Raw genomic sequence first — 126,817 nt, 5'->3', positions numbered from 1 at the left:
CCAGTCATGGAGACAATTGTCAGTTAACTGGTCACCAAAAAAAGTACTTTTGCCAAATCCTTACCAACTATTATGGCACTCTTGAACAGGATTAGAAGACGAGCCCAGTTTTCTTATCCGTAGCATATAACTCATCATGGTGTGCATCTAACAATCACCTTTTGGGATATTGTGTGGGAGTGTATTATATGTATAAGGTGCGACTATGTTATGTTTATTACTAATGGGAGCTCCTAGCAAAGGAAAAATTCTCCTGTGGCCAGAAGTAAACAATAAAGATGTATACAAATCACAGGAAGAGTTAAACATTTTTCTAATTTTAAAATAAAAGCCCAGGATGAAATACATTATTTTTCACTTTGATGACGATATGAAGAAACAGTTGGCAAAAATGATGCTGTTATTGAGGTGAAAAACAAATCGATGTCAATGGTTGTTCATCCCAAACGTTTTGGACTAATATCGCAGAAACGGTTACACTCTTAATATGCAATATAGCTAACTATAAATTAAATGTGACATGCTGTTTGTAGTATGATAACGGTACTGAACAGCCCGATGCCAATGGGATTTACACTGACATTAAAATTTAACCGACAGTTGCGGGACTAGCCACCGACAACAGTTGCATTACATATAAACCGATTCACTAAATTATTAATTAAAGAGTACACAAAATACCAGTTCCCCATATACATTTCCGAAAAAGGTCATACCTATGATATTGGAAAAGGACAAAACTGTAGCATCACATCTGCAAAAACGGAGTTGAAGTTGGAGACTGAAGGACCCTGCCGATGTTTTAAGGGGACGGTACTCTTAGTTACATATTTCGAGGACGATAACTAAGGCTAGACCACAGACTTCTATTCACAGACTTGCATAAACTATAAAGTTTTGTGTTTCTACTTTAAGTCTGTGACCACAGTGTCACGTAGCAAATCACGTGATATGCAAATGAAGGCCATCCCCCTTCTGGAGATCGGTCTCTACGGCCAATGTTGTACACAGCTTACAGCGCTCGAGGTTCTGATCGGTTTGTTTTAATTGTAAAAGTTAATAAAATTTTAATCTCATTGTTTATCAATAAATAAATAATGTGAACTTTAACTAGTGTGTACTCGTCTGGGTTTTTTTACGATTTATGGAAAAAAATCATTTTCTCAATCGGCAAACTGGAACTGATTCTAATCCTCAGAAGTTAATAAATACTTTTTAATTACAATGATAACTAAAGTTGTCATATATTCTTCTTGCAACCGCCAAAACTCAAGTTTACAAAATTATATATATTATATCTCACTTCAGAAAAGAAATGTACATATAACTTGGCTTTAGTTATGAGTATGCAAAGGAAACTATAATAGAAGATATGTATTGGTGCAAAGAGATGGCACGAACTTTTATTACTGGACTGCTGGCAGACGACTTTTTCCCCCTCAGTTAACTACTAAAACGAGGCAGGTGTGTTCAAAGCTTCCGGTTTATTCACATTTCAGATTAACTGCTAAAACGAGGCATGAAACTACAAAGCTTCCGGTTTAGTCACATTCTTTTGTTTAGGTTCACCGAGACTAACAGCGGAGAACTTCGCAAGAGGCTAAGCGTTAGTCATGGCAGACAGACAGCAATCCACCTATACACGTCCATGGTAGGAAAGTGTTTTAACTTTGAAGCGATTTCGCAACATGGGGAGCGAAAGGGAACCGAAGAAAACCCCCGACGCCCAGACCTGTGGACAGGTGTACCGAAAGGAGTCTGTGGACTAGACCTTTCCAGCAGACTTACCGTGTTGCTAGAGCAACTGTGACTCATATTTTAACTCGTGGAGCATTTAAAAAAAATGTCCATTGCTCTGTTTTGGAACCTATGTCTTTGAATTACGTTTGCGCGAGATAAATCATCAAATTTCTGCCTTACATGTCTGACAAAATCTTCATGTTAAAATGACTTTTAAACACTCAAAACGTACTCAATCTGCATAAACCATATAACAATGCGTCGTTGACTGCTTAATTGACAGGCAACCATGCAGAGAAGACAATTCAAGAATTATCTCAATAATAAATTCCTATTTCTTCTAAATTTTCTCTACTCTATGCCAGTAGAAAAGTGGTCATGCGCACATTTTAGCAACTAATAGAGCTGAAATGTTGCTTGTTTTTTTATTTGTGACTAGTAAATTTTAAAGCAGACAGAGTATATTAAATTAAAGTATGTTAATGCAATGTCATCATGTAAACTTGCTAAATTCATTACGTTTTTTCGGGGTTCTTCTAAAACCACAAAAGCTTTCGTCAGATTTTTTTTCCTTGTGATTTTGTCTGTGGTGCTTTTTGGCCCAACATTCCAATGAAGTATATGACATGTACAGTACATACAGCCATAATGTTTGTAAAAGATTTTGAAGACAAATTAATGCCTGTTCTTGTGAATGGCAAAAATAAGTAAAATGAGTTTTATATGACTCCGTAGAGGACTAAAAGTGAAAGTCTGGGGAATATACAGTCTGCTAAAAAATGTTAAAGATGTTTCCAAAAAAAAAAAAAAATGAACTGGTGACTAATGTAGCTTCGAAGCTTCATCGTGTTCTTCAAATCCTCGCTGTTTTCTTCTCAGAAGCAGGCGGGTATGAGACAAATACTGCCAAACGGAGCTGAAGCTCACATCCTCTGGAAAGACCTTTCAGAAAAAAAAACTTCGCAAGCAGGCATCTACTGCTGAGTAGCTCAGCGGCTAGAGTGACTCAAATCTTGACAAAGTAAGGATTCGCTGTATTGCATCACCCACTCTGCACTTTGTGCCAAAAGATAATCCACAAAAAAACCATGACTCTGTTCTCAGTTCTTTGCGATGCTCCAATTCTCCATATTTCAACGAATTCTCCATATTTTTCTCCATTCCATTCATGAATCTCAGACCGTCAAAGATCGCGACAGTCTCATTTGTGGACAACAAGTGGTCAAGAATATGAGTCTCTTATTACAAAATGGATAAGCCTATATAGCTACAGTACTCGGTCTAAGCTCTCCGACAGGCTATAACATTGACAACGTAAAAAAAAAAAAAAAAATAAATAAATAAATAAAAAAGTTTTGACATGACCTCACCTAATTCTTTCGATTTAGGCCGATGTTTGAAGCTACGTGTTTTCAAAACAACGACTTCACTGTGACCCTGTCCTGACCCTGAGTGTGCACAACATGTGTGTGTAATTTACTTTGTGTATGAGTGAGTGTATGTTGTAGAAGTGAGCATGTCTGTTATATGCAAATATGGGTGCATGGTTGTTGGGGATTTAGTCTGTGTATGATTTCTGTAAAGCGCTATGAGCAAATCTTTGGAAAGGCGCTATATAAATCATTATTATCACCATCATCATCATCATCATTACTCTCCCATATCGAATGAAATTATTCGCCCCGAATCTGGCACTAGTATATTTTATGAGCTAAAGTTCCGTGTATTTGATATAACCTCGCATAAAAAAAATCAAAATCACAGTGGTGGGTTCCTGTAATAAAACTGATATCACCTAAATTAAACTAGCTTCTTCCATATGAAAAACGGAAACAAGCAGTCATAAGAGCAAAATACGCATAGCTAGAGATTGTGCGCAGAGATGGAAGAGAGAAATAAAAAAATTTCGACTCGTCATTGCCTTAATTACTAGTTTTAAAAATATAAATATATTTAGAAAGCCTAACGCACAGCCTCGTGTATTTTGTAAACACGGATGTACGTGCTGAACAATAGTTTGTGAATGTAAAATAGCATATCACGGAATTAAGCTCTATCAACCACAACCATCATGGAAGTTGAGGGATGCAACTCATTGCTAGATGGTCCTCCTCCTCCTCTTCCTCATGTGCTCTGTTATAATCCTCCTGATATAACTGACAGATCACCTTAAATGCTCTCACTATAAAATGTTCATTATATACTCTACTATGATGCTGATGATAAAATGCTCTGCTTTTAAAACTGATCACAAATTTTAACACTTGCTAAGAAGACTGTAAGTGCCACGTAAATGATTAAAAATAAAAAAAACAAGAATTGGAGGAAGACATTTTTATGTTTTTATAGTTTGTTCTGATGTTTTAAGTGTGGACTTCTAATGTTACCGTCGGCAGACACAACAATTTCCTATAAATGATTAAAATGTTTTGTATGTGTTGCAAGACACTGATTGCATGCTGCCCTATAATATTCGTTATAAGCTCTGCATATTGCTATCATATGACATGTTTGTTCTGTTATTAAGATTGAGTATATTCTCTATTATAGATGTTTTGCCATGTTTTGAAATAAAACGACCATTCCTCCGAATCCCTCCAAACCCTCACCCACCCCCAATAATTTTTTTTTTGGCCATGAAATATCCTCCAGTTGGCGCAGCCCAACGCTCTTTGCCTTAAAACCATTACTTGAATGCAAGCAATACAAACACTGTGCAAATCTGCAGATTTCTAGACTTCCGGCAACAAATGCACTCGCGCATAATAATGGCATTTTGCTGCACGCGATGATTTTTTTGAGGGAGGGAGGTTAAATTAACTCTTAACTCCGCTTCTTCTTGGAGTTTCACGTGGAGGTCAGTTCGTGTAAATCATTTATTTAGTGTGAGTTGTTTCGGGAAGATGGTATAAAAGTTCATGCAATGCTTGCTCGGTTTTCATGGGTACGTGCATGTCCCCTCCTTGCCTCCCCCCTTCTTCGTCTGACACATGTCTTGAAGATTCTTCAGGTACATTTGCCGCGCACGCACAGAGATTCTCTCTCTCTCTCACACACACACACGTGGATCTTGAGTGTCCCTCCCACCCTGGCCCTCTCCTGCTAGAGAGTACGAAGCACGCACCTCTATGACTCCGTCTCTCAGCATTCTCTACTCTTGTATTTTGAAACTAGAAACGGCCAGTTTCATCTAAAAAATCCAAAACATCTTGTTCTGGCGATGCACTTACTGTGTAGTGCCAATATCTCTTTGACACTCCACTAATATAAAAATCATCCATGACAAATGACCACGACAATGACGATTATTAGTAAGAGTATTTGCGCACCGTGTTTTTCCGTCCATCTTGTGAAAAAACGATACAAATTTTTCATTTTTTTTAAAGTTCAGTCACCAAAGGACTCGTTGGTGTGGCTGCAAACACTTTGGAAGAAGGTCAGTTGAAGACCCGCCCTTTGAGCGTCTTGAAGGCGCGAGCGGTGCCAAGTATTTGCGGCACTCGCTAAAGGCAAGGTATGCCAGAGAGCAAGGCGCACAGAAGAGAACGGTGCTTTGGAGCGAGAGCGGCGCCCGTGCATGTCCCTAAAAGGAAACGCTCCCGCTAGCGGCGTGCACGTGCTTGATAGGCGCCTCAGCAAAACACATACCATTTTTCTTTCGCTCACTCATTTTTATTGTGGGGAAAATACGCGGGAGTGTGTATGTACATGCATTTACGTTTGTATGTGTACACGAGCGCCTCTCTGCCTGCGTACACGCGCATGTGTATGAATGTGTGTGTGTGTGTGCGGGTGAGACCGCACGTTTATCAACCTTTATGTGTTCGTGCGTGCGTCCTGTGTGTGTGTGTGAATTCATAGTTGAATGTTTGAGTCAGAGGATGAATCAAAGGAAATCCTCTTTCTAAACTGAACATAGAGCAGATGGCAGACTGTCATGGCCAGTGCAAGAAAGACTGAACAAGCCGCTTTTAAAGAAGGTAAATACAGTGATATTTAATATCACAACTCGTAAGTCGATGTCATCGTCCGCGAGACATTAGGAGGTTGTCATGTAACACCAAGCATAAAGAGAACGTTACACCACGTTCGTAACAGTAGCCGGTATGCACTCTTATGCTTCAAAGTTTGTTTTTGTTTCTCCATTTGTTTTCGTCCTTCGGTTTGGCGGATACAAGGACTTTCCAACATTCCTCTATGTAGTTTTTTCTCTTATCTTTGGATCCACACAACATCTTCTTTATTAACTTTTCTGCAAACTTTGGTATCAGTCGTGCCGAACTACCGAGATTTTTCAAACAGGAATTCTCTCTCCTGGTGCTTGGTCGTCAATCTTTTCTAATACTCTCTGTCGTCGTGACCATCTAGTCTGTCGTCGTGACCATCTCAAGAGAAGTCATTTACGAATGGACAGGATAGATGACTCATCATGAAATTACGACCTACCAGCGCTGTCTGCCTGCTGCCTGTCTGTCCACAAATATATATCCAAATTCTTACACCATTCCATCCCTATTCGTTCTTTTTCCTTCCTTTATTCTTTTTCTCCCTCCGTTTTTCCATATTTTCCCTTCTTTTCTTCGTTCTTTCGCTTTTTCTTTCTCCTTATAAACATGCGCGCGTGCAAGCTTTTGCATATACGAGCCTGACGGTGATGAGAGAAATAGAATAGGGCGGGCCAGAACTTTGATTGTGTGAGCGAGCAATGAAGGTGTAAAATGTTACTGAGAGAGAGAAAGAGCTTGGGCACCAAAAATAAAATCTCTTGCCCGCGCGTGCTTGTGTGCGTGCGTGCGTGCAGGTACAGCGCACGAGAAAGAAGCGCCTCACACGCGCATCAACTTCCATATATGTGAAGACGATGTGAGAAGTGTACCCCAACAGCAATCGTGTCGTCTTGATGAGCAGACGGCGCGCAACACAACAATGTCTAACGGCAGAAAACTTGGGAGCAGCGGGGCGGAGTGCCGCTGACGCCCTCCATCTCCCTCTCTGGCACCCACACCATGATCGTACGCGGAACAGTAGCTGTCGGCATCAGCAGCAGACTGTGGGCTGTACCATCCTCCTCCTTCCCTCCTCCCTTCCTTGCCAAACTCCAACCATTCGGCCTCTTCCCCCTCTGCCTCCCACCTCACCCCTAACCGGGACGCCGCACTTTTCCTCCAGCACACCAATTCTCGTGGCGGTAAGCCGATCCAGTTCCAGACCCTAAACATGCCATATATGGTGTCGTGCGGTACCTGCAGGGCTGTGCTGCACTTCTTCCGTGTTGGGGCGAATTTCGAGACAGCCTGTGCGAAATGGCACGCTGAGAGTAGAGCTGTTATTCCGAGGCTAGCTCAGGAGGAGACCAGTCTCTTGACCTCCATCTTCTGTGCTTTTACACTTCAGTCTTCTGACGTCAGGGCTATTATTAGGGACTGGAACATACAACATTTTAAGGTTTATCATAACTCACGAGCAACATGTCAAGAGAAGCATTACCTGATTTTTTTTCCCAAATGGACCTTGTTTACAAGTGCGAGACCATGGGAGGAGAGACTATCCCATGACGGGAGTCTGTGTCTTGTTTTAAAAACTAGCGAGGACGACAATGATCCTTGGTAACTGGGATTTCACCGTGTATCAAATTGAGTTCTTTGGCTCACCAGCATCCCACAGCCCCACACTACGCGTGACAGTATAAGCACAGGGGCAACTGAGAAGAAGTGAGGAGAAAGAGAAGAGTCTTTATAAATATCGGCCTCGTGCCAAACTGGGAGTTTTCCCTGCACAGTGCCAGACCCATCGCAGGAAGCTGGGAGCTCAGTTGCTGAATATGGACTGAGCGCCTGGCCCCTTACGGTGGCCGCGGTATGCAAAGGTCTTGCGATTCGGCCGCCTGACAATAAGGTAACCAGCCAGCGAGACAGGTCACTCGGGCCACTAAACATGTCACACCGGAGGAAAAGTGCTCGACCCACCAACAAACTTCGCAGGACGGCGGACGCGTCCTCTGTCAGTTCCGACAGCGACGCAGATCAAGGAAAGGTAAGCCACAACGGTTTGTTTGTTTTTGTTTTATCTTGCTTTCTGTTATATGACGTCATCCAGTTTTCTAACCCTCGGTTACAAAAATCTCGACTGCCCAGCCCCAGGTGGAACTCGACCCCCAACCCCTTTCCCTCAAGAGTGAGTTGATGTAACACGTGCGTGTGACCCTGTGACCTTGTGACGCTGGACTGACCCGTTGTGCACGTGCCAAGAAATGTTTTGAGAAGGACACACAAAGTAAACTCGGTATTTTCCTTCCCTTCTCCCTCCAAGCCAAAAAAAAAAAAATTAAAAAAATATAAAAAAAATATATAAATATCACTGATTTTACAAAATACTTTTGAATTTCAGTATGAAGTGGTTAGACTGCACGGTGGCCTCTCACACTCATTTCAGTGTAACAGTACATATTTGATTGATATCTAAAAAACGAGTTTTTTAAACTGCGAAAAGAATTTGGCAATGTTGTCTGTAAACGACTTATATGCGCCTCTCTCTCGTCTCAATATTTTAAACACAAACACGTAAAACGAAGGTTTCAGTCAAATTAAAACGACCTTTACAGCGAGACAAGAAGTCGGACCGGGGTTGTAAAACGAGATTTTATTTATTAAATGTCGTCTTTTCTTTCTCGCTGCAGACTCTATCCTGTCCTAAAGTTTGTTTTCAGTAAATGGGTCTCATGATGTCTGTAAACTCGATTCTTTGGCAGTTTCCCAGGTCAAGCTGCTTGGTGCCAATTTAGCTCGGCACAGGTAAAACGGAGAAGAGCCAGAGTGTGGTTCTGTCATCAGATAGGCGTGCTTAGAGCTATGCACATCATTGGCTATCTGCTTTCATCTCTCAGTCTCATATTGCGTATTGTTGGGACTGCAGTTGAAAGGAGCTTGCCTCCATTATCCCCTCCCTCAACCCTCTCCGCTCACACCTGTCTTGCGCTTTTGCTTTTCTCACCTGAGTGACGCGCTTGTGTGAGTGAGAGAGAGTCAAAGGTGGTACAGATGATAATCCATATACGTATATACCCGCACGCGTTTATGTAGTAGATGCTTGCTGTAAAATTGTTTTGTGAATTACCTGAAAAGTTGTTGTTCTCTCCTTGCTCCGCATTGTCAACAAAAGTTTTTTTTTTACTGAAAATCCTCTCGTTAAGTTCTTTGTTTCTCTGTGATGTTGGTGCGGCGGGAATGTGATTCCAGTTCCAGTCTGTCGTGGATGGTGGGAAGAAGGGACATGCAGGTGCGACTCCTGTTAAAAGCATAATTGCTGGTGTGTCGCTCAGCGGATTTTTTATTTTATTTTTTAAAAATTAAATGGTTGAGTTTTCTGGATAAGAATGCTTTTGGTAAAAATACTTTTTTCTTAGTGTGCAGTGTGTTAGTGTGTCAGTAAAAAAGAAGACAATGGATATTTAAATATCCCCATTATTTGTAAAATTAAACTTGAAAAAGCAACCTTTAAAATAAAGTAATGAACGCGAGCGAGCGCGCGCGCACACACACAAAGCCTGATTTAGTTTCTTGTAGTCTTTTTCTTGTCTTACTTGCCTCACCCACCCTCCCAAAGTCACTCACTTACTGACCGAAATACAGACAGAAACACACATCGACGAGAACTTAGGTTTGCACCTGAACTATGCACTTTTCTTAATGTCTCAATAACCGCTTTCATTGGCTGATAATGGTTGTGCGTCTCGACTCGCCGTCACATGCCTCCGTGACCTCATCCCTAGCATCCGTGAGCACGTGCAGAGTTGGAGCGGAGAGGGGGTCGCAGCTTCGCCATTTCTCGCAGAGCGTCACGGACTTCATTTCAAGCCTCCGACCAAACCGAGGCTGCAGGAATGCAGTGCTTCAACATCGTGGCCTCCTTTGGCACCAACCTGAGTTTCTGGGCACTGCAGACATTACACGCGCACTGCTGTCTACTCGACCCATTAATGCGCATACGTTGCCCGATATGTCACTCTTTGCTCATGTGTTCATCTTTTTATTTTATTTTATTTTTTTTCGTTGTGTAGCTTTTTGTTACCTGATGCAGGTATACGAAAAGACGCTGCTTGATGGCAGCTGCACAGATCTTTTGTTTGATGCTTGTTTAAGGGTAATTATTTACAGCTCGGTCTTCTGATTCCATATCTGTCTGTGTATGTGTGTGTGTTTGCCCACGCGCGAGAGGTCACCGTACATTTCGTCCCAAGACCATGTCGCCCCACACCTGTCAAGTCGTCCCAGCCATGACCATATCGTCCTAAGTAAAATCAAATCATCCCATCACCGAAAGCTGACCACTTACAGAAACGACATGATCCAAGTTGATTATGCAAATCTCTCTCTCTCACACACACACAAATGCTAAAAATACTAGACAATGCTGAGAATACACAATTATTGTTTCCCCTGGTTGCTGCTGGCCCCTACTCATCCATGCTGATAAGAGTGCAACGAACTATAGTCCCTCTGAACAGTCGGCCTGGCTGACCGCCCATCGCGTTGAGAAACATCCCACACACGTGTTCAGGGGGTCACGAGCCCTTCTACACACGTGTAACGACTAGTTTACACCAGGTGCTAAATGTTCTCTTTTGTTGGCTGCGGTACGACTGGCGCTAATCTGTTGGCATCCTTTCACTTTGTTCACAAAGACCTATTGTATAATTATGGGTTTGGTGATGGACTAATAGGAGGAGACAGTTGCCTGGTAGGTACATCTACGTATTAATTTTGTAGTATATGTGTGTGTGTGTTATGATTAGAATTATGGATTGGGTGTTTGATAATTTTCCATAACCCTACTATGCAAAGGTAATCGAGGAATCCAGGTCAACAGTATCCTACAACTGACAGCAGGTAGATGTATGAAACATGATGCTGTGTATGGGGGCAAGTGTAACAAGAGTAGGGTGAAAATGGGTTTCAAAAGTTGCCTTACTCGCTTTACAGTGTTGCCATAGTGACTGTCTGTCTGTGAACTCACGAGTACAGCAACATCATGGGTGCGGTGTATCACAGGAGGAAGCCAGATGGATGATTGGTAGGGGTAGGAGAATGATGGTAGGGCATCTATTTTTATTACCCTTTATCTATCCGCTCCCTGTCCGTGTAAGAAAGGCACGTGATTCCCGGTATATCAACGAGTATGTTAAGTGTTAAGGGTCTCAAGGTGAAACAAATACAAAGCACGCTGACGGAGCTTGCTTTGATCGAGTGTTGTGGATGAGGATGTATGTCGTGAAACTGTCAAGGGTTCTCTCCAGGGCGCCATGTTAAGAAGCACCTATCCAGACATCCGTGGGTTCTTTTATTTCAACACAAAAACAAGTTACACCTATCTCTTGCAGGCTCTGTCTAACAGAGAGAGAGATTCAGGAAGTGAAAAAAATTAAACACACTCATTTCCATATCTCATATAGACCTCACTCTTAAACATGCAAAGTACCACTGGCTCCAGCAAAGTTCAACTTTCTAAGTATAATTGTTAGTTAACTCAAATGCACGCAATTAAAAGCTGCCAAAAAAGTTACATATCGCAATTACAAATCGCAAAAAAATATATAAATTCTTTCTTGGAATAAACAGTGGAAGCTGGAGGACAGAAAACGGCGAATGTGTACTCACGAGGTGACTGTAGTTGAATGTTTCACTCACGACACCGAGGACAGCTGCTGACGACGTCTGAAGATTTGACGCCGCCGCTAGGGAGTCGACGTCCAGACGCAAGTCTTTACGAGGTCAAAGCCTCGCTCTGGAGTCGACGTCCTTTGAACTCACAAATATTCCAAAGAACAGAAACGCCACCTCTAGGGGTGGAAGTAGCTGTCGCTGGTCTGTACGAATAAATGCCATCCCTGGGGATAAGCGATCTTGGCACGTGAACAATTGTCAACGCCGTCTCTCTGGACCACCGGTCCTTCTACACAGCCGACGAGACTTGAGACTCTGCTGCAGCTCTCGTCTCAGACTCTACAAATTAACAGCCGAACCTATTTAACAATTTTACAATAAATTAACAGGTGTCCTTTAAAAAAAAATCACAGTTTTTAAAAACTAATAAAATCGAGCAAGATATCAAAAAGTCACCAATAATAAATAATGACAAGATATTATTACCGAACCTTGCTGAGAAGGAAGAGCTCCACAAGTAGCACGACTACCGTATGTCGACAGAAAGTGAAGAGCTGACTGACGTTTTTTCTTAAAAAGATTTCACATGCAGACTTTAAGAATCACTCATTCAGCACGTGACGCTTGACCTGTCCGCAACATGCGGGGTGACGCAGCTTTTGTGATGTCACGTGTCCGTGACAAAAGGAAGTGCGATCTGTTGGGTAGTAGGGTCGCAGTTTCAGGTCACAAGCCTGTGCCAGACGATTTCGGGTTATGCTGTGATAAACATTTTGTCCATCTCGAGACTAACTGTGAAGTCTCACTAAATTGTTGATGTGTTGTCAGACAAAAAGCTCCGACATTATTATTCAAACTCACAAACACGCTGTCTTTATCACTCATCCGCTAAAACCCATGCATATAAAAGGCATTTATTATTAAAAAAAAAAAGAATAGCAAAAGGACAAACACTAATCCATGATTTTGTTTTGTGGTAGATGTTTGCAGACGATTGTCGACCGACGCTGCTGGTAGACGGAGGCGAGATAGGAGCTAGCACCTCCCCTCCTCAAGTGGAAATCCCTCCGGACCTGTGGCAAGACTTTGAAGCGCTGTTGGCAGCCACCAACCTTGATGCAGCCTCTCTAATGCGAAGACTAATTCAGCAGTATGGCAGGTGAGATTGGCTGGGAATAAAACTACTTTCCTATGGGATTTGTTTGTCTCGGATTAAAAAAAACAAACAAACGAAAAGTTTAAATATACTACATAGGATAATTTCAAAGCAAATCACGTTTGAAGAATGCGAAACGCTATGTTGCAGAAGTTCGATACCAGTGGAATGTGAAATGCAGGAAGATGAGTGCGGGGTCGATACCTGCCCCGACGACGGCATGGAAGACGTTACCTATCCCCCATCATGTTCTTCTCCAGTAGATGAGGTGCTGGACCTCAGCAGCAGCGGTAGCAGAGTATCCAGGATCTCCCCTCCACACCAAAGCTTGAAGTCTTTTTTTGACAGCTCTGCTGCCGACTTCGATGTTGACAAACCACTGGATTTGACGCTCGGTAAAAGAAAAGGGACTTCGTTATGCGTAAGCCTCGGGGAGAAGAAGGACCACGTGACGCGAGTGCTGGACGCTCACAACTTCCCGTCTGACGTCGTCACGCTGCTGACGTCGCCGCCGTCCAAACTGTCACGTCCAGGTTTGCTGTTTCCTTCTCCGAGGACGTCGGTCCTTCCGGCGAGACATTCTTCTCCTACCCACACCTCGGGCCGCTTGTCGCCGGCCCACTCGAGCAACCGCTGCACCTCGTCTCATGCCACCAGCCATTTGTTTGCCCACACAATCGTCAGCAGTCAGAAGTACGGCTCTGAAGAATCAGCGAAAGGTTCCTCTGATGACACTCTGGTCTCTAGATATTCACCAGGAAACGACTTCAGCTCTGAAGCTACTCACAGAATCTCGCAGATACCGCATGCTGCTTCCGCCCTCGGCCAGGTCTCCAAACACAATGAACTTCAGGCCGCGGCTGTCCACAGCGGTGACGCACACGGCCACGCCGTCTTACCAATGGCTTTGCATCTGCTTTCAGCGCCCAGCAGCGCGGGACGTCACGAAGTGTGCCAGCGTGCGTGCACCAGTTCCTCGGGTGCGAGGGCAATGCAGCTGCCTACTGTCACATCCGTGGACTTTCAGGTCGACGCCAGCCGAGGTGACGGCACTCTGCCCAACGGGTGCAGCGGTCTAGGGTCGCTGATTGCAACCCAGTCACAGCCCCAGGTACAGCACGGCACAGCCACTCCCATCACTCTGTCGGCCTCGACGGTCTACCTGGATGCTGTCAGCAGTGGACTGGTTGCCACGGCGACAGCATCACCAAGTGTGTGTGTGAACATCCCATTTATGACAGCCACTTCTGCTGATGGTGTCGTTGCTATCCCGCTCTTGCAGGCCCGGCCAGAGGTGCACTCTACACCCGGCCAGCCTCAGATACCAAGCACAGCCACTACGCCAATTACCTCTTCTGGGCAAACTTTAACTTTTGCAAACTCCACCCCGATCTCGGCACCTTCCAGGTCCTCAAAACCTAAGCTGGGGAGGCCTCGTGGACCTTACGCGAAGCCCCAAAAAGTCGTGCCCAAGGACATGAAGCTGGTGACAGAGAACTCTCTCTTCCCTGGCGTGTACACCAGCATTCTTAAATTACCGTGGAGCAAACGATCTCGAGGGAAATCGACAAAGATAAAAGACACCGACACCACTGCTGCTGCAACTGTGTCTCCAGCAACCTCTGCCCCCGTATCCACGGCAACGCCAGACGCGCAGACTCCTGTGTCGCCCACGAACGCGCCACCAGTAATCATCGGGGGAAACCCCCCACAGGATTCCGCGTCCATGGCCACAGCGTATCTGTCCATGTCTGTTGTGGTACCCGAACAGCTCCAGCCAGCGTCATCTTCTCAATCCGTCATGATGGTGTACCCGAACGTGGCTATGTCTCCCTTAGGCAAGCTTGGCAGACGGCGAGGCAGGCCACCGAAGCTACCAGTCTTGTCTCACCTTCTTACGGAGAAAAATGTTAGAAGAAACGAACCACCCCACAAAACCCCTCCCCTAGAACAGGAAAACGTAGCATCGCCAATAGACAGTGTACACAGGCAGGTTTCAGCCGCAATTTCTTCTTCGGGTACAACGCCTGTGCCAGACGATGAAGGTATAGCCGATATGGACGAAATGAAGGGAGACAATGCAGCCCCAAAGACAGCTTCTTGCCTTGGAACTGAAAGCGAAAGTAGGCGGCTCCCCGAGGAGGCCAGTTTGGAGACACGTTTCAACATCCTGGCCAATCAGCTGGGCCTAGAGATCGGCAGCGCCTACCACGCCAACCTAGTGTACGCCACTCCGTCGGCGCATCAGGCCGTCAACTCTGCCCTGTACAAAGAGATGCTCATGTCATCGCAGTCGCTTGTGGAGGTCAAGCCCCGCCGGCGGCAGCTCAACGACCTCATCAAACCCACTGATGACGTCGTCTTCACGTCTTTTCGCATACGACCTCGGGGTTCAGGACGGGGAGCCAAGGCCAAGCGCATCCGGAGGCGTAAAAGAGGGGAATACAGTTATGATGGTGGGTCCGAGGCACTAGACCTGCCCACGAACCTTGTAGAAAGCGGGGATTACAAAATGGGCCGCAGTACCTGCAGTTCCGAGAAAGGTGGGGCATCTGACTCTCCACCCCCGCCGCCGGTGACGTCAGCCGTCATCGCAGAGCCTGTTCCGGGGGCAGGTAACATGTCGCAGAGGCTATACCAGGACCTCTACCGCTGCCAGCGCTGCGACGAGATGCTGCCGGTGGATGATTCTGTGCAGCACGCATGCTGCTCGCCGGCCTCGCCTGTGACACGGAAATGTGACAGATGCGGTGGACCACTTCTTCTGCAGGGCCGGCACAGAGGAGGCCCAGACGAAGATGTGGGAGAGGTGGTCCTGTGCGACAAGTGCCTGCCGGACGATAGAACCTCCCCGGAACACCTGCTTCCTTCACCTACTCCAGCTCTTGCACAAACCGTGACGAAGGCGCAACATCAGCAGCAGCCGAGCATGACTGACGCCTTCTCGTGCCAGCCGTGCGACATGCAGTTCGCCACCATCGCCGATTACATCGAGCACCGGCGCAGCGCGCACCTGGAGAAGCTGTGCCGCCAGACACGCAAGACGCATTCCCTCAAAACCCTGGCCTGCCCAGCCCATACGTGTCCTCGCCTCTTTCACACGCAGGCCGAGCTGGCCCGCCACGTGCACGACGAGCACGAGCATGAGCATGACCTCGTCCTCCAGGACGGTGTGCAGGTCTCGGAGGTCAAGGATGAACCTGGCAAAAGTCCGCTCGTCTCTGACCTCGCCCAGCAACGAGCGACCACAGCTGCGCCAGAGAACGACTACGGGTGCTTCCCTCCGGACACCAAGGAATTTTTGCAACGGCCAGACGGAGCTGCCGGCTTCGCGTGCACCCAGGAAGGATGTGACGCTAGCTACGACAGCCCACTGGAGGTGCTGGAGCACGTGCAGGCTGCCCACCAAGGCGTGCGCCGCTGGCAGTGCCCCTGGGCCGGGTGCGTGCGCCAGTTCGGAGCGGAGCGCCACCTGCGGGTGCATCTTTTAATCCACAAGGACGAGAAGCCTCTGAAGTGCGACTTCTGCGACTACCGCTGTCGCCAGCGCAACGCTCTTAACTGGCACATGCGCAAGCATCCGGAAGCGGCCGGCCACTACCGGAAGTTCTCCAATTTGACCCTTGACATTTAACCCACATCTCACATCTTGTGCGCGCTGACAAAGAGATACAGGTTGGACTGGTCGTACAGAATCTGCTGACTATCGCCCAAAACAGGGCAAGACTGGTGGTCATCGTCAGCTGCCATGTCCATCCACGTGTTCCCCCCAACAGGGAGAGTGACTGAGATAAAAACTGATCGGTGCGTGTGACAATGTGGTTACAATGACATTTGATATGCACTTGTGATAATACGCGCAAATATTGATAATTAATGTAAAATACTCTAAATTAACACAACTGAGAAATATGTTGTCACCATTGTTAGATAGAAGTGCTCTGGCAGATATCAGCCAAAGGTCACAGTTGACTTCCTGGATTCTGTTCAGGAGGTTTATCTAACAGCTGCTCTCATTATGTATCGAAGACAGAAGTCCGATACTTGCTAGTTACAGACACACACAATGGAGAAATCGTGACAGCTTATCAATGACAGGATGTCCAGCTGTTGGTACGTTCGTGTGTCTCACCCTGTCTAACTTGACGAGAAGAACAAATTGTTTTAAACTAAGCTTCACTGTAATTACAGTAATCTCTCCAGTAGAAATTGTGAAACTTCACAATTTAAGATAAAACATCAACAGTGTTTACAATTAAATGCAGCATTCTTATCACCTAGATTGATTTTTTTTTTTTTTTTACACCAGTCAAAAGATTTTATAACTTTGATTTTGCGAACACTGGTTCCCGAAAGAGTTTATTTTAAAAGAATTGAGATTATTAGTAGACGGTTCGTGAAAGGTGCTGAACTCAACGAACTGTGTGTACCTGTTATTCTGCGGAGGTGGGGCATGATGTGGGCTGTGGGGGTGGGTGGGTTGGCGGTGCATGCGCGTGTTCATATCTGCTTGTGTTTTGCTCGTGCGCGTGTGAGTGTGCTGGCAAGTACATACGCATCTGTGTTGTGATGGGCAGAAGGTGAGAATCGAGTAAAGAATTTGGTGCTGAGGTGGATGTATAATGAAAATTTGTTTGAAAAACGACAAAAGTAAAGTATATATATATCTATTTCCATCATTTAAAGAAATCAATCTGTGTGCACGACCTCTCAAAACTATTCTTGCTAAACAGAGGTGAGCTGCCGAAGAACATAAGAAACCTTCTGTCAGTTATTTGTAATAAAATATTTGTATTAAGCTAACTCTGTGAACGGTGTGGTTTGTTCGCAATGTATGTGCTGTGTCGAGTGCATTTAACTTATTAGGAATACTAATTCCTCATTTTGTATGAAGTATAGTTTGGATTATTTGCCGAAGCTTTCCTAAGTAAGCATTCCTCCCAGGGACCGTTGGTTCGTGAAAACATGGACGATGGTAGACCACTTCCAGCTTGATGTCCACTGTTCACATGTGTAGCTTTCCTAAACCATGTTGGCTCCTACAACAAACAAATGATCGTCAACATTGTAGTGTACCTCAGTGTGCAGTTCAAATACTCAACATTATCTTTCTATGGATTTCCAAGGAATGAGAAACGAATAAGCTTTGGCTTGTAACAATTCGTTTGGACAAGTTAGTTTATTATAAAGGTCCATGCATACCTTTGCGTGTTACATATGTGTAAAGTGGATTCCATTACGTCCATTACGAGGAGGTTTACGAGTACTAAATATTCATTATTATTATTTCACTGCAAACCACAAACAGACAATTGTTCTTTGGGAAAAAATGGTTTTGTTACTATATACTCTTTTATGAACTTTCTAATTATAAACAAATACTTTACAGATTAGCTAACTCCAATGAAAAGAAAACGTACACCACCACTAACTTCAAGTTTGTATGGAATTCCACTTTTTGTATACGATCTGTATCACCGAGATGCCAACCACTGTTGTAGGGATTTGGTGCAAATGTTAAAAAGAAAAAAAGAGAAAGAAACTCAATACACATGCATAAAGAAACAAGAGAAGGAGCAAAGTATATTTTCCGCTCACCTAACTACGAAAAGGCGGAGTGTGGTGACTCAGAGGATAGTCAGTGCCAGGAAGGGAGTGTACACGTTGCGAAACTGTTACCATACTGTGGCGAAATAACGGCTTGACCAGATATTACGGTTGAAAATGTAAAAAGATGGGTTTAGTCCGGTTTAGTCCCATTCATGGTTTAATCTCGCCAAAAGTAACAGCGGAGAACTTCGCAAGAATTTTGTTGGTCTCAGCAGACGGTCCTCAGTCCACCTATACACGTCCGTGCTCGTACTTTTGTCATCCAGTTCTTCTTACCTTCAACATCTAAACTGTACAGTAGCATGTTTGCTTGTTTGGGTATACGGTCTATGTCACGAGCGTAAAACGGGGCCAAAATTTAATAGTTTTTATGCAGATGTTAATCCAAAATGGGTAGCGGCCGAGTTCTCCATGCACCATATCTGACAATGTGCAGACTGGAAGATTAAAAAACTTTTTACAAGCGATAAGGTGCACTTTTTTTTAGACTGGTCTATCGTTCTGTATAAGCTCCCATATAAAAGCACAGGATTGGCTGCTGTGAAGTCAAATAATTTTTAAAAAAGTTTGTCTTGTCATATTATTTATCTTTTTCAATGCTTTTACTATATCTACTGCAGCTCTCTCTCTCTCTCTCTCTCTCTCTTATTTTAAGAATATACTCAAAGCGAAACCTGTTCTCATCTATTATCTGGCATCCGGCGTGTACTTAACCACCGAAGACTCCACCATTGACATGATAACATCACCCCCGTGACTTACAGTTACATACTTCTTCAGGGCACTGCTCCAGCTATTAGACATAAAGCGGTTGATCCCCTTTACCCGATATACCGAGGGTCACGTGCCTTTGTTACATAAGACGGAGCGCGAGAAGATAAGTAACACAAGGCAATGATTCATTACTCACAAACTGTTCTTACTACAACACTACTATATTACAAACAGTTAAACATGAACGTCCGCTCCCTAACCTTAACCTAAATACCTGTTCCTACAATCTAAATATCTTTAAGAAGCTTACATCCTCCCTCCAGTTCACCTCTCGGTTCCCCCTCAACGATTGTGACTTCCGCAGACTCATCAGTCCAAGCAGTGCACATGATATGGCTATATATGGCTATATATGTAGTCAGCCTTTTATGGCTAAACCCCACCCCGCCATCTTATCATTACCAGCAGATTTGAAATGGTCTGTCAATAAGAAAGATAATGAACGAATACTATTTTCCTTTAAATAAAAATTAGCCCTTAGTCCTTCGAGCCTAGGTCAGATAACAATCAAAACTAAATGTTCTAACATTTTTAAAAATATATAAAGCAATGTTCTTAAACACTGCCAGAATTGCCTTTTGGTAATCGCTGTCTGCAGGGATACAAGTCCAAGGGCCAGACAAATTTGGACCAGGTCTTTGAAAGTTTTTTAGTGTCAAACGTCATGGGGCCGTCTGTTGCAATCCTTCTTTGTGTACTGACATCAGTGAGTTAATTTGTTTGTATTTATATTATACATGATCTTATTGTAATCATGTCACCATGACTGTGAAAATAACCAAAGAACTCACCACGGTATTTACAGTAATCACTGAGTTTAACCTTTGCCTGCACTCGAAGACACTTTATACTAACATATGTGTATCTAAATGCAGAGCAGGCTTCTATCCAGACATGTCACACAGGACTTTCAGATTACATGACAGCTGAGAATATATAGCAAAAATAATGGTACAGAAAAATTTCTCTATTAAGACTCGCTAAATCCACAAAAACCAAGTCATGCCTGAGGGATCGTAGCAAGAAAGTCGACCAGTCTGCTCTCATTCCACGAACCATGACTTCAAGCAGCTGTAAATTCAAGTTCATTTTTTAAAATGTTGAAATAAAGCTCTTAAACAAGTATCATAATGCTTTTATTTATTTTCGCTTTTGTTCGGTCATGCATGCTTATTCCCCAATTGCTGAGATTGACTGAAGATTTATTGGGGAACTCTCCAGGTAAGAGCAATCGATCACTACACGAACTTTAAAACTATAGAATAATGACAACAAAAAGGTTTTGAAAAAGTGAATTGAGAGAAAAAAACTTGTTTATACGCCATTGTGAGATTTGTTTTCTGAATGTGTATTGCCAAGCGGCCATCATCAGTAAGATGGTGGCTCTGCTGGTAATATTTGACGGTAATCATGTCATCGGTGATCGATTTGTCTTTTTGGTCTGGATTGATTAGGCTTTCGCTGTTAGAGTGATGTATACTTATGTGGGACGATATACTTATGGTGGGGTCAAATCGACTCAGGTGGATTGTAGATATGACGAGCGATATGGTTTGGGTTCAAATGACCATTGACCAAACACAAAAAAAGTCTTTAAAATGTACTTATTTTACTTTATGTCAGCAGAAGCCGTAAAAGGCCAAAGGGTCAGCCAGAATTAGTCTACAAACTCATGCAAACGATTGAGATGAAAAATGTCTGTAACTGTTTCCTTAGGCTAACGGGCTTTTCCTATATTTTCACCGCTATCATACAACCACTCAGAACCCGGACGTCCATGAAAATCAGGACCCTGATATCTACTATCATGTGACTTCTGTGAGTATGCAGAAAGGTTAGAAGCCCAGATGAAATTCCGGATATATATATATATATTGAAAATGCTGGCTATGGGCCTGCAGATATCATAAAATTCATGTTTAGAGGAGTATGGAATCTCTTTCTTTGATTCTGAATAAAATTAAACGCTTAATGTTCTTGTCCAAGAAAGCTTGGACGCTGTGTTTTGATGTCTTTCATCTCTAAATGAACTTTCTTTCTTTTCTTAATTCCTTCTTCTTTTTTCTTTTCTTTGTGTGCATACCGATATTTAAGAAAAAGCCACAGCTGAGACTCACCAGACACGGTTTTGGTAGTTGAAGCCAAGTCTAGCTAGTTGGCACCCTATTCTGTCCTAACATCTTTGCCGTCATACTCTTACCCTGATTCCGAATTATTTTAGGCATTAGGAATTTGGCATATTTACAAAGAATAACGAAAGTGTATTCCATCGGAATGTTCATCACATATTTTGGAGGAGAGATAAATGATGTTTAATGAAGTCCTTTAAAAATATGTGAAGTCATTTTACAGGCTAAATTCTAAGCACTGCGAGGTGTGATACAACTTGCTGAAGCCAAGATGCGGCCATTTTACCACTCCTAATATCGTATAAACTTACTGTCAGGTTATTTAAACAGAAGCTTAGTTTTGAAATCAGCAAGCTCAAGCAGTTAAGAGAAGTTAAAGCAGAGCCAGTGAAGATCTGTGTATTAGCTTCATATAGAATCTGATGCTTGCTGCAGGTAGGTGATTTGGTGATTGCAGTCAACAGCCAGGCACATCCACCCGAATGTTATGTCATAGATGTGACCACATGGTCACACCTACTGGACAATCGTTCCACTTTCACCAGAATCAAGGCAAGTATCCGCGACTGACCAATTACAGTAAGACGGACAGTACAACACTTTAATTTAAAAAAAATTTAATAAAAACTCCTATACAGACTGAGTAGCTCTGCATTGTAAGGTATAATCATGATGTAAAACCTTTGTCGTGTTCCATTTTATAACCTTCCATTGTTTCAAAGTTGGTATCTTATGATTTCTTCAGTGCCTATGACCTTATCATTTTATGCGTGTGTGCGTTCAAGTGAGTGTGCGTGAGTCTGTCAGTCTGTCTGAAGTATACCGAAAGCCTCTGTCTCCAGCTGCCTCGTTTTACTTATAGCAGAGACCGCACATAAACTATATATACTGCCCTTGGTTAATACTCTGAAAGTTAATAAATCTCGGAGAAGGTGCCATAAATTGGAGTCATAGTTATTAAGCGATGGTAAGTAGCTGCCTTTGGAAAATAGAAAAATAGGGAAATGGTATTGTCTCCTGTGTCATGTAGCGGTGTCCCGGCATTTTGCAACCGCTTCACGACTGCGGACCCAGGGGTAAAAGCCCCACATGCGGGATCTGGACACCACTTCCTAACTCAAGAAACAAAACATAATTGCTTTGTGCAATTTTCCCCATACTGACCTGGAATCACCCTCGCTTCATAATTACGGCGCGAATGGGGTGGGGGGGGGTGTGTACCTGCAACTGGAAAACGTCTCCTTCCCATAAACTGATTGATGCCTCATTGATCATGGAAAGTAAACGAAGGATAAGGTTAAGCTTCCCCTTCTGTACCATAGACACAGTCAACCACTTACACTGCCCATGATCCAACCACGATGTAGAACCCTTTACCTTTCCGTGTATTTCGGTTACCCTTTTATTCAGAATTCATGGTTCCTAGTACGTTCTGCCTCTTTCTGAAAGAAAACTCTCTGCAGGCTCAACTCGAGACCCTGATCAGCAGCCACGAGTCCAAAAGGTATCCACTCACCCATGACGACCTGCAAACGTATTTCAAGGCCGAACAAGGCTTCTCTGAGTGCCGAGGTCATAATTTATATCTCCTCGACTACACCCCTTCGCTGTGATTGCAGCCCGCACCTTGACAATCGCTACAGATGACACCTATGAAGAACAGACCTTTTGCAGTTAAAGCCTCGCGTCATTTTTTTTTCTTTTTTTCTTTTTTTTTTTTTTGCGAGATGCAGAGAAGGTAATTAAAGAGATTATGACAGAAGAATTCTGTTCGTGTTTTGCGAATAAAAGTTGGAGACTGCTTTTGTATTTCGTGTAATCAGGGTTCGCTAAAACTTAGATTCATCGCTGGTTGTCCTTGTCCGAAGAAGACGAGGATTTGTGTGACTCACTTGAGTTTAAAGTGGCTTCTCGAAGTCTCAGTGTTGAAGCACAGAGTCTGGCACAGATGGGAAACTGAAACTCTGTTGTCGTGATATGACTGTTGGATGCACTCTGTGACGCCGTCCACGTTCATCAGCAATTATAGTCTCTGCCGCCTGTTGGGCTCAAAGTTTATGGGGGCTTCATGAATTAGACTAAGCCATTGGCTTCTATCTCTGGCTGCAACTTCCAGTTTTAGGTTTATTGTTGCACCAGTGGCAGTTCTTCAACGTGTCCTTGTAGCGCATGGGCAGACGCAGAAGATTTTCACCTTCCACAGATTCCACGTCTCACAGCCGTAAAGGAAGGAAGCTCCCAATCAGCATTAGAAAACAGGACCCACATGGACCCACGTTGACCCTATATAGCGGAATCTAGGGGGCATATGGTAAACTATATAGGTCCCAACGTAGAAAGCGCAAACGGGTTAACCATGGGTCCTATATGGATTTTCCATATAGGCAATATGGGCAAATCCCAGATAAATCCCAGATCACTTTTTCAGCTGCTATTGGTAATTTTAGGTATTTTGGTGTATTCTGATTTGCAAAAAATATCAAATACATCAACATAACCCTATAAATGCAAAATAAATGGATTAATAATGAGTGTCTTGCAATGATTGCATAAGAAACAGCAAAAACGTTCATAAAAAATCCATAATGTTACAAAAAACAAACATAACTTTTTGTTTACTGATGTTTATTTAATTGTTAATTAAAAAAATGATTATTTACACAAATTCTTAAAGCATTGACCTGTACAGGTTTATGTCAGAGTTTTCCAGACAAATATCGGTTGAAATTTTTACAGCTTTAATTCTCCTGTAATTCACCCTCAACCCCAGAATTATTTATAGGCTTTAAAAGTCTTTCTTTTCTCCCATTTTCGCGATCTCTCGCCCCAGTCAGCCAGCTCGAAATCTGAACTTGCAGTTCCACTTCCGTAGCATCAGGATAACTTTTTCTTGCAGCATCTAAAAATAAAACAAATATAAGAATATGAAGTCTGCATAAAAATAAGCATTTAATTGCATGTCGCTGAAATTAAAAATCCAGAATATACGGTGAAATAAAGAAAGGTACAAGCAAATTATAAAGATATGTAAAGTGGCATAAAAATTTTAAAGCGTTATAAACAGAAAGGAACTACAAGTGGAGCTGTATTTGAATTTCAGTTAGAATTTCTATAGGCAGGAGAACTCTATCCATAAACTGTCATCTTAATCCCTTTCTACACAGTATTAACCAGCTGATTAAAAGGACCAGACATTGCATAAACATGTGTACATATTTTAAAATTTGCAATGTAATTCGACCACACTGAAATATTTTTTCTCAATGACTCATGAAAACACAAAGTCAAATATTTAAATCCTTACCCTGAACTGTTCTTAAAATAAAGGGGTGGTTTTTCAGACCCTTCTTTCCCTTCAGGCCGTTATAGTTGTAACACCGGGCTAATTGTGTTGAAAAAAGCACAGACAGTATACTCTTGACCACGAGCTTTAAGCTAAAGCCTCCCCTCATTGCCAAATAGCATTCCTGGAAACAGACAAAAATAAACAAACATCCTTTTTATAATAAAACTTGCTGTGGTCAGTATCATGATACATGTTATGTAAACTAGAGTATTATAAGACCAAAATATGGATGAAAACCATTAAGGAAGTTTCATATTTTTCTTCATATTCTAAGACCGAAATATGGATGAAAACCATTAAGGAAGTTTCATATTTTTCTTCATATTCTAAGACCGAAATATGGATGAAAACCATTAAGGAAGTTTCATATTTTTCTTCGTAACCAAGCTTAAGTGGTTACAGAAAATTTATTATCAGCTGTAATTCATGCCACCATAACAATGCTTTTGTTACTTTTTAGTACTGCAGACATTATACAACATAATGCTATGAAAACCTTTAAAGGGAATAGCACACAGACACTTGACTCCTAACAAATCAGAATAGAGTACATACCAAGCGTGCACGTTTTCCTGGATCTGTCTTTAAATCCAACTTGAGATATTCTACATCCTCTGAAGATTTTAAGGGAAACTGTAACCCTTGTGTCAGATGTCAGCTCCTTTTCTTGGGTTTGGCACTCCATCTGCGCAAGCCTATTTTTCACGTCTTTCACGTCAGTTTTCATCTCTTCCAGAAGAGACAGTATATGCTGTACAGCTTTCTGTAGTTTATCTTGTTTACCTGGAACCAACAAATGCAGTAGCAGAAAACATGTAAAATAGTGATCCTTATTTATTTCAATTTTTTTCACTATGGCTAAAGAAGCCTGGGATTTTGCACTTCTAGTTATATTTTACAAAAACGCTGTTCAAAAGTCTTGGCCGAGGGTAAGAACAAACAAAATGTTAAAATGATTATGAACAAAATGACTTCAAATTACCTTCCAAGGGGTTGGGGGTCCCTGTGCTGGCAGGATGAACACCAGACAAGGGGCGCTGGAGGCGTGAAGGCAAAGGTGCTAATTAGATGTCACAAATCAAGACCAAAAGCACAGCATAAATTTCACTTTAATATAATCAAGTACTTTAGTCCCTTTCACTCTTATAGGGCAAAATCACAACCAAAGTTACACTGTTTGTGCCGTAATGACATGTTATAGAGTTCAAACAGTTCATAAATTTTCTTCTGCACAAGAATTAATTATGAATATTAGGAATCAAAAAATAAATTGCACTTACTTAATGACTTGTGCAGGAGAACTGGAAGCATAGAACATGAGGAATCTGGCTTTATAGCTCTAATTAATGAAGCTTGCATCTGGTTCAACAGATTGTGATGGCCAGTTGCACATCCTGTGACCACTTTCATCTTTAAATGCCAGCAGCCAGCTATCTAGAATAACAGTAAAATAAATTATTGACCATCATACAGTCATTACATTTGTTGTAGAGAAAATGCCATTAAAGTTAATTTGTCTGAATCGATACTTTTAACGCTACTATACCAGTAAACAGAAGGAACTGTCGAAATTCTGTTGCTTTCGAATCGTAAAGTTCGTGACCTACACTTTCGTAATCGCAATTTATTTGAGGAAATTCCGACAGCTCCGAATTCTCTGCATCGCTAACGGCTAAAGATTTATCAAATTGCAAGCTTTCAGAACTGCTGGGCCTGATTTCTACTTCTCTCTGGAAAACTTGTGCATTTATTGCGTTAATGTGTACTCTAATCTTTCTTCTCTTAGCATAATATTCTGCACTGAACTTGGAACTAAAATCTCAATAACTATGCTAATTTAGAGTATATAAATTATACATACTGTTATTGAAGAGTCCAACACATGTATCAGTATTGGAATTGACGGCTGAAGATTAGCTTAATTATAATTCCTTTTGCGAAAAGTGTAGAAACAGCTTTGCAAATGGCGCGCAGTTCCGATCACATAGTACACCATTGGCTAAAAGTCACGTGCCATTGTTAGGGGTTATGGCCCTTGGTTGGTAAGAGTACTCTCCCCCGTGAATATAGGTAACCTATATAGGGCCTAGATAACGTTGACAGTACGATGCGCATAGGGCTAAGACAACGGCTTTGTACACTTTCAGTTTCGTGGACAGTTTAATCGCTAAGCTAATTCGTATAAAACAAAGAACCTTCGACAGCCTGAACCAAGTTCAGACTGGAAAGGATCAATCACACCATTCGTCTCATAAAAAATCTCTTATTGTCTCATAGCTCCCTCTCAAAAACAAGTATATATCGAGATTTGAGTATACTGGCGAAAACAAAGTTATCGTTCAGTACTTGGTTGGCGTTGATAAGAAGACAAACGATGTTTTTGATGATTTGATGCTTTTGAGTAAATGAAAGATGCTAATCCTAGAGAGGCGTGAGGGGAAGGACTGATGGATTGTCTAGATGCGCCCACCGACCTATCTTGTAACGTGCAAGGGACTGTACTGTTGTCCAGCTTTTACATTTTGTTCCCTTGAAACTCGCGAGTTGCTACCCCTGCCCATTATGGCGCAAGTTGTTGTGCTTTCTTCCCTATGGAGATACTTTCATAAAATCGTGATAGCTGGAATTTTACTTTGTTTACTCTTGTGGATCCTTATTTACTATTCATCAAATTCAATTTCAAAATCATCATCTAGCCTGTCAAAGACTGAATTTGTACATGTTCATGATTTTCTGGAGAATAAAGACAGCGATGTGAAACCGAAGTCTGAAATCGCGACCACTCTGCCTCTCATAAACGAAAGCTTTATATCCGAGTCCGAAAAATTTTGGGAAATATCTCAGGATCAAGGAGAGGATGACATATTTGTTTTAATTCCGCTAACAAATGCCCGGGTGAATCGCAACCTTCAGACGAAATTTGAAGTATGTGTGTCTTCTATGTCACATTTGTCGTCTGCTGTCATACATCTATACGTTATAGGAGACCAGGACAGCCGTAACATTGCTCGCTCTTTCGTCGCAACTATAAGCAAACAGAATGTTAAGGTAAGTAACTTTGATAGTAACTTTCAAGATCATGATTGTCTGACTACATTTTTACGTGATTAGCTGTTCATTGAACGGGCAGACAGCACTGTTTTCATTTTAGAATCTAGCTGTTCCTGTGCACAAGGGGCAAGTGGGAGTGAAAAATAATTCATTAACGGAGAAAACAGCGTCTTCAAAGATTATTACTTTAGAGAAACATTTTGAGGTTGCTGCTATAAATGGGAGAATATGTTTACATTTGGTTAAGATATGTTAACAATAACAAAAAGGAATTGAACATTACAGTTATTTTTATCACTGTGCACTTTTAGTTATGAGAAATTTGAAGTGTAACACAGGACAAATCCAGGAAAATAAAACAACTGTATGAAATTGAAAAAATAATGTTATAACTTAACTGAAGTATGAAACAGCTTCTTTGTGGTAATTTTTTCATTTGCTCTTCAAATGTTGGGTGGTTGGTGGTGCAGTGGCTAAAGCACCTGTTTCCACAACTGTGAGAATAAGGTGTCCTGGGTTTCTATCTTAGCTACGGTATTTTTTTCTCTGAATGTTTACAGGGCTGACCGTTGCTGGGTTTTTTTCTGGTTACTCCTGTTTCCTCTACCCTGCACCTGTGTTTGTGTGTGAGAGACTGAGTGAGAAGTAGATTTGCATGATGGTGAATGAATTAGTAAGATGTATTTGATGCTTACTGATAAATTAGCATGTGCAGCATCATATGTATAAGCACCTGGAATCTACCTGTGTTGGTGGCATAGGAAATATTTGATGCATGTAGAAATACCTTTAAACCATCACAGTCTGTTATTTTTATTTGATTTGTGGAATGGTTTATATGGCATCTTTTCTATTACTATTTTTGAAACTTTTTATGATTCGCCTTTTCTTTTTAGCTGTTATTGTTTTTGTCTGAATATTGGAGATTTTGACTTTGTGCTTCCCTTTCAGCTGACCTTGTTAGACATCGATGTGCTTGCCAAACAAATGGACAAACTGATCCGAGTGATGCAACAACATTTCACCTACAACGCAGACAGCTACTACAGCCAGACTCTCTTCTTTCTTTCAACATTCATGCATGTATTAACCCCTCGATCATTGCATCGCCTCATCATGCTTGATGCTGACCTTCAGTTCCGAGCAGATGTCAAGCATTTGAATGAATTATTTAGACAGTTTGCTCCTGGAAATGTCATAGGCATAGCTTATGAGATGCAGCCAGTGTATAGACATGTACTAGCAAAGTACCGTCAAGCACATCCAGAAACACCAGCAGGAGCTCCAAAACCCTCTGGCAACCCTGGCTTCAACAGTGGCGTTCTGTTGCTTAACCTGGACGAAATGCGTTTGTCTCAACAGTACAATAGCTTACTCTCAGCAGATGTGGTGCAGAAATTGGCAGAAAAGTATGCTTTCAAGGGACACCTTGCTGACCAGGACTTCTATACCCTGATATCTCTTGAACACATGGAACTGTTCTATGTCCTGCCATGCACGTGGAACAGACAGCTGTGCCAGTGGTGGAGAGATAAAGGTTATGAAGATGTGTTTGACCACTACTTTTCATGTGAAGGAGATGTGAATATTTATCATGGCAACTGCAACACTCCATTTCCATCTCCCTAAATGTGTAATTGCTTTTACATCAGAGAACATCAGACTAAATCTGCTTGCATATTAAGATATTATTACCCATGCAGCTTTTTCAGTGACAATGGTAATGACTAACTTTATTAATCCTAGTGGGTAGTTATACTCAGGAAGTATGCCCAGATACAAAAATAAAACAATAAGCAAAACAAGTGCTAGTTACAAGATAAAGATGAGGACAAGATCGGGTGACAAGATGAGGTTGTGCATCATAGAAAACTTATTTTTAAAAAAATGGAATCTCACAGCTTGACCATTATTAAGACACACCTACATTATGACACATATACAACTGGCAGTTCATCTCTGGCTGAGCAGCTGGACTGCTCAATAAAATTAATTCTCCATGTACATATTCAGCACACAAGGAAATCAGCTACAAAATTTAGTAACTGATTGCCACAATCTTACTTATGCTCTTGCAGCAAGGTTAACAATGTGGTGTCATCTGAGAATTTAACAATGTAGCTTTTTTCTTCAGTGCTTCTGCAGCTGTACATGATATAAAACTGTGTTTGTGTATGATATTGGTAATGTTTTCCTTGGATTGACGATCCTTTGTAAATTATGCCGTTGTATGATGCAGGTTAATGTACTTTGATTTATTCCAAATTAACACTAGTGTCTCTGTGGTCATTCACCTCTTTTAACACAAAACCCAGGTTTTATTTGACCAATTTTTTTCATTCCTTAATTTTTATTTATGGTGCAGAGAACATGGATTTTACTTAGCATAATTTTTCCTTTAAGGCATTAACTACATACTATTTAGCAGATTCTCTTCCAGCTGAACATTCTTGAATCTAGATCAGGGGTGGGCAAACTACGGCATGTGTGCTGGATCCAACCGGTGGATGTCTTTGGACCAGCCCATCTGCCAAAATGTGGAGGGCACTTGTTTGACATATTTTTATTCAGCCTTTTGATTGAAATTTAATTTATCAAGCACAACACAGTTAGAAATTGGCTGTCTCTAAATGTAACATTCTAACAAAGTACAAAGATAACACTAGAGTGACGTCCTTTCACCTAGCAGGTTTGAGGGAGGCGGCTTTCAGCAATTTTTTTATTTTTATTAGTTTGTAAATTGTTTTTGGTGCCCATTGTGTAAGCTGGTGATTTTTTCTGTGTTTCATTGCTGCACAGGACTGTCTTCAAAGGAAAGGCTGGTTTTAAAGTTTTATTGTGAGCTAACAGCTTCACTTTACACAATAAATTCAGTTAAGGAATGTCAATATGTACTCATTTGTTATCCATTCCATTATCAGTAGGTTTGTTTTGTAGTCACCTGTAGTGGATATTTTGGTATTTTACTGCCCCACTGCATAGCTTAGAATATTGAGAGCCTGCAAAAAGAAATCCTAGCCTTACCGCTCTAGATGATATATTTACAAAAATATTTGTGCTGGTATTTTATATGTTGAATGTCGCTTTGATGCATGGGGTCCAGGTGAGCACATTTCAGATCTGCTTTCTCCATACATTTCATATTGCCAAGCACAACTTTCATACTTTGTATGTTATGTTCTACATGTGAATATAGGAGAATGCTTAGGTAATGTAATAAGTGGTATTCAAGGTGAAATAGGCTCCAGGAGACTGCTACGATGTACAGTAATATTACATTTTTATTCAGAACTACTTTGCACTTGTTTTAAGGGAAGCGGGGATAAGAAAATAGTGTGCATAGGTGTATGTCTGCACCACTTATGAAAGTGAAATGGGTTGTTTGAGTTAAGTAAAGTACTGATAAATGCAATCTCCTGGACATAGATTTTTTCCAACAATGGTCACATTGTATTTGTGGTATACACTCAAATACTAAACCATACCTTTCACATGCAACAAAGATACAAGCTGAGGATCAAATTGCATTTTATATAAGTAGACAATTTATTCATATTCTTTATCTTTCTCATAATTGACAGTATACAATTTGGGTAACAATTCAGAGACTGTCCCTTATTTTGGAATTTAAGCTAGTCAGAGTTGAACCTTTCAACTGTCCTACATTGTAGGATGATTCTATGATCACTACAAATGTAACACAAGATGTCTTTCATATGCCTTTCAATGATGTTCATATGTAATATTACTTCAGTACAGTACAAGATGTACATGATAATTAAAAGGTATAATGTGTCTTCAGCATGATTTGTTCCTTTCATTCCTGTGTCAAACATCTTCATATTTTAAATTTTATTTTAGGTAACTTACAATTTTTTTTTTTACAGGAAAAAAAAAGTGCCTAAGAGCAAACTGTGTAATATTGATATACACATCACCATCAAACAATTTGTTTTCAGATGGATTCCCCATCCCCTCAGGTTCTAGACTGAAGAAATAATTGTGAAACAATTACTAAAGTAGTCAGTTATGTAAAATCATGCTAATTCAAATTTCTTGGTTGACAGCTTCATGGTTTTCCATTTCTAAATCTCGTAAAATGAACTATATTCCATTATTTGTTCCAAAGCATATGCACAATTCAGCAGGTTTATGGTTAGGAAAACATAGAATAAAGAAGAAATTGATCATAACAATGTACCAGGAACACTTACATCGGTGTTTCTTGGTACCTATCCATGCTATAATATAGTTGTACATTCTGAGCCTGATGTTGGTTGTGCATTCTTGGTCTCTGGAAGTGACGAGGATTTTCTAGATGCACTCTTGGAAGATTACTTCTCATGCCAACACTGGAATATCCATCCTGCATCTCTCTCAATGGTAATCTAGAAAAGGAGAAACAAAAAAATGCATGCAAGAAACAGTTAAGTACAGGAAGTCAGATGAAAAAAGAGCAACACTGCAAATTGCTGGAGATTGAGTAGGCATGTCACATGCAATCAGATGGCATGCAAAGGCTAACATATTTTCTCTCAAATTCTCTTAAGAGTTAAAATAAATTCTAGATAAAAATAGCTGATAAAATGTTTAATGAAATATGGCCTGAAATATCTCAAGCTCATTTCATGTTAGACTGTTAGGATATGTCCGATATGAAATTGACAAGATAAAGGATGATGTTTGTATTCAAACAAACTAGTAAAAGAACAAAAATAATGTGAGATCAGGCTGAAAGGTGTAAATTTTTAATTATAAAATTAATGTACCTGTTTGCATCTTGTTTGGTGTTCTCCAATAAATGACTTCTGAAAACAAAAGGGAATGATTTTATAAACAATGAAAGCATTTCTGCAGGCACTTTCTCTATCTTTCTCTTCACTTGTCTCCCTCCCTCTCTCACAGATCATTTGAGTCTAACCTTCCAAAGCAAAAATGCATAGCAGTCAGATATATGGTTATTAAAATCTTTAGAAAATGAGAGTAGATGACAAGCATGTTAAAGCAGTATCAAACACTGCTGTATGCATACAGCTACCGCTAGAATGATTTATTTTTATGTGCAGTAGTTATTTAAGTGACTATTCATGTTATTTATTTTATTGTTGGCATTTAGCTTCTTTGGCCTTCAAAGAAAAGATGTGAACATCTCAAATGCATTCTAAAACTATTATTATAAAATATGCTGAGAGACTGCATTTACAAATCTTAAAAAAGAATTTTGTGCATGACATTTTTTTCTTACTCCGAAGAAAAAGGTCTGACATGCTTCCTCTTCTTCAGCTTCAAAAAGGCAAATGATCCAGCTACAATAGCTAAGGCACATCCAAGAAAGATGGCGACCATTTTTACAGGGTTAACAGTGCACTGATACTCTCCAACAAGATCAATGCAGTCTGAAACTGCACTGCAAGCAGCCGCATCACATTCATTTGTCTCTACATCACACCATTGACTCTCATAACCATGGTCACACTTGCAAAAGTAGGGTTCAAATGTGTGAAGTCGCTGCAGCTCCTGACAGTTGCCCTCAGGTGTCCTAGATATGCAGTGGCCATGGACACAAGGGTTGATGAGGACGTACACATTCACCATCAGTAGCCTGCCATAGGCACCAGCTTTATCCTTGACCCTTGCTTCATACGACATGTTACCAGAAAATTCCTTATCAAGGAGCAGAATTAGATCTTTTGCATTACAGTCTGAACATTCTGCACTGCAACTTTCTGTCAAATTGCTAGCTGTTTGGACATCTTGAGTCTCAAATGATGCACCTGTGCATGAATAAAATTTGGGAGATGTTTAAAACTTTAATTCCACATCTACGTGTATACTATCCTGATGGTTTCAATGCTAATATTATTGTTAATTCTTTTCTTTAATTCTTAAACATGAGAACACATTTTTCTCAAGTAAGTTCCACATGAAAAAAAAATCATCCCAAGATTACAACTCAGATATGGCCTTTTCTTTTGTGGTAAACCTAGAAAAGGCAGAGCAAAACACTTCAGGATGATAAAAATCAAACTGGCTTGAGTACCTATAAAAACACCCTATGCCCTATGTATGTAACACTTAGCTCAACGTGGAATTTCTCTTACCTAGCTGATTTGACATTTTTTTGACAAAGTCAACAGCATCATTAGCGTCCACATCTTTATACAAGATGCTACCAAGGTAGACGCTTGTTGTAATGTTGCTGCTCAGGAAAACAGTGATGCTCAAAGCATTACCAGCATCTGGGCCTTGCATTATTAACTGTGTCACCTCACTGTCGTTCTTTTCTGAAATGAATATAAGCAGTTGATCAAAATTAAAAAAACGAAACATGCTTCATTAATTTTGGAAATCTGTGTCTCTGTAAGAGAAATTTGCTTTCCTCAGCAGCATAACCACTCACATGCTACAAACATCTATTAAATATAGAAAAAGAAGTAGAAAATGCACATAAATGTGTGCTATGTTCATGTTTTTGGTGTTTTACTTTTGCTATGCATGGCAAAGGATAACATTCTATGTTGTCAACAATAAATGTATGTTTCTCAGTTATGGTTATGATACAAACCTGGACAGTAGTCAATATTAGGTGAATCATTTATGCTTTCCACAGTCACAGTAATGTTGAAGTCAAATTGGTGAGGCATAACTCCATGAGCCTGATCCTGACTGCTTATAGCTTCTTCACCTGAGAAAAACACCGTCCAAAATGCAACAGTTAATGATAAAATAAAGTATCTCAAATAATCAAAAGAAAATTATACCTGACTGTAGGCAGCTAGCAGTGAGTGGCAGCAGTAAAATAAAAATAATAAAGTAACTTCAGGATTTCAACTTTGCGGATGACATCAGCCTGTTGTCCCACAAGCAGCAATATACACAAAGCTCACTTGGCTCTCAGAAGCAGCAGTGATGACAATCAACATCATGAAGATGGAAGCAATGCGGATCAATAACAAGCAAGAAGCCCTACTCCAACTACGTTTCTTCTTGCACCATTAGTTGAACTGGATTTATAATTCTTATTTAACTTAGCTGGGCCACCATTGTCCATGTAGGAGGGAGATGAATTTTAGTTGGAAAGTAATATAGCGAATGTGCTTACTTGTTTCATTTTATATATATATAATTCAAGTAGACAGGGCCTGCAGGAGACATGTGTAGTTTGTACTTGTGAGTGAATCTGGCATACACAAGAGCATCCCTGACACCCATTTATCGGCACATTCAAATGCTACTTTTCCTAGTGTAGAAGTAATTGAAGGGAAGCCTTTCAGCAAGAATTTCTCCAGCTGTATGCATTAACTGTGGTTGTTTTGTTCAGTTGGCTGGTAGTAATGCCACCTAATGTGTTAATATGTTCACTCACCCTTCATTAGAATGGTATCAGTGCCACTGAAGTTAGGCAATGGCCTGTACCAAAGCTCCCCATCATCTGTTACACTTGCAGTCCCATGCTCAGGCTGCTTTTGTAAGCTGAACTTCACTCTATCATTCTCAGGATCCATGTAAGAGAGTGCAAAAGTGAAGTTACCATCTTCAGGTACAGAAAAAGAAGTACTCAAAACAACTGGAGGGTTGTTAAGAGACTCTGAAGTGATCACAGCCACTGCAAACATCCTAGGCATGAGCACTTGCTTAGGTGAGACTGCACTACGTCGACTTCGCTGATTTGAAGTCTTGGCTTGCATCATTAGTGTGTTGGTGCTCTCTTGAGTAGAGGTGAGAAATGCTTCCATGCAAACCTAAAAAATGACTTACAGTCTTAATATGATACCTACAAGAGAAATATTAATAAAAGAAAACCCTTAATTAAGCTTATTGCTAATTACTTATTAGAACTTTGACAGTGCTGCCATCATAACCTGTGAAGGTTATAGGACTCAACTAAATGAAGATCAGAGCAATTCACTGAAGGGGTATTATCTTAATTAGCAATTGATGCAAGCAATTTCAAGGAGCATTTGGTGTCAGTGCATAAGAGACAAAAAATAAAACAATGATAGATTCTTACATATTCTGGTAAGTTTTGATTTGTGATTGCACATGTACAGCAACATTTTATCTGATATGACTTCTAAATATACATTTTCTTTATTTCCTATATTTACAATATTGCATTCTTTAATTTACATTTTTACAACATGAAAAAGCTATGAAAGTTCATGTGAGTATGAATTTGAAATTCCATCAAAGTCTCTGATAAAGGTTCATAATGCTAATACCAAACTAGTTAAGAGCTATGAATTTAGTGATACCTTTGTTACGACGGTGTTTGTAGTATAGTCAAAGGATTGTTTCCTCCCTGGGCAGAACTCTTCAGATGACATCCACTTATTCTGTTCTGCAAGTTGAAAAACTGCTTCTCATTATCACACTTATTCTGTGGTATACTTTGTTCTGGCTTGATACAGTGAGTGCACCATAGAAAATGAAAGCACAGTATTGTAACCTGCAGCAGTTTATCATTACCCAAGACAGTATGATGCCCCTTATAATGATTGTAAGCCCACCAATCCTATGCTGCTCGGGTCTGGTCTACATCAGACTGACAACCTTTGTAATCACCCAACGGGGATTTATGGTTGCACTTCTGTGTATACAAGTAATATATAGAGAGAGAAAGAGTGGAGAGTTCCGGCACATCCTTACTTGCGATTCTGTGAGAGTGTGTGCACACATGATTCAGCTTTTGATAAATATTAGTAACATGATAGATGGATGATGCAACCGTCACCTGCATTCCACAACAAGAGCACAGCTGTTTTGTTGGAAGAATCTGACAAGTCAGCAGGAAGGGCATAAGCTATGTTCAAGTCATCATCCAAAGTAGCTGCTGCTAGTGGTGATAGAAAGACATATGGACCTGGCACTTTGACCAGCCTGCACACATTTTCATATATATATATCACAAATGTATATCCATTGGAAAAACTCACTCTTTAATCTTGATGAGAAAAGGTGAATTAGCTTTTTTTTCTTTTTCTATATTTATCTTAATTTTAGAATTCAAAAAACTGATTTGTATGATTGCAGCTTTGATGCATTTGCTATCATTTTTTCAGTTTTGAGAAACCTTTAATGTAATCATATTTAAACTGTTAAGAAGGACTTTGTCTATGCAGTTTAAAATTTCCTCAAAATCCTTAGTTTTGCTCCAATCATAGGTATAACTATTCATTCGTTGAACCCATAACACCTTACTATCCACATCAATGATGACAAATATAATTAAATTCCACATACCTTTTTGACAGCCATCGTGATGTTGGGTCATTTCTTGGATCAGGGTACACAATAAAGGGAGAGTACTGTGTAGACGCAGCACTTCCATAGATGAGGCTGAGATCATCATTGCTCAATGATCCAAACAATAATCCGCCACTGGACACTAAAGTAATAAAAATCAAACTTCAAGAAAAGTCATCAAGCTGACACCAATCTATAAAGACAAAACTAAAGAGCTACTCTCATATGCAAAACATGATTCTTGATAAGATACCTACATTTCATCTTCAGTTGCATGATGGGATTTGAAGCCAGAGTACCATTATTGTCACGAACAAACATATTTCCAGACAAAGTGAAAGTGGATGAAGAGTTTTCTGCAGTCACAAGAAGATCTTTATTCCCTGAAATCAGTGACAGGTACAAGTGAAATACATTTCATCACTGATTTCTTGTTGGTGAATATTGTATACAAAAGATAAAGCAAGAAGTTAGAGCTACACACTGGACCACATCTGGATCCAAATACAAATAAATCAGTAAAGGTCAGAGATCACTGATTATAACACACGTGTCATTTAAATACCTGAAATATATTCCTCTAAATTCACAATATACATTCTCCCTAAAGTTTTCCCCAATTTATCTTTAAATTGAAGAGAAATATGGAAAATAAATTTTTTATTTTTATAAAGCACATCCTCCTAGAAACAATGCAAAAAATCAGCTTAATAGAACAAAACCAAACACTGTAGTTATAGTTTTACATTCATCAACCTGTATAAGAGTTTATTTTTCTAAATCTGTTTTGTCCATCATTAACCTCAGCTTAGAAATTCAGTAAATTTACATAAATACATGTCCCTTTTAAATTTCCAAGTAAATAAATACATTCCAAATATATTTCAAATCTAAATATTTCAAAACTCTAACAAATTACTCACTTCTGATGCAAGTGGGCATGAAATCTAGTCTACTTAGCACATGAGCCTTGCTAACTCCATACAGGCTCTGTGAAAGACATCTGCCGGGCTCCATGTTAAACAAATTGGCTTTAGGATTAGATGGTGTGTCCGAGGACAGATTTTTCTTGGTGTAATCTCCAATGCTGATTGCTCCTGGTGCCATATCCAGCTGCATAAATCCATTCACAATTGCAACCTTCCTTGTGCCCTTGAACCCAACCAGAGTCCTTGGAAAGACATCCTCTTCACCAGCTTTGGTTCCAATAGCCCATTCTAAATGAGTTCAATAATAATCGACATTGTGGTAGGAAGCATGATGCCAGAATGCATTTCATAATTAAAATTACTAAAAGAATGATGGGGAAAAGTGTCTATGATATTTTATAAATATGTGCTAGTTCAGCATGCCTTCTATAACAACATATTTCATTTTTAAAAGTATGCTTGACCTAAGCAATTTATAATGATGGCGCAGAAATATGCTGCTCGATCTGTATGATTCAAAAGTTACATGGGTAGAACTTACCATAATATTCCGGTTGCAGGTTCTCAGATATATTTGCACTCATTTGTAGCTTGAGCTCCAGGTGCTGTGTACTGTTGATTAGTGCCACCTGTTCATTAGATATGTTGTACGCTGTAGCATATGACATGCTCACAGACATGGCTTTCATGTCAGGTACAGTAGTAGACACTGTGAAATTACTCCAGGCTTGGCTACTCAAATGTGCATCACTGACAACTTCTACTGTGACAAAATATTGGCGCCCTTCACGAAGCACATCTTGGAGCTCGTCAAAAATGTGCTGATTCATGGAAATGTTTTTCTGGACCTTTGTCCTAACATCATCCACCAATGGCTCTGTTCCTAGGCTAATCCAGACCTCAGTAATGCTAGAGACATCATCATTTGCGTCCCAGGCCACACCAACTGTGTGGTTGTTACCTAGATACACAACAGCCTCATCATGAGAGTAAACTGGATCAAAACAATGGATAGAACTGATGACTGGAGGGGAGGTGTCCACAATTATCCCCACAGATTTGGCCTCTGTATATAATCCACTGTGGTCAACCACCTTGACATCTAGAAAGTAGGTTGGTAAGTGAAAAACACCCAGTTCTGCTACAATTGTGGAATTATTCACTGATGAGTTGGTAGGTGAAGAATTATTTGCTAATAATGCTTCATTTGCTGCCTGCAAGTTAAGACCTCTCAAAGACTCTGAAAATACTTTGTAATCTCCTGTCATCCACTCAGCACCATTACATGATGAACAAATTTGTTTGCACCCTAAGACACAAGGAGGACAATATGACTTCACAAGTCTATAGGGAGCAATATTGGCAGTCTTGTTCACATCATCTGAGACACCGAACAAAATCTCCTTGATACCACTGACATGATCATGAAATGGAGATCCAAAAGTGCACAGTGGCCGTTTTCCAAATGGAACAGCAACTGACCTGATGGTGGCCACAGTTTTGAATGGATGAAAAGGGTCCACAAGTGGTGGCACATAATTATCAATGTTCCATATGTAGGCACTGATGACAAAATCATCTGAAAACCTCAGTCCATTGAATTCTCCTTTATTCTGAGCATTTATGTTGAGGCTGACATCCCAGGAATCAAACTTGTTTTCTTGTCGTTTGAAACTTAAAGTGTACTCTGCTTGAATGACAGTGGGATCAAAATCTAGCCTCAGCCATGTCTGTTGAAGTTCAGTCTTGTCCTGCACCCAGAAAAGCACTTTCACTGAGTTCTCCTGATTGAAAAAGGACACGCCAGCACCATACCCTACATTTTTCTGCAGCATCCTCTCCCCAGATGTGTTGTTAGTAATGAGACAGGAGCTTGCTAAAGGGTTACAGGGCAGCGAGGACTGATTTGCTAGAAAGATTCCATTTTGGAGAAGGAAAGGGGGATCAAGAAGAGGAGATGCTAGAGAAATTCCAGTCAGTATCTTTTTTCCATCTCCAGCTGTCATGATGAATGTGTAGTCTCCTTCTCGAAGGCCCAGTCCAGGATACTGAACTGCTCCTCGGATCACCCCAGTTAGAAACGAGTCATGCTGGGCAATTAGTTTCAGTCCAGAATTGTCAAATCCAGCACAGTTTGCTGTAAAGTCGCCTCTCATTTCTGTCCAATCTAGTTTTGATTCTAAAGAAAACAGGTCAACCTGCATGGTACAGTTGCTCACACTTGACATGACAGACTTCAGTGCCAGCATTCCGGGAATCCTGTCAGTTGTATTCAAAACAGTTTGCTCTCTGCTTTTCCAGTCTGTTCCCACCTTAATAACTCCTTGATCAGGAGGAGACAAATCAAGAATCATAGGCTTGCTGATTTTTCTAGATTCCAAGCCTGCACCATTGGTCAGTTTAAGACGAATAAAATAGAACAGGTTTTCTTTCAGTTTTAAGGAGCGCATGGCAATGTGTGTTGTATTCTGCACACTTACAGAGTATATTCTGCTGTTAGCATTAAAATCTTGTTCAGAATTACAGTCTGTGCTAGAAAAAAGCTCCAGATATGCCATTTTTAACCCACTCTCAGGATCCGAGTTGTCATGAAGGTCCACCTCTAAAGTTTGTTCTGAATGAAGATAAATGGCTGTCTCAGTGTTGAGTCCCTGTACGTTGATGACACCTAGAACTGGTGGAGTCGTGTCCACAAGAATTCTTTGACTCATAGATGCACAGCACTGTCCCATCTGATTTGCTGCCACAAGAATAACAAAGTAGCTCTTTCCATGCATAAGAGATAGACCTTTAAGAACAGCTAATGATGTAGTATTCATACTTTGCAGAGGGTACACATCAAATTTAAAGTCTTTGCCATCTAAGACTTCATAACAGTCATGAGTGGTGTCTGCCAAGGGGTAAGGAGTTGAGCTGACCCCTACATAGTACTGAGTGATCACCATGTCAGATACAAATGCAGTCCACCAAAACCGAATATTGTCAATATTGCTCTGGAAGTTGTTTGCTTGTACTCGTCCAGCTGTAATGTTACTGCTGTAGCCAACTTTGATTCCATCTGAGGAACTCTCAGCAAAGCTTCCAGCTGCACTGTGGGCCCTAACTGTGATGTAATATGTTACTGACTTGGACGTTAGATTCAGACCACAGAAGGTGATGCTGTTTGTCAAACCAGTGTCCTGAAAGGCAAGAAGGTTTGTTCGTGTAAGCACATGCATTGTGTCTGTGCCAACTGCTGCCTCATACCGCACAATCTGATCAGAAGGAAGAGAGGACCCAGGAGAGCCGAAGTCATCCCAATTGGCAGACAGACAGTCAGTGCCCTCCTGGAAATCTTTGTCATCTTCTGTTAGTCCATCCCTAACAGCAGCTGTTTCTGGGCGCTGGACGATGACTGTCACACCATCTGAGAACCCTGTAAAAGTTCTGTTTGCTGCATCCTTTATTCTGACAAAGTTCACATATGTCCTGAAATTCTCCAGAGTTAGCATATCATTGTACAATCTGCTGGAGTTTCCTACCACTGTTGTGTAATTTGTGATGATCTGCCCAGTCAAGTCCTGCACAGACCATTCAACGCTCATGACAGGACATGGATCTGAATAGCTCCAGTGCCCCTGTATCACATGAAGCTCTATCTGCCCATCTACATCTTTGTCTTCTGGACCATCCCAAACTCGAAGGTGTGGTGCAGGACTGATGACAACACTGTTAGACTTGCCAATGGTCTGCAGACCTGCCATGTTGGTCACCCGCACTGTGGCATACACAACTTTCCCTGGGGTCAAAGATAGATGATCCAGCATGTACAGTCCATTCAGGAGAGGGTATTTTTGAAAGGGACGGAGGTCAGCACTCCCACTGGATGTTCCCAGCGCTATCTCCACACTGACAAAACATAACAAAAATACAGTTCTAACTAGAACAGAGATTTTTTAAAGTTTTACTTCTGAAGCAAACCACTGCATGCACATTAAAGCTAAAACTAGTTTAATGACCAGCATCTGTTTACTTCTGCAAAATATTTAACTGTATACATTTGGATCGAGGCAGCAAAACTCAACTGAATCTTTAGCAAGAGAGAGCTGGCATTGTTTCTCTTTATCTTATTTATCCCTCAAATTAAGATGCTTGAGTTCACCACTTATGTGGTTGTCCAATGAACTTATAGGTGTAGTGGAGTGAGGTGTTAAGTCCCTCACTTTTTGTGAGTGTGGTGCCTATACCCTATCCTTTGTTGCCTTACCTTCTCTCATTAGATCCAGGTACCCACTCTACAGCTTGACTAATGGGTTAGATACATACAGATATCAAACCAGTTAATGTGTCCACATTCAGATTTGGATACCAGTGCTCTAATGCAAGAAGGTGACCTGCTTCCCAACATCTTTGCTCCAATGGTAAGTTTCTTTCACTCTCTTTGTTACTCAGACACAGCCACTTACTTGTATGCGTTCACAATAGACACACATAACATGCAGACAGGCAGGCAAACAGAGTACCTTTTTATTCCTGATTCCTTATCTTCCACACCACTAAGGAGGACCTCCATGTAGTCTTGTGAAGTTTGGCAGGTTAGTTCTGTTGCATGATAGCCAGGTAAAGCTGATGTCACTATGGAGACCGAGTTCACTGTTGGGTTCGTTAGGTCGACTATGACCTCAACTGAAAGACTGCTTTGAAGTCCTGCCCTGTTAGTTGCCTTGACCAGAATATAAAAGTGGCTAGCCTTTGAGGAAATGATATCTGCTGCAAAAAAAGACCATTGTTGACTATTAAGTGGGACTGATGTCATATTAAGGATATCTGGAAAAAACTCTCCACTTCCAATTCCAAGTTCTATTTTATCCAGTGGGCTGTGTTCTTCCTTCACTCTCACCCAGGTGCAGGTGACAAGAGCAGACATGATGGACACAAAATTGGTGCACTGCAGATCTTCTACAGTGGGTGGGTCAAAGTCAAAGGTTATGAAAGGTAATTGAGTCACTATTTCATTGCCAGCTTTGTCTGAAGCAACTACTGAAGCAACAATGGTGCTGCCTGAAGAAGGAACAGTATGGATGGCAACAGCATGTTCATCGACAGCAGACACAGTTAGCACACTTGAGTTGCTATCAAAGGAATTTAAAAGAAGACTGGAGCTGTTTATGCCAGAAGAATCATTCACATCCCACTCCACCACTAACTTGTCCTTTGTTGTCTGATACACAACACCATATGATGCCACCTGCTGTGTGCCCAAGTAGAATGCAACAGTTGGAGGTGTAGTATCAAGTGTAAAGCCATCAGAGGATGCAACTATATACTGTTCATGACAGTTGTATCCTGTCTTGGCCCGTACAGTGGAGAAGTACTTCTGGCCCTCAAACTGCATAATCTCTGTCTCTGCATAGCCAGAGTCATCAGAATTCATCACAAGCCCAAAGTCGGTGAAAGGCATGACATCTGTATAAAATGGTTCTGTTCCGATTGCCCATTCATACCCAACTATTCCGCATGCCTCACTGCTAAATCCTGAAAATGTTACTGCAATTGAAGATTTGTCATAAGAAAAGTCTTCATCCATGCCCTTCCAGCCATCCAACACCACACCTGGAACATTAGCCTTGACAACAAGGAAGGGCTTGGACGTGGAAACACTTGATTTGATCCCTGCTCTATTGATGGTGATCAAGTGAGCTTGGTAGAGAACAGGCTGGTCCCGTGAGCTGACTTGAAGATCAAGTTCTGAAAATGATGTGCTAGCAATAGAAGAACCTGGCACAATCTGCACACTGGTCGAGGAGGAAGCAAAGCAGTCTCCAAGTCCATTCTGACTGATGCAGATCTGTGTCTCACTGATGCCACTCTCCACATCACTTGCTGACCATGTGACCCACACAGGCTTTCCATCCACAAGCTCCACTTCATTGTTTTCATTGACCTCCTCTTCTGTACCAAAGGGTGCAAGTGCCACCTGCATGCCAATGCAACAGTATTACAAAGACAGTATATTGTCAGAGGAACTCTGCAGCGAAATTCACAAAAATCTGCTGTTAAAAGATGCAACAGAAAATGATGATTGACGATGATCGATTGATGATGATGAATAATGATGAATTTTATTTTCATCAGTTTTCTCTCTTCATAAAATTATTTGTGCATAAATTCATGATGTGTGGAAGTTTGTAATTTTATAGACACCTATACATTCACATACATTTATGAATGTGCGTGTATATATATATATGACAACAAATGGCTCCACACATGTGTGCATGTGTACACATACACACAAACAGCAAACTTTCTATTGCTCACCTTCAGCATTTTTCTATTGCTCACCTTCAGAATCATGGGTGGAGTGACATCTACTGTAATTCCATTTGACTTTTCCTTTACAGACAGCTCTGCTCTGTTGAAAGCTGTTACCTGTAATCTGTATTCGGCACCATTCATAAGATTCATCTGCTCCAGGTGCAAATCCTGTTTCGTGGAAGATGTTGCATTGAGAACAATGAGGTGATACTCTTGAAGTTTGGGCCAGAACTTTGATTCCCGTTCTTCATAACGCTGAAGAACAACACAGCGGTACTCAGCAATCCCAGACTCGTCATCATTAAACTGCCAAGTGAAGTAAAGAATCTCATCATTTTGTTGGAAGAGACTGTAGTTAGCAGTGTGCAATTCCTTTAACTCAGGGACAGAATGGTCTACCAACATTCCATCAGAACGGACTACCACTCTGCTTCCCGCCCTAAAAACAAGTTGGAAAAAAATTCATGAAAAACATTAAACTTTGTTTAAATTAAAGCCAAATTATATGTAAAAATGATACTGCCAATCACATTATCCTATAAACCTTACCTGTTTGATGCTTCAAGCTCCAAGTAAATGCTATCTTTATCTTGAAAATTAAAAGAACTGTCACTAAATGTGTCCCCATCAATGTTGGTAAATGTCCTCTGGAGAACATTGTTGACATAAACATGAAGACTGAAAGGAGCTAGCCCACTCTCAGGGTCAGAGAAGTTGGCCCATGAAGCAGAAATCATGGCAGATTCGGAAGTGAAATTCTTGTCATTTTCAACATCTGGCCCATCTGCCACTGTTCCTCTGACAGGTGGAGTGATATCAACCAACACTGAAAGAATTGAAAGTATTCACGCTGAACAAAGTAAGATAAATACACTTCTTATGGAAATTCTTGACAGTTCTTTTAACCATCTCACTTCCATTACTAACATATAAGACCCTTTCATTCTCACAGCTAGATAATTTTTTCCTTAGGATAGAATGCAAACATAAAGGTTTGTTAGGTTCCCAAAATTATAAATTCAAACAAACAATAATGTTCTGGTTGTGGCTCTTTACAAATACTAGAACTCAGAAGCGACTATCCTATCTAATTGGCATTCTGATATCAATGTGTCAGCTGTTTGTTGCCTCCATCAAACTCCTTTGCCACTCTTCTCTATTTGCTATCTCAAACTTTTCTGTCAAAGCATTTGTAATACTACATGGTAATTACCAGCATACAATTTTGCTTTTTATAGTGCTTTTTGTGAAATATTAGTATCACCTGATTTTTATTTGGTACAATATTAGCATCACCTGGAAACTACTATTTCTCCAAGATGATAGCACAGTCTAGCCTACACTTTGAAAAAGTTATTCTGGGTTTTTATTATCTTTCTTTGTTAAGTTGTGGTCCTTATAGTTTTTGCATTTGTTTTGTATAAGAAACATAACTGTACTAAGCTCTAACCCTAACATTTACTGTATAATTCTAGATATTCATTTTATTGTCTCAAACCTCTCTAAATCTCCTATTCAGATAAAAAAAAAAAAAAAACAAAAAAACTAACACATCAAGAGATGACAGGAATTGTGTTGGAATTTTATTTAATAATTTATGAGTAATAACATTCACCTACCTCCAGTGGATGTAACATTGACGGATTTTTCATTTAAAGCTTTGTTGTAAGCAATGACAGTCGAGTAATATGTCGTGTTGTGTGATAGCTTCACATCTGTGCATGATTCCTTGGTGTAGTTGTATTGCTGAAAATTTACCACATCATCCTTTCCTGAAGAACGGCCTACCCCCCATTTATAGCTGTTGAAAAAAATTGCCTTATTTTCATTTTTTGTATTTCAGTAGTGAGTTAACATTAAAATATGTTAAAACAGATCTTCAGTTTAGCTAAAATTAAATTTAAGCAGAAGAGAACATGATAATCAGAATGTGATGGCAGGTTTAGAAGATGCCAGTTGAGATAAAAAAAAATAAATGAAGTAGGTGTCACATTTACGGTGGATCCCAGAATACATTAAACAGTGTAAAATTTGGCTCCTACTGGTCAATGGTTGACTCTGGATCATAGAAATCTATCCACTGGGCACAAATCTGTGTATCACTAGACTGAAAATCAATGTCTTGTCCAAGTTTGTCTCCATCTAGCACATGACCAGCAACAGGAGGTGAGTTATCGATCAAGATAGGGTATTCTCCGTAGCCTGCAGTTGACAAACCCACTGCAAAATAAAACCAATAAATCAGTTGAAGTGTTGAGCTCATGAACAAAAAAATAGCCCTTAACATTATCGAAAGATAAAAAAAAATCAACCTTTTGGGTATTACAAACAAACAAAAAATCAGGAACAAAACTGAATTGTATTCATTCTTATATTTGCCTTTGTCTTATGTAAAATTTATGTAAAACTACAATCAAAGGCAAAATTTGGTCAGATTTCTAAATACATGTACAAGAGTACAGAGATGTATACACACAAACAATCTCACTCATTAAGAGACACAAAAAGTGCATGCATGTGTACATGTGTGTGTGCGTGCGCAGATGTTTCATCTGTGTAAGAATGTGGCCACTTTATGTCTGCAGTTTAAATAAATAAATTTAAAAGAAGCTCATCAAAGTACAGCAATGAAACAGTGTTGAAATAGTTCCCAAGTGTTTTGTTCAAACCTGTATTGGTCACTTTCAGGCGAATATATGCTGGTGTGCCTAAATTCATTTCAAAATCTTCATCAGTGATGTAGTTATTCCCAGCAACACCTCGAATTTCATACTGGATGTACCTTCGTACCATGACATCATACTTGGTGCTGCCCAGTCCAAATTCAACTCTAGATATGCCAGAAACAGTGTCAAAAGCATTGAAATAGATGACAAGAAAATGGAAATCATCATCAAAAAGGACATCACGAACTCTGTCCAGGCTTGGAGGTGTGGTGTCAACCACAAATGGAGTGGAGTGGCAAACTGTTGTCACCAAATCTCCACCAAAAATTATGTCATTCACAGCCTGTGAGGAAAATAGAACAATTAATATTACACAAATATATGCTCTTAATAGCAACCACATATAACACTATCTTTAAGAATGCATAACTGTTACATTTTTATGATGTGTGTGCATGCATGCTACATATTTTGTTTATATAATAATAAGATCAACATTTAATCATAACAATAAAGTGATGATCTAAACAAAAGTGAAAAACTCTACACTAAGTTTGCAATACTATTCACCATTCCTTATATTCATTTAACATTAGCCCTAAATTATTTGCTCATTTTCCTTTAGATCTTTGATAATTTGCTTTTTTATACCTATTTAATGTGTAACTATAGTTCTTTATAGTATATAGTACAGCATAAAAATAGGTTATCATACTTGGACAGTAACATAGTACTTCATGCCATCAAGAAGACTCAAGCCTATAGCTACTCCAATGTTTGTCCAGTCACTTGGATCACTGAGGGAGGCATGAGGATCTTGGAAACTCACAACATCGTCTGCACACACTGTTGTTCCCACTCCCCATGTGTAACCATGGATACCACATTCTTCATCTTTAAATTCTTTCCAATTAGCTGTTATCAGAGAACAATATCATTTGAAAGCACAAAATATTGTAGTGAAAATTTTCTTGTGTAACTTTTATCCTTTTTGTTTCAGGGGTGATGGTGTTGAATGTTACCAAGAAATTATCAAAAAGAATAGAGAAAGAACAAAAGTGAAGAAAAAAACAAAATTGGTAAATAAGTGAATGTAAGTATAATTTTTCATAGTATAATTAAAACAAATGCTACAGATGAGAGAAGTGTCTGGTGTTTTTGAAAAGATTATGTTTTACAATCTTATTACAACTAATTTACACTGAAGGTGTAAATGAAAGAGAAAAACCATTTTGATAGCAATATAAATTAATTTAGTATGCTTCCCTTCCCTCAAAATAATGAATCCTTGAATGGTCTCCAAACATGGTTTACAAATTAGATTCTTTCATTGTCTGAAACACCGTTAACTAAGTTAGTGAATGTGCTTACCTGCAGCCTGAAAATTTTCCATGGTAACCAGCATCTCTTCTCCTTTTCTGTTGCCATTGAAGACAGCAATGCTTCCAATGCCATCAATTATTTTCCTTCAAAGCAACATACAGAAAGAAACTTTATATTACAGTCACACCATGAAATCATTTGGAATTCAAAGTGGCTCTTGTTTATTTGCTATGAAAATGTAAACAATACCTTTCTGCTGGTTCTACCTTGGAATCTTGCTTGACAATTACTTTCAAAAACTATTTTTTTCCACTAATTATTACAAAATTCGGTAACATTTCTTCTCAACCAAAAACTGAGCAGACAAAGCAATAAAGTTAAATTTGTAAGCTTAGATATGAGTTACTACTATCTGGTAATGTTTGTCCACTTTCTCTGCATCACATTCCTTACCTGTGATTTAAGCTTTCAGGAACTGGATTTTCACAGCGCTGAAGAATAGACACTGAACAGCCATCTGCCAGCAAGCTTTTATTGGCATTCTCTCCAGTGTAAGCTGGTTCTGGACCTGTAAAATCAACCATGGTGCCAAGCGACTTCATTGTGGCTTTGTATCCCAGAACATTTTCCACATCAACATTGACAAAATATCTTGTTCCATGCCTCAATGGCAAGTTCTCATATTTCAGAACTGCTGCGTAGGATTTCCCAAGCCTTTCAAATGTCTGAAAGTAGTTGTCAGTTTTTCTCTCAGCATTGGGTCCCTCTACCACTTCTTGCAGCTCGCAGACATGCAGGTACTGTTCATAAGAAAATGAAACACATGTTGTCACCTTTATACATTCTAATGCACAATCTTCAACATTTGAAGTATGCAGAGTTTGCTTGGGAGTGCTGGTCAGCCTTCCTGGTCTGGCACTGTCAAAGTTAATCAGAGCCCCAGATGTACCTTGTTGTGCATGGGTCTTGGAAATATTTAAAGACAGCCAATTCACAACTTCATGCCCATAGCTGCTTGGACTATAACCAACACCATGAAATGCTCCATCTTCTTTGAGTTCTGAATCCTCATACATCACAATCCGTGCACTCAATTTTTTAGGATGACTGCTACATCTGTAAACATTAAACAGAGTATGTGTCACTGTAGAATTTAGTACAAAATACTTTTCCAATAACTAGATATTATTACAAGAAATAAGATCAAATAGCCCCTGAGTTACAAGCCTTAAAACACTGACATGCATAGAAATAGGTCAGATCTGTGGCATCCTTTTTAAACATGTATGTGTTTGTGATACAAAGGCTACAGCTGAATGGAGAACAGTATGTGTGCATTAATCAGCCACATCCATGACATCACAGATTATGTATTTCTTTCTGTGCACAAATGAGAACTTTGAAGGCATCTATCTCTGAAAAACTTCCTCAAAACAGGGGAGCTTAGTTACTTTCAATGAACTTGATTGTCAGCAAAAGGGAGTTGGAAGTTTATATGACTATCTAGCATAATATACATATAACATATGAGCTTTGTTTCACATTGCTAATGTGATGCAACATCAGACCCATAGTGACCAAAAACATCCCACCTCTCTGTTTCTGATCACTAATCTTTGCTGTTCAACATGCAAAAGTTAATTTGCAGCCCTATGAGAACAAGATACTGAAGTAGCTTCACCAGCTAAATGCTAATGCACCAGTGTAGACTACCAAAGGAAAAAAAAATCAAAAAAATTGTTTTAAAGACTGGCTCTGTGCTCTAACTCACTTGTAAGCCATGTCCACTCTACCATCAGGGAAAGTGCAGTCATAAGTAAGAAGTGAACACTGGCTGATGGCCTCAAGACCCTGTGTGTTCTTAGCCTTGACTGTGAAGTAAAGTGGAACACCACAGGGCAAGATGGCTGGTACGACCAAGCTGAAGCCGCGGAGTTCAGACCAGTCCTGAACATTAGTCCCCCCTGGGTAGTCGCCAATGGCGTACCATACTTTAAGATCACTGTCGTCATCTTCTGTTGTGAACTAAGAAGAACATTAAGAAATTTCACAATTTTGAAGAGGCCATTTCTGCTTGCATTTTTATCAGAATGTTTCCTTGTGTACAAAGGTCTATTACCTGATTGTTTGAGAGGCTCTCAGTTTTGACCACATTGCACATATCCTTCACTTAAATGCTTCATTAATAGTACGGTATTTGACTTTCCTTATGAACATATATTAACCTTTTAATGTTTAGGAGTTCTTGCTCATCCAGAAAGTAAATGTGGTCGACTATCCATGTTGACACAGCTGTAGATCAAGTTAATTAACCGGGGAGGTACAAAGGACTTACAAAATTTATGTGCTCACTAATTATTGCATTCATTTTGTGTCCAGATTCATTTATTGCAAATGACACCTCTAGAATAAAGACTAGACTATTACATTTTCATATGTGAAATTTTAGTGTAGCGATAAAGCATCTAGATTTAAGATTATACACATCATAAAAATTAAAAATAATAAACAGATATATTATCAAATATTCAAAATATGAAAACTTCTGCCATTTGACAAAAATTGTTTCAGAAAAAGAAACACATACATCAAGCCTAAAAGCTGGGTCTTTTGGATGCCGGCCACTTAGCTGTGTGACTAAACATGAAGGCACAGGCAATTCTGTAATAACTGCTGGAGTTTCTGATCGTGGTGATGTTCTTGTACTAAGAGAAAAAAAAAAGATATTATTACTGACAAAATAAAATAAAAAAGACAATAAAGTATCCCCTACAGGTTTTTTCCCACTGAAAAGTGATCAATTTGCATAGTTCTTAAAGCACTGAATGTTGAAAATATATGGGTCCAATGCTGACCAATAAAAGTACAGAGTGCCGAAAATATATGACCCCCATGGTGAAATATATACCCATAAGCCCCTTATGTTTTTGGATTTCAGTGCTCCTAGGGAGGAATTTAAATACATAAAAAGTTATCAATGGTTTCAAAGATAGCAGGAACAAAACCACAAATGCCAACATTTACCATATCTCTGCAACTTTGTCACAGTATGGAAATCTTGGTGGCCCAGTGTCATCCTTTCTTGTGATTTTCTCCCAGACTGTTGTTCTGATGGGGTCAGCTCTCCACTGCCACAGGACTTTATCAATGTGAATGAAAAACAAGATCCTCAGATGTGCTGTCAGCTTCAGTTCCAGGGGAATTAGCTCCACATCTAAACTCTTCCTATATGGTATTGTTTTTAAAAATAATAAAAATCAGACATACTCCAGATCAAAATGTTAATTGGAAATCTTTCTTAGGGTCTTACCCTAATGCTTTGAACTGTGTTAGCTTTACACTTGGTATGTTACTGTTAATTTTTATGACTTAGATATTAACTAAAAACATACACAAATTAAATCAATTCGTTTTTGATAATGCAGACTGGATACTATATATAATAATCTAATGATTGAAATCTATTTCCACCACATCATGACATATTGGCCAAACTTTAACTGTCTGGCAGGAAAGAATGGATTCAATCCAGTGAAGTGGGGTGAGGGTACTTGTCAGACCTGATGGAAGCAGATAACAAAGAACCACCACTATGGTAGCCGGCACTCCATTTGCTCCTCATCTCCCTCCTTGGCTTAAACTACTGCCACTATAAACTAACATTTTGGCCTTTAAACGTATCTTTATTTATGTGAGTTTCTGGATATTCTTAATTACCTGCTAGACAGAAATCTTTCTCTTGATCAGTGCGTTTACTTACTTACATATGTACTTACTTGGACACAACAGGTTGTTTGGTGTAGTTGGTGGTCAGGGATAGAGGAAAGCTTGTACGCAGCAAATACCCAGTGAGGTCTATGCCTGCCGAGGCCACCACAATGGACAAAGTAAATCTAGCCTCAATATGCCCAGCTATGTAAGGCTTAATTTCTGTCTGAAAAGTAAATAATCATAAAATTGAATTATACCATTTATTACAAAAAGTCTGACTGAATTTTGAATCAACAAGTAATTACCTCTGGAGTGGGGATAAGTTGTTATCACAGAGTCCAGATTTTGTGGATGTTGCCTTACCCTGGGGACCATAGTTATAAAGCAGTTGCAAAGATTTTTCTAGGGTAAAGCAATCAAAGCAATATCTGCTGGGTACAGATAAGAACCTTTTCCTTGAATTCTCCATTTTACCCTCACGACTTAACCTCACATAAATATGGCCCCAAAGTCATAGGTCCTTACTTTACAGCATGTATCCTGTACCTAAACTAAGCAGTCCTCTTAAAAAAATCGTACCTATGTTCTAGCCTCTAGTCCGCTTTATTATTTAGGTTTCGCTGACAGCCACATGCTGCTCAAACTAGGGGGTAAGGGGGAGAAAATACAGAAAATATTTATACCTTTATAAGGGAATTCACTGATTGTACTTGAACATCAAAGGACATTCCAAGAGCTCCACCAGCACTGAAATCTATCAGAAACAAAAAGCTTACAATGTATTCTCACCAAGGTAACTGACATGTTAAATGAGAAAGGAAAAAACTAGTAAAAAAAAAAGTTTCATCCCTGGATGGAAACTGTGCATATGCTCACAAATATCTCTTATATTTCCATGTGCATGCATGCATGTCCACGTACATGTACACACAATATTCACTACAAACAAAATGTTTAGCTATGAAATGTTGAAAAGAAGACTCATACGTACAAATATGAAAGACACAAGGTCCCACTGGGAAAGGATAATCAAAGACAAAGAAAGGTGCATTAAATTCTCCATTTTGTCCAGGTGGTGGAAATGCCCCTAAGTCTTTGTGTTCCTTTGGATTCTTGAATTCCTTTTCAGCTGTATGTTCTTTTGTCATATCAGGATGAAGCTGTGAACAAAAGTTATTTACACAAATAAGTCTTTCTTTGTAAAAAGGTGCTTGTCTATAAATAAAATTATAAATGTGTTATTCTTCTCATCTATTTGTGACAGCATTCAGTGGCCAGAAAATGTCATAAAGAAAATTAGGACAATCTCAATTGTTTTTGCCTGAAAATGTCATTAAAGTTACCTGATAGCCCTGAAATACCAAATAACTGCCTTCTAAAGGTATCAAATGCTCAAACCATAACAAAGTCTTTCCCATGTGAAAGGAAAAAAGCTTTCAATGGGTACAGAACAAGCAAAGATGTAGCTCCTCTATGAACACTTACTGCGTCAGATATGCTGTCTACAACTCCACTGAACTGTTTTGAAATATCTGACAAAGGAAGACTGAAGTCTGATATTGTTCTGGTAAGTCCACTCAGTGGTGCTGACACCAGTTTGCCAACAAGTGGCCCAAGGGATCCTGCACAAGTTGATGCCTTAATAACTTCTGTTTGCAGTTTTAGTGCACATTAAAAAATATCACAGTAATTCAATGGTTCACAAGAATGAAATGTAAGTTACTAAGAAAAAAGTATGACAAATCATAACAACTTTACCATCTTCTGCGTGACTCTGCTCGGTATGCAGACTGAACTGGAGATTGGTAGCAAGTTTAATTTCTGGTAGACATCTCTCTGCTGTGCAAGCCATTAGTATTAGGGAAACAATAAGCTGATCTGTTCCCCACTTTAAATTCATTTTGAGTTTCACAGGAAATGTATCCATTACTTTGGCACCTGATGAAATTGTTCTTTCTTCTGTAACAACAAACGGGCCAGAGTCTGACAAATATAATATGATGTATTTCTAAATAGTTCAAAGCAGTTCTAAGCACAAGTTTACAGTATACAGTTTGTTACAAAATTTTGTCCATATTGAAGCTCTTCTATATAAAATAACACAATTTGACATAATCCTCCAAGAACTAATAGTGGCAGATGATTAAAATGAGTAGAAATATTACAAATTGAATGTACCCCTGTGAATGCAAAATTATGATAAAAGAAAGAACAAGGAAGATGTTCGACTCATTTTTACTAAAGTGCTATAAATTTCTAATGACTCTCATGTTAATTTTTTTTGCAAGTTCATTTATTTAAACTGCCAGATCAGACCCATCTGACCATTCTTGTATAGTACTATGGAACATGGCACTCATACTCACGCACACAAACATGCACATGCACAGAGGGAAAGAGGGCAGGAGGACAGAACATGAGGGGACAGCGCAGAGGTGAGAGCTATGACTCATCAAGAGCATGATCGAGTGTGTGATGTGGATGTTTTGCATTAGCCAGAACTATCGACTGGCATTAAAGTAAAAGGACTTGGAAACCATGAGAGTGTTGTGTTTGTTCAGGAAAGCAATCCCCATCTATCCTGTTACACATGTCTGTTGCCCTTCATACTTTGTCAGACAAATGAGCAAGGGAAAGAACTCTACTTGGTGGGGCATATACAATGCATAAATGTCTGTAACTCCTATAATAAATACATTTCACATTACATTGTTTTATGCAGTTTATCATGGATACATTCTATATAACTGAAAAACCTTATGTTGGCAAAGCATCAGCTAGTAAATAAAACAAGTAAAATACTTTTTGTAACTATGTATAATTCATTCACATATTTGTTAAACATCTATCTTCATCCATGCTCTGGGATGTTTGTTACTGTGTAGCCTGTATGCTGCTGCTTAAGTGTTTAACTGTGTGCTTCACTGTATGTTAAACTATCATTTTATCTGTAGTTCACAAGTAGCCCCTCATGGTCATAGACTGGATTATGCACAAGACAACCCATGACAACACCAGTATCCAGTGGACCTTCACCAAACAGCTAGAGGATCTGGACTTTGCAGATGACATTAGTCTCATATCTCATCGACAACAACATACACAAACCAAACTGAGTAAGCTAGCCGAGGAAGCAGAGAAGACTGGCTTAAAGGTCAACAGAAAGACAAAAGTGATGAGGATCAACAACAAGCAGGAACCCCCAATCCAACTTCAAGGAGTGTACATCTTGGAAACAGATCGCTTCAAGTATCTGGAGAGCATTGTCAACAAGGATGGTGGAGCGGATGATGACATTAAAAGCCACATCAACAAGGCCAGGCATGCTTTCAACAGCCTACGCCCCATCTGGAACTTCTGAACATTATCCTTCCTCAGTAAGACCCGCGTCTTCAACACCATTTTGAAGGCAGTCCTACTGCATGGTTCTGAAACCTGGAGAGTGACAAACACCACTGACAACAAGCTCCAGACCTTTACCAACCGATGCCTACACCATATTCTGGGAATAAGATGGCCTGAAAAGATCTCCAACGGCAGCCTGTGGAAAAGAACCAACCAGAATGCCACTAGCCAAAACATCAAAAAGCGCAAATGGGGCTGGATAGGACACACCCTGTGCAAACCAGCTGACACGATTGACAAGCAGGCACTTGACTGGAATCCTCAGGGGAAGAGGAGAGTTGGGAGACCAAAGAAGACTTGGAAAGGAACAGAAAAAAGCGAGTCAAAGGACGTTGGAACCACATGGGCCCTACTGAAGGGGGCTGTCCAAAACCGGCTCCGCTGGCAATGTGTTGTTGCGGCCCTGTGCTCCTCAAGGGGTAACAAGGACCAAACTCACCACAAGAAGCCATTAATTGTCATTTGCTTGTCACATACAGACAAGAAACAAACCAAGGAAATAACAGTGTTTTTTAAAATTATCTCTAAGCAACTTACGATTTGATGTTATAGCAAAATGATGACCACCAACAGTGATGTTGACTTTCTGTTCCATGCGCAGAATTTTAATAATAATGCTAAGTTTGTCACTTTGAGATCGCCACTTAAACTCTGCATCACACTCAAAGCCTAAGCAATCTTTGTGCGGCATACATGTTGCTCCCGCAGACTGAGCCAGTGCGTTGCCAAAAGATGGACACTCTGTTGCATATATAAAAAAAAGAGACAAATAGTTTAAACTATGATGCACAAAAAAAAAAATTCATCGGAGATGTTATTATGATTAAGTTCAATGATATTATAGCATCTCTGATTTTGTAAGTAATTAATTGCTGGTCTTTCATAGCAATAGGTCTTGAACCTTAGCAAAACCTGACCACTGCAAATGGAAACTGCTGTAAAAGTGAGGAGCTGTGTATTATTTTAGTAAAAGTGAAGATAAAAAAGTTGCATAGTTCTGGCTGTAGGAGCTGTAAATATAAGGAGTTCACTGTGTCTAGGGCATGTCTTGTGGAAGATGGGAGATAGCCCTCTCCTTTTGCTACCTTTACCTCCCCTGATAATTCAAGTACCCATTTCTGTTGGATAGCTGATGGGTCACCAAGTAGAGTTTTCTTGACTAAGACCCAAGCAAGCTTCAGACCAATGATGTTCTGCACCATAGTCAAATGCAGTAGCAACATTGAAGAAACAGATATGTGTTAGCAAAAGAAAACATTGCATAACATAGATCTGCTTGTAGATAATAAATGCAGACCCAGAGAAATAATTATGACCAAGTCAAGGCATAAGTAAGAAGCATAGTCTTACGTTGACAGACACTGGCTTTCAGCGCAGTCATTAGGTTAAGCCTCCCACTGACACTGGATACCATTCTAGATGAGAGTTCAACCAGCTGGCTAGTGTTAACTCCTAATGTTGAACCAAGCTTTTCCATCCCAGACTGCATAACCGTTTTGAGCAAAGTGTCCACAACACAGCCTTGTCCTGAATGAGGGGGAGACTTGTCGGCTCCTCCAGTCATCACAGAGGAAAGCACATGCATTCCAATGCCAGCAAAAGCATTCATCACATCCTGTTTGCTGCGATTCTGTGGCTGCAACAAAGACTGTATTCCTGATGGCAGCCGAGCTTGGCGTGAAGACAAAACTCGCTGTAAGGCTCCCATGGCCATTGATGTCATATTTTTGACAGCAGGCTGTCTGACAATGTTTTGTGCTGTGTGGATGACACCCATCACTCTGTTCAGGGATTCTTTAAGCTGCCCGTTTGTAAGACTGCCAATGGCATTGTCTGTCAGGTTCACTATCTTCCCCAATGAGAAGTGTACACTTGAAATGTTTTGAAAGAAATTTTTTGCAGCACTGTGAAGAAAGTAAGCATGAAACTGTAATTAAAAGTCAGAAGACCAGTAAAAAGGAAATAAATGTGAATAAGCATTAATAATTTGGTTGGAGAAGAGGAGAGAGATTATCATGGTGTAGTACAGGCAAAGATGAAGTGACTGTTACAGTTATTTTCTTCTTCAACATTTACGAAGAATAATTTTGTTTCATGCAAAAGAATTTTTATAAATTCATGAATAATGTGGAAATTCTCAAAAGAAAGCATTACTCACTTGGTACCTGATGTAAACAGGTTTTTTAGGTTGCCAGCAACAGGGTCAATATCGCTGATTAGTTTCCCAGCAATACTCTTCAAGGGTCCAAATAAACTGCTGGTTGGCACATTTTTTAATTCTTTTACTAATAGTTGTTTACCTTCATCCACAGCAAAATCCTTCAGTATTTGTAAAAAGTTTTGAAAACCTTTAGTCAGATTGTGGAAGTCAATAACCTGTCCTATGTGCTTGAAAGTAAAGTCCTTACACTCCTGGTGCCATGTAGGGATTGGCTCCATGCGGTCAAGGTATGGTGAAGGATCCACGTAATAGCAAAGATGATTTTCAGTTTCATTAGAAATTCTTCTCATTGCTATGTGAAAATGTGACTCTTCACACCCATTATTTCCTAGAGGTACAGCAATGATCTGTGGAAGAGCCAGGCCACTCTTGTACAATGCAAGACTTTTTTTCAACATGACCTCGACATTTAAAATCACACTAGTATGCCTGCAATTCACTTTTCAAGAATAACAACAAAAATGAAGTAAAAATTAAATAATTTACATTTTAAAATAGCTAAATCTATTTAATTAAGGATTCATAGCAAATAAGAAAATGAAGCAAAGGCTAAAATAAAAATTACAAAGATTTTGACAAAAATTACAATTCGACATCTTCAAAATTTTATGATCATAAACAGAAACATTTTTATTATTCACACTTTCAAGTACTACTTACATCACCAGAATTTACAAATACACCATCTTCATGAAGATGATAAGACTCATTAATGATGATATTTGAGAGGATGATCTCATAATTGGTAAGACCTTGAGTCTTTGGCTGAATTTTTACTGCACCTCTGTCTGCAGGATACATCATCCCAGACACTGGACTAGGAATCTGAAGTTTGAAGGGAGAGAGAAAAAGTTCTTTTGCTGAATTTATTATCTTCAATTCTAAAGCAGAAATTCATCCCTATTTGTTTCATATTATTGCATTTGCTGCAATTTAAAAATTTTCCTTTTAGAGCAATTCAAATGCATGCCTGTGTGTGTGCACTTGCATGAAGCGCGCACACACAAACACTCTCTTCTATATTTACAATTTCTAACCCAATAAAGGAAGCATTTTTATAGTGATCATCAATAGTATATGTCACCTTCCAATCGCTATCCCACTTAAGGTCCAGCCCAGGATGACCATAACGAGAACAGTCTGTTGGAAAGTAACCACATCCACAGGTGGAATCACAGGGTCGCCGTTGATTGGGAAATCCAGGAAAAAATTTCGTACCAAAGAGTGCACTAATGCGAGATACAGCCATGTCAATTCTGCAGAAGATATAATGCTGTTACTTATCTTTAAAGAGAGATAAGACAGCTTATTCTATTTAGATGTATAATTTTTGTTCTCAACTTTTATGACATGCTGTCACTGAAATCATAAAAGACAAAGTTTGTTGGAAGTGCTACAAATCATGCAAGCATTTTTCTATGTGTTATACCGTATGTGTTGATGAGTGAAAGAAAGATAGATTTCTACAATTAAAATTTGCTCACCCCTCTTTAAAGGACTCAAAACCGTTCTTCAGGATTTCAGTATATAATGAATGTCTGTTCAAACCCTCCTGAAGACTTCGGGAGCTGTTGTTAACAAGATCAGTAATCTTTGCTACCATTTTGTCAGCTTTCTCATAAAGTGAGTTAAGCGTTCTGTCCAGCCCTGAATGCTGTTGATTCCAAAACATGGTATAAGGTATGTTTATTGACATTATTCATTTTTAAGACAGCATAGAATATATTTAAGCACAATTTAAAGCCATTAGGATGGCAGAATTTTACTAAAGCTATCTATTTGGAATGTTTTCTCAAAATGAAACATGTCTTTTCATTTAAAGTCAATAGTATTCAGCAAATATTTATGTGAGTGGAGTCATGGTAACCACAGCAGAGGATGACAAAAACAGATTTCGAGCAAAAAAATCATTATGCCCATTTCCTTCTTCCAAAAAAAAAAAAAAAAAAAAAAAAAAAAGACCAAGATTCATGTGAGAATAAATAAAAACAGAAATGTAAGGTGACAGGTAAGTCAGGTAACAGTAAATGCAATTATTTATTCAGCCTGCTCATTTCTATGAGGAAAAGATGAATCAAATACAGATGGAAAGAAAGAATACACACATCTCTTTCCCATGTTTCACCAAATGGGTTAGCATCTCTCTTCCGTCGTGCATGGTTAGCTTTCAGCTGGCTCACCAGCTGTCTGGTCATCTCAACAATGTCACTGAGCTCATGTCCAGAGTTCATAAACGAGCTTCGACTTCCTGTTAAAGAAATGTGCTTATCTGACATGAAAATCATAATAAGTCCTCTATCCTGTTGCTGTGTTCTGAACAACCTAACTCCACAAATTTAATTACTAAGCACCGAAGTGTTACTACTATTGTACAATCTTGCATATATGACATCAAAACATTAATAATTTTATACAGTATGTGCCCACTTTACAGATAATCCCATGTCAGATATTCAGTTTTGTCTGAGGAAATCATCATAAGGCATAACTGAAAGTGCATAAAATCTTTCAGCAGTAAAATAACAAAGATGGAACATTCAACAAATTCGTGGAATACTGGGTACCTGTGACAGCTGATGTTGCCTGCTTTATGATGCTGTTTCCTTCCAGTATTATTTGCAAAGACATGTGGTACCTTCAGAGAGTTTAACAGGCATTCCGCATACATAAGAAAATCCTCATAAGTGATGCGCATAAAATTGTCTCTTTACTAACTAGTCATGTCCTCCTCTCTTGCAAATAATCTACAAAAACTATTTAAAAATTGTAAGAATATGTATTCTTTCAATACAAATCTACAAAGATGACTAACAAAAACTGGTAAAACCATGAGAATTTGAAAGCTCTCAAAAGCAAAGCTATCACAAATGACAGAGCTGGAAGAATGTGTTCATTAAATATATTCATTTCATTTTGTGACATCATAGTTTTGATCTCTTGCAAAGGCAACAGCCTTTAAAAACTGCTCACCCCATTTGTGCCTTCTGTATAAAGTTCAAGGCCTGCTGTGGTGCCTCACTGGCTTTACGAAGGCCACTCATAACCATATTTATAGAGTTCTTGATCTCCTTTTCAGCATATGGTAATGCCGTGGATGCAGTGTCCACAATGTTCTATCACCAACAATTTTTTTAAAATATCTATGCTACAGCTTATTTTTTATACATTTAATCATATCTGATCACCAGGTGAATACCGAGTAATGAACTGCAATATAAATGAATAATGTAGCTTCTTCAGAACTTTACAGAAGACATCTTGCAGGGTCGCCTAACTCGAACTTCACAGAAAATAAATATAAAAATAAAAGATACTTACAAAGAAAAATGTTTACTTTCAGTACATATGTTAACCTGCTGATGATTTTAAATTGTTTTGCACTGGTGGAAATTGAGGACAGTAAGAATGACCCTTCTTTATAATCTGACATCACAAATTACACACAAAATATAAATTCTTACCCCAAATAAATCTGTAGCTTCATTATGAACATCTTCCACTAAGGATTGTGCACGAGCTGCTAACTGTTGAATCTTTGTGACAATAGGCATGCCATTCAAGGCTTCAGCTGCTTTCGTCAGATCAACTGTTGTTTGCAAGGCTTCCTCTGTTTTCACAGGTAGCTGTTTCACTTCTTGTGCAAGAGGCTCAAATCTGCAACCACAGAGATGATTTTTTGATGTATTTCTATCTGAATTTGGCTATGACTGGACAGTGCAAGGTGCAGACAAAATATTCTTGCTTATTATACCTGATGAAAAGAGTCACGTCTAAAAATAATCTAGACTATTTATAAATATCAAGTCATATGATATAAGATATTAAGCTATTAAACATATTATGATGTTTAAACCAAATATTTTTTTGCAAATCCTAGGTATAGAATGCTTGTGTGTATATATATCGACATTTATTAGTTGGAAGTCCTCAAGGATAAAGATAACACAGAATCTATGTTGCTTGTAAAGAAACTATTTTGCCTTGCATATTGGAATTTGTATATGTATCTAAAAGTTTTCTGCCCTATGGTTGTTTTAACAACATATGTAAATGGGCTGACATGTAAAGACTGATTATGAGCAACACTTGCAATGAATTATCATTTTATAACTCTCCATTTAACATTGTTGTTACTAACCCACTCTTTGATTGATTTGTTTTTGGATCTTGGTACATGGAGGCAATCTCATTGGTCACCTTCTCCATGGGTTCTAAGATCCGGTTTAAAATGTGGTCAAAGGCACTAGCGATGTCTTCATACAATCCAACTGTGAAGTCCTGATATTTATTTAACAGTAGATTTTGTAATTAAAAGCACGTTATTCATAAACCACAAACATCTCTTAGAGGATCTAGTCAGAAATATAACAGAGCAAATCTCCAATGAATTTTTTTAAAGCTAGAAAATCACATGCACATGTTTATTCTTTTGGTTCCTTCATAAAATGTCTCTTGACAAACCGTGCTTACTTGTGTGTGTTTTGTGGTACTGGGTAACCAAAAACGATTTATTATGAAAAAAATGAGACAAGAAACAGCCTTGTGACTAAAAAGATTATTAAATGTACAAAATGAAAAACACATAAAAGTACTGACAGTTGTTATTTACAATCTTTCTCGTTGTATTATTTATCTAAGAAAATGTTCTCACCTTCATTATGTTCATGTTGAAGGAAAAGATCCTCATCTTTATAATGTTCATACATAAGGATATATCTTAATCTTTATTATGTTCAAGAGCCTCACCAAGTAATTGCTCTTTAACGAAAAGCCTAAGACAGCTTGTGCACCTGCAGCCAACACAAGCAAACAACACTTTCATGCTGACAAAAATTCCTCCAACAGGCAATTTCTTTGGTAGCATATGAGACTTTTTCATTCTCTTATGCAACAGACACTTGACATGACAAGTACACCACTTTAGTCTTGCATCACAGACTGGCTGTTTCACTGCCTTACCCATTCCCTTCACCCAATGGGAAACTTCAATGGGAAACTGGGTTAACAATGCGGTCAAAGGCATTCATATTGTAGGAAAGATCAAATTTCTAACATTTATGATAAACCAATTGTAGAAATAATGTCTATAGTGCAAGAAAGATTCAACAGTATTAATAATTATGATCATATCATAGAAAAGATCCTCCCCTTTATCATGTTTATACTCTAGGAAAGTTCCTCCCTTCCAAGATGTTTAAATGGCAAGAAATATTTTTACCTGTGTAAAATTCATAATGAAGGGGAAAAATCTTTCTCTTTATAATGTTCACACATTATAAGATTCTCAGCTAACGCTGTTCATACTCTTAGAAAGATCCTCACCTTTACGATGTTCATATTGTAGGAAAGTCGGCCCTTATAGCAAGCTTCAATTAGCAGCAGATCCCACTGTCTGTTAATGAGGCCCACATGAGCCTCTGCCCACAACTTGTCATGAATATTTACATCCACATATCCGCTCAGGACCTCTGCAGTAAACAAATGAAAGCCAGTATATAAAGAATGACTTTAAATAAATATGTAAATAACACATGCACACACACACATATATATATATGAGACCTTGTTTAACAAAGTTGGTATAATACAAACAGTACAATGTTATTTGTCTAAATTTACAGTTTATCAGCTCACAATGATATGAATTTGTCATGGGTGAATAAGTTGTGGAAAAATCACATGAAAGAAAAGCACATTACCCTGTCTACGTGAGGCTTATAGAAAACATTTGTATGGCTGACAGAAAAAATATCTTTCATCCTGAAGAGAAAGATATGTTATTATGACCAATTCATGACATCTTTATAAAAGGTCATACCCAGGAACTTGTATGTATCACATTCTCAAAAGGCCACATTACAAATGATACAGTATGCAGTTGTGGCTCTAATATTAGATAAACCAGAAACAGTTTCTTTTGGCTTTGGTGATGTTTAATTTAAAGACATTATCATCAAATCTGTCTAAAAATTCATCCAAAGCAAAATCATGGTTGTCTACTGATCTTCAGAAAAGAGACAAGGCTACTGATCATTAAAGAATTTTATGAGATACAGTATCTCCTTTCATAATGACATAATTAAAGTGTGCAGGGGCACATCTTTGAGAAACTATTGTTACAATGTCAGTGAAAGTTCTACTGACATATACTCTGCTATCAACTGGAATGTGAAGGATCCACAACACCAGCTGATGTGTCAACATCCCCACCTTTCCAATGGGCAATAAAAGTTGAGTAAACTCTTGTACAACAAATGATTTTCTTATGAACTGCATATTTTATCTGATGGTAAGTGAAGTTTTCAGTTTACTTATCTCAATGGCATGTATGGTATAAAAGGTTGATGATGGTGACTCTCCCCCCATCCCCAAACTCCATCTTAAACTCTTTATAGTTCACCATTTCTTTCTCAGCTACCATGTGATGAGATTTGTCAACGAGATGTGCTAGCCTATAAAAAGTTTGTCCACACACCATCTTCACAAATCCTTCATTGTGATGTACATGCACCATTACCATCAATGATAAAAAAGAATTAGGAAAATATAAAAAAGGCTACTTTAGAATTTTTCTGAATACCTATCATCAAAACTAGGTATGAATCAAACTGGTAACAATGTCTTTTGTCTTGGACTGAACAGCTACTTTCAAGAAGAAAAAGGCCACTCACCAAATTGACCTTCAATTCCATTTTCAAAGGAGATGCCAAAACTTGCTCCAATACTTCGTGATCCAACCTCCTTCTTCCAGTCCAGTGGTGGCAGGGCCAATTTAAACTTGAATAATACTTTATCCAGCAGGCTTCTTTTCACCCTAGCTACTGCAGGGTAAGTGTACTGATGGCTGTTTTTCAGTAAAAGAAAAAAAACAGACTGAAAAAAAAGGAAATGAACCTGGAAAATATCACACGTTATAAAAGAGTAACTGTGCTTTCATTTGGCTTGCATGGTTGATTTAGTTATTTAAGTTGAGGAGATGCACACTGATCCCATGAAACAGTTCAAAATGCTGGGAAGTTACTTAAAAGGTGAGGTGTAATCTGCCTCTTGAAACCAGTTAAAGAGGTGGCCTGGAAAGTGGAGAGTGTTCCAAGCAAAAGGGACCTATGAAAGAAAAGACTTTCTATCCAGAAGAAAAGAGTATGTGGGGTAATTCAACATGGTGTGGGGGGAATGTGGGATTTGAGGGTATCAGTTGTGGAATGAAGTGGGCAGGAGAAAGTGGTGAGGTGGGAAGAAAGATAATCAGCACAGTTGTAGAGACATTCATAACAAATATAGTCCAGTTGCTAAGAAAGAGGGACAGAAAATAGAATTAACATCTCATTGCTCAAAAAATAAAATATTACAGACTTCTTTTAATTTTGGCACTTCTGTATATTTGACATTAAGCTTGCAGCAAAACAAGTAAAATTAGCTGACTTTTTTGTTTTTTTGCTGATAATAACTACTTGTTTCCATTTTTATTGTCTTATAAAAATACTCTCCTCTGACCTCAAAATGGCATTTTCCTGCTCCTTTGACACACGATGACGCAAAGGGTGTTTGATGTAGATACTGAGTGCCATTCGATGGACACTGTGAGTGTCTTCATGAAGGAGACTCCTTAGAACAGCTGCAGCACTCTGTCAGAAACCATTTATCATCAAAATAACATTATAATATTTAAAAACATGTAAAAATTGTTATGGAGGAGAGTTACTGGTCCTATATGGTAGTTTTTTCAACTTTTACAAATTCTAATGATTTTGAAGTCTAATTTACTGATGTCATAATAATTATATTTACCTAAGATTTTAAAATGAATATTTTCATTCAGAATATTAAGATTCAACAATGAAGAATTAAAAACTTCAACAGAGATTCACAGAAAATGCAAATATTGAGAGATTGCAATAAGAGTAGTCACTATCAAAGTGCACCATAGCTTCATAGCCATGGGGACAGTGAACATAAGTGGTTCCCCATGTCTAGGACACAGCATGTGGAAGGTGGATCCCCAACCCCATTCTTTGGTAGTTTCTCCCTTTCTTTTCTGCTGAACAGTTGCTGGGTGGGCACAGTGAAATGTACCAGACTACAAAGTTTCTCATAAATTTTCCAAAGTGTAATAGTCTCTGAACAAAAACACCTCATTCTCCAACAATTATGCATTGACAGCTTTTGCATTCTGTCAAGCTTCTTTCTTCAGCTGAACATGATGACCAATGCTATCTATTCATGTTAAATGTCTCCTGCTAAAATAGGGATGCGTAGGTCTCAACCATTTAGTTTTGCTCGTCAGTGCCTTAAAATAATAGTATCAATAAACAATGGAAGAACAGATGACATCCACAGACATGGAACAGATGAGAAAGCCAATCAAGGAGAGAAGAAAGTGGAAGACCTTATTACTGTTCTAGAGATCAAAGAGCACAAAATGACTTGATCAAGATGGCAATGCCACTGCTCACCTCTTCACACTTATAATGTCTCAAAGCATCTAGAGCAGCACGGCGCCACATCTGATGGCCTCTGTTGGGTAGTGCATGGTTGATGATATGGCGCTTAGAACGGTTTAGAGCTGCATTGCCAAGAGTGTGTAGCAGAACTGCCTTACTGATATGGTGATCTTCGTTGTCCGTGTCATGAAGCCATGTATCACGTTTGCTCACATGATTGTCACCTGTACATTGAGAAGGTGCTACAATATCTTTTATAACCATTGAATATTAATAATTGACCTTTAGTCACACAATATAATGTTGTATAAAATAATTTCCATAAGTTTTAAACTTTTAATTATTATTTTCATTAGTCTTTGCATTTATAGTTTATTATTAATGATTTGAATAAAATACATACATTTTATATATTCCTAACAGATTTTGAATGTTAAGATCAGATTCCAAATGAGTGAAATACTAATTTTTTTTGTTGATGGTTCCCATTTGCTTTTTAGTCCTTAATATAGCTGTGTTTTTTAATATATTTCACTGTGGTCTTTTAAGCCATTAAAGATTTTATGAGTAAAAACAAAAAGGATGTTACTCCTAGACACAGTCTCAGCAAGATACATATTTTTTACAAGTAGCAGCATTTATATTCTTCTCAAATTCTCTTCCAAACATTAACACAGCTTTACTAAACCAAGATTACAGATTAAAATAATCACACGAAAGACAGTGATGACTAGCTTACTATATAGGTTACATAAACCTTTTTTAAGAAATATGGTTACAATTACATTAACGAAATCGTGTGAAAAACGATGACCAGAATCAAAGACAAAATAATTCTATGATGTTCTTTTTCTTCTTTTGGTTCTCCATAAAAATTACATTAGTTTACTTCAATTACCATAAACTGTTTTTATCATTTTTTAACCATTCCTTGCAAATTTTAAAACTAATCACTATTTAGCCCAAGATTAAAAAAAAAACCCAACCTAGCTACCACCAGCATACAATGTTTTCATTTTCAACTTTTTGGTGGATTCCTTTTTTGTTTTCTTAATTAGATATCTATAGTCTCCGTTCTACAATTATCTTTAAATCTTGCTTTTAAAAAAAAACTAAAATTAACCAAAATACTAGAATGTAGTAATATTTCCAAATATGTTAACAAATGGATCAATAAATCTATAATGACCTTCTCCATGTTTGTCAAGCCATGTCTCCAGATGTTCAGCTAGCTGACTAGCCTGATCATGGTCCCCTCTGTTTTCTAAGTGTCGAATAAGGCTTCCAAGAGCCAAGCAGGCACGACTTTGGGTAAGTGTCATGATTCGTGACCCATGATGCTCACCATTTTTTCCAAAGCAAAAGCTTTCCACAGCAAGCACAAAAATCTAAATACAAAAATGTGATACTATATAGTACATGAAAAAAAGCATTAAAAGGTTCACATTTAAATGTATAAGTTACAGCACTGTTTATATTTTCTTGCTTAAAAAACAATAAAGTGATAAAAATTGTCAATTTCATTCCTTTATTTTTAAAGTCTCATATTTTATTGACCGACTACTTCATTGCAGTCACCTTCTCTGGATGTTTCAAAGCAGCACAGTGAATAAATACTCTCCGTAGTTCCTCATTCTCTGGTTCTTCCTGGGAGAGGACATGTTTTATGAGTAGCCGTTGTGACATCTCATCACCTATTCGTGCAACTACATCAATGATAACCAGGCGCCTATCCTCACATGAATCATTTCCTTGGCAGCTGATTCCTAGAATACCATCCACAAGTTGTTTGTAATCATCTGGATTCAGAGAGTGAAGCAGTTCTCGAAGTGTGTTGATGCAGAGGGATCTGTTCAGGTCATCTAAACATAGATTAATGTGATTGTTCATAAGCTCAAGAATATCTTGGGAAACTAGAAACTTAATTTCAAAGGTATTGTTAGAAGAGAACTTAGAAATTTAATTTAGAGATATTTCTAAACATGACTATAGTTTTATTTGGGACAAAACAGATAAGAGAATTAAGCCCTGTAAACTAATAATAATAAAGCAATCTTTTTTTCTCCCACGACTGTATGTTTTTCCCCTTAATTGAGCTTATCACTTTTGACAGATCTGGCACTTAATGAAGAGTTCTCTACGTGATTTAGTAAGGTTTTCTAATGTCACCATTTCAATAGCTTCCACAATTCTCCCTTAAGTCTTTAACAATCACAATTTCACTCCACTGACTTTATCATCTGCAGTTTATCAGCCACTCCATCAAAGTTGATCTGGACCTATGGTGCACCGCTACCTGAGCTTGACTTATTAGTCATTACTTTTACATCCCTGGTATGTTTCACAAGTAGCGCTTTACATTTGACCCAAATAAAACTGTACATCTACATGAACTGCATATTTAAAGAGACGATAGTGAACTCCCCTTCATGACTTACCTTTATCTGGGTGTTCATGGATGCATTCAAAACTCTTGCTGATATTTTTTTTAATTTGATTTAGCTGAAGTTTGTCTTTTTTCTGCACAGAGGAAGTACTATGTCATGATAGGAAAATATAGTCATATTGTAAGATTTAAATAATTAAATGCATCTTGACATCTGGGAACATTTTATCTAGAATACAGTGATACCTCGGTTCTCGAACATAATTCGTTCCGGGAGGACGGTCGAGAACCAAATTGTTCGAGAACCGAAGCAATGAAACCCATAGGCAATAATGGAAACTGTATTAATTCGTTCCAAGCCCCAGAAAATGCCTATTTACTGGCCTAATTTGTATATAATATGTAGAAAAACATGAGTCTCAACAAGAAATAAGAAATAAAAGTGTATTTATTAAAGCAAAAAAAAAAAAAATAAATAAATAAAATGTACAGTACAGTACAGTAAATTGTGTTTCATTTACTGTACCTGTACCAAACTTTATGGCAGGAGCGAATGAATGTGGAGGAAGGAGGGTAGGGGGATGGTTATTGTTTTGAAGGGGAGTCCTCTTCAATAAAAACAGAGGGTAACTGCTCTTCGGGTGTTTCTGTTCTCTGTATCTTTTGCTGAGGAGAATCAGAATCTTGCTCTGCAGTTGCTTGTCTGATTTCTTTACGGAAGAATTTGTCAATTGTTTGCTGTTTTTTTCTCCTTTGCAAAATTTTGCGGAAAGTGGACATAACCTTGTCATTAAAAATGTTAACTGCTCTATTTGCTACCACTTTATCAGGGTGATGTTGTTCAACAAAATTTGTGATTTCTGCCCATTTTGCACACATTTCATGACTCTCTCTCTCTCTGCACTCACACTGATGACGCAAGCAAGGCGCGCTGGGCCGAATGAACGCCATTCGGCTCAACTCGGCTCATCTCGGACGTTCGGATGTTCGAGTTCCAAATATTTGTTCGGATTCCAAGACAAAATTTTCTTGAATTTCCTGGTCGAATACCGATTTGGTCGAAAGTCAAGGCGTTCGAGAACCGAGGTATCACTGTATTAATATCTAAAACTACTTAGATCATCAAACATGCAAGGAGCAGCGTAACACTTGCATTTCCTGCTGTAGACAATCATAAATTATTTTGTCATTTCCTGCTGTAGACAATCATAAATTATTTTGTAGGTTTACATCAATTTATATCAAGTGTGTGCGTGTTTGTTTTGTTCTTTGTTTTTTTTGGGGGGGAGGGGGAATATTGCTGTCTATGAAACTATAAATAACCCTAAAGATTGTATCACACAAAAGATATTCTCAGATAGGGATGAGCATAGGCAAGTTCAAATGCACACAGGTACATAGGAATGAACACACTTTTTGCCTCTATTAATAAGAAATTTATAGCGAACTTAATGCCTTTCTCCATTTGGCAGTGAGCTCAATGAAAAACTCCTAGTAAGACATGTATCTTTAAAAATCAAAAAATTTAACAAATGTTTTAAACATTTTGCACCAAACAGAATAATAATCTATAGAATACAATTTCTTACCATTTCTGTGTAAAGACTCTGAGCTTTTAGATTATAGAACATCTTTTGAAGTGGTACAGCAGGTCTGAAATGTATGTACAAACAAATATAATTTAAGCATTTAAATATTTTAGTTTTTTCAAAGATGTGCACACAGTTGACCCATAAATCACTCAAAGAATGCACTTAAAAGAGAAGCTTTATAGAATTGCTATACAACATTTCAATTACTGAACAAATAATCAAAGACTAGGATCTCTGCTTGAAGTGAAAATAAAGTTCAATAAATCCTTACATTTTTCCATCCAGCTTTACAGACACTGTTGCAGAGGTCTCAACATCAGGAAAATCTAGAAACGATTTATATTCCCCAGTGAACTTAATAAGCTACAGTGAAGTACTGAGACAATGAATTTTATTTTTTTTAATTTACATTCTCCAATCAGCACTGGGGAAAAAACCCATGCAGTTTTACACTCTTAACAGCAATGCTGAAAAATGATTAAGCATGTGTACAGTGTATCTGACTTGCAGCATCATAACTAATGTTTAGATAAAATGTTCATAAAGTCTGAACTTTCCAGAAACATCTCTGCATTTGTTGTGATTTCTAAGCTAATAGCATGTTTTCAGATGAATTGTACGTGTGCGTGTTTTTTCAGTAATATCCAGTAAAAATGTACTATAAAATCGATAGTTGAATTGTAAAAATTAAAAACGTATTAAGGAGTTAAATATTTTTAAAACAATGTCCCTTATGAATTTGGTTTTGACACTCCAAGCTTCCGATATAAAAAATCTTTTGCTATTAAAGTTTGATCTGGAGGGTTATGCTAATAATTTGAATGCATTGTATTCAATGTCTTTGATTTACCTCCTGAAACAGTGATTTTATGAGGAATTTCTCCAGGCAAAAGTATCCTGGAAAAAAAACAAAAAGTACCTTTTAAGGTATACACACATTGTCTGTATGCGCAAATAAAATGAACTCACCCACATGTATGTGTCCATGCATATTTACCTCTGTTGATGTGCATTCACACGTACACACACGCACACATGCATGAAAACATACATGTATACAAACAAACAATATAATGCATTTTGCATGCATTCATACAAGCATAAACACAGAATGATAAGAGTTGAAATTATAAAAATTTAAATTACGTTTTTTGAGACTTCGGGGACGTGTCTTTCAAAAGAATTTTGTCCTTTGCTTCAGCTGTATGCAGAGTTCCATGAAGGTTATAATGGATTGTCTAAAACAGGAATTTTGAACATGACAAAATCTAATTACAAATAATCTAATAAGTATTTTAAAATGGCTGCTGCAAACAATTGGCCAGGAAATCATCATAAAAAAATAAAATTGACTTTTAAACAGAGATGACAGAGGGAATTTCAGGATATGAATTTGCATGGTCTCACTTTAAGTATGCTTCATATTAGTAAATCAAACATTTACAAGATCCTTTGCAAGCAGGAGTTTCGCAGAAACATTGCAAAATAAATGTCTCTTTGATCTGAAAGAATCAATCAATAAAGCAAGTGCTATTTGCAAGTGACAATTACAGAGAAAAGCCTAGCAGATCAATTGTAGAAGATACATAGACTGAAATTGTCTCACATGTACTCAAACTCCTGAATCACAATTAGGGTGCAAATGACTTCTAAGTCTGATGCACGTATCAATAATAATAACAATGAAGATTCATATAGTGCCTTTTGAAAGATTTGCTCATAGCGCTTTACATAAATCATATATAGACTAAATCATTAACAACCCACCCATATTCACATATAACAGACACACTCACTTCTACAACATGCATGCACTACTCATACACAAAGTAAATTACAAACACATGTTATGGTCAGGACATGTCATAGTTCGGAAAACATATGTCTTAAGTTTAGACTTAAGGTGGCAAGAGAATCAAAGTGACGAAGGCTGACAAGTAATCTGTTTCAAGTTAATGGGGCTTACATCTTTGTCTAAACAAGTGGGACTCAAAGAAGCCTGGTGTCAAAAGACGAGTGAAGAGGTCGTGCAGGCCTATAGATGGGACTGAGTTCAGAGAGGTACTGAAGACCAGTGGTAGAAACAGCAGAGTAAGTCAAAGTGGAAAAGTTGTAGGTTGTATATGGTTTATGACTGGCAGCCAGTGAAGAGAATGAATGATAGGAGATATATGTTCACATCTAGATGGTTTGCAGATGAGATGAGTAGCATTATTTAGTATCCTTTGAAGTCTGTCAAGAACAAATCCATTATTTTAGGGCATGGATGCCATGAGCTTTACCTGCTGGAAGTAGAGTGGAGATAGGTATTGATGGGACAGGACGCATATCATAATGTAAAGTGAACATCTTAGGAAGGCCAAACAGGTACAAACATGCAAAAATATCCCTATTGTCTGCTTCATTTCAGGCTGTTCTCAAGTTCATGCCCCACTCCCTTCTGTTCAATCTTTTCAGCTCTACTCCCCTCTGTTCAGTAAACCTGTACCCAATTCCTCTGTTCAGTCAAGCACACTCTTTGCCCAACTAACGTTTATGGTTCAATCATCCCTCATTTTGCATCATCATGGCATAGCGCATGCCCTCAAGTAAACCATCACCCCCTCAATATTAGTTATAAAGCCAAACAGAAAACATAATATGGTACAGTAAATGCAACCGACCTTTTCATGGAATCTGTGAGCATCCTCAGCACTAAAATGTTTTCTCTCCAATTTCATTCCTTGAGAATTTTGTTGAATACTATATGTGTGCTTAAGCTCACCTACACAGAAGTTATTTTAAAATATTAAGAAAGGTTATTTTAAATGCAGTCTTTAAAGATCATTAACCAAAGCAACTCGATCAGATTATATGCATAATGCTATTCATTTCGATGAAGGGCAGTTGTGGATAGAGTAGATACTGATAATAAAATTTCAAAATTTATTTTTTTAAACCAGATATGAAGGTTTAGTATTATATGATATTTCTGATTTTTTTTTTTTTAATCTAGAGATCATTTTGCTCTTTTCCTTCAGTTATTCTAGATTTAAATATGACGAAAAGTACCAAGATGATCTGCATCCACAGCACTATATTTCCCATCACTTGTCTCATCTATCTGCAAAGATACAAAATTATTAATACACATCCCATGTTTTGTTTATCTGCCCCACCCATCCATGCACCAATTTTTGTCTTAATTATGTGGGTGGGAAAAGGAAGTTTTTCTCCACTATCGACTCGAGAATTATAGTCGAACCAGCAGTTTAATTTTTCCCCGAAGTTGGGTACACGTACATAATGCAGACCCACCCACTGTATCTATTTGATTCCCTCGTTTAAATTTGTGCGCATAACCAGAAACTAAAACTGAACAAATATTGGTCACAGTGTGACTAGACACAGGAATTCATTTTCACTTAGTGATTCACCGGAAACTTTAGATTCTAGTCGAAAATATTTTTAATGTAATCGTTTCGCGTCACTTACAAAAAAAAAAAAAAAAAATACATATCTCGCGGAATTTTAAAGGAAGATAACTTTAGTATTTGTTTTGGATGAATTCCCTTTATAAGACGTCATTCATGGCACCGCGAACTTGTCCTGTTCGAGACCTAAAATTTTATAGCAGTATGTGTAATTTGTCTAAATTTTCTATCGAAGACTTTATTTCTTAAACATAATCGGTATATTACCAGAACAATGGTATGGACTGAAACAATGGGTCAAGAAAGAGTTGAAAAGAAAAATTCAGCCAATCACAAAGCACCTGCACTGTCACTGAGAAAATGCTGACAACGGCTTTCTTGATGACGAGGAGTTCTTGGTGGTCTTCAGGATGACAATGAACCAACCGCACACTGCCCTTGTCATCCACAGTGAATAGGAACCTTTATCGAGACAATGCAGATCAATCCATTGTATGGATAAATTCTAATTTTGTCATTTTATTGTTTACATCCTGACCTGATTCCTTCGAAATCGGTCGTGCGTGCAGTTTTGACCATGAACTTGTGGCAAAAGAGAGCAGGGCTGAATCAAATAACTTTTCGGATATTATTTTCACGCAAGGCCGCTATAAAATCTCTCGCTGCGTTACACAAGCATTTGCATCTTAAACTGTGCATACTACGAAGTTTATGGATTGGATCATGCAAACATTTACCACGAACTTGTACAACGCAGCCCGCGTCAGTAAGTGTAAAGCTGACGGGTATGTACATGGTGATGAATGATGGAATCATGGTAACTGTGGTGACTTTCACTATAGTCTGGCAACAAAGGCATGTGGATTCCCCATGTTTGGAAGATGTATGTTAGTTAAATGCTTGGGTGAAAGTCAGTATTGCTTAGCTTAATGTTAGAAAGAGGGGAAATAATGTTCCCACTCGATCAAACGCGTCGATTACATGAACAGCAGTATATGTTTCCTTTGAGGACAACTAGGTTTGACATTTTGTATATTTTGCAGCTTAAGTCCAGTAAATGAATATAGAAACCTTTGCTCACACACACACACACAAACAAAACCCCACTCAAATTTACTAATGTACGTTTGCTTGTGCACGTGTGCGAATGTGTCAACTCACGTCTTTGACAAGTTCCACTTCAAAGGGTTCTCCAGCGCTGAAAAAATAAGTGCATATGGAACTTTCCAGTCGTGAGAAAAAAATGAGATCATCTTTATTTATTTGTCTGTTGTGAAACAGCTATATGAATTCACAAATCCACGAAAGGTATAATTATAGACTGCACCATTCTACTCACCCACTCCTCCATGAATAAGCTGAGCCAGGCTGTCAACCGACAGTAAGTGTAGCCTATGTCCTTCTTCTGTTTCGTTCAGAGCGGTGATCTGAAACTGGAGATTTAAAGGGGAAAAAAAGTGTAAAATGTGTGTAAAGGAGTATGCTGGGTGAAAGGGAACGAAACTGCATGCATACGTCTGACTGAGCACGGACTTGAATACTTTTAATGCAAGTGTGTGGTCTGAGCGACACATTAAAACAAAACTGATTGAGAGGTGGACAAAAAAAAAAAAACTGTTTGGGTGTGTGTGTGTGTGTGTGGGGGGGTGATCTAACAGTAGCCGTTTCACTACAGAAGACGGCAACCTCCCTCTCCCAGCCTTCACCTGCATCAAATTCGCTTTCGATGTAATTGCCCTTGTAAAGTTTAATAAAGTTGTGCTAAATCTGCTGGCTGTCAAAAGTACCTTCAGCACCGTGGTGACATTGCCCTGGCCAAAGAGCGAGGTCTCCGCCCAGTAAGTGTAGTGGTGAGCAAAGCCGCTTTCGAAGTAATAGGCGTGTGTGGAGCAAAGCAGAGATACTGCCAGCACTAGTCGCACCCCCCACATGCTGGCATGTATTTATGGGGGAAACGGCTGAAAGAGAAACTGCAGTAGCTTATACTTTGAACGGGACCGGTCAATAAAAAATGGTGGGCATTTCATGCACTCCATATAATCCAAGCTGACGAGTTCTAAATGCTGCAGATTATGTGGCCTAAATCTTGTAAAATATTGAAACATTTTGAGACACAGACGTCTAGTTAAATACATATTAAGAAAGAAGACTGGCTAACAATTTATCCCAAACTATATTAAAAAAATCTTTTTTCGTGAGCATAAACGTTTAATGCTTACAAATTAATGCTGTGCAGAATTAATAATCGTTGTTACCTTATTCAACAGTGTATCAGTATTTTTGAAAGTTCTGATCGGGCCGTCGTTCTTCTGGCTGTGTTCATGAGTAACGAACAAAGATAAAGATTATCAAAACTTCCTTGTTTCTGAAAGTGTCACTGTTGGGGCTAAAGATATTTTGGGGGAGGGACTTATTCGTTATCACTTATCATTGCAGGTGTGTGGCTAAGAAGATTATCTTCCCCTCACCTTCGTTTATAAAATCGCTTACGCCCTTCTTCCTCACACTTTTTCACTCAAGTAGATAATTAATTACTACAGCAATTTTACTTCAAAGTTTTATCTCGATCAGACCACAAGGAAGCACTCGAAAACGTCTGTCAATGCTGTTACAACCAGTGTTGTAGATTCCTCTTTATCGGGTTCATACAACGCAGCAAGCAAAGGTCTGTATTATCTGTGTGCGTCTTCGTCTGCACATCTAGCACATGGGCTAAGTACCCGATCTTCGTGTACTTTTGTAGTTGTGAGAATGAGCTGAAGGCTGTCAACTCATCACCTGCAACGACGAACAAACATAACACATAGAACACATAACAACTTGCGGTGCCGTAGTAACGCCAGGGAGACTGAAAATACCATAGGAATTTTATCATCAGCGAGTCAAAATACCCCTTTACAAACTGTACATAAAATACTGTTTAGTGGTAGTTTTTTTTTTCTTTTTTAGTGACGCGAACATTGTCTCAAGATTAGAACTGAGGGTCATTATGGACAAAAGTCTAGAAATGCGCAAAGACAGACACAAGACAGTTTTCGCAATCACTTTTTAAATAACTGTATATGTATAAATGTATTTTAAATTAGTCATGCGTTACTTCGCTAATGTTTCAAATTACTTTTTTCCCTCGGATAACTGAAAAAAAGCCTTTTTACTAAAGCGGTTAGTAATTAGTAGTTGTACACACATCAATCAGTATTGTTGTAAAGGCTAACAATGCAAATGATTTTGAATATGCAGAGAGCGAATAAACGAGAATCCATTTATGGATCAAGGAAGTTTAAGACAAATGCACAGACGGTGTTTTATCTATTACAAAACTTTGGGTTTGCAAGGTCATCCCCGCATGTAAGAGACTTATTTGTGTTTGCTATCTGTACTCCCAGCCTGCACACTGTGTCAAATCACTGAGTTGGAGAAGCTCAATCTAATCAACATTTTGTGGCAATGTGAGAGTTTGTTTTGTCTATGATAGTGATATCTCATCTGAAGGATCGAAAGTCTGTGATATCCTCTGCAAAAGGATTTTATTTTTGTTCAGAAAGGATATTTTATGAGGGCAGAAGCAGATCGGGGTAACCTGTCGGCCATTCTGTGACTGCTTTCGCTTCACCGAAATGCCGTCGACAAACTCCTGGCATTCTAGAGGGTTCTGTCTGTTCCTTTTGCTGTGCCTGGTCCAGAGTTTGGCAGTGAAGGACAAGCAGTTCAAACACAATTATCATGCCGAGGACGACGAAACTGGTGAAACTTTTCGCCTCCGAAGTGAAGGCAGACTGGCCAATGTTGTGAACCTCGACGATATCCGTGTTCTAAAGGTATATTTGGTGTCTTACTCTTCGCTTATTTGTTTTGTTCATTCGTTCGTTCCATCATTCTTTCGAATATGCATTGTTTGTATTATTTATTAATTTTGTCTTCCGTTTATTCTTTCTTTCTTTCGATTTGAACACTGCTTTAAGTTTTCTTTTTTTTCCCCCTTTCCTCTTTCATGCTTTTTTTTCTTCTGTTTTCTTTCTTTTTATCTTAAATTCTTTTTCTTTTCCTTTCCAGCCTTTTGTACCTATTTCTTCTTCGTTATTTTTTCTTAGTTTAATTGCTTGTTATAATTATTCCCAGAGATTGTCTCCGTCTGATTGTCTTTGTCTATAAAGGGCAGTAAAGTCAGTTATTTAAGCTAAAACATGAGCTCATCCAATGGTCATTACTAACAGAGGAGTCTGTTACTCTGTTTAAGCGTGTAGCATGTGTAGAAGATCGTCTAATGATGTTGATGGATGACGTTACGGTCGTGAAAACATGGAGGCAGGGGCAGGTGGTGATTGGGGGCCCACAGTGGGGTTGTAATGCCACCCGAGAGCAGCCCAAAGCTTCGGGTATTTACGTGAAGATTCAGAGCATCTTCTTTCCATTAGAAAGGCAGGTCACCATTCACCATAAACCTGCTGGGTAAGTGGAATCTTTATTTTCTATTTTATTTTCTTCTTTCTGTGCTTGTTTGTTTGTCCCTTTTTTTTTCTTTCTTCATTTCATCAGAATTGTATATGAACATGCCTAGGTTGGCAAAAACCCAGCTAATGAGAAAGCTGGGATGAGGTGTTAATTATGATTACCTAAAGACACACGTGACAGCACCAATTTGTTCAAGATGAAGTTTGTAGGTTTGTATTTCGAGAACGGAGTGGAGTTATTCACTCACAGTTGGTGAAATATTATTTTTACTTACCTCTGAACAATATTTTAAAAAATATTTGGCGCCTTTAAAAGGCAGTACATTTAGCCTTATTTGCAGAACGTGTGGGGTTTATGAGAATGTTTTTACAAACACGTGTCTAAAAGCATTTACCATTTTGCGTTTGCAAACTATCGTCGTATCTTCGGTGCATTAACTGAATGTTATCTCGTTGTTTTGAACGCACCTGGCTGTATACCCAAAGTTTTAACACTCGATTTACCATTTATGCATTGCAAACAGACCCTTCGACATGATCGAGGAAGCGGACATCCACTTCCACTACAGACCGGCAAAGAAAGCCCGCAAGCATGGAGGCCCGGAAGACAGGACCCGACTCCGTCGGGCCCTGCCCAATCTCGTGTCCAACATCCTCAACAACATCGACTGGCACGCCAACTTCACCACCGACATTCCCCTCGACACCGGCAGCACCATGGATGGCCAGCGACTAGCTTTGCACAAGAAGTGGGGTCAGAGCGAGCTGAGCCTCTCTCGAGGTCAGGAGACGGGACACAGCTATGAGGACGACGACTTCGTCCTTGTCATGGACCAACTGAAGGGTCATACAAAGCTGGCCTACACTTTGTGAGTTGAAGTGCTTTTTGTTAAAAGGTATATACTTTAAGTCCGTGGTTAAAAGAAATCAACAAAACAAATGTCAGGACTGCACACGAAGAGCTGAGGACCATTTGTTGATAGGTGTATCTGTGTATCAGATGTATGTGACCTCACGAGTTTGACATGCTTAGTGAAAGAAAACAACTGACCACATTACTCCTGTACTACGTGACCTACATTGGCTTCCTGTGGAGAAGAGAATTGAGCACAAAGTGTTAACCTTAACATATGGCTGTCTTCACGACCTTGCGCCTGTCTATCTACAAGAACTCATTCGCCGTTACCAACCTCAGCGGAACCTTCGTTCAGCAGCTCACTTCAGACTTGAACGACCGAGTGTTCAGTCAGGGAATGCTAATAAGAAGACTGCGGGTTTTAGATCCTTCTCCAATGTAGCCCCGCTTTTGTGGAACTCGCTTCCCCTCTCGACCAAGGAGTCTGATAGTATTGCATCTTTCAAGAAAAATCTTAAGACTCACTTGTTTAAACTTATTTGAAGTTATCATTTGACCTGCAGTTTGGTGGCTGCTGGGATCACCGCGCATTGAGCGCATCTTTGTGATGCGGATACTAGCGCGCTACAAAACTACTACATCATCATGATGTTGGGTGGGGAGGTGTATCTCAAAGGTTCCCTCCCTCCTCACACTAGATTTGGAGAAATAGTAAATTGCAGTGAGCTTTATCCAGTCATTAGAAAAACAAATTTGCAACTTACTAATCCTCCTATTCTCCTGATGGAGTCCTTATTCCCAAAAGTTGTCACTGATTTAACAAATAATTGACAGTGGGGAAATTTGTTTCCTTGAAGTATACGCTTATGTACTTTTTCTGATGCCTAAACAAAAGGAAAATGCAGGTTGCATATGATTTATTATGACAGGAACAGTATTCCCCAATAGTTCTATCACTTAGTTCTATAGTTTTATAAACAGTTAGTTATATCATCTTCTATCAAAAAACAAAACCAGGTTTAATACTTAATGATGGGTTTTGTTAAATGCATTTAAGCGATGATTTTTCTATCTTTCAGCAATCTTGTTATAAAAAACAACGGAGGAAGAGCTGTTGTAGCAGATTACGAATCCCAGGTACTGTTTTAGCAAGAACCTTTTCCCTTTTAGTTATTTCAGCTATTCAAAAATTTTTAACTGGTGACGAAGAACTGTATCGAGTTCCTGTCCCTGACACCAGCAATCACATACTTTAATAGTATGACTATAAACTTTAAAGGTCAGACGCTGACCAACATTTTCTAGCATAGATGCATCTTCTTATCACCAATAAGGTTGTAGACTGCTTGTAATTACTTTTAATGTAAGCTGTTCTCGTGCAACTTTTAGCTGGGTAAATTTGTCCTAACAGTTCGATCTAGAGTCAGAGTTCTGCGCCGACTCCACCATAACATTCAGTCGGGAAATGGGCCTCACCTACGTGGACGTGCCAGTCTTCAATACCCCGGCTACAGAGCTGTTCCGCGTCCCAGTGGCAAGCGTACCCGACGTGCCACCCGTGTTTCTCACCGTGGGCTATCGTGCTGATACCCTGGCGACAGTCAAGGCTTACACCGCGGGAGCGACGAGTCTTCGAACGGCCTTCAATGCTTCTGGCTCAACGACAATTTGTGAGATAATATACTTTGGGTTCAAATTTTACATAGGAAAGTCAATAGCCGAGGATACATTCGCGTGCACCGAAGTAACAATGCTTTGTAAAGTAACGTTCCTAAATTTGAATTTCTACCCAGTTTTGCTATGGAAAATTGGTTAAATAGAGTGCTCGGGTAGATTTGATCCATTACTAAATGGTAGAGCAATAACCATGATCCATGCCAAGAGGACCCGCGAAAGATTGATGGTCTGGCTGCAGTAGAATAGTGCAGTACTAATCTCTGACACTGACAGTTTATTAGTGTGTATAGTTGCCTGTTTCTTTTGCTAGCGCATCGAAATGACCCTGTGTTCAAGACAAGAAGTGATGTTTCATCAAGAGACTGGCTAATCGAGCCAGAAGAACAGTCCCTACAGTCTTCCTTTGCGGCTCGTCTCAATTTCAGTGTCTACCAAAAGGTGAAAATAAAAATTTAAAATAAAGTGTAAGTAGACTTACTTTGTAAAACTGTATGAGATTCCCAAGCAGATATGAGTGAGAAGCTGGCAATTTTTGAATTTGGAATTCAAAATCTTAAAAAAGATACTGTGGTTAGAGGTTCAAGGGGAGAGGGGGAGGAGTGGAGAGAAAGAATCTCTCTCTAAATATATCTTATTTAGATTGTTTACCTGTCAGAGATATGTTAGAGTTTCAGAAGGTCCAGAATTATCATATGCAGGAAAAATTTGTGGTGCAGTAGATGCATTGTGATACAGTGGCTTTCTGCTGTTGTCACACCATTGTCTTTTCCGTAACAAAGGAAATTTCTTTTACTGAATCTCTCCTCAGCTTTACTTCATGCCTGCTGTCTCATGGCATTTTCATGATGTTGACATCGAGCTGTCACCACCTGTTGAAGTGACGTAAGCAACTAAGTCTTATTGTTGTCTCTCATTTGCTTGTACTTCAATTTAAATGACATATGTTAAGGCCATGCATTTAGATTCTACCTACATCCCACCCACCCCAGAAATTGATGTATAGTACAGTGGTACCTTAAATGGTACTCGACCACAATCCGTTCTGGAAGATTGGTCTAGTGCTGGTCAGTTCGAGTTCCGAGCAATTTCCCCCCTTCCCCCCATAAAAAATAATGTAAATATATTTAATTGGTTCGGTGCAGATCAGTATAGCTGCCTTGTATTATTCATAGTATTGTATAGTACAGCATATATAAACATTGATTTGTTTCCATTTATACACACTAGTAATAACTTCTCCATCTCTTCCATTACTTGAGACCTTTGTTACTGCTTTTACTCCTTTCACTACATCATTTGCTTTAATGGCTTTTTGATGTTTCACCTCTGTCGATATGTCAACTAAACCATGCCGTACAGAATGCTAATGAAGACACACGTATGCCACTCTTTTACTTGAGAGCAATAGAACCAAGCAATATTAAGTATTCAAACTTTACACATTGTAAATTATCATTCATAAAGTCATATTTTTCATGTGCGTGAGTTGATTTAGAACCGAGAACATTACTTTAGACGTTAAAAGGAAGACTTTATTGAATTTGCAGGATACGCCCAGAGGTCCATCTGAAGTCCAACAACCCTGGTGTGGCTCAGTGTGTGGAGAGTGATGCCAACGTGGATGCCCATGTGCTAGTTCACAATGCTTACTTTTCTGCTGATGCCTTTGGACTCTCGCTATGGTTAGACACTTTTCTATAGTGTTTGGATACGTTAAAAAAGGGTTTTATTTATAGTCAAGTATTGTTTATGTGCAGTCCATATTTATATCAACTTGTCTCAGTAAGTTCATGATTACTCGCAGATTATTTCCCCCATATTTTAACAGCTCTTATGTAGTAATCATTAGTGATTTAACTTCAGCTTTTGCGTGTATGTAGAAACATCCAGCAATACCGTAAGGTGTAAATTTTCAATTTTGTTTTGGAATAATAATTTGTTTAAATTACAGGAATGTTCTACTAGAACCATCTAAGACCCATGACATTCACCTTGTGAACTTGTCACTGGGACAGGAATGTGAAGCTCGGTGTTATGGTCCTGAAGCGCTTGTGTCCAGCCTCCTAAATACAACATTGACATCAACTTCAGCATTTTCTAGGAATGATTTGCAGTTCGAAAGGTGTGTCTAATTTTCAGTTGATTATATTTAGGCCTCTACGGACCACTAAGTGCACAGTTTTCAAAATTAGTATTTACATCCTTGAGTATGATATTATGTGACACATAAAATATCTGCTTTTCGCTTTTCCTATAACCGAAAGTATTCTTTATATATATGATTAAACATTTGGCATCATACTAATCCAGTGCAGGTAAAGTAGCTGAATGGTCAGAGCACCAGCATCAAAGGCTCGAGGCCTGCTTTGATACCTGTGCAGCTCTGCATGCATGCCTTCCCCACCCCCAGATCATCTAGGTGTTGAATCCGTATTTGACTCCTTTGGAGGGTTGAGGAAGCACATAACTTCCTCCAGTCGATCCAGTTGCTTGGAATCGGTACATAATTCCACAGGCTGGATAAAACTCGTCCCCTAAACTTTTTTTCGAGTCACTGGCGAAGGAGATAAAGATCTCACTTTTATCAGGGCCAGCCATATGTGAGGGCAGTGCCAATCTCCTCCCCCTCACAGCTTTACCTTCCCCAACCCTCTGGGGAGTCAGGTACCCATTCCCGTCAGCTGGGCCATCTGAGAGAAGCTTGCTGCGCTATATGGATATCGAACTGGTGTGCTCCTGGGTTTGGACGGCAGTATAACCACTCTGCTTTCTAAACTGGATAGAGGACTGGGGAAAGGTAAAGCATCAAGGAAAGGATATGGTACCCGCCCTCACAAAAAGCTAACCCCAAGAAAAGGGTGGTTTCCAACACCTGATCGCCCCCTACCCAGAAACCTAGAAAAGTAGAGGAAAGGAAGGTAAAGATGGACACTCCTTCCCCAGTCCACTCACGCAACTCGACCTGAGATGAGGACCTCCCTCGCTAATATCTGAAAAGTTATCGTTACATATTTTTAATTATATGTGAATTTGTAAACCAAAATTTCTAACGAAAAAATTATTTAAGTTTTAATACATTTTTTCCCAGCCTCATTACCTTGAATGGCGATGTTGTGGTGGTGCAGGACGGTGGCAGTGAGATCACCTGGTGTGGTCATCAGAATTCTTCTTGCTATTCCTGTGACTTGCACAGTGTTGACACACAGCCTCAACACTCATGTGCTGCACGTCTGATGACATCACGCCTGGCCTCAGTCCTGACCCTCCTGTCGGAGTTAGTCTCTGTGGAGTGGCCGAATAGTGCGTTGGCTACCTTTCTCTCTGCTTAGTCTGACATCTGGTGTTCAGATTTGCCTAGTCCGACATGTGACATAATAATTATAATGGAGATTTATATAACGCATTTCTCCACTATACAGTAGACTCAATGTGCTTTACAAATATTGTCTGAGATACGAGAAGATCCTGAAGTATTTCTAAATTTGAAGATTCGTCAGTTATGTCAGATTCATATGTGCAGATGCACAATCTGTCACATGACATCAGATTTGTTTGTGTAACTGCATCCTCCTATGTTTGCTTAAATTATCAGCTATTGCTTTTATATTTGTAATCCTAAAGTAGTGTGGAAAATCAGAAAACTAACTTTACAGTCTTTAATTTTAAAGGTCTGGGGTAAGGTGCAATTTTTTCTGATAATCGCATCTTGATGAAGGATACTATTCCCCCAAAATATAGGTTTCCCCAACCTGGCATTCTTAAAATACATGCCTCCAGACATCAGGATTGTACATGGATATGTTTACACCGTCAAGAGTTCACTCAGTAGGAGAATTGGGACGATATATTAACTTATTTATTATCTGTATACAAATGTGATATGAGTTTGACATTTTTCTCTGCTTGATGACAATTGTAGCCAAGTATCTTGAAAGTGAAAAGAGTTATTTACTTCTAATATGGTTAAATAGTATCTGTCAAGGAGATTTACCCAGCAATGAGATAAAAATTTGCACCTCAAGAAGCATGTAAAGCAAACAAATTGGATTCTTTTTTCAGCTGATGTAAAAAAAATTAGATATAATGTTAATTGGGTAATAGGTTTATTGCACTCGTTCTTCATGTCAAAACTAAGTTGTAGAAGTATTTGTACTATTTGTTATAGGAGTATCTTATGAAATGGCTAAGTCTAGCTTAATGGAAATATCCATTTAACCTTACAGGAAACCTGTTTCAAATAATTTGCTTTCAGAACAACTTCTTGTCCTGGAATCATGGGATGAGCCAACATCATCATTTCCTTTAGGGCGCCATGGAGCTTCCTCTATATTTTCAGAAGGAAGAGCTGCCTCTGTCTCCCTGATAGAAAGAAATAATGTCTCTTCTTTCACCAACAAATCTGCCTCCAGCCTTCCTTCTATTACATCCATCATTCAACGCCTTGCTCAGCTGGCTGTTTGTGCTGGTGCTAATGATGTTCGTACCACACCCAGCAAAAACCATATTGAAATTGCTGTAGAGAAAAATGACTTTGAAATGTCATCCAGCTCTAATGGTGTTGATGAAGAGAGTGGAGCATCATTTATGAAGAGCATGGAGTCTTTGAGTATGAAATGTTAATTCAGAAATTTAATTAGGACTCTTTTGCATCCCATTATACTCATTACTAACTTAACACAGTGTTGATTCTTTGAAACACCAGTTTTAGCTTGGAAAATGGTTAATATGCAGATCCATACTGTTTAGAAATAGACGCCACTTTTGCGTGACTCATCTTCATCCTACCCTGAAAATAAACACTTGTCTATACTGTCTACTTTGTCCAGGTGTTAGCGATGTGGCTGACATATGTTCACAAGCACCACGATTATCACCTGGTAATCAGTGGCCACAAGGAATTAGTCTTGAGGAAGGGTGTGGTCCTACAGACAGACCTCTCAACAGAGCTAACAGAAAACATATGAAGCAGTAAATTTTCTGCAACACTGATTTTCTCCTACTTATAGTCTTCTTCAACTTAACAGCCACAGTGTCTTCGGCTGATACCTCTTTGATATATATAACTTTGTCGACAAAATTATTTGACTTGTTGTAAAAACTTAATAATGGCTTTTTTCCTGTAGGTATATTTGGTGTAGCTGATACAGCTAAGCAATCTGAGACAGTACTCTATAAAAATCAGCTGAAGTCAAATTCATTATATTAAATGTCACACTTAAATAGAGTGTAGCTCCATGTTTTATATAATTGACACAAAAATCTTAGTATCCAAATTTTCATATATTGATTTAAAATATTTTGCTTTTAACTTTTAGATTGGTGCATTGGAATTTGACTGATATACCAGCGACCTTTGAACCAGAAGGTCTCTCTTCCCAGTGGTGCAGTTATCAAACAAGACAGTGTCATGACTGCAGCCAACCCTCAATGAGTCTTGAACCCTGGGATTGGTGTAGCACAAGGATGATGACGCCACGGCTTTTAGTGCGGCTTAGGAAATTACAAATCCTTGCTAACATGCAAAATATTAGTGAGTACTAATTTCTAAAGATTTATTTTTAAAGTGGTTGACTTTCTGCAAAGCGTTTTGGGGGTGACTAACATCATATTAATCACTTTCAGGTCTTCATATCTTGATGTCATTTCAAGAGCCCACAGAAAAGCAGATGAATGTTTTGCCATCGCTGTTCACAGAGGGAAGGTGAGTGTTCTCTAAAGTGCTGTTAACACTTTTATAGTTGCAAATACTTCTATTTGCTGAAAAGAAATTTCCTTTACACATTTTCCAAAGATATACTTAGTGTTGGTGAATATTTTGATAGCTTTCTTTTTCCAGAGGAATCCGACTGTCTACATTCCCCAGTGGCAGGGAGACCACACTGGCAAGTCTTGCTGTGTGTGCTGGATTTGACTTTGTGTCTTTTACTGATCCAACTTACATTGAGGCATTTGTCAAGAAGCAGAGTGGATTTCAGGCATCACTTGTCAGTTTTCTGGAAGGTTTGCAAGCGGGGTTGTTGTGCTCTCACATTGTTTTTTCACTTCATCTTCATTCATATGATATTGATAATATATTATTACTATATGCCTTCTTAGCATCACGACATTTCTATACTTTAAAGAGTGTTCACAAATTACACCACCATAATGCGTATGCAAGTAAATCTCCATAATATCGCTAATAATAATCTGTCTGGTGCATGTATTTATATTGTTATTACTTTGCTGCTAATCCTATGTCATGAAATATATATTTCTTGCAAATATATTTTATTATGCTATAATCAGTTTCCTAAGAATCATATTTCATTTATTTTTATTAAATCTTTAAGGTCCATTGCGTCCAGCAGTGGTGTCAGATGAGCCAGATGTTCTTGAATATGGTTATCCTGATGAGCTCGCAGAAGAAACTGTCCTTCCAGAACTTGTAGATGGTCATTTTGCTTCAAGTGTATATATCTCAGAACATGTCCTTGTAAAAGATGTCACGTCATATGATGGGCGATACTTTCGATTAGACCCAGCTCTTCTTGAATGTGTTGAACTGGTCAAAATGGATTATTCTGGAAAGTTTGAGGTAATTATAATTCATATGTTGTGAATAAAGTGAAGGGTATTTTAAATAAAGTGATAAGAAAACCTACCATTCTGAGTCGTTGAAAAGCACACATATTGTTATACATAATCTAGCTGTCGTATTTATTTCCTTGGATGTTGGTGTAACTGGTATTTCCAGTTCTTGACTACTTTAGTATGAGACACTAATTCTTTGGACAAAATTTAATTTGTCAGATTTTGAAGGGGTCTGCATATCGCACACGATCAGCAAACTTTCAGCAAAACATAGACCTGCGACACATCCAAGAAACATTGCGCTTCCAGGCAGGCCAGGCTTTGCAGTTAAGTTCCATCCCACCAAGCACTCAAGATCTTTTGGCACTAGCTACGAGGTTTGACAGATTTTTTTTCTTTTCCTCTGTGGTTATCATGCTACCATTTCTGTACATAAATTATTTACAATGTTCTTTTGAAGGACCGTCTTCTATTTGTTGCTAGAATAAAACTGACTAATGTAAATGCTACTTTGATGTCTCTTAATTTTATTCAATAACCATAATCTATATAGCTTGCTGCTTTTCGCTGTGACTGTGACATTTTAAATGTTAGTGATATTTAATTAAGTTTGGGCAAATGACAGCAATAACTACGATCTAGGGTGATGTGAAGAAGAAAGTGTGTGTGTGTGTGTGTGTTAAGAGAGAGCAACTTTTGGTGATTAACTGCATAGTTATAATTTTCCAGTGTTCTCAGAGAGTGTCCACCTGTTGTCCGGCTAGGCATGCGTGGGATGGGTCTTGGGTGTCATGCTGACCATATCTACATTGACTTTCGTCCACTAATACCAGGCTTTGAGAGATACTATGTCACAGTATGGGAAGCTGAGAACACTAGTTACTGCCAGGATGTGAGGAAACTTCAGAGAGAGATGATTGAAGGTACATATGCACACTTATCAACTACCTTGTGGAAACTATTGATATAAGCATTGATGGCACCACGTCTAAAGCTCCACATATCAACTAGTCTTCTAGCACATAATAAGGGAACAATATTTAATTTATTAACTCCGCCTGGAAACTCTCCGGGTAATCTGCCGGTCCCAAGCCCGTATGAAGGAGGAGGGTTGGGCGTGGGGCTACCAAATCCACCCTGTTATAAAAAACAAACCCTTCTACTGAAATCGTAAATACAACGTAAGCACAACGAGAGCCTGGACGGGAAGTTCCCTCTTCGGAGGGACCTATGACGCTTGTTGGCGAAAGCCCTCGGGAAGTCAGCTCGCCGACCCATCTTCTCACGACTAGGGCAAAAACCAGGATAGGGACCTGGAACAAGAGGATTACAGGAGACTTTGAAGACTGCCTGCACACGCGTTCTGAGAAAGAAAAACAGCACGAGGAATGGCTGAGTTTAGGGACCTGGCAAAAGATAGAGGAAAGGAAAGAGCTGAAGATCAACCAATGTCAAAGCCAGAAGGAAAAAGAAGTGCTCAGAGCAAAGTACTGCAGGGTGATAAACTAAAGCGAAGAAGAGTGCAAGAGGCGACAAGAGACAGTTCGCACAAAGAATGGCAGAAGAGGCAGAACAAACAGCTGGGCCAAATAACACAAAGACTATACGAAATTACAAGAATTCTGTCAGGAAGGAACAGCACTAATGCGTGCAGGCCAGTAAAGAATAAGAATGTCAGCGTCATTGCCGGGGATTCAGAACAAAGATCTGACTGGGAGGAACATTTTGAAGAAATACTGAACCGGCCACCACCAGCAACCACTTCGGATATTAATTGGCCCAACCGCTCCAACAGCTCCAAGTAAACACTAACCCACTAACCAAGGCAGAATTTAATCATCAAAACCACCAAGTCCTTGAATTCTGGCAAGACGGCAGGCCCAAATGTCAGAGCCACATCCTCAAAATCAGATGGCCCGAGGAGATCTCCAGTACAGACCTCTGGGAGAGAATCAACCCAAAACCTGCCAGCCAAGACATCAAGAAGCGGAAGTAGGGCTGGATCGGTCACACCTTGCGAAAGCCAGCCGACAATTTATCAAGACAAGCTCTGAGTTGGAATCTACAGGGAAGGCGTAGGGTTGGGAGACCCAGACAGACATGGAGGAGATCGGTCCACAGCGAGGTGGAGGCAGCTGGCATCACATGGTCCCAAATGGAGAGGGACGCCTAGAAACGGGTCCGATGGCGGGGTGTAGTTGCAGCCCAATGCTCCTCTGGGGGCGATTAGGAACAAGACATTTATTACTTGTATAGACAGTGTGCTATGACCAGGACTGATTATTTTTTTAAAAATCGATTCTGCACACATATTATTATACATGATCTAGCTGTTGACCACACAATTGACATTTTATTCACAGGTGGTCCTGTGGTTCAAGCACTGCCAGCCACAACCTGTAAGGATCGAGGGCTTAAGCCTGGCCTGGAATTTTTAAGTTTCCAGTTTGGTCAGAATGCGTAGGTCTGACTTTTGTAAAATTTGGTAAAGATTTGTGCACAAAATTTGATCAAACCTTTTGTCATGCAAATCCATTTGTCTCTGTCTCTATTGGTTTTATGCTGAATGCAATGCCAGCTTGCTGATTCCTTGACATTCATAAATGTCATGAAGATTTGTATTTTATTTTAAATTATTTATTTCTAATATTAATTATATAACAGAAGACATTCTTCTTCAGTTGTTCATCCTTCTTAATGATGTTGAAAATGTTAAATATCTTAAACAGTCACTGCAATGTTGACGGCCAAGAACAGTTCTGCATAGCCAGTAGGGAAGCTCGTGAAAAGGCAGCAGACAGCCTTCAAGTGTTGCTGACTTCAGCAGCAGGATATGGTCGTCTGCCACGCTTTGAGCTCATTGATAATATTAGAGCTTGCCTTGTTGACCTCTGTGGGGGCTGTCCAGGATCAGGCATGTACTAGTAATTTTTTTAAAGCATTTACTGGCATCTCAAATGGTTTGTTGGACATCACCAATTTGACTACATCAATGCATTTTAGTTCTTATTGAGCACAAACAACTTGAATTCTACACACACAAAAAAGCAAGAAAAAAGAAAAACATACTACACCTTTGCAAACTGCACTTTAAAGTAAACTTTTCAAGCATCTAAAGAATTTTTACTTCAAGTACTCAGCCAAGTGATTTGAAGTGGTTTAGAAGCATTAATGTTTCATCTAAATGTAATACAGTGTATATAGGTATTAGAAAAAGATGAGCCAAACATAACATTAGAATTTAATTTATATAATTTGTGAAAACTATGTAACAGAATCATGTACTTATTCTCAAAGTGACTCTATCCTTTGTTGTTACTGTTGTTAACATAGTTATGTCACCAATTCGTATAATTTTTTTCTGTTTCAGCAGTAGAGTTTGCCCGTTCATTCCAAAGTATGCCTTAAAATAAGTCATTTGGGGTTTTGAATCTTCTGTAGATAAGGCAACCCCTGAATTTTAAAGCCATGATTAGACTCAAAGAAAACAAACGAATATGAATGGCATGTTCAATTTTTACAGGACAAGTTTTTGATATGAAGGTGCGTGCTTGCTCCCAGCTGGTCCATAAATATATAGAGCATGCAGCGAGCCCCTTTCCTGAGCTTGTTGATGTGGCGACATTCTTCAACATGGACACTGCCCTTTCCACAGTCCAGGCAATAGCCTGTCAGAATGGGTCTGTTTGTGTTGAGGACACCCCTGTCTACTCATTGTTTGGTGGGTTAAATCAGATAAGTGACTTAAATTAAAAATTCAGAAGTCAGCAAATTAAAAGTTGGATTCAAAATATGAAACCATTAAGAAGTTAACATGTCATAAATTATGGACATGTACACAAAATATCTGCTATCTTATTACATCTTTTACTAGTATCATAGCTGGTATTTAAGAGAGGTTTTGGATAAAATATCTGGGATTGAAGCTTATTCCCTAGATGCAGGTACCCTATTAAAGCTCTCAAATCAATATGTAAGGTCATGTGCGCATGGTATAGTACACTTTCTTGTATACATCACTGGTCTATACATTGCATACATTGCATTGCACATAAAAAGAAATTTGGGATTTTTATAACCTTGCAAAAATCAAATGATTAATACAGCATAATACTCAGAACTGATGTCACATTTCAGTGGCTGCTATAAACCATGATTACATTTTTTAGTCTGCAGTTTAAGATCCACCTTTTCTTTTCCAGTACCCACTGTTACTGCTCGCTACTATCCTGACCCCTCAAGGTCTCTAGAGAGAGCCTTATTCTCCTCTGACATCAACCCCACTCCAGTCTTGGAGATTATCTCTCAGGAGGTGGCCTATGCCGCTAAAGGAAAAGTCAAAGTTTTCATTGAAGCAGAGAAAGATATTTATGCTTTAAGAAATGTATTGAAGGTGAGGCGAAAGGTTAATGCATTAGTTCAACATTCTTTAAAACTATCAGTTAACTGAAGGGACTTGCTTTTTAAATAATCACCGTCCAATTTTGCATTATTAACTGCAGAGAAAATGCACCAAAAATTAAAACCCCCACAAAATTATGCACATTGTACGTGCTTTTTTATAGAGCAGGGTTACAATCCTGGAAAAGCTTGGGTGAACCAAAAGCTGTTGGAACATGGAAAAAGTTGGATATAATAACTATTTCAGTTTAAGAATCCCACCTGTCAAATCATCAATGATATTCAGGTAGTCAGTGGGTTATGTAGTAAAAAGGAAATTAAGACTCTAGGTCAGTGATAGCTAAAGCTGTATTTAAAAAAAAAATTACTTTTTTGTCCCACTAATATGATTGTTAGAAAAAATGCTTCTCTGGGTGTAAAATGGAATTCATAGAAATTAATTTATTAAAATAATTTCAAAAGTGAAACTTTCATAACATTTCACAGCTATTATTGTATAAAAATCAGAAAATGGTTAGAAATAACTTGGTCCTAGATAAGCAACATTCTGATCAATGCCTTTATAGATGGTCATAGGTTTATCTGTCCTGATGTTTTTTTTTCAATTAACAGGTCCTCATGGTTTACAACAAGAATGTTACTTTGGTGGAATTTGTGCTTGCTTCTAGTGCTGATCCAGATCTGGTGGCATCAGCCATACATCGAAAACTGGATGCCTGGGCAGGAGTAGCCTGTCCGCTGTTCAGCCGTTTTGCCATGTCTCCATTCACTGTGGTCGCCTTGGATGCAGAACGCCATAAACGTAGTGCAGATTTGAGCATGTCCAGGAACACAGCTAAAAGCAAAATATACAACTGGGAGCTAGAATGGTTGGAAAAATTGTATTAACTGATTGCATTTAGGTAAAAGGATTTCTGAGAAAAACCTTCAAAAGTCATGTAAGCATATTATCTAAGATGGTACAGGCATACCATATTTACCTATTCTTTATTCTACCACAACCACTAAATATAGATGAAGATGACTTTCCATTCAAGGAGTTAGTTTAGTTTAGTCCTTGTTACTCCTCGAGGAACATAGAGGTGCAATAACACCTTGCCAGAGGCAGCCCTCTTCAGTTGAGACTATGTGGTTCCAACATCCTTTGCCTCACTTTCTACTGTTCTTTTCCAAGGTTGCTTTGGTCTCCCAACTCTACTCTTCTCCTGAGGATCCCAGTCAAGTCCTGCTTGGCAATTGTGTTAGCTGGTTTGCACAGGGAGTGTCCTATCCAGCCATATTCGCACTTTTTGATGTCTTCGCTAGTGGCATGCTGGTTGGTTTTTTTTTTTTCCCCAGCTGTTGGAGATCTTTTCAGGGTATCCTATTTGTCACTCTCCAGGTTTCAGAACCATACAGTGAGACTGCCTTCACATTGGTGTTGAAGGATACTGCAGAAGGATAATGCTAGGGAGTTCCAAATTGAGCATAAGCTGTTACCTGGCCTTGATAGGGATTTTGATATCATCATCCGCTCCACCATCCTTGTTGACAGTGCTCCCCAGATACATGAAGGGGTCTGTTTCCTTGATGCTCTCTCCTTGAAGTTGGATTGGAAGTTCCTGCTTGTTGTTGGTTCTCATCAATTCAGTCTTCTTTCTGTTGACCTTTAAGCCAGTCTTCTCTACTACCTCTGCTAGCTTACTCAATTTAATTTGTGCATGTTGTTGCCAATGAGATAGGAGACTGATGTCATCTGCAAAGTCCAGCTGTTTGATGAAGGTCCAATGGATACCGGTGTTGTTGTCTTGGGTTGTTCTGCACATAATCTAGTCTATGACCACCAGGAAGATTGTTGGTGATAATATGCAACCCTTTCTTATGCCAGTCTTCATTACGAATGGTTTAGTGAGTTGTTCAAGGAGTTAGGACACAATAATTAATAACATTACTTTTATAAGTAATCATTTGAATGGCTAAAAATTCTTTTTACTGGTAACTATAGCAGAAAGCCACTAGGTAATAAATAATTAAAATCTATTATGATCTTTCTTTTTGAGACAGGCTTAATGTTACTCCATCACGGAATAATAGCATGGATATCTTATCTCATTTTCTGGTTTTGTAACTGCTTTAATTTCTCAAGTCAACACAAAAGGATTCCACTGACATCGGTAATTTCCTAGCAGAATCAAGAGAACATTTCTGTTTCTCTCATTAGAGAAGCCACAAGCATTCAGTTGACAACACCAGACTGATCCAAAGACTTAATTTTTTATTGCTGATAACTTTAAAGTAACATATCTATGGTATGCACATATCTATAGGAATACACATAGCTGGTATTTACTAAGATTGACAAATATTTGTTTTTAATGTTCACTATGTCTCAGAAATAAAGAGGTATGGGTATGAGACAGAATGAAGAAGACAGCGATTTTCACATGAGAGATAGAGAAAATATTAGACAATCTGAAGATGTGTTTTTGTAAAATATTTCCCATTTTCCCTATTCCAGAACTATGGTGATAAACAGATCAAGTGCACAACAATAATTTTACTATCACAAAGATGTCTTGTGACTTGTAAAGTGTGCAAAAGCATCCCATCTTCTTGATAAATACCAAAATTTTTGTGAAAAGAAAAGAAGAAAAAGTGATGTGATCATCTCCCAGATTTTACTTCATGGTTTTAAGGCATACAATGGACTAAAATTCCGAGTCACTTTGAAACGAAATATTAATTGAAATGAAAAAAGGCACTTAACATCAGGAACAACCAGTTTTGTTCCATTGAACTTTGCACTGTACACTGTCAGAGTGACCCTGAGGACTTTCTGGGAAATGCGTATATGCAACGCAGCAACAAAATCGTAGCTAATTATTTGGATAAGAGGAGTAAACAATCCATAAAGTAGAGACAGAAAATCTTGTGATGTTTTGTGAACAGTGGTACCAATGATCAAGATATTGCTTTCCTGAAGTTTTCTTCACGGGTCATGGAATAAAATGTAGTAATCCCTTACCTATTGCGGGGGTTAGTTCTAGAGATGTAAAAGTTCCGTTATATTTATTTTATTTTATATATTTTAAAGCTTTGTAAATCCTTCCCACTCTCTTATTAACACTTTCTACAGTCTTAAACCTACATATTTTTAGGAACATAAAATGAACTTAAATGATTAAAATCATAAATATTACATACATATACTGCAAAATAGCAAAAACTCCATGATTCAGAATTAGATATATTTAAAAAAAACTGTGATCCACTGAAGCCCAAATAAGTGAACCACAACATAGCAAGGATTACTGTATTGTTTTCAAGCTTAGGCACGACTTAGTAACACTAATTAACTTAGGCTATCAGCTCTAATCCCTACCCCAACATATCAGGATTTCAATTTATTTTACTTTATTTCACAATGTTCAGTATTTTAAAACAGATGGTGCTGATAAAGGTATCACTATACAAATATTATTAAGATTTTTAACAAATGACATGGTGTCTTACTTTGAATAATGCTGATGATAAACAGCTATTATATTAAGCCAGAGCTCCTGTCTTTTTATGTACAAAACTTCAAAATCAGATGAAGTCCCCTGCCACTGATGAGACAATAATATACTTGGTCATTTTGCCCTTTTGAATAATCTTTGGCGATAGAAAGTCATTTGCCACCATTAAAAACTAGGAATGTTAGGCTGTTGGTTTCTTCTTTTCCCAAATTTTTTGTGTGCATCCAAACCTGTTAAGAAAATTAAACCTATAAAGTTGAACTTAACACTGAAGACAACACTGACTGACATATCAAAATTGTTTGTTTTGCAGTTTATTGTGACTAGTTTTATAATATGGATATTAGATATTATCCTCTGCATTACACAATCAGTTTATTGCATACACCACTTACTAATAAACTATTATTAAATAATTCACAAGCTGTCGCAACGGTTATCGCCTGTCACCAGTACAGAGAGTATTGGCTGTCCTGGGTTCAGCTTTCGTCTTGGGCATGCTGTTCTTTCTCTGCATGTGGCATCAGTTTACAGGGCTGGCTGCCTTGCTGTGATACAGCCTTAGTTGCCAGCCCTGCATAAAACATGGATTTCCCCCACCCCCCTTGAAAATTGTTCTGTCATGCCACCTAATCAGTTTTTAATATTATAGCAGGAAGTGAGACATTCTTAACCAGTTGATATCTCTTCATCAGCTCACTTTACTTGATGCATTTGTGAGTACTTGCACCTTAACCTTTGCACCATTAAGATGTCATAGCCCAGAAAACAAAACAGCTTAGTTTTAGATTGTATGCCTCGAAATCTTTTTCAGCTGCTGATGTTAGTTTCCAATGCCGGTTTCATAAAGAACCAAAGACTTCCTGTACATCAACAGCGGGGGATGGGGAAGCACTTCACACACAATAGATTTTAAATATTATGAAACAATTAAAGATTCTCATTATTTCACACACACAATCAATCAATGAGTGTGTCACACAATATGATTGACTAATTAGAAAATATATGCCAGGCCAGTTAGTATGTCAGTTTCTCATTCTTAAAAATTAGAAAAAAGGAAAGACTGATTTTTTTTCTGTTACAGAAAGCAATAAGGGGAGTATTTTTAACTAGGTACTATTTGTAAAAGTGACAGTCTAACCTGTTGGGTAGGGCAGCTATATAATAAATAAGCATGATTTCACTACCATGACTAAAATACTTTGTTGGTAGCATGTGTGCAAGAGTACTCAGACCCTCTTGTCTATACAAAGAGATTACAAAAGTACAAATATCTACATGAAGACATGTACATGTGTACACTACATTTATTGATGTTTTTTCCTTTTTACCATGAAGGTTATTTTATTAGTCCTTGGTAAATTTTTATTTCTGTATAAACCATCCCTCTCAACCAGGAAATTAAATCATCCAGTCTGTCAGGAAACTGATCGCTTATCAGAATTCCTGGTTATCAGCAGGATGAAATATTACAAATGTGTAGTCCCTCTCATTTTTCTTTTCTCTGAGTCACAAGTCCAGTTCACTAGTTTCAGTTTAACTTTAACTCATCTACGTTTTATTTGAGCACTGTTTCTATAAAACTATATATAATTAACTAAACAAATTTAAAGGCTAATAACAATGTGTTTAAAATTTGAAATGTGTTGTTACAGTGGAGCACTTCATTATCAGTTTGGGTCGCACAAGGCTATTTACAAAATTAACATCTCTTTTTTTTTAAAAAAAAAAACTTTTTTGGCTGATGAGACATTCAATGATGTCACTCGAAAATTGTCAATGCTTGATAATTTCCATTTCTATAGATCAACTCGATGTTATTATAACAACGAATATGTTTAAACCTTGGACTGCAACAGCAATGTGTGATGAAGACGAAAGCAAATGTGTTCAGTATGCCACACACGTACATTTCTCAGAATTGTCTTCTGTGGTGTTCCAGTAACCACAGTTACATGACCGATAAAAATAAAACAGCCATGATCAGTAACAACTCCCTAAATTATTTAAGTTTTAATTTAGTATAGATACTTTGATTTATTTATAAACACTCCTTCACATTGTTTAATTTTTAAAAAATAGTTACACTAACCAAATTAACGCGTAGTCAATCATAGCATTATGCCAGGCACTGTCCAAATCGACCAACACAACTATGGCATCAGCACTCCCTTGAGAACATTCACAACTGCCCCACATACAATGATTACAACAGTATTCTACAGAAGGCATATTCGAAACCAGTCTTTTACGGGATCACTTAACCCAGGAATCATCATTGCCTTACATTCACGCTTTCTTCCTCTATTTTTCTTTTTATGCTGCGCATCTTTTCGATGTGACGCGTCCTGCCAGCTGCAGAATATCAAAAGTTAGCCAATCAGAATGGTTCGTAATTCGCGCGTCTGGCTTTGTGAATGAAGCGGCGGTGCTGTATGTAGACCGTGTTATCCAGTCTCTGCGTTGCATCATCAAATCATCCTTGATATGGATTTATTCAGACTCTTTTCTATACAGCCATAACGCGTTCTTCGATCACTTTGTGGAGTTTTATGACGAATTATATCTAATTATAGTCCTTGTCAATTCTGGAGTGACAACTAACTCTCGTTCCTTGGAAATTCAATGGAACATGGAAGTCACCGTCTTTGTCTCGCCCTTCTGTTTTGTGTTATCTATTTTTTTACTCTGCATTAAGAGAATGATTTTGTCTTGTCGTCTTTGTACTATTTTAATATTCTGATTAAGCTATTCCTTTCGTGCACCAGTGTATTTAAAAAAAAAAAAAAAAAAGGATGGGGAGATCGAGCTGTCATGGAAACGGGACGGCTGAATGTCTAGCCTTAAGGCGCCAGACTCTGCAATCGGAGCGGGTGGGCGGAGAGCTGCCACAACGAAAAGCTGGCGCTGGAAAAACAATTGGCGAAAAACTGTGGCAACATGGCGAACAGAAGCGTCGCACCAGGCTCTGCTCCTGTCCCCAAGGGGGAGAAAGGCCCGACGTCTGCCTGCCTGTGTGTGTGTAGTTCGTCCAATATCGTGACACACGCGCGGGGGAAAAACCTCCCACCGACACACGCATCAGCGCGCACTTTTAGCCTGATACAATCGTTATCGGGCAGCGAGCCCAGTCACAGGGGCCATACCAAGCGGCCTTATTCATGTGTGAAGTGGACACCGTTTGCATAAACGGCCAGCCAAAGAAGGTCGCCAACCTTGCAGTCTTTCTTTTTTTCTTTTTTCTTTTTTTTTCCTAAGCCCGGTGATACCAAAGCTGATCTTCCCACACAGGCCACAAAGAAACTGAAATAAAGGGAGGCCATAGTCATCACCACCCCTTCCCCAATCGCCCTGACCTGACCTAGACCGCGTTTGGCGCCCTTTGGTGATTATCATGTGGTTACTGCCTGCATTGTTGGTCGGGGAAAGGGGAAAGCAGGGGATTCGCGCGGAGACTAAAGAGCTGCTGACGTTTAGGCTTATTGAGCAAAACTTGGTCACTGGAAGCTTGATGGGTGTCTACTGTGGGAAAGTCCAATAAAATTCTCATAATACTATGTCACTGTCAACGCAGCAAGCCATGGTGGTAGATATGACAGGAAGAGATGGTGGGGAGGGAGTGGGGAGGAAACCAACTAACAACAGGCTTTGTGCGGCTGAGCACACAGCGTGCAACATCATACCAAGCAGGTCGTTTTGAAGATAAAGAAATAGTTGATCTTTGCATAGAATGAAGACATGCCGCTCATTTTTACACACACACACACGTACGCACATGATACACTTCTCGCTGTGCAACGATCGCCAGTCGACGAACATATGCGCTGTGACCTCTGGCGGACAGTCAAGCACATTATAGTGTAGTGACAGCAAGACCATAAATTATGCAATGTGCGCACAGAAAAGCTAGTGAGTCGCATGCATTCTCTCTGCAAAATGGGATGGCGAATTAGGGTTAATCCTAAATATATTTGCGAGCACAGCGCAACAGGCCACTTATTTCGCAAAAATAAGCTAGTACACCAAACAATCGAAGCAATGTACGTATTACTAAGCTACTGGATACCGTATATATTTTCGTAGGTTCTTTATTTGCTACGCCACACCAGCTGTTTCATAAGAAAAGGAAAAGGTATTGAGAGTTCATCCCTCTGGTGTTGCGCTGTACCTTAAAGTGCAAGGGAGTATTAATATATTCTTATTAATATATCGATCAGTCATGAAAGACCTATTCGAGTATTACCGGTTTTTTTCTCCTCCAAGAAGCAGCCCTTTGTGTTTCAATTCATTAACTATAATTAAGATTCCTTCATTTACAGGGAATGAAATGTATATAAAGAATTTGGACCTAAACCAATATGTTTAGTTCATTAAGTTAATATATAAACTGTTTAATTTTATTTGGAAAGTACAGTCCTTTAAACATATATAGTTCTTCTCTGACCTCAGGCATTATGGCAGCTGTCTGACTGTGGCTTTTATGTTCAGATTCTGGAGTTTATAATTAGTATGTTATTTCACAATAGTCCGAGTCTTTAAAGTGATTATGCATGCTCATATAATGAATGTCAATCATACAGACATTCTGAATGTGGTGTAAATTTCTGTGCATACTATAGTATTTTCCGATGAGTGATGTTAATTTGTTCTTAGAAAATGATAGTATTGAGAACGATCATAAAATCTGTCAGCTGTCGGTCTCACGAAACAGCCTATCCCTCGGGTAAACACTGGTTCTGTTTAAACACACACTAGTGTGTCTTTCCATACAAAGTACTATGTGCTGAAGTAAATTCGACCCCAGGTTTGTGCCATATGTGCTGCTGTGGCTGTCACAAGCCTGTATGGCTGAGCATGCATTTCACTAGCATCCTCACTGCTGGAAAACGTACCTCGTCACATATTGTCAGGTTTTTTTTAAATACTTTCTCTATCTTTTCGAGATTAATCTACTTTCTCTCGCGAGCATGCAAAACTACGTACACAAAATACGATAATGAAATATTTATCTATAGTTCTCAGCGGATCAGACAACAACAACACACACGCACACGCACGCTACGTGACTCAGCCTTCGTCTCGCGCTAGGAATGCTAGCTCGCTCTCAAACCACGTGGAGCTCGCAGCGCGTCTGTCTAGGAACTAATTTACATAACCAGCATTTGGGGTTAAAAAAAAATATAAAGAAATAACCGTTATCTTAAAAGGTCGACAGACCATTTCCACAGATATTTGTTGAGCTGAATCTAATTAGATTTAGTGTTTGAGAATTATTGCGTGCGGCAGCTTCCGTTGTCTCCACGCAGCCAACAGTCAATGGTTAGTATTTTACAACAATGGGACTGGGAACTTGATAAGGTGCTGGCTCCATGTGCGCGCGCGACACTCGCTCTCTCCCACACGCACACACCAGTGAGGAGTGAGGCTGACTGCACATCCCTCCTCCTCTCCTCCTGCGGATTCCTGGTCAATCTTGAAATAACTGGATAGAGCTGGTTCCGAAGATTGCGATTGGACAGACTTCAGTAACCGGTGTTTTCGACTCAAGGCCTACTACACTCCAGCCTCACTCATGCTGTGCTAGTGTGTACAATATTTAAAGTTCTGTGTGCATCAGTTACTTATTCTTTCGGTATTTACATCGACGTCAGTGTTGCTTGGTTGCACTGCAGGCCCTTCTTCAGGCGTAAGTCATGAATTTTTCAGAGTCGATTTATGCCGGTTGTTTAGTGCTTTTTTTTTCACCCCCTGAATAATGTTTTAGCGCATTGCATATTAACCAAATAGATTAGAGGATTAAAAATGTGACTGTCGTGAGCCGTGATGCTGGCACAGTTCGTCTGGCATGCGGATTATAATATATCAACCACAGTCAGCACGTCGAGCGACGTCTTCTGAATTCTGTTATTTTTAGTGCATTGTTAACCGATTTTATTGTTCGATGTACAGCTTGTCTCCGGCATGTCACAACAGGATGTGCAGGTCACATCATGGGGAAAAAAATGATTGCATTGTCTGTTAGTACTAGTTCACCCACCGAATGCACAGATGATCAGATGCTTCTGATATTATAATGCAGACGTAGTGAACGTCTGGTTATCTTTTCTCAGCTGTTCTTTTTTTTCCCCCATCTCTCATTCCAAGTCTGGACCATTTGTGACTCGGACAGCTGCACCAGTAGAAGATAATATATGATAAATATTTATGGTTGTCGGTGAATTTGATGTTTCGATTTTCATCGTTGGTGATGGGGAAAGAAAGCTTGCTATCTCACACAAAATCACCACAACGAAACAGATCAAAGAAGCATCTTCGGTATTGAAATAAACGGAGTAGGAATTGGAAAATTCACAGAACACGAAAGTAATATGTGCGAATTTCGCGGCAGCATTTTGGCACATGGTCGGCCCTTCCCTCCTCCTCCTTCCCCCAGCACATGATAGTCTCAACCGACCTAAACCGGTCTTGCGAACAAAACAATCGATTGAGCGACAAGGGAGGCAAACCCTCCATGCCATGTTCAAAGTTAGATTACGATTTACTTCCCTTTACGAAATGTATTGGATTTGATGTACTGTTTAACAGCATTTCTTGATGCTTACAATTGTAATTTACATAAAAATATTAAAGTCTTAAAAAATGTTAATGCAGATTGTTTACAAATTGTCTTTATGATGACAGCCCTTGTTAGTCTTTATGAAAAGGGAAAAAGCAGTTTCACAGGCTTATGTCTAGTAGTGGACTATAGAAGATGTCCTGTTATAAGTGACAATATTGTAAAGAACAAGATTTTATGTACAAGTGACAAAAAATAGTAATGTAGTTCAAAACTTATGCTGATAATTATCCTTTTCCTGCTAGCTTCACATGGGACACTTAGGTAATTAACCAAGATTTTTAACTCCTTTTGGTTTTTTTTATTCAAGGCTTTGACTTCTCCAGGTGTGTGCCTGATCATCCTCTCTCGTTGGACAACAGTTGTTGACGTCATCCCAGCTAGAGAGGTGTTGCAATGGCGACTCCGACAGTGCATCAGGTAATTGCTGTGGATGCTGCCAACATGACCCGTCCTGAGCTTGTTGATCCACACTGTGGCGTGTCGTCTACGACAGATGGCTTTGGAAAACCACCAGCTCTGAATGGAAAACGGCCAGGAGAAGAAATAGCTGCTAGAGCAGTACTTGATAGCCTTTTGGGCAATGGTCAGCCATTAGGGAAACATACAGACGATATTCTCTTCACACGCGTGTTATGCTCAGCCGCCGGTGTGCCTCATCCTGCAACTCTTTGCTTTATGCTTCAGGGTGATAAGGGAGGGCTGAGAGGTTGTGATGAAATGGGTGTGAATGAAGGGAAATTGAACATAGACAATAGGGAAGGGAATGAGGTGAGAGGTGAATATTTGAATTGTAGAGCAGCAGTTAACAGGGAGGATTTAATTGAACAAGATCTGGATGGTGAAAATGACTTGATAGGAGATGGTGGAATCATCAGAGTTGGGCAAGACCTGAATATGGAAGATGAGCCAGACTTGGAAGAGATGAATGGCATGACAAAAAATTTGCGAAGTCAGGGCATAACAAGCTTGTCGACTATCACCATAATTCCTATTTTGACAGACGGCATCGGAGTGGACTTCATCCAGCCTCATCTTCAGCGGTTCCTTGGATCAGATGCCATGGAAGGTCATGAGAAGGTACTTTTTTTTTAAAACAAAATTATTTCAAGATTTCAGGCTTGAGAAACTGTTTTTTAAATGCTTACAATACTTGCCCAGTCCAATGGGTGCAGGACTCATAAAACCACCGGACACTGTCACTAGCAGTGTAAGTGGTAAATTTGCACTGCTCTGCTACATTTTAAGAATAACTGACCTTTAAGTTTGCATTTAACTACTGAATATAGATCACAATCAGTAAAGCTACAGATGGCAGGTTGATGTCACACTTTTACTGTAGGATCTACTCAAGTGATTGTTTTTACTTTGTCAAATCTAATAATGATGTTTTTTGCTTTGGCATGTCGTGCTATGCTGGTAAAGGGCAGTGAGTGGGTTTGTGTGCTTAATTAAGAATCTCATGACCCTAATAAGCTCTGCATTTGATGGATTACTTCGCATATATTTTATAATAGTCTATTACTGTTCAAGCCATGCTGTATTAGCAGTTTCTACATAGCTAGAAACCACATGCACAAAGTCATTTAAAGTAGAGCAGTTGTTAATTATAAGCAAACATTACACATTCCGTTATTCATTTTAAAACCTTTTTCTGTATAGGTCCAGGTCAGGCTTTACCACAGCTTGGAACCACGTAGTGTTGCCGTTCATTCAACCTGTGACATCAATGCCATCATTACCTCCATCCTTGAACTGGCCCCTCTACTGCAGTTTGGTGATGGAATCTTGGTGGAGGCTTTCCATACGACATTCAGCCCACTGACTACAAGCACAGTTGGAAAGCACGGCAGACAGTTTGAAGGTATTTGTTTTAATTCAGTATTAATGGCATTATTAAAGTAAGTATTCAACCTTCTACACACATTAACAAAATAGAAATGTGGAACAATCAGGTGATTCACATTTTGTAGTCTACTGAAACTTTTGAAGGTAATAGTGTCCCTGTCATTGTCATTGGCCCACAGTTTTTCATAAATCAGAATAATCATTGTTTGGCCAGAGTGCACTTCAATGGATATCCGTAAAGGCTCTTTGAGGAAGCCTAAGAACATAATCAATGCTTCTGCTCATCAGATCAGAACTTCGTGTTTCGTGTGAGAGCTGTTGTGAGCAGAACTCTGCAGGATGAAGCCTTGATGACACAGGTTAGTGTTCATAGCCATACACGCACACATACACAACCATGCTTCTTTGAGAGTCTGCATCAGATTATCATCTTCAAGCTACATAGTCTAGTGATTTAGTGATTTTTTTTCCTCCCCTATCTTGTTTGTAACAGTCAGTTTGCATCATTTCTGACAACTTCGGACCTGTTGATGACACAGCCACTATTCCAATGTCACTGGAGCTGACGCTGCGAAAGTGGGGCATTTATGATGCAACACAACAGCATGACATCCGCTATGCAATAAAACGACACTCAGAGAATCTGCTTCAAATGCTGATACAGCAGGAGAAAACAATGACAGCTGAGGCTGATGTGGGAACGCAGACAGAGGTGATAGGTAGGAGAAATGTCTCCTTTATGCCTTACTTTGTATACTCACCTCCCCCAGATAATATATCTAGAACTGTTATGGAACGCTTTAGAATCGAGTTTCAAAACATGGCGATATTGCCAAAATCTATCCCACTATCACAACCACCAATCGCAAAAGAAAAACAAAGTGAGAGAAGATATAATGCTAAGAGGGGGTGGGGACTTGATGAGAAGCAGTAAAATAAATGGTAAATGAAGTGCTTCAAAACTAAGAAAAAGATCAAATCTTTTTCTGTCTATGCAGGCATTGATTATGTCCTGACTCAGGTTAATGATGTCATCACTCCCGTGGTTCTTGAGGTGAAGGTTCAAGGTTGTTTGCGGCTCAGCTGTATGTATGAGGCCTTGAATCCTGAAGTCAAAGGTCAAGCAGCACGGGAGATGCTGCAGACAATGACTGGGAGGGCACACGTGGCGCAGTTGCGAGGAAAGATGGTGCTGGTTGTAGGAGCAGCAGGCTACAGCAAAAGACATTTATGGAAGGAGGCTGCTGCTGTTGGTGTTAAGGTAGGACTAATATGGTGGGATATAAATAAGAATTGTAGCAGAGCTACATGCTGTTTTTTTTAAAGGCCCTTTTCTACTGTGTAACAATAAAAGCAGCAATGCACCTAACAATTCTGTGAGAAGTTGTGCTCTGGAAATTACAGATTTAAAGCAAAATCTTATTGTTTACTTAATTTGACCTACCATCCACAAAAAGTGTAAGACTGTGATATTTTATAGGCAAAAGGACATTTATGCACAAGTTATCATGACTATCCATTCTTTAGCTAGTGTTGTGCAAAATATACAAAGTATTGTGCAAAAATTTTTGTCCCCAGGTTGTATTGGTGGACTCAAACCCCAACCACATGGCAAAGAAACTTGTTGAGAAGTTTTTGCACCATGATATCACTGACCACACACGTGACATTGAACATGCCGAAGTCATCATTGCTCGTGTGAAGTCGGAAGTGGGTCAGGTTGATGGTTGCCTTACATTCTGGGAGGACTGTGTGCCTTTGGCATCACTAGTTGCTGAGGGCTTAAATTTGCCCCACACTCCACCCTGCACTGCCGCCATGGCTGCAAAAAGCAAAGTGTCAACCATGAAAGTGCTGATGGCAGAAGGAGGATATTCGTCTCAGAGAATTCCAGCCAGGGTTTATGCAAGTCATGTAGTTCGAATCTCACATCCTGATGATCTGGAACAAGCAATTAAGGAGGTAAGCTAACTATGTTAATTTTATAGATTGCTTTTTAATAAATTTTCTGCAGCTGGAATCAAGGAGACTGTACATAAACTGATGTGTTGTGCTTCTTGTTAATGATGCTTACAGGTGCCATTGCCTGCAGTCCTCAAGATGGAGCATGGGGCAGGGTCTGTTGGCATTAGACATGTGAAAACATACCACGAAGCTCTGGAACATGTGCACTTTGTCCAAGAAACACTGTGTAGTGGAGAGCATGGCTACACTCTGACTGGGCCCAGGCACAGCAACATATTGCTGCTGATGAAAACACTGAGAGGCACTGAGCACAATGTTGACCTTGTCTTCTTTGAAGGCCAGCCAATGGCAGCTTTTGTTTCAGATAGAGGCCCTGCACGTCTTCCACTTTTCTCACAAACGGCATGTGCAATGCCATCTCTTTTGAGCCAAGGTAAAGATTTTTTAAAGAATACAAAAACATTTCTGTTCAGGGTGGACATTTTCAAAACAAATTTTTAAAAATACCATGCAACAAATATATGTAGAAAAAATTGGGCTTATATTTTGTTTCATGGTTGATTCTGATTTATTAAAGCCAAGGGCACATTCTGTTTTGTGCAGAGCAACAGCAGCAGCTGGTGACAGCAGCTATCACTTGCTGCCAAGCACTGGGATTGCACACTGGTGTGTTTAACGTGGATATGATGATGTCCCCTCAGGGACCACGACTCATTGAAGTTAATGCTAGGATGGGCGGTCGCTACCTCCGAGACTGGATCCGCCTTATCTTTCGGGTGGACATGGTTCACTTGGCACTGGCAGCTGCTTGTGGAATTCGGCCTGTGGTCAATAACAGTATGCTGAGTGGCTACCCCAGTGCCGCTGCAAGGGAAGACCGTGGACAACTTATTGGTATCTCTCTCTATTCTTCCCACCATGGAACAGCTTTGGCTACAACTGCTACTCCTGAGCTTTTGCGCCACCTGCATGAGCGCGGTGACATTATCTTTACGCAGATGTATGAGGATGCTGAAAGTCGAGGAAATGTCATGGAAAAGTTGTTTGCGAACTTGGCAGTCCGTGCTCCAACTATCAAAGAAGCACGTGCAAAGCTGACACGCATTTGTGTGTCCCTTGGGTTGGAAACCGAAGAGTCTATGGTTGAAATTTTGCAGAACTTTGAGCAGTATTAAAAAGACCAAAATAGCTTCTCTATGTGAGTGGTTGTTAGAGACTAATAAAAAGAAAGAAATCTGGCCACTCTGAAGTAATGATTCAGCAATGTCATTCCTAATGGATGGTCTGAATGTTTATATCCTGTGCTGCTTGGCAGTATGTTTGCTAAACAAAACCTTCTGCATGTAATTTTTCCGCACGCACCTAACTTTTTCCTTTGCACTCATTATCTTAACACTGTTTATTAATACATCAGCATACATGCAAATTTAAAAAGAAATCGAGAAAAATCTGGTTGATTTTGACCAGTAATGGATGTCAGGGATTCGTGTGGGCATTAAGAAGCTCAAGAAATCTGTTAAATTATTGGTTAGAAATGTAGTGTCATAATCACCCCTTAAATATCATTACTAATGGATTTCAAGAGATGAATTCTGCTTGTCCTCAAGAATGCTATTGGTCTTGACTGAAGTGGTGGCCTTTTTTATTAGCCTTTCTCTTCCAAGAAAAATTATATTAAAAAGAAAGCTCTTTCCACCTACCTAGTCATCAAAAACGATTTAGAAAACTGAAACGGTCAAGAAGTGATGGCAGTCAAGAATGCAAGAAACATCTTTTTCTCCTTTTGAAAAAAAAGTGCTGTCTTGAGGACTATAATGTAACAATGCTGGTCATTGAATGTTTGTAGCAGCTTGAAAGTATCTCCCACTAAAAGCTAGTCATGTACGTGGAACAGTTGTATTTTGAGCTCATTTTTAATTGTGAAAATGCTTTTCGCTTACTGCTGTTTGCTTAATGTTTGACTCTTCCCACTGCCATGGAGGTGTTTCAAAAATTAAAAAATATTCATAAAAGCCAACCTGACCAATAAATAACACAATGTGTTACTAAGAAACAAGTCATTTTTTAGACTTCTGAAAATGCCAGTGCTAGTGATTGTCATACAGTAGAATCTTGCTAAGACAAGCTTGCTTAAAATGAATTTAAAATGCACCAGATATAAATTTTTGCACTACAGTTTTTTTGTCCTTTAAAAAAAAAAAATGGATATTGCAGACAAAAATTCTCAGCGAGTTGGTCTTACCTGGATTTCACTGTAGGCAATTGAAACTTACACAAAGCTAATGCAGCTGAATTTGAAATGTTTGCTTCAATTAAACTTTGTGACAAAACTCTTTTAATGCTTGTGTCTGCTTGTGTGAAAGAAGAGAAATGTAATGAGGTTTTTAAAAATATTTTTAGTCATGAAATTATTGACATGTCATCTTCCCATTTGATACTCGAGGAAAGTTTCTTTTAGACGTGGACTGGCTCCTGTAATAATACTAGTTCATATATACATATCCACACCTCATAAGCAAGCTTTAACATTTAGTTGAATACTGATGCAGCAACTCATGGTTCTTACAGTGTCTACACACAGAAGTAAATTAGTTCACTCAAATGCCATACACATCTGTCCAACATTTCATATCTTCAAACAGTAATAGGATCTGGGAGGGATGGAAGTGTCACAATCTGGGTAAGTTGGCATAATGACAAAAGAAAAAAAAAAATTCCAGGCAAAGGAAGGAAAGAGTGGTGTTTGAGAAAAATCTGCAAAGGTTTCAGTCTCTTGAGAGAAAGGGAATTAACTGCAAGATGTTATAAAGTAAGTAGAAGCTACTTCCAGAATTCAATGAGAGATGTCAACATTCACACCTGAACTATTTTACGTTCTGTTGAAACTAAGCCGATTCGGTTGAGTGGTTTGAGCATCAGAGGCCGAGTACTGGCGGTTTTACACCCCGTGTAGCCTAGCAATACCAGTTGAGGCGGTTAAGAGAGCAAGTCCCTACAGAAAACTGTAACACTATATGGTTATCACTGGACGAAGGGTCATATCTCCCCACCAGCTGAGAGCACCCGCCAGATTCCAGGGCCTGCGTGTTTGTGACCAGGCTTGCGGATAGGCTGAAGGATATCAGATATGGTCTCGCTTGGCGCTGATAGGCAATACTTTCTGAGCTACATGTTTGGTAAGATTCCCCGTGCTCCGTGTGTACAACACTAATGGTTGCTTGACATGGCGGGAAAGATCTGCAAACAGGTGTCAGGTGTCAGAGACTGGCCCTGAACGAGATTTGAACCCAGGGCCTCTCACCAAAAAGGATCAATTACCTATTTAATTACTCTCTCTGAATGGGTGACAAGCTAACGAGCACCCTATAGTACTAACAGTTGCAAACACCAGCTCAGATAATGAGTCGGTTTTATTTTCATTCCCCTCTATGCAAACTTTCACGCTATATTATAGCTATATATAGATTAATTACAGTATATATATATAGTCTCTCTCTTGGGTTATTTAGTTGGGTACGCATTCACTCGATGTATAAATGATTAGTAAAAGGTTATCTACGAATATACACATCTTAAAAATACCTGTCTATAAAAATGGATGTAAAATTAGTGAATTTACGTGAGTGGTTCTCATTCTATAGACACAAAAGGTATTTATAAATAAGGGTGGGAAAAAGATTTTTTTTTAAAATGTAGAGAATCTTAAAAACCACGCCACATGGCTATATATAATTGAGACTTTGCTTTTTGTTTGGCAGTATGTAATACTTCATGTGACTTTAATGACTAATCCATGTTCATTAGATCGATTCTCCCAAGCCCACCTGCTATATGTCAGGCTTATATATATAAGTACTCGTCTAGGGATATACATTGGATGGGACACCTTCCCACTGAAGAGGCTTAGGTGGAATAAATACAACATCATTTGAGATAATTAAGAATATCTAACAACTCATGCTCTGAAATCTCAGGATTGTACCATTTATTTTTTACAGGCTGAAACACAAAGTGGAAACGATCTAAAATTTGTTACAGCCGCTACAATGAAAGCTAATTGCACAATTTGTGATGTCTTTATAATGTCCTCTTTCAAAACGCACAGACTGGCATCAACTGTTAGACTGCAACTGTCCTGCCACCAGCCACATGTCTAACTGGCATCAGTGACACTGGCTGTCGGCGAGTTGAAAGCAGCATACATATGTTGATGTCCGCTGAGGCAGGGATGGTCGAATGACCTGGGCAGGCACATGAATATGAGAAAGAGATGTCCATTCATTTTTTTCTATCACGCAGGACTGGATTGCGCTAGGGTTCTAATAAAATATTAGCATGTTTACAAGTGCGCATATATATGAGATCTGCTCGTTGTAAAAAATAAAAAAAAAATAAACCACCCAAATAAAAACAGACCTTGACACACTCACCCCAAGGCCACCAAAATAATGCCATGGTACTTTGCACTTTAGTGGTTGATAGCTATAAGTAACTTCCTAGTATCTTGTTGATGTATGCATGTCGATCACTTCAGATCAGAAGTTAAAAATAAACAGATTTTTATGCTTGAATGTGTGTTTACTTGTGGCTGACATTCCAAAACTTCCGTCTTGGGGGAAAAAAAATGGCTGCGCAGTATCCCACCTTGTATGACTTGTGACCTGTCCGCTTTCTGCTCACACGTTCGGTCTAACACCAGGGCTGTCGAACAACAGCTGTCAACAAAAAAGGAATCCGAAATGTGCATGTGTGTTGTTGAACATTTAGTTAATGTCAGCACGCAGTCTGTACAAAGGTCAACCACCATTTGTTGTCATCAGAAAGGGGAGATTGATTTGTAGACACAACATCTTGTCTTTATAACGGTATTCCAAGAGAAGAAGAAAAAACTAAATGGATACCGGCATAATGCAGACGAAAAGAGAAGAATACTATTGATTTTTAAGTGTATCGTACAGTAGTTTTCTGTCTTAGTATTGTAACAGACGCATGCACGTGTTTGTCAAAGATGGCTGGAAAGTTGTTTTGAGGCAGAAGTAACTGTGGATCGATGTTTTGTGTGACGATGATGCACATGTGACGGTTCTCTCGGTGCAGCAGCTACAAGGCAGAAGTGCGTATATAGCCCCTTCCGAGGCAGTTTGTAAACAATCCTTTATTCTCACCCCGACCAGACACGATCAATGGTCCACTTGCAAACAGCAAGCAAGGGAGGTAGTCCATTAATGGTAATTCGTACTTGAATTTAGTTACTTCCCTTGTGCTGTGTACTGTATCGGTTGTTAAGTATTCGTCCGGCGTTGATAGTCGCATCAAAGACGTATAGCGCCATTTGACAGCACTCGTATTTATATACGTATGTATGTGTGGTGATGATGATGTAAAAAAAAAAAAAGGAAAACATATTTACAAAAAGAGAAATGTGATGTGAAGAAAAAAGTAATTTATTTAACACCCCCAAAACAACTCTCAGTGTGTTTAAAGAAGCTGCTTATACGGATAACACATCTTGAACAAAGGTTTGGTTTTAAGTTTGTTGTATAGTAATATTTTTCTGCATAGTATCTTTTCTTTACTTCCGTTACAAACGAGTTCACACTTATAGATGCATATCGAGACATTTGTTTCGATAAATATAAAGTTCTGCCATAGTCAAAATAAGGCTGAGTATCTTATCTATTTTCGACATAAATTAATTTTGGACTCCAAATGTAATTAATGTTTTATATACTTCAATACGAAGACATTTTTCTTTTAACTTTGTAAAGAGATCATTCCATTTGGTTTTTTAGTTGTTGGTTTTTTTTTGTTTTTTGTTTTTTTACGATGATACAATTAAAGAACTGGACTATAGATTCCTTTGACTGCGTACAGGAAGTACAGCGATCTGAATTTCGTAGTTTTATATGGAATAAAAGAGTGTTTGTAGGTAAGACTTGGTGTAAAATACAATACTGAAACCACTGAAGTTTTGTATCTGTGATAACAGTAAAGGGATGGACGAATATTTGCCCCCATTGAAGGTCTATAAAATATTTTGTAATGCATGTAGGCGCATGTGAACACAACAGTTTACTACATATCCCTTTCGCACCTTTTTATGTTTAGTTATAGCTAACAATAGTGTCTTTCCATAAGTGACAAATTTTTCTTTTATATTTAACAATTGCCATGATTCATAATCAATAAAATTAACACTATCACCATGCATTTGTTTAAAATCTTCAAATTTTATAGGTGTCCTATTATTATCAAGTAAATCCTCAATTTTTATATTATAATTTCACCACTTTTCCGCTACCTTCAGTGTGTCATTTTGGGACCAAAAATTTTGAAAGAATAGTGGTTCATACAGAAACTCTTTAAGTGTGTAAATCTATTGTACAAGTGTATAAATGGTAAATACACTGCTCCCCCCCCCCCCCTGCAAAAGAAAAAAAAAAAATCGAAAATGAGTTTTCAGATTTTATTTGATATTTTTTTTATTCTTCTCGCCCTCTTCTATTGACTCAAGGTTATTCATAGTATGTATGAAACATGCAAGATATTTAAAAATATTTGGTCTTTGCGGAAAATCCTCAGTTTGTGACTATGTCAAAAGCTTTGCTAAGGACTTTGTGATTGTGACAGTTTGCTAAAGACACACGACAGTGAAATCTACTGTTTTCTAGGACTGACGAATGTTTTGTGTACAAACGATCACTCCCACACGAAATATGGTCAACATGTTCATGCTGATAATATTTATTGGGTATTTCAAATTAGTCGTGAACACGACTCCAAAGAAAAGGATAAAACTAGCATCACTGCCAAAACAGAGTGAAAAAAAGACGCTTCTTCATGAAATTTGACCTGTAAAATCACTTTGATACCCTGATATTTTATCCCCAACAATAACACTCCACATCAAGAAGCATCATCTCTATGCCAGTTACAAGAAACACATATACCAACAACACTGAACGTAATTCACGTATGGGGCTGTAGTCATCAAGAAGAGGTGAGATTAGGATTAGCTTCAGCTTCGGAGCATGCGTGTTGCGGGGTACTTCGATTGATAGAAGGTCGGTTAATACTCTTGAGGTCCTCCCCCACGTCTTGTGTAAGGTCCATGGTTGTGGCAGAACTTGCTATGGTTGTAGGTACTGAGCGGAGATAAGTAAAGCAAATCCGGAGCTAGGGATATATGTCTGGTTTATAACTGCTGCCCCAGGAAGTCAACATCACATGCGATGTGCTCCTAGTTGTGCGCAAGATGTACCAAGGTGTGCCACGATTTCCTCAGCAACTGGTGATGTATACTATTTGTCACCATTGTCACATACCATTCAGTTCTAGCATCGCACCGGTTAAATCCTCAGCACATAGTGTCAGCATCTTTGCAGTCAACCACGAAGCTTGACAGGAAATGAGCCACCGAGCATGCGTGGTCTTCCTAAGTTGACAGGAAACGACTCAATGTCAAGCCCGCCAAGCATGCGTGATCTGCCCATTCGCTCATCGTCCACATCACATGAGCAAATGGAACGATCACGTTAGCTTAGCGGGAAGCCGCTCATGTGACGTGACAGCGAGAACTGGAGCCAGTAGCGACACCTGTCGGAAGAAATAAACGAAGAAAATGTTCAAATTTGCTTTTGTGTACGAGTGAGAGAGTACGTGCACATCACGATACAGCCTCCGAGAGATTGTAGACTCAACGTAGGCCCAACGGTCGGTCGTAACGAAACCATTTTTTAAGGACTAGTCGAGTGCACATTTTTTTTAAAACGACTGAATAAAGATATTATTTACCAAAATAACCTCTTTCCCTTCTCAAAATATACGTCTACAAAGATCATCAGGAACAATTATGTGCAAGTGGTGACGTCGTGTTTGTATACAGCTACGATCCCAGCTCTCAAATTGTTCCCCACTACACCTTTAACACCACACGTATTTTAGGGCTTGGTGAGTTCTGTATCTTCTGTACCTTAAGGCAAGCAAATGAAAGAAAGAATTAGAGACAAAAAGGAACAACAAACATAAAAGAAGAAATAAAATTGTCCTACAAACTGTTTCTGATGCCGGTTTGGAATATTTCATCAGCATCTAGACTGTAGACTGCCAGTGGGAATATGAAAGATGCTTGAAATCCTGTTTGCTGACGACCACAAACGGTTGCTGTGTAATCTATACAAGTTTTCTCCATGCTAGAGGTGGATTTGTGCAGCCTCTGAATACTGTTTCCACAAAGTCATTCGTTTACATACAGCTCTCATTCGTGGGAAGTTTGTTCGACTTCAAGCAAATCACCTGAAAAACAAATGTTATTTGTACTTTAAAATATTGTATCGCATTGGAATGCCCATATCCTAATAGCCACAGATCTTCCTTAAAATATATATGTACACACAGGCTCTTCTGATTCTGATAATCATAATTGAGTTAGTGAGGTACAGAAATAAAAAAGAAAACAAAAGCAAAGATCTAAAGAAGGAGGTATGCGCGCGCACATGGTGAACAACGGGCAACGGGAAGTAGAAGCAACATCATCAAGTACACAGACGTTCATTTGTCTCCCTTTCTCTTTCCGCCCCTCCCTCTCTCGCCTCTGAGCGACTGTCACTCGTTCATCCCACCTCTCTTATATATATATTTTGGAAAGATAATATGCTTGATGACTTGGGTTCAAATTACATGTATATGAAAATATATATTTGCCTATAGATTGTTAAACATTTTCTACCATGTCATAATGACCATGAGTCATTGGCATTAAACATGTAATATCATATAGGTGTCTCATAGGTGTCTCATCAGCGTCAGGCACAATGCACGATGCTCATTATGCTCATTAGGCGCCTACTTCATGCTCACCACCAACCTCATCATGATGAGCGCCAACTACTATAGGAGTGGCAAAGGTCACTCGACAGGTGATGTCAGTGCCTGTTGTGAGGACTGAAACAAGGTGACATGCATTTATGGATCGTCAGGGTCTGCAGTTAGGGAACACTAACTGAAAGAGAACATTTGTAGGTATATCCTGTATAAAAGTGTGCAATGTATGTATATAGGTGTTTGGAAAGTTTTCTCAGCCATTTTTTTTTTTTATCTACTTCTCTGTAATTGACTGGCTGTATGTCTCAGCACACACATATTCTGTCCCACTTTTCCACCTTTTTAAATATACGTCTATTATTTTCATTACATACCCCGTGTCTCACCTTGTCTAAAATGTAATCAGTCATGATCCAAAAGCAATCAAAAAAATCTTCATCCAACAAAACCTCACTTGAACACATCATCACGGGGGAATGGGGGGGGGGGGAAAGTAAAATTGGGTTTGTAGGAGCGGCTTTGTTAAAAATATTTTTTAACAGGACACATTTCATCAAATATGTGGCTATGTTTATCAAAGCTTGTCTACAACCGTCATGTTCAACTTTACCAAACATCGCCACATACTTGATGTCACGTTCCAGTTAAAAAGCGCAGACGACTTAGATACATAGCAGTGAGAGTGTTAATATATATTCCATCGCTATTAAAAATCACCATGCATATTTATTCCGGTTAACCGGTCTGGTTTTTCTTTTCTTTTTCTTTCGCCGGTTGCCTTTCAAACGCATGTGAGAGCGATTACAATGGAAGCTATGAGTCATTGAAGAACGAGGTTAGTAGTCGAGGTTTATTGTGCTTTCTTTATCGTCGTCGTCTTGTTGATCAGGTATGAGAAATGAAAATAATGAACTAACCTCTTGAAACATCGTCTAAAGGCAGGCGAGAGTTATTCTTTACTGAGGAATAAAAGTATAGCTTTAAAAGAAAACTTGCAGTGAAATGACTAACAGAACAGCCACGACGCAAAAGGATGGAAAAACAAATTTAAGTCGAACACCCGCTAGCAAGTATTGCAGCAATTAGTACCCACTTAGGTGATTGCTGTCGTGCATAGAAGCCAGAGTATGTTAAATTAATGGAAGTAGGCAGTGCCATGTCGGTCCGCTTTGCCTTTTATAGCGACACTTAATGAGCAGAGCGCATATTAAATGAGGAGGTCAGGAGGTTAAGTTTCATTTTCAGCGGTAGCATGCAGGCGGGAGCGCGCACGTGCACGTTCACTTATTCTCTGAATATCTGTTTACCGGTATTACTTGCTTGCTAGCCTACGTGTGTCATATAAATAAATCATTGCGATGTCCACCACCTGCGTACATCATACTAACCTATGTGGGTCATACACTGAGCCAGTCGCGAGGTCCCGATCTTGCTTTCTCATGTTTGTAGAACGCAGATGAGGATGATACTTTCATCATCTCATACTGAAACTCTATTGGAAGACGATATATAAAATATATACATAACAAAATCAAGAACTAGACAAGAGTCAGACTTATAAAGGACACGCGACTCTTGCATCACATGATCCACATAGGTAGGTACACACAACAGGTGTCTCCAGAATGCTGAGCTTTGCAAGCATGCACCTGGTGAAACACTGCATCACCCAGCTCGATGTGTTGATTGATAGACAATCCTACAGAAAAAAAAATCCAGTAATAAAGTTTACCTTTCACAGTTCAAGCTTCCTTCATTTGCGCCGGTCCTTAGCATCACAGAGACAGGCTCCTCTGTGACACTCTAAAGTCCGAGGACAACAGCCAGCAGACAGAACACTTGGTCCTCTAAATTGTTCTCGTCTACACGTGCCCGCTCCCTCGCTCTTTTGCTCCCTCACTCTCTCACAAGCATGCACAAGGTCTCTATCTACAATCACCTCTCACGACAGACGCCTGCGCAGTAAAAACATGCAGCCATTAGGTTCATTCATCGGGACGACAGGACGCAGGTAGACAAGACTGAGTGAATAAAATCTGAGGGTGGGGTGAGGAAGGGGTTTGGGGAGACACCATATCGGGGATGATTCATCGGAGCAGTATATGTGAAAAGGGTCGTTGTCGGTTTGTTTCACGCTATTGTACTACTACTATGGTGCTTTGGCTACAAATGAATCACAGAAATCGCGCACGTGCACACGAGCTATGTATGTTCAAAGTTGTCAAGAATAAAAACATACGTAGTTATACATAGGTAGGAAAATGTTCTTGTGAACAAACGATGGTCTTAACCTCGCGATTGCGCAGTGGATATACATCAGGAACGAGAGAATATTAGTAATTAACATTTGAAACATTAGCAACTACAATATTAGCATCGATGCTAGGAACATTAACATTATCATCAGTTCTAGTAGCATTAGCAGAACATAAACAAGTTGGCAAAGTTAGTAGACATTAATAGACAACACTTTCTCAATATCTATATTTACTTTCCTCGCCTATCACGAAAACAGACGAACATCAAACAAACAGTCAGGTGGCGAACCAAAAAAAAAAAAAAAAAACAAAACAAAAATCCCGCCAGTCCAAAGAAAGACTGACATGATCACCAACCCACAGTCACTTAGAAGACCAAGGAGCAGTGAAGAAAGTACTGGCAAGTCTCGGCCTCGTTCTGAAGTGGTCTGTCCTGCATCCAGGTGTAAGATGGGTCCAACCGAAGTCAGGATAAAACCGACTCCTCTCACGATCTTTCTGACTCGGCGGGTTATGCCGAGTTTGCTTTTCTCACAAACCTTCTCCTAGTCCCCGGTACAAGGCCCACTGTGCCCGAAGCTCGTCGCTGACTTTAAGACAAACTGTTACTTACCTGATAAAATTCTATCTATATGGTAATCGCCGAATGCGCTTCCTTTACGAGAAGAGATCGAACAACGAAAAGGTTCTTGCTTTGTGTAAACAAGTCAGACTTTAAGTGTCGCAAATATTTTTTTCACTTTGAAGTAGTTGCTGCACTGTTCCACATGCATTTTTGGTTCAGTTTTTCTCTGAATTTTTTTCACGGCAACTGGTTTGTTCATTTTTATATGTTTGCGTGTAGCTTCTTGTACATCCTGTTACACTATGTGTGAACGCTGTCTTTCAGACTTTAAGAGTCCGTATATAGGGCCAAGCAGAGCACATCCTATCTGTATCTGTGTTCATGTGTTCGTACGTGCCTGCATGAATGTGTTCGTGCGTAAGTACATCTCCGTAAATAAGCAAAACAGAACTGAAAATGATATTTGGTATCAACTGACAGACTACTGGAAAGAACAACTCAACGCAAGGGTATGTGTGTGTGGGGTAGGGGAAGACAGAAACAGTCTGCTGTTCAACAATCCATTGGGTAGTAGTAGCTGTAGTCATTGACTGTCAAACCGTGCATCTCGCAGCACCCACCCCAAAGCCCTCCACCCGGTGTCTCCACAAAGCAACTGCAGCTCGTGAGGCACAAACTGTGAGTTCTCACACCTCGTCCCGTCACTAATCTCTCGCCTCTAAAGACCATGGCTGCCTTTTTAAGCGGGTATCCGGCCAGGTATCGCATGACGCCTGAAGTCTACCTACTACCTATACAGCCTTTACAATACCCCTCAACACAACAGTTGACGCAAGAAGGGGTGTGGCGGTAGTGTCTGAAAAAAAGCTCAGGTGTGGTTCGCACCTGTCTTTCTGTCCTGATCCTTGCTCGGTGTTGAGTTTCCCATAATAGCAGTGATGTAAAGCCACGGACTGCCGCGAGCCTTGATCAGGTCACGTGACCAGCAGCGCCACTTACACTTAGTGCACGTTATTTTATTGGTAAGTTACCTTGTAAGTTAGGTGTCGACAGGTAAGTTGTATTAGTGTTATTTTGATATTTGATTTTCAGGAGTGGCTGTATCATACGTTCTCGACTCACCGTGACATGCTCCAAGTCCCACACAAGTACTACACGACTTGTTGCAGGACAAGAATAGTTCTCAGAAAGGTGTTAGCTGGTTTGTACCAGGAGATATATGTATACAAGAGGTGTAACACGACCGTAGCATACGTGTCCAAAAAATCGTATGAGGGACACAAAAACATGTCAGCGATATTGTTAAATGACAGTAAAGAAAGAGTGCATAACGATTAAAGGAGAACAATATTTCAGTAAGATTAAAAAAAAAAGAGTTAAATATACTTCAGCAAAGCGAGAGAGAGAGAGGGCGATTCCCGAGTAGTTCTGCCAGAAAGAATTACAATATCGTTACACCAATAAACTTGGAGACACATTCGGACGAAATAACTAGAACTGCTGTGTCTGTTGTTAATGAGATGTACAGGAGGTTTCAGCAGGAGGTAATTTGAAAATGTCATGTCGTTAATTAAAAGACGACATCTTGGTAGTCCAGCTCTCCCAAATGCATGATAAACACACTAATACATTATATTTACGGCTGTCCTTTGTACACAGACCGACTCATCATTTCCTAAAGTAACTAGAAATAACTATCACGCATCGAACTCATTATGGAATTCTTATCTGATTAATTCGGGTTCAGCTACCTAAAGGGCATTGTCACAGGATGTCTTGGCTACAGCATTCGTCGTGGTCTTGGTAATCAAACACCATACAAACGGAAATCACCGTAACACTTTCAATTTATCGCTTTTAGAACGGACTAGAAACTCGAATTAATTTCGCTCCTGAACAGGAACCAGAGGAGCACCGTTCAACCTGTCTTGCCCTGTCGGCGTGGGTCCCACAAGATGATATCTCCCCATATCTCAAACCTACTTCCCCCTCCCGCTTTCTCTCACACACCTGCGACATCTTCTGCGTCAGAAGGACAAAAGGGTAGAAAAACGGACAGGTAAGCCTGTTTCTTGGGGTACTCTGGTCGCCTTCACACGGTGCGTCAGCAAGATTTAAATTTAAACGGCAATACACTGAAAGTGCCTCGGCGCTAGGGGGCGACACACACACACAGTATTATACTCTATAAATCGATATATTATCACACACAGTATTATACTCTATACTCTAACTGTTTTCATAGACAACGCCGACGATGACAATTGTTAGCCGCTCTGGGTTCTTTCCACGAGTCGCGGCTGGAGTTGTGGGACGTGTTTCTGACCATTACTTGACGTAGGATCACGTAGAACCCAGAAGTATCGTGTGCAAAAAGAAAAGACGTGGCGCTTCGATATGCATACATTTTGCACTTTCAACTGAATCACGTGACAAAAATAAACCAAAGAACAGACTTCGTTTCTTAAATAAATAAAAAATTATTTCTTGGCATTAAATTTACATAGCGCGCGCACACACAGACGCACTCTTCTTAGGCCAGTCAGTGCGAGTTCTGTTGTCTATGGCTCTCACGTTCTTTTTGCATTTTTTTCTATTCTTTCATTGTACTTTCTTTCTAAGGTATCTCCTTGAAAGGAGGGCAATATAATTTACACAAGTTGCAGCCTGCAGCTCCTGGCACTCTTGCATTTATTATGTAAATGTCCCATTCCCTTGGATGGCCATCGGGTACAGAAAGATCACATGTTCTTTCAGCCACTACCGCCATCAGAACAAAAATAAGACATTCGCGATTCAGCCTTGTAGTTCCCTCAACCCTGTACCCCACTCCCACCTTACCTCTCACTTCCTCATTGGATTGCCAAGTAGCAGAAGTCCAGGCTGGATCTTACAGGTCACTTTAATTCCATGGCCACTTCAGTCTGAAGTTGGGAGAAGTACATGCGAGTCTAACCTTTGAACCGGAAGTGGCTTCTCAGTCGCCGCCCTCCAGCCCCTTTTCTAGTCGATTCGAATCACAACCTCCTCTTTCCCCCTTCACTTTTTCACACCGAGAACAAAGAGCTTGTGTGCGTTTTTTAATTTTATTTTTAAAGTCCACGCTCCCTTCCCCACTATTTTAGTGAGTATATATCAGAACAGATAAATAACACTGAAACGTACACCGGTGGACACTTCCCCAATATTAATAATATGAATGAAATTAGCGGAATATAAAACGGAAATCTGAGTGCAGCAGACGAATACTTAATCAGGCAAACCATTCAGACAAGAAGAGGACGAGACACATCTATACTTGTCTTGACAACACCCGCTGTTAGTCAGTTTTCTCAAACATAAGGTCGACAGTTCTGCTGCAGCTGTTTCCTTCCTGTGTATCTGGGTTCAGAGAAGGTTCAGGTGTTTGGTGTCTCCCTCCGCATAAAATACTTCCGCCGCACGCGCTCTTTCTCACTGGGCATACGAAACTTTCCTGCTCTTGGTTCAGTGACGGTTTCTTTTTTGTTTTTCTTTTTTACTCTGAGCCCGAGAAAGCAAACTGTAATTCCTAAGAATAAAACAAAGAAAAACCAATCTGAGTTTACCTGGCAGAGAAATTTTGAAAACCTCGCAGTCTCATCAGAAGGATCCGTTTCATCTCGCGCCGGCGCAACCTTTGACGTCGCCGCCACAACCTGCACGCCCTCTGGTGGTCATGCAGGGGACGCGACCAGGGACGAGACTATAGCGACGTGGTTAAGACGTTGTGACAAAGGTGGTACTTTACGGTTATCGAACTCCTGGCACCAGCTGCTCACCTCTCTATCTCTTGCTGTAGTTCGTCCTTTCTTTCTTCACCTGCTTTTGTGTGTATGTGTGTGTGTGTGCGCGCGCGCGTGCACGTACACGTGTGTGTGTGTGTGTGAGAGAGAGAGATTAAAACACCTGTTGCTGCGGTGTCGTGATATACTGTGATGCAGACGTTTAAAAGTTGGAGGGGTGGGGCGGGTGCAAATCGGTGGACAACTGGTTGGTATACGATTCTCGCAAGAGCAACAACTAAGAGAAGTTTTTTTGAACTTGCAGACAGCGTTGTGTGACGTGGTAAAAGAAGCGATGGTGAGTGGTCTCCCTTAGAGCGGACTGTTCCCGCCTCTTTTTCAGCCGATTAAGAGTACAACACAGAAAAGGTGAAACGTGTGACAACAAACGCTCACAGATATGCCTTTGAGAGACATATGAGAGACAAAAACTACTTTGTGACCCTAATCTACACTTAAAGGGGAACTGTCTAGTCTTGTTCCATCAGGTCTGACTGAAAGTTATGGATGACACTTTATAAATAATTATGATTCTAGCTCTGAAACGCACTGCGTACAAGAAACCCGGAAAGAACGAGTGCCCGCCTTCTTCCAGCACATAAAGGTCTTTCCATGAGTGTCATTAGTCCTTTATCTCTGTTATCTGTAGTGAGTGGAATGAGGTCTTCATCTCTCCAAGGGACACTCAAGTAAAAGCTACTTCCCATGGCTGAGCGAGTAGAGCTATATGTAAAGCAAAGATCTTGCGGCAATGGCTACAACAACCCTCAGTGCACGAGAAGGGAAAGCTTAAAGTCACACCTAAGATCGTAGTTATAATTCATTTGTTCTCCAGGGTTTGCCTTTAGCTTCAGCTTCAAATACTCTTTGTGGTCATAGTAACGGATGCTAGACCCCAGCCTTTACATTATCATTCAGTCTAAGTCCAGTTACAGGGAGCCTGAACACCTTATGATCAAAGTTAACCCGGAGGTAAAGCTACCCCTGCTTCGTGACTTTGGCCCCTGGACTTAACATGAGATAGCGGCTTAAAAGGATAATTTATCAGGAAAACGAGCATTGTGTTTTTCAGTTCTCTGAGTATCTACACAGTCAAGACCATTAGTGCTTATATGATTCTTTAGAAAAATCCTCCTCCTCCTCCTCCTCATCATCATCATCATCATCATGTCGTCATAATCACTGTCGTCTCATTGTTCCAACACACACACACGCATGCACACTTGTTAGGTTGCACCGACTCATATGCAAGCATGCAGCCGCTCCCATTAAGAGTGCAGAGGTCAAAGATCAGAAAAGCGCGTGCACGTGGCAAGAATCTCTTTAGCACAGGCCTCCACTCCTTCCACCAGAAAACTGCAATAAAACGCGCTGCTGCGTTCAAACCGGTGACTATAGGTTAAAGACCATCGATTGAAAACTTGTTAGCGACCGCACTAAGATCAAACGTGTCGGCAGAAGACGAAGCTGTCGTGCAGTCAAACTCACTACTGGGGAAAAAAAAATCTTAAAAGTCATTTTTTAAAACCCCTTCACCTTCCTCACCCCCATGCAGTCGCTTTCTCTCCCTGGTCTCGCTACACCTTGATGACGTCACGCTCCAACTGCCTGCAGATGTTGAAAATTCTCTCTCTCTCGTTGAAAGCAATGTGTATACCCGTCACTTACTCCTCGGAAGGTGGACAACTTCTGCGTTTGAACCAATTATTTGACTATACGTCGATAAGGCCAGCGTGAACACCTGTTGTTCAGATGGTTTTTTTCCTTTCAAGGCTAGCAGGTGAATCATTATTTTCAAATTAGTGTGCTTCATTCATTACATCTATTTTCTTCATCTTTCTTATCATGCCCTTATCTTATAACTAGCAATAGTTCTGGATATTTATGTAACTGAGCCCACTGGTCATTGTCACTGTCATTGCCGTTGCCATTGTCATTGTCTTCACACACATCGATTATATATTTGATCGCAAACTTTCATCTTGGGCTTTCTGCTATGTCTGTTTGGTGGGTAACAAGTCCCAGTCACCTAAAGTACAAGTTCTCACAGGTGTAGGTTACAAAGGTCTGGTCCGTACGTAACAAGTCTTTGAAGGTAATATACTGTACGTAACATAGGTAAGTTACAAACAACAGGGCGGTAAAGCAAGAAGTCCATATCATTACGCATTACATACAACGAATCGTAACGAAACCAGAATATTACAAAAAGATTAGTCAATGGTAATGTTTCCTATCACTAAGCAGTGAAAGCAAATAACAAGTCTGAACGTAACATGTCCCAGTCAGCAAAGTTTATAAACGACAAGTCAGTATGTAACACCTCCCGGTCGCTAGAAAAGGGGGAGAGTGGATCCTACCGCAGTTGTCTCCTACTCCTTGGAGCTTTGTTTCCCACACTGCGTAATGCACTGTGAGATTTAATGGTTACAAACCTTACTTACACCTCGTGACCTCAGGTAAATAACGTCGCGTGTTCTTCGTCACCTGTCCACGCACCTGCATGTGCCAGCGCGAGGTCGGCGTGCTGGTGGCTAATAAAGTTGCCTCGACCTTTCGTACAGGTTCGATACTTGCATCTTGCTCCGTTTGGGATAAAAAGGTAGTTGCTGAATACCATCTGGTGCTCTGGACAAGTGATTTACTGTAAGTGGTTTGGGTGTTAACGGGGAGCAAACTTTACAAGCATAGACTTATTAACCTGTTCGATCATAATTTGCGGCATCTCTTTTGTCTGCGATGTTAATTGTCTTCTTAATCACCGACTCTCTTTGTCATCCTCTCTTTCACATACACAGAGCTTCCCTCCTTCGCACAAAACACAGTCCAACCCACACACACCATGGACATGTAAAGGTGGATTGCTGTCTGTCTGCCAAGACCAACGCTTAGCCTCTTGCGAAGTTCTCCGCTGTTAGTCTCGGGGAGCCTTAACAAAAAATGTGATAAAACCGGAAGCTTTGCAGTATCATGCCTCTTTTTAGTAGTTAACTGGAAGAAATCATTTGCCAGCAGTCCAGAATTAAAGTTCGTGCACACAGTCACACAAACTTTTTGATGACACCTTTGACACCACATGAGTGTTTTTAGCAATGGATAACAGAGAGGGAGAGGAATGTACGGGAGGAAGGAAAATGACTGAATGGTGGGAGGATGCGGTGCTCAGTTTTCTCTAAAAAGCGGAACAAGTGAGAAAGGGGAGGAATCCTGGGTAGTCCGATAATACCGCACAGGTGTCAGTCACAGAGATGTGAACCCAGTCAGTACCTGTGTGCCTGGCGTTAGAAAAAGCTTTGCCACTGCTCTATCAAGTCACCATTTATAGTGACAACGACAAGACGACGACGATGATGATGATTAAAAGGAAAGTCCTTCCACCAAGCAGGGATTTCTCACTATTTATGGGGGAAAGGGTAGATAAATGTGAAAATAAACCTGCCAGAAAAAAAAAAACCAGCTGCATCCATCTGAACATAGCAGCACCGCACGCCAACAACGTATGGGTCTCGTGTAACGGTGTACTTCTAGCAAAAAGTACAAGGGACATATACTGTAATTTATTTCAGCATTCGGTGCTGACAGCGATCCACAGGAAAATACGTTCATTCAAATATTAAGTAAAACAAAACTGTACAAACGCTGTAAATCCATAGGAAAAAAGACTTACCTTCATCGTTCTTCCCTACCACTTGTCCTGGATGACCGGCTCGACCGACCCAGAAGAGTTTTTCAGTAATGTGTCTTCTGCAAAATCTCCCGCCATGCTCAATTCTTCTTCCGGGGAGGTAAGTAGGGTAGAGGGGTAGTCGAAGGACAACTCGCTGCAGAGCTCACGCAGGAGACGATAACTTTTTTTTTTTTTTTGTGCTACAAAAATTGCATTTGCGTTCCGGATGTTCATTAGTGCAGATCCTCTGTGATGTAATAGCACACTACGGGAATAAGGGACCCTTGCCTGTACTGTACTCGACTGGCACCGTCGGTAGCTACACATCACGTGACTAACACGTGATTAACGCCAGTTTCACTCCAGCTCATCGGTATTAAAATTTTTCGCGATTCCTGGCTGCTATCGCTCTCTTCTGCCTTTGGAGTCCTAAGTACAATACGAAAACTATAGTACTAGTCATGAGGCCTCGAACACATCGCTGTCACAAACTGGGTCTTCGAGGGAGGTCACCACTTGACCTGAAATTTCTCCCGTCTCTATAGTCACTTAAGTGCACAGTTTAATGTATGTTTAAGTGTTAAAATCTCTCTTGGTACTGGTACTTGCAAAAACGTTACCGAAAGTTCAGAGTATGGTGATATGAAGAGCAATTCAGTATTATTTTTAAAAATTAGTTGCTCGTGTGAAAAACGCGCGCTTTGGAGCGACATGACCCAACACGACCTTACTGTGGTCTCTGCATGTGGTTTCTGTAGCGCAGCACACTGAGCGATCAGAAAGTCATTCAATCATCTTGAAATAACAGTTTTTTTTGTGTGGAAAAAGCTGTTCAACGATCAGCCTTGACCCATCTGTGATAGCCAAATTAATGTCCAGTGCCAGGTCTTCCAATGCTGTTGGTGTTAGAAGAACTGAGCTGGGCAGCTTGCATGCATTAGATGCTGATTGTCTACATAGTCTACAGTACTCATCGTTAATATTCACGCACTTACCATGATAGTCAAATGGAGAGAAATAATTTAATTGCCCGGATCTTCCTACTTACAATTCCATCCACCCATCCCGCCCATCCATAGCCCCACTGTTTCCAAAGGTCGTAAATATAACATGGGTCACGTCGTGCTTGTGTCTACACGAGGACGGTACGGCCACGAACTTGTTACTGGACTGCTGGCAGACGTTTTTTTCCCAGTTAACTCCTAAAACGAGGCATGCTACTACAAAGCTTCCGGTTTATTCACATTCTTTGTTTAGGCTCGCCGAGACTAACAGCGGCGAATTTCACAAGAGGCTAAGCGTTGGTCTTGGCAGACAGACAGCAGTCCACCTACAGATGTCCATGGTACGGCGCGCTGCGCCCCAAGCGGCAAAGCTGATCACGCTCTAAAGGGAAGCAACCCGACAACAGAAAGACAATGCGGATTATCCATGCAATGTTTCTGTTGTACGTGTTCATATTACTGAAAAGCTCAGTTGAAACAATTATTCTTAGATGCATGTAAATATTGCACTTTGTTTTATGAGCCAATAACCAATCTTAGAAATGTCCCATACCCCTATGTAACCACTGTTGGCTGCTTAGGTCTGGGAGTCTTGAGGCAAGGTGTTCAGGCCCCCTGCCCCTCCCCACACTCTCTTTCTTAACTTTTTATTCTTAAAAAGACCACACACAGACACATACACACATAGGGTGACAGCAATAAAAATAATGGCTTTACTAGTTGGGGTTTGTATGGTACAAGGACAGGGCAATGCATTTGTCCTTGACAGACCAGGGTACCTAATCCTTCCTTCTCTCCCTCCTCCATGTAGATTCTAGCAGCAAGAAAAGCTAGTGCCGACCTAACCATGCAGGTGCTCTGCTACCTGTTCCATGTGTTTTCTTGCATGGCTTAGGTGGTAACATTCTTCAGCTTTTTGTTGACTTTCTTACCTTTCCTTAAAGAACTCTTCAATCGATAAAACCTGTTTTGGTACAGTGTTTGCTCCCTTCAGCTGCCGCTTACAAGAAGAAAACGCTGCTTATGGCTGTTCCTCACTATGTGGCTGCTCAGCTGATAATTTTTTTTTAATGCCTACCAAAGTGTTGAGACAACAATTACAGCTTTCAATTTGGGTCCGGAACTTATCAATGAACATGTCGCTTATTCAACTGTTATTTCCGTTTTTATGGCAGAAGAGCGACCTCTAGCTTTCTTCGGCAAATTTGTGTACTGTTATTGACAACCTAGAAAAAGACTGTCACGCGAAATTAAATAAGTAAATAAAGTTACAAAAATAAAAACAGAACAAGTGCTAGCTACAAGATATGAACAAGGCAAGTGATGCATCATAGAAAACACAAGTCATGCAAACATACAGATACACGCGTACGCATTTCAGTCTTGTAGCCGACTTATTCGCTTTTCTTTCATCTCGAAACCTGAAATAAACTAAGCAAATCTCGATTGCCGGATTCACACAGAAACGGACACACATCAAGACGAAGAACTTGCACCCTTGCTCCGTCATAAAGCTGTCCGAGGCGATATGTCACTGCTATCCGGTTACACCATCAAGTCACATTCAAGGTCTCGGGGTTCTTGCTGCAGCTGAGAATCGAACCCCGGTGCTAATGACGTTTACGACCGTGCATTCCACGTGCAGGCGTTGTGCAGGATGATGGCAACAGTTGGCGCCAGCTCGCAAAGTTCAGGGGCGCCTAATTGATTTGGGT

At 39.6% G+C, this 126,817-nt stretch overlaps 6 protein-coding genes and 2 long non-coding RNA genes across 12 annotated transcripts; 5 read left to right on the top strand and 3 right to left on the bottom strand.

The window, feature by feature from the left end:
- The first annotated feature begins 6,428 nt into the window (after nucleotides 1-6,428).
- Nucleotides 6,429-17,358, top strand: LOC112557733. Its single transcript, XM_025227741.1, has 3 exons — nucleotides 6,429-7,773; nucleotides 12,380-12,558; nucleotides 12,706-17,358. The coding sequence occupies exons 1-3, from the start codon at nucleotides 7,675-7,677 to the stop codon at nucleotides 16,187-16,189; spliced, it is 3,762 nt and encodes a 1,253-aa protein (XP_025083526.1). The 5' UTR covers nucleotides 6,429-7,674; the 3' UTR covers nucleotides 16,190-17,358.
- Nucleotides 17,359-19,497: 2,139 nt separating this feature from the next.
- On the top strand, nucleotides 19,498-22,811 carry LOC112557261. The gene is made up of 4 exons (XM_025227008.1): nucleotides 19,498-19,645; nucleotides 20,656-20,757; nucleotides 21,504-21,620; nucleotides 22,532-22,811. Exons 1-4 carry the CDS (start codon nucleotides 19,604-19,606, stop codon nucleotides 22,679-22,681), a joined length of 411 nt encoding a protein of 136 aa, XP_025082793.1. The 5' UTR covers nucleotides 19,498-19,603; the 3' UTR covers nucleotides 22,682-22,811.
- Nucleotides 22,812-23,676: 865 nt separating this feature from the next.
- LOC112557116 lies at nucleotides 23,677-25,690 on the bottom strand. The gene is made up of 4 exons (XR_003097895.1): nucleotides 25,397-25,690; nucleotides 24,970-25,197; nucleotides 24,373-24,535; nucleotides 23,677-23,967 (listed from the first exon to the last, which is right to left on the bottom strand). It is a non-coding gene; the product is annotated as an uncharacterized LOC112557116 (long non-coding RNA).
- A 1,140-nt stretch (nucleotides 25,691-26,830) lies between these two features.
- LOC112558122 (xyloside xylosyltransferase 1-like) lies at nucleotides 26,831-31,262 on the top strand. The gene is made up of 2 exons (XM_025228337.1): nucleotides 26,831-27,462; nucleotides 28,417-31,262. The coding sequence occupies exons 1-2, from the start codon at nucleotides 26,875-26,877 to the stop codon at nucleotides 29,092-29,094; spliced, it is 1,266 nt and encodes a 421-aa protein (XP_025084122.1). The 5' UTR covers nucleotides 26,831-26,874; the 3' UTR covers nucleotides 29,095-31,262.
- Nucleotides 30,988-75,489, bottom strand: LOC112558119. 2 transcript variants are annotated; one of them, XM_025228330.1, is made up of 58 exons: nucleotides 75,351-75,489; nucleotides 74,883-75,053; nucleotides 74,435-74,528; nucleotides 74,257-74,293; nucleotides 73,437-73,557; nucleotides 72,734-72,785; nucleotides 72,346-72,446; nucleotides 70,829-70,920; nucleotides 70,533-70,579; nucleotides 69,954-70,008; nucleotides 69,680-69,743; nucleotides 68,143-68,224; nucleotides 67,283-67,566; nucleotides 66,894-67,092; nucleotides 65,717-65,928; nucleotides 64,758-64,888; nucleotides 63,935-64,107; nucleotides 62,586-62,731; nucleotides 61,402-61,541; nucleotides 60,725-60,917; nucleotides 60,234-60,376; nucleotides 59,828-59,898; nucleotides 59,369-59,511; nucleotides 58,748-58,917; nucleotides 58,348-58,519; nucleotides 57,924-58,088; nucleotides 57,201-57,610; nucleotides 56,393-56,946; nucleotides 55,580-55,783; nucleotides 53,396-53,596; nucleotides 53,123-53,259; nucleotides 52,629-52,797; nucleotides 52,321-52,391; nucleotides 51,703-51,860; nucleotides 50,951-51,151; nucleotides 50,514-50,631; nucleotides 49,698-49,951; nucleotides 48,380-49,042; nucleotides 47,975-48,069; nucleotides 47,319-47,518; nucleotides 46,607-46,946; nucleotides 45,980-46,157; nucleotides 45,557-45,738; nucleotides 44,487-44,763; nucleotides 43,965-44,376; nucleotides 42,143-43,596; nucleotides 38,182-41,528; nucleotides 37,635-37,928; nucleotides 36,969-37,094; nucleotides 36,709-36,853; nucleotides 36,200-36,345; nucleotides 35,721-35,806; nucleotides 34,832-35,207; nucleotides 34,031-34,150; nucleotides 33,567-33,749; nucleotides 32,711-33,239; nucleotides 32,235-32,273; nucleotides 30,988-31,853 (listed from the first exon to the last, which is right to left on the bottom strand). In XM_025228330.1, the coding sequence occupies exons 2-58, from the start codon at nucleotides 75,024-75,026 to the stop codon at nucleotides 31,676-31,678; spliced, it is 15,078 nt and encodes a 5,025-aa protein (XP_025084115.1). In that variant the 5' UTR covers nucleotides 75,027-75,053; nucleotides 75,351-75,489; the 3' UTR covers nucleotides 30,988-31,675. The 2 variants fall into 2 exon arrangements, with proteins under 2 accessions (XP_025084115.1, XP_025084116.1); XM_025228331.1 differs by lacking the exons at nucleotides 73,437-73,557; nucleotides 74,257-74,293; nucleotides 74,435-74,528; nucleotides 74,883-75,053; nucleotides 75,351-75,489 and adding an exon at nucleotides 73,087-73,252.
- A 914-nt stretch (nucleotides 75,490-76,403) lies between these two features.
- On the top strand, nucleotides 76,404-94,734 carry LOC112558120. Of its 3 annotated transcripts, XM_025228333.1 has the most exons (24): nucleotides 76,404-76,913; nucleotides 77,333-77,544; nucleotides 78,071-78,415; nucleotides 79,482-79,539; nucleotides 79,814-80,072; nucleotides 80,390-80,517; nucleotides 80,888-80,961; nucleotides 81,627-81,761; nucleotides 82,031-82,201; nucleotides 83,168-83,379; nucleotides 84,332-84,685; nucleotides 84,906-85,047; nucleotides 85,395-85,609; nucleotides 85,702-85,780; nucleotides 85,916-86,079; nucleotides 86,412-86,656; nucleotides 86,872-87,029; nucleotides 87,382-87,575; nucleotides 89,016-89,112; nucleotides 89,382-89,566; nucleotides 90,176-90,373; nucleotides 90,855-91,045; nucleotides 91,666-91,955; nucleotides 93,551-94,734. In XM_025228333.1, the coding sequence occupies exons 1-23, from the start codon at nucleotides 76,713-76,715 to the stop codon at nucleotides 91,939-91,941; spliced, it is 4,293 nt and encodes a 1,430-aa protein (XP_025084118.1). In that variant the 5' UTR covers nucleotides 76,404-76,712; the 3' UTR covers nucleotides 91,942-91,955; nucleotides 93,551-94,734. The 3 variants fall into 3 exon arrangements, with proteins under 3 accessions (XP_025084118.1, XP_025084117.1, XP_025084119.1); XM_025228332.1 differs by having other exon boundaries at nucleotides 76,405-76,913; nucleotides 91,666-94,734; XM_025228334.1 differs by lacking the exon at nucleotides 84,332-84,685 and having other exon boundaries at nucleotides 76,405-76,913; nucleotides 91,666-94,734.
- A 5,125-nt stretch (nucleotides 94,735-99,859) lies between these two features.
- Nucleotides 99,860-107,321, top strand: LOC112558121 (carnosine synthase 1-like). Of its 2 annotated transcripts, none has more exons than XM_025228336.1 (9): nucleotides 99,860-100,239; nucleotides 101,496-102,249; nucleotides 102,832-103,033; nucleotides 103,306-103,376; nucleotides 103,511-103,736; nucleotides 104,016-104,278; nucleotides 104,596-104,979; nucleotides 105,094-105,415; nucleotides 105,586-107,321. In XM_025228336.1, exons 2-9 carry the CDS (start codon nucleotides 101,566-101,568, stop codon nucleotides 106,155-106,157), a joined length of 2,724 nt encoding a protein of 907 aa, XP_025084121.1. In that variant the 5' UTR covers nucleotides 99,860-100,239; nucleotides 101,496-101,565; the 3' UTR covers nucleotides 106,158-107,321. The 2 variants fall into 2 exon arrangements, with proteins under 2 accessions (XP_025084121.1, XP_025084120.1); XM_025228335.1 differs by having other exon boundaries at nucleotides 101,480-102,249.
- Nucleotides 107,322-111,710: 4,389 nt separating this feature from the next.
- Nucleotides 111,711-120,488, bottom strand: LOC112558123. The gene is made up of 3 exons (XR_003098076.1): nucleotides 120,216-120,488; nucleotides 113,034-113,277; nucleotides 111,711-112,578 (listed from the first exon to the last, which is right to left on the bottom strand). It is a non-coding gene; the product is annotated as an uncharacterized LOC112558123 (long non-coding RNA).
- Nucleotides 120,489-126,817: the final 6,329 nt, after the last annotated feature.

This window comes from Pomacea canaliculata, linkage group LG2, assembly GCF_003073045.1.
Source record: "Pomacea canaliculata isolate SZHN2017 linkage group LG2, ASM307304v1, whole genome shotgun sequence".
NCBI lineage: Eukaryota > Metazoa > Mollusca > Gastropoda > Architaenioglossa > Ampullariidae > Pomacea > Pomacea canaliculata.
Note: the sequence above shows the minus strand (reverse complement) of the source record. Positions and strands in the feature narration are given on the sequence as shown.

Coding starts and splice junctions, on each gene's coding strand:
- LOC112557733 (XM_025227741.1), top strand. CDS start 7,675: ATGTCACACCGGAGGAAAAGTGCTCGACCCACCAACAAACTTCGCAGG. Junction 7,774..12,379: donor GCGACGCAGATCAAGGAAAG/GTAAGCCACAAC, acceptor GTTTTGTGGTAG/ATGTTTGCAGACGATTGTCG. Junction 12,559..12,705: donor CTAATTCAGCAGTATGGCAG/GTGAGATTGGCT, acceptor GCTATGTTGCAG/AAGTTCGATACCAGTGGAAT.
- LOC112557261 (XM_025227008.1), top strand. CDS start 19,604: ATGGGGCCGTCTGTTGCAATCCTTCTTTGTGTACTGACATCA. Junction 20,758..21,503: donor TCTACTATCATGTGACTTCT/GTGAGTATGCAG, acceptor TGCTTGCTGCAG/GTAGGTGATTTGGTGATTGC. Junction 21,621..22,531: donor CCACTTTCACCAGAATCAAG/GCAAGTATCCGC, acceptor AACTCTCTGCAG/GCTCAACTCGAGACCCTGAT.
- LOC112558122 (XM_025228337.1), top strand. CDS start 26,875: ATGCGCCCACCGACCTATCTTGTAACGTGCAAGGGACTGTACTGTTGT. Junction 27,463..28,416: donor TAAGCAAACAGAATGTTAAG/GTAAGTAACTTT, acceptor CTTCCCTTTCAG/CTGACCTTGTTAGACATCGA.
- LOC112558119 (XM_025228330.1), bottom strand. CDS start 75,026: ATGTGGGGGGTGCGACTAGTGCTGGCAGTATCTCTGCTTTGCTCCACA. Junction 56,947..57,200: donor CTGTTTACATCAGGTACCAA/GTGAGTAATGCT, acceptor CTTTCTTCACAG/TGCTGCAAAAAATTTCTTTC. Junction 51,861..52,320: donor CAGTGAATTCCCTTATAAAG/GTATAAATATTT, acceptor TTTACTTTTCAG/ACAGAAATTAAGCCTTACAT.
- LOC112558120 (XM_025228333.1), top strand. CDS start 76,713: ATGCCGTCGACAAACTCCTGGCATTCTAGAGGGTTCTGTCTGTTCCTT. Junction 81,762..82,030: donor GCCTTTGGACTCTCGCTATG/GTTAGACACTTT, acceptor TTTAAATTACAG/GAATGTTCTACTAGAACCAT. Junction 86,080..86,411: donor ACTTGTCAGTTTTCTGGAAG/GTTTGCAAGCGG, acceptor TAAATCTTTAAG/GTCCATTGCGTCCAGCAGTG.
- LOC112558121 (XM_025228336.1), top strand. CDS start 101,566: ATGGCGACTCCGACAGTGCATCAGGTAATTGCTGTGGATGCTGCCAAC. Junction 104,279..104,595: donor CTGCTGCTGTTGGTGTTAAG/GTAGGACTAATA, acceptor TTTTGTCCCCAG/GTTGTATTGGTGGACTCAAA. Junction 105,416..105,585: donor GCCATCTCTTTTGAGCCAAG/GTAAAGATTTTT, acceptor TGTTTTGTGCAG/AGCAACAGCAGCAGCTGGTG.